We start from the raw sequence: 144,179 nt of genomic DNA, 5'->3' as shown, positions 1-144,179 counted from the left end.
CAAACTCCACTCCATAAATATATATGGGGAGGTACTATCTCCAACTCGGTTTTACAGTGAAAACTGCAGGAACTTCAAACCGGCACTAGGAAACAGACTGAGAAACCAGAGTAAAAGTTTCTCCTGCAACCCGTTCCCTTTGTGCTAGATGAACGAACGTCTCTCCACATGCTCATTTCTGAGAGATATGTGTGTGTGAAAGCCGTCCTTCACCTAGCTTGTTGGTAACACAAAGATTCTTTTCAGTTGCAAACTCCACTCCATACATATATATGGGGAGGTACAAGCTCCAACTAGGTTTTACAGTGAAAACTGCAGGAACTTCAAACCGGCACTAGGAAACTGACTGAAAAACAAGAGTAAAAGTTTCTCCTGCAACCCGTTCCATTTGTGCTAGATGAACGAACATCTCTCCACATGCAAAGTTCTGAGAGATGTGTGTGTGTGAAAGCCGTCCTTCACCTAGCTTGTTGGGAACACAAAGTTTCTTTTCAGTTGCAAACTCTACTCCATACATATATAAGGGGAGGTACTAGCTCCAACTCGGTTTTACAGTGAAAACTGCAGGAACTTCAAACCGGCACTAGGAAACAGTCTGAGAAACCAGAGTAAAAGTTTCTACTGCATCCCGTTCCCTTTGTGCTAGATGAACGAACGTCTCTCCACATGCTCAGTTCTTAGAGATATGTGTGTGTGAAAGCCGTCCTTCACCTAGCTTGTTGGGAACACAAAGTTTCTTTTCAGTTGCAAAATCCACTCCATATATATATATGGGGAGGTAGTAGCTCCAACTCGGTTTTACAGTGAAAACTGCAGGAACTTCAAACCGGCACTAGGAAACAGACTGAGAAACCAGAGTAAAAGTTTCTCCTGCAACCCTTTCCCTTTTTGCTAGATGAACGAACGTCTCTCCACATGCAAATTTCTGAGAGATGTGTGTGTGTGAAAGCCGTACTTCACATAGATTGTTGGGAACACAAAGTTTCTTTTCAGTTGCAATCTCCACTCCATACATATATATGGGGACGTACTAACTCCAACTCGGTTTTAAGTGAAAACTGCATGATCTTCAAACCTTCACTAGGAAACAGACTGAGAACCAGAGTAAAAGTTTCTCCTGCAACCCGTTCCTTTTGTGCTAGATGAACGAACGTCTCTCCACATGCTCAGTTCTGAGAGATAAGTGTGTGTGAAAGCCGTCCTTCACCTAGCTTGTTGGGAACACAAAGTTTCTTTTCAGTTGCAAACTCCACTCCATACATATATATGGGGAGGTACTAGCTCCAACTCGGTTTTACAGTGAAAACTGCAGGAACTTCAAACCGGCACTAGGAAACAGACGGAGAGACCAGAGTAAAATTTTCTCCTGCAACCCGTTCCCTTTGTGCTAGATGAACGAACGTCTCTCCACATGCAAAGTTCTGAGAGATGTGTGTGTGTGAAAGCCGTCCTTCACATAGCTTGTTGGGAACACAAAGTTTCTTTTCAGTTGCAAACTCCACTCCATACATATATATGGGGAGGTAAAAGATCCAACCCTGTTTTACAGTGAAAACTGCAGGAACTTCAAAACGGCACTAGGAAACTGACTGAGAAACCAGAGAAAAGTTTCTCCTGCAACCCGTTCCCTTTGTGCTAGATGAACGAACGTCTCTCCACATGCAAAGTTCTGAGAGATGTGTGTGTGTGAAAGCCGTCCTTCACCTAGCTTGTTGGGAACACAAAGTTTCTTTTCAGTTGCAAACTCCACTCCATACATATATATGGGGAGGTACTATCTCCAACTCGGTTTTACAGTGAAAACTGCAGGAACTTCAAACCGGCCCTAGGAAACAGACTGAGAATCCAGAGTAAAAGTTTCTCCTGCAAACAGTTCCCTTTGTGCTAGATGAACGAACGTCTCTCCACATGCTCAGTTCTGAGAGATAAGTGTGTGTGAAAGCCGTTCTTCACCTAGCTTGTAGGAACACAAAGTTTCTTTTCAGTTGCAAACTCCACTCCATACATATATATGTGGAGGTACTATATCCAACGCTGTTTTACAGTGAAAACTGCAGGAACTTCAAACCGGCACCAGGAAACAGACTGAGAAACCAGAGTAAAAGTTTCTCCTGCAACCCGTTCCCTTTCTGCTAGATGAACGAACGACTCTCCACATGCTCAGTTCTGAGAGATATGTGTGTGTGAAAGCCGTCCTTCACCTTGATTTTGGGAACACAAAGTTTCTTTTCAGTTGCAAACTCCACACCATACATATATATGGGGAAGTACTAGCTCCAACTCGGTTTTACAGTGAAAACTGCAGGAAATTCAAACCGGCACTAGGAAACAGACTGAGAAACCAGAGTAAAAGTTTCTCCTGCAACCCGTTCCCTTGGTGCTAGATGAACGAACGTCTCTCCACATGCAAAGTTCTGAGAGATGTGTGTGTGTGAAAGCCGTCCTTCAACTAGCTTGTTGGGAACACAAAGTTCCTTTTCAGTTGCAAACTCCACTCCATACATATATATGGGGAGGTACTAGTTCCAACTCGGTTTTACAGTGAAAACTGCAGGATCTTCAAACCGGCACTAGGAAACAGACTGAGAAACCAGAGTAATAGTTTCTCCTGCAACCCGTTCCATTTGTGCTAGATGAACGAAAGTCTCTCCACATGCAAAGTTCCTAGAGTTGTGTGTGTGTGAAAGCCTTCCTTCACCTATCTTGTTGGGAACACAAAGTTTCTTTTCAGTTGCAAACTCCACTCCATACATATATATGGGGAGGTACTACCTCCAACTCGGTTTTACAGTGAAAACTGCAGGAACTTCAAACCGGCACTAGGAAACAGACTGAGAAACCAAAGTAAAAGTTTCTACTGCAGCCCGTTCCCTTTGTGCTAGATGAACGAACGTCTCTCCTCATGCAAAATTCTGAGAGATGTGTGTGTGTGAAAGCCGTCCTTCACCTAGCTTGTTGGGAACACAAAGTTTCTTTTCTGTTGCAAACTCCACTCCAAACATATCTATGGGGAGGTACTAGCTCCAACTCGGTTTTACAGTGAAAACTGCAGGAACTTCAAACAGGCACTAGGAAACAGACTGAGAAACCAGAGTAAAAGTTTCTCCTGCAACCCGTTCCCTTTGTGCTAGATGAACGAACGTCTATCCACATGCAAAGTTCTGAGAGATGTGTGTGTGTGAAAGCCGTCCTTCACCAAACTTGTTGGGAAAACAAAGTTTCTTTTCAGTTGCAAACTCCACTCCATACATATATATGGGGAGGTACTAGCTCCAACTCGGTTTTACAGTGAAAACTGCAGGAACTTCAAACCGGCACTAGGAAACAGACTGAGAAACCAGAGTAAAATTTTCTCCTGAAACCCGTTCCCTTTGTGCTAGATGAACGAACGTCTCTCCACATGCAAAGTTCTGAGAGATGTGTGTGTGTGAAAGCCGTCCTTCACCTAGCTTGTTGGGAACACAAAGTTTCTTTTCAGTTGCAAACTCTACTCCATACATATATATGGGGAGGTACTAGCTCCAACTCGGTTTTACAGTGAAAACTGCAGGAACTTCAAACCGGCACTAGGAAACAGTCTGAGAAACCAGAGTAAAAGTTTCTACTGCATCCCGTTCCCTTTGTGCTAGATGAACGAACGTCTCTCCACATGCTCAGTTCTTAGAGATATGTGTGTGTGAAAGCCGTCCTTCACCTAGCTTGTTGGGAACACAAAGTTTCTTTTCAGTTGCAAACTCCACTCCATATATATATATGGGGAGGTAGTAGATCCAACTCGCTTTTACAGTGAAAACTGCAGGAACTTCAAACCGGCACTAGGAAACAGACTGAGAAACCAGAGAAAAGTTTCTCCTGCAACCCGTTCCCTTTGTGCTAGATGAACGAACGTCTCTCCACATGCAAAGTTCTGAGAGATGTGTGTGTGTGAAAGCCGTCCTTCAACTAGCTTGTTGGGAACACAAAGTTTCTTTTCAGTTGCAAACTCCACTCCATACATATATATGGGGAGGTACTATCTCCAACTCGGTTTTACAGTGAAAACTGCAGGAACTTCAAACCGGCACTAGGAAACAGTCTGAGAAACCAGAGTATAAGTTTCTACTGCATCCCGTTCCCTCTGTACTAGATGAACGAACGTCTCTCCACATGCTTATTTCTTAGAGATATGTGTGTGTGAAAGCCGTCCTTCAACTAGCTTGGTGGGAACACAAAGTTTCTTTTCAGTTGCTAACTCCACTCCATACATATATATGGGGAGGTAGAAGCTCCAACTCGGTTTTACAGTGAAAACTGCAGGAACTTCAAACCGGCACTAGGAAACAGACTGAGAAACCAGAGTAAAATTTCTCCTGCAAACCTTTCCCTTTGTGCTAGATGAACGAAAGTCTCTCCACATGCAAAGTTCTGATAGATGTGTGTGTGTGAAAGCCGTACTTCACATAGCTTGTTGGGAACACAAAGTTTCTTTCCAGTTGCAAACTCCACTCCATACATATATATGGGGACGTACTATCTCCAACTCGGTTTTAAGTGAAAACTGCATGATCTTCAAACCGTCACTAGGATACAGACTGAGAACCAGAGTAAAAGTTTCTCCTGCAACCCGTTCCTTTTGTGCTAGATGAACGAACGTCTCTCCACATGCTCAGTTCTGAGAGATAAGTGTGTGTGAAAGCCGTCCGTCACCTAGCTTGTTGGGAACACAAAGTTTCTTTTCAGTTGCAAACTCCACTCCATACATATATATGGGGAGGTACTATCTACAACTCGGTTTTACAGTGAAAACTGCAGGAACTTCAAACCGGCACTAGGAAACAGACTGAGAAACCAGAGTAAAAGTTTCTCCTGCAACCCGTTCCCTTTGTGCTAGATGAACGAACGTCTCTCCAAATGCAAAGTTCTGAGAGATGTGTGTGTGTGAAAGCCGTCCTTCACCTAGCTTGTTGGGAACACAAAATTTCTTTTCAGTTGCAAACTCCACTCCATACATATATATGGGGAAGTACTATCTCCAACACGGTTTTACAGTGAAAACTGCAGGAACTTCAAATCGGCACTAGGAAACAGAATGAGAAACCAGAGTAAAAGTTTCTCCTGCAACCCGTTCCCTTTGTGCTAGATGAACGAACGTCTCTCCACATGCAAAGTTCTGAGAATGTGTGTGTGTGAAAGCCGTCCTTCACCTAGCTTGTTGGGAACACAAAGATTCTTTTCAGTTGCAAACTCCACTCCATACATATATATGGGGAGGTACTAGCTCCAACTCAGTTTTACAGTGAAAACTGCAGGAACTTCAAACCGGCACTAGGAAATAGGCTGAGAAACCAGAGTAATAGTTTCTCCTGCAACACGTTCCCTTTGTGCTAGATGAACGAATGTCTCTCCACATGCTCAGATCTGAGAGATAAGTGTGTGTGAAAGCCCACCTTCACTTAGCTGGTTGGGAACACAAAGTTTCTTTTCAGTTGCAAACTCCACTCCATACATATATATGGGGAGGTACTAGCTCCAACTCGATTTTACAGTGAAAACTGCAGGAACTTCAAACCGGCACTAGGAAACAGACTGAGAAACCAGAGTAAAATTTTCTCCTGCAACCCGTTCCCTTTGTGCTAGATGAACGAACGTCTCTCCACATGCAAATTCTGAGAGATGTGTGTGTGTGAAAGCCGTCCTTCACATAGCTTGTTGGGAAAACAAAGTTTCTTTCCAGTTGCAAACTCCACTCCATACATATATATGGGGAGGTACAAGCTCCAACTCTGTTTTACAGTGAAAACTGCAGGAACTTCCAACCGGCACTAGGAAACTGACTGAGAAACCAGAGAAAAGTTTCTCCTGCAACCCGTTCCCTTTGTGCTAGATGAACGAACGTCTCTCCACATGCAAAGTTCTGAGAGATGTGTGTGTGTGAAAGCCGTCCTTCAACTAGCTTGTTGGGAACACAAAGTTTCTTTTCAGTTGCAAACTCCACTCCATACATATATATGGGGAGGTAATATCTCCAACTCGGTTTTACAGTGAAAACTGCAGGAACTTCAAACCGGCACTAGGAAACAGTCTGAGAAACCAGAGTATAAGTTTCTACTGCATCCCGTTCCCTCTGTACTAGATGAACGAACGTCTCTCCACATGCAAAGTTCTGAGAGATGTGTGTGTGTGAAAGCCGTCCTTCAACTAGCTTGGTGGGAACACAAAGTTTCTTTTCAGTTGCAAACTCCACTCCATACATATATATGGGGAGGTAGAAGCTCCAACTCGGTTTTACAGTGAAAACTGCAGGAACTTCAAAGCGGCACTAGGAAACAGACTGAGAAACCAGAGTAAAATTTCTCCTGCAAACCTTTCCCTTTGTGCTAGATGAACGAAAGTCTCTCCACATGCAAAGTTCTGATAGATGTGTGTGTGTGAAAGCCGTACTTCACATAGCTTGTTGGGAACACAAAGTTTCTTTCCAGTTGCAAACTCCACTCCATACATATATATGGGGACGTACTATCTCCAACTCGGTTTTAAGTGAAAACTGCATGATCTTCAAACCGTCACTAGGAAACAGACTGAGAACCAGAGTAAAAGTTTCTCCTGCAACCCGTTCCTTTTGTGCTAGATGAACGAACGTCTCTCCACATGCTCAGTTCTGAGAGATAAGTGTGTGTGAAAGCCGTCCGTCACCTAGCTTGTTGGGAACACAAAGTTTCTTTTCAGTTGCAAACTCCACTCCATACATATATATGGGGAGGTACTATCTCCAACTCGGTTTTACAGTGAAAACTGCAGGAACTTCAAACCGGCACTAGGAAACAGACTGAGAAACCAGAGTAAAAGTTTCTCCTGCAACCCGTTCCCTTTGTGCTAGATGAACGAACGTCTCTCCAAATGCAAAGTTCTGAGAGATGTGTGTGTGTGAAAGCCGTCCTTCACCTAGCTTGTTGGGAACACAAAATTTCTTTTCAGTTGCAAACTCCACTCCATACATATATATGGGGAAGTACTATCTCCAACACGGTTTTACAGTGAAAACTGCAGGAACTTCAAATCGGCACTAGGAAACAGAATGAGAAACCAGAGTAAAAGTTTCTCCTGCAACCCGTTCCCTTTGTGCTAGATGAACGAACGTCTCTCCACGTGCAAAGTTCTGAGAATGTGTGTGTGTGAAAGCCGTCCTTCACCTAGCTTGTTGGGAACACAAAGATTCTTTTCAGTTGCAAACTCCACTCCATACATATATATGGGGAGGTACTAGCTCCAACTCAGTTTTACAGTGAAAACTGCAGGAACTTCAAACCGGCACTAGGAAATAGGCTGAGAAACCAGAGTAATAGTTTCTCCTGCAACACGTTCCCTTTGTGCTAGATGAACGAATGTCTCTCCACATGCTCAGATCTGAGAGATAAGTGTGTGTGAAAGCCCACCTTCACTTAGCTGGTTGGTAACACAAAGTTTCTTTTCAGTTGCAAACTCCACTCCATACATATATATGGGGAGGTACTAGCTCCAACCCGGTTTTACTGTGAAAACTGCAGGAACTTCAAACCGGCACTAGAAAACAGACTGAGAAACCAGAGTAAAAGTTTCTCCTGCAACCCGTTCCCATTGTGCTAGATGAACGAACGTCCCTCCACATGCAAATTTCTGAGAGATGTGTGTGTGTGAAAGCCGTCCTTCACCTAGCTTGTTGGGAACACAAAGTTTCTTTTCAGTTGCAAACTCCACTCCATACATATATATGGGGAGGTAGTAGCCCCAACTCGGTTTTACAGTGAAAACTGCAGGAACTTCAAACCGGCACTAGGAAACAGACTGAGAAACCCGAATAAAAGTTTCTCCTGCAACCCGTTCCCTTTGTGCTAGATGAACGAAAGTCTCTCCACATGCAAAGTTCTGAGAGATGTGTGTGTGTGAAAGCCGTACTTCACCTAGATTGTTGGGAACACAAAGTTTCTTTTCAGTTGCAAACTCCACTCCATACATATATATGGGGAGGTACTATCTCCAACTCGGTTTTACAGTGAAAACTGCAGGAACTTCAAACCGGCACTAGGAAACAGACTGAGAAACCAGAGTAAAAGTTTCTCCTGCAACCCGATCCGTTTGTGCTAGATGAACGAACGTCTCTCCACATGCAATGTTCTGAGAGATGTGTGTGTGTGAAAGCCGTCCTTCACATAGTTTGTTGGGAACACAAAGTTTCTTTTCAGTTGCAAACTCCACTCCATACATATATATGGGGAGGTACTAGCTCCAACCCGGTTTTACAGTGAAAACTGTAGGAACTTCAAAACGGCAGTAGGAAACAGACTGAGAAACCAGAGTAAAATTTTCTCCTGCAACCCGTTCCCTTAGTGCTAGATGAACGAACGTCTCTCCACATGCTCAGTTCTGACAGATATGTGTGTGTGAAAGCCGTCCTTCACCTAGGTTGATGGGAACACAAAGATTCTTTTCAGTTGCAAACTCCACTCCATACATATATATGGGGAAGTACTATCTCCAAATCGGTTTTACAGTGAAAACTGCAGGAACTTCAAACCGGCACTAGGAAACACACTGAGAAACCAGAGTAAAAGTTTCTCCTGCAACCCGTTCCCTTTGTGCTAGATGAACGAACGTCTCTCCACATGCAAAGTTCTGAGAGTTGTGTGTGTGTGAAAGCCATCCTTCACCTAGCTTGTTGGGAACACAAAGTTTCTTTTCAGTTGCAAACTCCACTCCATACATATATAAGAGGAGGTACTATCTCCAACTCGGTTTTACAGTGAAAACTGCAGGAACTTCAAACCGGCACTAGGAAACAGACTGAGAAACCAGAGCAACAGTTTCTCCTGCAACCCGTTCCCTTTTTGCTAGATGAACGAACGTCTCTCCACATGCTGAGTTCTGAGAAATAAGTGTATGTGAAAGCCCTCCTTCACTTAGCTTGTTGGGAACACAAAGATTCTTTTCAGTTGCAAACTCCACTCCATACATATATATGGGGAGGTACTAGCTCCAACCCGGTTTTACAGTGAAAACTGCAGGAACTTCAAACCGGCACTAGAAAACAGACTGAGAAACCAGAGTAAAAGTTTCTCCTGCAACCCGTTCCCATTGTGCTAGATGAACGAACGTCTCTCCACATGCAAAGTTCTGAAAGATGTGTGTGTGTGAAAGCCGTCCTTCAACTAGCTTGTTGGGAACACAAAGTTTCTTTTCAGTTGCAAACTCCACTCCATACATATATATGGGGAGGTACTAGCTCCAACTCGGATTTACAGTGAAAACTGCAGGAAATTCAAACCGGCACTAGGAAACAGACTGAGAAACCAGAGTAATAGTTTCTCCTGCAACACGTTCCCTTTGTGCTAGATGAACGAATGTCTCTCCACATGCTCAGATCTGAGAGATAAGTGTGTGTGAAAGCCCTCCTACACTTAGCTGGTTGGGAACACAAAGTTTCTTTTCAGTTGCAAACTCCAATCCATACATATATATGGGGAGGTACTAGCTCCAACCCGGTTTTACTGTGAAAACTGCAGGAACTTCAAACCGGCACTAGAAAACAGACTGAGAAACCAGAGTAAAAGTTTCTCCTGCAACCCGTTCCCATTGTGCTAGATGAACGAACGTCCCTCCACATGCAAATTTCTGAGAGATGTGTGTGTGTGAAAGCCGTCCTTCACCTAGCTTGTTGGGAACACAAAGTTTCTTTTCAGTTGCAAACTCCACTCCATACATATATATGGGGAGGTACTAGCTCCAACTCGGTTTTACAGTGAAAACTGCAGGAACTTCAAACCGGCACTAGGAAACAGACTGAGAAACCAGAATAAAAGTTTCTCCTGCAACCCGTTCCCTTTGTGCTAGATGAACGAACGTCTCTCCACATGCTCAGTTCTGAGAGAAAAGTGTGTGTGAAAGCCGTCCTTCACCTAGCTTTTTGGGAACACAAAGTTTCTTTTCAGTTGCAAACTCCAGTGAATACATATATATGGGGAGGTACTAGCTCCAACTCGGTTTTACAGTGAAAACTGCAGGAACTTCAAACCGACACTAGGAAACAGACTGAGAAACCAGAGTAATTGTTTCTCCTGCAACACGTTCCCATTTTGCTAGATGAACGAACGTCTCTCCACATGCAAATTTCTGAGAGATGTGTGTGTGTGAAAGCCGTCCTTCACCTAGCTTCTTGGGAACACAAAGTTTCTATTCAGTTGCAAACTCCACTCCATACATATATATGGGGAGGTACTATCTCCAACTCGGTTTTACAGTGAAAACTGCAGGAACTTCAAACCGGCACTAGGAAAAAGACTGAGAAACCAGAGTAAAATTTTCTCCTGCAACCCGTTCCCATTGTGCTAGATGAACGAACGTCTCTCCACATGCAAATTTCTGACACATGTGTGTGTGTGAAACCCGTCCTTCACCTAGGTTGTAGGGAACACAAAGAATCTTTTCAGTTGCAAACTCCACTCCATACATATATATGGGGGAGGTACTAGATCCGACTCGGTTTTACAGTGAAAACTGCAGGAACTTCAAACCGGCACTAGGAACCAGACTGAGAAACCAGTTTAAAATTTTCTCCTGCAACCCGTTCCCTTTGTGCTAGATGAACGAACGTCTCTTCACATGCTCAGTTCTGAGAGATGTGTGTGTGTGAAAGCCGTCCTTCACCTAGCTTGTTGGGAACAAAAGTTTTTTTCAGTTGCAAACTCCACTCCATACATATATATGGGGAGGTAATAGCTCCAACTCGGTTTTACAGTGAAAACTGCAGGAACATCAAACCGGAACTAGGAAACAGACTGAGATACCAGCGTAAATGATTCCACTGCAACCCGTTCCCTTTGTGCTAGATGAACGAACGTCTCTCCACATGCAAATTACTGAGAGATGTGTGTGTGTGAAAGCCGTCCTTCACCAAGCTTGTTGGGAACACAAAGTTTCTTTTCAGTTGCAAACTCCACTCCATACATATATATTGGTAGGTACTAGCACCAACTCGGTTTTACAGTGAAAACTGCAGTAACTTCAAACCGGCACTAGGAAACAGACTGAGAAACCAGAGTAACAGTTTCTCCTGCAACCCGTTCCATTTGTGCTAGATGAACGAACGTCTCTCCACATGCTCAGTTCTCAGAGATAAGTGTGTGTGAAAGCCGTCCTTCACCTAGCTTGTTGGGAACACAAAGTTTCTTTTCAGTTGCAAACTCCACTCCATACATATATATGGGGAGGTACTAGCTCCAACTCGGTTTTACAGTGAAAACTGCAGGAACTATAAACCGGCACTAGGAAACAGACTGAGAAACCAGAGAAAAAGTGTCTCCTGCAAACCGTTCCCTTGGTGCTAGATGAACGAACGTCTCTCACTTGCTCAGTTCTGGGAGATAATTGTGTGTGAAAGCCGTCCTTCACCTAGCTTGTTGGGAACACAAAGTTTCTTTTCAGTTGCAAACTCCACTCCATACATATATATGGGGAGGTACTAGCTCCAACTCGATTTTACAGTGAAAACTGCAGGAACTTCAAACCGGCACTAGGAAACAGACTGAGAAACCAGAGTATAATTTTCTCCTGCAACCCGTTCCCTTTGTGCTAGATGAACGAACGTCTCTCCACATGCAAATTCTGAGAGATGTGTGTGTGTGAAAGCCGTCCTTCACATAGCTTGTTGGGAAAACAAAGTTTCTTTCCAGTTGCAAACTCCACTCCATACATATATATGGGGAGGTACAAGCTCCAACTCTGTTTTACAGTGAAAACTGCAGGAACTTCCAACCGGCACTAGGAAACTGACTGAGAAACCAGAGAAAAGTTTCTCCTGCAACCCGTTCCCTTTGTGCTAGATGAACGAACGTCTCTCCACATGCAAAGTTCTGAGAGATGTGTGTGTGTGAAAGCCGTACTTCACATAGCTTGTTGGGAACACAAAGTTTCTTTCCAGTTGCAAACTCCACTCCATACATATATATGGGGAGGTAGAAGCTCCAACTCGGTTTTACAATGAAAACTGCAGGAACTTCAAACCGGCACTAGGAAACAGACTGAGAAACCAGAGTAAAATTTCTCCTGCAAACCTTTCCCTTTGTGCTAGATGAACGAAAGTCTCTCCACATGCAAAGTTCTGATAGATGTGTGTGTGTGAAAGCCGTACTTCACATAGCTTGTTGGGAACACAAAGTTTCTTTCCAGTTGCAAACTCCACTCCATACATATATATGGGGACGTACTATCTCCAACTCGGTTTTAAGTGAAAACTGCATGATCTTCAAACCGTCACTAGGAAACAGACTGAGAACCAGAGTAAAATTTCTCCTGCAACCCGTTCCTTTTGTGCTAGATGAACGAACGTCTCTCCACATGCTCAGTTCTGAGAGATAAGTGTGTGTGAAAGCCGTCCGTCACCTAGCTTGTTGGGAACACAAAGTTTCTTTTCAGTTGCAAACTCCACTCCATACATATATATGGGGAGGTACTATCTCCAACTCGGTTTTACAGTGAAAACTGCAGGAACTTCAAACCGGCACTAGGAAACAGACAGAGAAACCAGAGTAAAAGTTTCTCCTGCAACCCGTTCCCTTTGTGCTAGATGAACGAACGTCTCTCCAAATGCAAAGTTCTGAGAGATGTGTGTGTGTGAAAGCCGTCCTTCACCTAGCTTGTTGGGAACACAAAATTTCTTTTCAGTTGCAAACTCCACTCCATACATATATATGGGGAAGTACTATCTCCAACACGGTTTTACAGTGAAAACTGCAGGAACTTCAAATCGGCACTAGGAAACAGAATGAGAAACCAGAGTAAAAGTTTCTCCTGCAACCCGTTCCCTTTGTGCTAGATGAACGAACGTCTCTCCACATGCAAAGTTCTGAGAATGTGTGTGTGTGAAAGCCGTCCTTCACCTAGCTTGTTGGGAACACAAAGATTCTATTCAGTTGCAAACTCCACTCCATACATATATATGGGGAGGTACTATCTCCAACTCGGTTTTACAGTGAAAACTGCAGGAACTTCAAACCGGCACTAGGAAACAGACTGAGAAACCAGAGTAAAAGTTTCTCCTGCAACCCGATCCGTTTGTGCTAGATGAACGAACGTCTCTCCACATGCAATGTTCTGAGAGATGTGTGTGTGTGAAAGCCGTCCTTCACATAGTTTGTTGGGAACACAAAGTTTCTTTTCAGTTGCAAACTCCACTCCATACATATATATGGGGAGGTACTAGCTCCAACCCGGTTTTACAGTGAAAACTGTAGGAACTTCAAAACGGCAGTAGGAAACAGACTGAGAAACCAGAGTAAAATTTTCTCCTGCAACCCGTTCCCTTAGTGCTAGATGAACGAACGTCTCTCCACATGCTCAGTTCTGACAGATATGTGTGTGTGAAAGCCGTCCTTCACCTAGGTTGATGGGAACACAAAGATTCTTTTCAGTTGCAAACTCCACTCCATACATATATATGGGGAAGTACTATCTCCAAATCGGTTTTACAGTGAAAACTGCAGGAACTTCAAACCGGCACTAGGAAACACACTGAGAAACCAGAGTAAAAGTTTCTCCTGCAACCCGTTCCCTTTGTGCTAGATGAACGAACGTCTCTCCACATGCAAAGTTCTGAGAGTTGTGTGTGTGTGAAAGCCATCCTTCACCTAGCTTGTTGGGAACACAAAGTTTCTTTTCAGTTGCAAACTCCACTCCATACATATATAAGAGGAGGTACTATCTCCAACTCGGTTTTACAGTGAAAACTGCAGGAACTTCAAACCGGCACTAGGAAACAGACTGAGAAACCAGAGCAACAGTTTCTCCTGCAACCCGTTCCCTTTTTGCTAGATGAACGAACGTCTCTCCACATGCTGAGTTCTGAGAAATAAGTGTGTGTGAAAGCCCTCCTTCACTTAGCTTGTTGGGAACACAAAGTTTCTTTTCAGTTGCAAACTCCACTCCATACATATATATGGGGAGGTACTAGCTCCAACCCGGTTTTACAGTGAAAACTGCAGGAACTTCAAACCGGCACTAGAAAACAGACTGAGAAACCAGAGTAAAAGTTTGTCCTGCAACCCGTTCCCATTGTGCTAGATGAACGAACGTCTCTCCACATGCAAAGTTCTGAAAGATGTGTGTGTGTGAAAGCCGTCCTTCAACTAGCTTGTTGGGAACACAAAGTTTCTTTTCAGTTGCAAACTCCACTCCATACATATATATGGGGAGGTACTAGCTCCAACTCGGATTTACAGTGAAAACTGCAGGAAATTCAAACCGGCACTAGGAAACAGACTGAGAAACCAGAGTAATAGTTTCTCCTGCAACACGTTCCCTTTGTGCTAGATGAACGAATGTCTCTCCACATGCTCAGATCTGAGAGATAAGTGTGTGTGAAAGCCCTCCTACACTTAGCTGGTTGGGAACACAAAGTTTCTTTTCAGTTGCAAACTCCAATCCATACATATATATGGGGAGGTACTAGCTCCAACCCGGTTTTACTGTGAAAACTGCAGGAACTTCAAACCGGCACTAGAAAACAGACTGAGAAACCAGAGTAAAAGTTTCTCCTGCAACCCGTTCCCATTGTGCTAGATGAACGAACGTCCCTCCACATGCAAATTTCTGAGAGATGTGTGTGTGTGAAAGCCGTCCTTCACCTAGCTTGTTGGGAACACAAAGATTCTTTTCAGTTGCAAACTCCACTCCATACATATATATGGGGAGGTACTAGCTCCAACTCGGTTTTACAGTGAAAACTGCAGGAACTTCAAACCGGCACTAGGAAACAGACTGAGAAACCAGAATAAAAGTTTCTCCTGCAACCCGTTCCCTTTGTGCTAGATGAACGAACGTCTCTCCACATGCTCAGTTCTGAGAGAAAAGTGTGTGTGAAAGCCGTCCTTCACCTAGCTTTTTGGGAACACAAAGTTTCTTTTCAGTTGCAAACTCCAGTGAATACATATATATGGGGAGGTACTAGCTCCAACTCGGTTTTACAGTGAAAACTGCAGGAACTTCAAACCGGCACTAGGAACCAGACTGAGAAACCAGTTTAAAATTTTCTCCTGCAACCCGTTCCCTTTGTGCTAGATGAACGAACGTCTCTTCACATGCTCAGTTCTGAGAGATGTGTGTGTGTGAAAGCCGTCCTTCACCTAGCTTGTTGGGAACAAAAGTTTTTTTCAGTTGCAAACTCCACTCCATACATATATATGGGGAGGTAATAGCTCCAACTCGGTTTTACAGTGAAAACTGCAGGAACATCAAACCGGAACTAGGAAACAGACTGAGAAACCAGCGTAAATGATTCCACTGCAACCCGTTCCCTTTGTGCTAGATGAACGAACGTCTCTCCACATGCAAATTACTGAGAGATGTGTGTGTGTGAAAGCCGTCCTTCACCTAGCTTGTTGGGAACACAAAGTTTCTTTTCAGTTGCAAACTCCACTCCATACATATATATTGGGAGGTACTAGCACCAACTCGGTTTTACAGTGAAAACTGCAGTAACTTCAAACCGGCACTAGGAAACAGACTGAGAAACCAGAGTAACAGTTTCTCCTGCAACCCGTTCCATTTGTGCTAGATGAACGAACGTCTCTCCACATGCTCAGTTCTCAGAGATAAGTGTGTGTGAAAGCCGTCCTTCACCTAGCTTGTTGGGAACACAAAGTTTCTTTTCAGTTGCAAACTATACTCCATACATATATATGGGGAGGTACTAGCTCCAACTCGGTTTTACAGTGAAAACTGCAGGAACTATAAACCGGCACTAGGAAACAGACTGAGAAACCAGAGAAAAAGTGTCTCCTGCAAACCGTTCCCTTGGTGCTAGATGAACGAACGTCTCTCACTTGCTCAGTTCTGGGAGATAATTGTGTGTGAAAGCCGTCCTTCACCTAGCTTGTTGGGAACACAAAGTTTCTTTTCAGTTGCAAACTCCACTCCATACATATATATGGGGAGGTACTAGCTCCAACTCGATTTTACAGTGAAAACTGCAGGAACTTCAAACCGGCACTAGGAAACAGACTGAGAAACCAGAGTATAATTTTCTCCTGCAACCCGTTCCCTTTGTGCTAGATGAACGAACGTCTCTCCACATGCAAATTCTGAGAGATGTGTGTGTGTGAAAGCCGTCCTTCACATAGCTTGTTGGGAAAACAAAGTTTCTTTCCAGTTGCAAACTCCACTCCATACATATATATGGGGAGGTACAAGCTCCAACTCTGTTTTACAGTGAAAACTGCAGGAACTTCCAACCGGCACTAGGAAACTGACTGAGAAACCAGAGAAAAGTTTCTCCTGCAACCCGTTCCCTTTGTGCTAGATGAACGAACGTCTCTCCACATGCAAAGTTCTGAGAGATGTGTGTGTGTGAAAGCCGTCCTTCAACTAGCTTGTTGGGAACACAAAGTTTCTTTTCAGTTGCAAACTCCACTCCATACATATATATGGGGAGGTACTATCTCCAACTCGGTTTTACAGTGAAAACTGCAGGAACTTCAAACCGGCACTAGGAAACAGTCTGAGAAACCAGAGTATAAGTTTCTACTGCATCCCGTTCCCTCTGTACTAGATGAACGAACGTCTCTCCACATGCTTATTTCTTAGAGATATGTGTGTGTGAAAGCCGTCCTTCAACTAGCTTGGTGGGAACACAAAGTTTCTTTTCAGTTGCAAACTCCACTCCATACATATATATGGGGAGGTAGAAGCTCCAACTCGGTTTTACAGTGAAAACTGCAGGAACTTCAAACCGGCACTAGGAAACAGACTGAGAAACCAGAGTAAAATTTCTCCTGCAAACCTTTCCCTTTGTGCTAGATGAACGAAAGTCTCTCCACATGCAAAGTTCTGATAGATGTGTGTGTGTGAAAGCCGTACTTCACATAGCTTGTTGGGAACACAAAGTTTCTTTCCAGTTGCAAACTCCACTCCATACATATATATGGGGACGTACTATCTCCAACTCGGTTTTAAGTGAAAACTGCATGATCTTCAAATCGTCACTAGGAAACAGACTGAGAACCAGAGTAAAAGTTTCTCCTGCAACCCGTTCCTTTTGTGCTAGATGAACGAACGTCTCTCCACATGCTCAGTTCTGAGAGATAAGTGTGTGTGAAAGCCGTCCGTCACCTAGCTTGTTGGGAACACAAAGTTTCTTTTCAGTTGCAAACTCCACTCCATACATATATATGGGGAGGTACTATCTCCAACTCGGTTTTACAGTGAAAACTGCAGGAACTTCAAACCGGCACTAGGAAACAGACTGAGAAACCAGAGTAAAAGTTTCTCCTGCAACCCGTTCCCTTTGTGCTAGATGAACGAACGTCTCTCCAAATGCAAAGTTCTGAGAGATGTGTGTGTGTGAAAGCCGTCCTTCACCTAGCTTGTTGGGAACACAAAATTTCTTTTCAGTTGCAAACTCCACTCCATACATATATATGGGGAAGTACTATCTCCAACACGGTTTTACAGTGAAAACTGCAGGAACTTCAAATCGGCACTAGGAAACAGAATGAGAAACCAGAGTAAAAGTTTCTCCTGCAACCCGTTCCCTTTGTGCTAGATGAACGAACGTCTCTCCACATGCAAAGTTCTGAGAATGTGTGTGTGTGAAAGCCGTCCTTCACCTAGCTTGTTGGGAACACAAAGATTCTTTTCAGTTGCAAACTCCACTCCATACATATATATGGGGAGGTACTAGCTCCAACTCAGTTTTACAGTGAAAACTGCAGGAACTTCAAACCGGCACTAGGAAATAGGCTGAGAAACCAGAGTAATAGTTTCTCCTGCAACACGTTCCCTTTGTGCTAGATGAACGAATGTCTCTCCACATGCTCAGATCTGAGAGATAAGTGTGTGTGAAAGCCCACCTTCACTAAGCTGGTTGGTAACACAAAGTTTCTTTTCAGTTGCAAACTCCACTCCATACATATATATGGGGAGGTACTAGCTAGAACCCGGTTTTACTGTGAAAACTGCAGGAACTTCAAACCGGCACTAGAAAACAGACTGAGAAACCAGAGTAAAAGTTTCTCCTGCAACCCGTTCCCATTGTGCTAGATGAACGAACGTCCCTCCACATGCAAATTTCTGAGAGATGTGTGTGTGTGAAAGCCGTCCTTCACCTAGCTTGTTGGGAACACAAAGTTTCTTTTCAGTTGCAAACTCCACTCCATACATATATATGGGGAGGTACTAGCTCCAACCCGGTTTTACAGTGAAAACTGTAGGAACTTCAAAACGGCAGTAGGAAACAGACTGAGAAACCAGAGTAAAATTTTCTCCTGCAACCCGTTCCCTTAGTGCTAGATGAACGAACATCTCTCCACATGCTCAGTTCTGACAGATATGTGTGTGTGAAAGCCGTCCTTCACCTAGGTTGATGGGAACACAAAGATTCTTTTCAGTTGCAAACTCCACTCCATACATATATATGGGGAAGTACTATCTCCAAATCGGTTTTACAGTGAAAACTGCAGGAACTTCAAACCGGCACTAGGAAACACACTGAGAAACCAGAGTAAAAGTTTCTCCTGCAACCCGTTCCCTTTGTGCTAGATGAACGAACGTCTCTCCACATGCAAAGTTCTGAGAGTTGTGTGTGTGTGAAAGCCATCCTTCACCTAGCTTGTTGGGAACACAAAGTTTCTTATCAGTTGCAAACTCCACTCCATACATATATAAGAGGAGGTACTATCTCCAACTCGGTTTTACAGTGAAAACTGCAGGAACTTCAAACCGGCACTAGGAAACAGACTGAGAAACCAGAGCAACAGTTTCTCCTGCAACCCGTTCCCTTTTTGCTAGATGAACGAACGTCTCTCCACATGCTGAGTTCTGAGAAATAAGTGTGTGTGAAAGCCCTCCTTCACTTAGCTTGTTGGGAACACAAAGTTTCTTTTCAGTTGCAAACTCCACTCCATACATATATATGGGGAGGTACTAGCTCCAACCCGGTTTTACAGTGAAAACTGCAGGAACTTCAAACCGGCACTAGAAAACAGACTGAGAAACCAGAGTAAAAGTTTCTCCTGCAACCCGTTCCCATTGTGCTAGATGAACGAACGTCTCTCCACATGCAAAGTTCTGAAAGATGTGTGTGTGTGAAAGCCGTCCTTCAACTAGCTTGTTGGGAACACAAAGTTTCTTTTCAGTTGCAAACTCCACTCCATACATATATATGGGGTGGTACTAGCTCCAACTCGGATTTACAGTGAAAACTGCAGGAAATTCAAACCGGCACTAGGAAACAGACTGAGAAACCAGAGTAATAGTTTCTCCTGCAACACGTTCCCTTTGTGCTAGATGAACGAATGTCTCTCCACATGCTCAGATCTGAGAGATAAGTGTGTGTGAAAGCCCTCCTACACTTAGCTGGTTGGGAACACAAAGTTTCTTTTCAGTTGCAAACTCCAATCCATACATATATATGGGGAGGTACTAGCTCCAACCCGGTTTTACTGTGAAAACTGCAGGAACTTCAAACCGGCACTAGAAAACAGACTGAGAAACCAGAGTAAAAGTTTCTCCTGCAACCCGTTCCCATTGTGCTAGATGAACGAACGTCCCTCCACATGCAAATTTCTGAGAGATGTGTGTGTGTGAAAGCCGTCCTTCACCTAGCTTGTTGGGAACACTAAGTTTCTTTTCAGTTGCAAACTCCACTCCATACATATATATGGGGAGGTACTAGCTCCAACTCGGTTTTACAGTGAAAACTGCAGGAACTTCAAACCGGCACTAGGAAACAGACTGAGAAACCAGAATAAAAGTTTCTCCTGCAACCCGTTCCCTTTGTGCTAGATGAACGAACGTCTCTCCACATGCTCAGTTCTGAGAGAAAAGTGTGTGTGAAAGCCGTCCTTCACCTAGCTTTTTGGGAACACAAAGTTTCTTTTCAGTTGCAAACTCCAGTGAATACATATATATGGGGAGGTACTAGCTCCAACTCGGTTTTACAGTGAAAACTGCAGGAACTTCAAACCGACACTAGGAAACAGACTGAGAAACCAGAGTAATTGTTTCTCCTGCAACACGTTCCCATTTTGCTAGATGAACGAACGTCTCTCCACATGCAAATTTCTGAGAGATGTGTGTGTGTGAAAGCCGTCCTTCACCTAGCTTCTTGGGAACACAAAGTTTCTATTCAGTTGCAAACTCCACTCCATACATATATATGGGGAGGTACTATCTCCAACTCGGTTTTACAGTGAAAACTGCAGGAACTTCAAACCGGCACTAGGAAAAAGACTGAGAAACCAGAGTAAAATTTTCTCCTGCAACCCGTTCCCATTGTGCTAGATGAACGAACGTCTCTCCACATGCAAATTTCTGACACAAGTGTGTGTGTGAAACCCGTCCTTCACCTAGGTTGTAGGGAACACAAAGAATCTTTTCAGTTGCAAACACCACTCCATACATATATATGGGGAGGTACTATCTCCAACTCGGTTTTACAGTGAAAACTGCAGGAACTTCAAACCGGCACTAGGAACCAGACTGAGAAACCAGTTTAAAATTTTCTCCTGCAACCCGTTCCCTTTGTGCTAGATGAACGAACGTCTCTTCACATGCTCAGTTCTGAGAGATGTGTGTGTGTGAAAGCCGTCCTTCACCTAGCTTGTTGGGAACAAAAGTTTTTTTCAGTTGCAAACTCCACTCCATACATATATATGGGGAGGTAATAGCTCCAACTCGGTTTTACAGTGAAAACTGCAGGAACATCAAACCGGAACTAGGAAACAGACTGAGAAACCAGCGTAAATGATTCCACTGCAACCCGTTCCCTTTGTGCTAGATGAACGAACGTCTCTCCACATGCAAAGTTCTGAGAGATGTGTGTGTGTGAAAGCCGTCCTTCACCTAGCTTGTTGGGAACACAAAGTTTCTTTTCAGTTGCAAACTCCACTCCATACATATATATTGGGAGGTACTAGCACCAACTCGGTTTTACAGTGAAAACTGCAGTAACTTCAAACCGGCACTAGGAAACAGACTGAGAAACCAGAGTAACAGTTTCTCCTGCAACCCGTTCCATTTGTGCTAGATGAACGAACGTCTCTCCACATGCTCAGTTCTCAGAGATAAGTGTGTGTGAAAGCCGTCCTTCACCTAGCTTGTTGGGAACACAAAGTTTCTTTTCAGTTGCAAACTCCACTCCATACATATATATGGGGAGGTACTAGCTCCAACTCGGTTTTACAGTGAAAAGTGCAGGAACTTCAAACCGGCACTAGGAAACAGACTGAGAAACCAGAGAAAAAGTGTCTCTTGCAAACCGTTCCCTTGGTGCTAGATGAACGAACGTCTCTCACTTGCTCAGATCTGGGAGATAATTGTGTGTGAAAGCCGTCCTTCACCTAGCTTGTTGGGAACACAAAGTTTCTTTTCAGTTGCAAACTCCACTCCATACATATATATGGGGAGGTAGTAGCTCCAACACGGTTTTACAGTGAAAACTGCAGGAACTTCAAACCGGCACTAGGAAACAGACTGAGAAACCCGAATAAAAGTTTCTCCTGCAACCCGTTCCCTTTGTGCTAGATGAACGAACGTCTCTCCACATGCAAAGTTCTGAGAGATGTGTGTGTGTGAAAGCCGTACTTCACCTAGATTGTTGGGAACACAAAGTTTCTTTTCAGTTGCAAACTCCACTCCATACATATATATGGGGAGGTACTATCTCCAACTCGGTTTTACAGTGAAAACTGCAGGAACTTCAAACAGGCACTAGGAAACAGACTGAGAAACCAGAGTAAAAGTTTCTCCTGCAACCCGTTCCGTTTGTGCTAGATGAACGAACGTCTCTCCACATGCAAAGTTATGAGAGATGTGTGTGTGTGAAAGCCGTCCTTCACATAGTTTGTTGGGAACACAAAGTTTCTTTTCAGTTGCAAACTCCACTCCATACATATATATGGGGAGGTACTAGCTCCAACCCGGTTTTACAGTGAAAACTGTAGGAACTTCAAAACGGCACTAGGAAACAGACTGAGAAACCAGAGTAAAATTTTCTCCTGCAACCCGTTCCCTTAGTGCTAGATGAACGAACGTCTCTCCACATGCTCAGTTCTGACAGATATGTGTGTGTGAAAGCCGTCCTTCACCTAGGTTGATGGGAACACAAAGATTCTTTTCAGTTGCAAACTCCACTCCATACATATATATGGGGAAGTACTATCTCCAACTCGGTTTTACCGTGAAAACTGCAGGAACTTCAAACCGGCACTAGGAAACACACTGAGAAACCAGAGTAAAAGTTTCTCCTGCAACCCGTTCCCTTTGTGCTAGATGAACGAACGTCTCTCCACATGCAAAGTTCTGAGAGTTGTGTGTGTGTGAAAGCCATCCTTCACCTAGCTTGTTGGGAACACAAAGTTTCTTTTCAGTTGCAAACTCCACTCCATACATATATAAGAGGAGGTACTATCTCCAACTCGGTTTTACAGTGAAAACTGCAGGAACTTCAAACCGGCACTAGGAAACAGACTGAGAAACCAGAGCAACAGTTTCCCCTGCAACCAGTTCCCTTTGTGCTAGATGAACGAACGTCTCTCCACATGCTCAGTTCTGAGAGAAAATTGTGTGTGAAAGCCGTCCTTCACCTAGCTTTTTGGGAACACAAAGTTTCTTTTCAGTTGCAAAATCCAGTGAATACATATATATGGGGAGATACTAGCTCCAACTCGTTTTTACAGTGAAAACTGCAGGAACTTCAAACCGGCACTAGGAAACAGACTGAGAAACCAGAGGAAATGTTTCTCCTGCAACACGTTCCCTTTTTGCTAGATGAACGAACGTCTCTCCACATGCTCAGATCTGAGAGATAAGTGTGTGTGAAAGCCCTCCTACACTTAGCTGGTTGGGAACACAAAGTTTCTTTTCAGTTGCAAACTCCAATCCATACATATATATGGGGAGGTACTAGCTCCAACCCGGTTTTACTGTGAAAACTGCAGGAACTTCAAACCGGCACTAGAAAACAGACTGAGAAACCAGAGTAAAAGTTTCTCCTGCAACCCGTTCCCATTGTGCTAGATGAACGAATGTCCCTCCACATGCAAATTTCTGAGAGATGTGTGTGTGTGAAAGCCGTCCTTCACCTAGCTTGTTGGGAACACAAAGTTTCTTTTCAGTTGCAAACCCCACTCCATACATATATATGGGGAGGTACTAGCTCCAACTCGGTTTTACAGTGAAAAGTGCAGGAACTTCAAACCGGCACTAGGAAACAGACTGAGAAACCAGAATAAAAGTTTCTCCTGCAACCCGTTCCCTTTGTGCTAGATGAACGAAAGTCTCTCCACATGCAAAGTTCTGAGAGATGTGTGTGTGTGAAAGCCGTCCTTCACCTAGCTTCTTGGGAACACAAAGTTTCTATTCAGTTGCAAACTCCACTCCATACATATATATGGGGGTGGTACTAGATCCGACTCGGTTTTACAGTGAAAACTGCAGGAACTTCAAACCGGCACTAGGAACCAGACTGAGAAACCAGTTTAAAATTTTCTCCTGCAACCCGTTCCCTTTGTGCTAGATGAACGAACGTCTCTTCACATGCTCAGTTCTGAGAGATGTGTGTGTGTGAAAGCCGTCCTTCACCTAGCTTGTTGGGAACAAAAGTTTTTTTCAGTTGCAAACTCCACTCCATACATATATATGGGGAGGTAATAGCTCCAACTCGGTTTTACAGTGAAAACTGCAGGAACATCAAACCGGAACTAGGAAACAGACTGAGAAACCAGAGTAAATGATTCCACTGCAACCCGTTCCCTTTGTGCTAGATGAACGAACGTCTCTCCACATGCAAATTACTGAGAGATGTGTGTGTGTGAAAGCCGTCCTTCACCTAGCTTGTTGGGAACACAAAGTTTCTTTTCAGTTGCAAACTCCACTGAATACATATATATGGGGAGGTACTAGCTCCAACTCGGTTTTACAGTGAAAACTGCAGGAACTTCAAACCGGCACTAGGAAACAGACTGAGAAACCAGAGTAAAAGTTTCTCCTGCAACCCATTCCCTTTGTGCTAGATGAACGAACGTCTCTCCACATGCAAAGTTCTGAGAGATGTGTGTGTGTGAAAGCCGTCTTTCACCTAGCTTGTTGGGAACACAAAGTTACTTTTCAGTTGCAAACTCCACTCCATACATATATATGGGGAGGTACAAGTCCCAACTCGGTTTTACAGTGAATACTGCAGGAACTTCTAACCGGCACTAGGAAACACACTGAGAAACCGGAGTAAAAGTTTCTCCTGCAACCCGTTACATTTGTGTTAGATGAACGAACGTCTCTCCACATGCAAAGTTCTGAGAGATGTGTGTGTGTGAAAGTCGTCCTTCACCTAGCTTGTTGGGAACACAAAGTTTCTTTTCAGTTGCAAACTCCACTCCATACATATATATGGGGAGGTACTAGCTCCAACTCGGTTTTACAGTGAAAACTGCAGGAACTTCAAACCGGCACTAGGAAACAGACTGAGAATCCAGAGTAAAAGTTACTCCAGCAACCCGTTCCCTTTGTTCTAGATGAACGAACGTGTCTCCACATGCTCAGTTCTGAGAGATAAGTGTGTGTGAAAGCCGTCCTTCACATAGCTTGTTGGGAACACACAGTTTCTTTTCAGTTGAAAACTCCACTCCATACATATATATTGGGAGGTACTACTTCCAAATCGGTTTTACAGTGAAAACTGCAGGGACTTCAAACCGGCAGTAGGAAAGAGACTGAGAAACCAGAGTAAAACTTTCTCCTGCAACCCGTTCCCTTTGTGTTAGATGAACGAACATCTCTCCACATGCTCAGTTCTGAGAGATAAGTGTGTGTGAAAGCCGTCCTTCACCTAGCTTGTTGGGAACACAAAGTTTCTTTTCAGTTGCAAACCCCACTCCATACATATATATGGGGAGGTACTAGCTCCAACTCTGTTTTTCAGTGAAAACTGCAGGAACTTCAACCCGGCACTAGGAAACAGACTGAGAACCAGAGTAAAAGTTACTCCAGCAACCCGTTCCCTTTGTGCTAGATGAACGATCGTCTCTCCACATGCTCAGTGGTGAGAGATAAGTGTGTGTGAAAGCCGTCCTTCAAATAGCTTGTTGGGAACACAAAGTTTCTTTTCAGTTGCAAACTCCACTCCATAAATATATATGGGGAGGTACTAGCTCCAACTCGGTTTTACAGTGAAAACTGCAGGAACTTCAAACCGGTACTAGGAAAAAGACTGAGAATCCAAAGTAAAAGTTTCTCCTGCAACCCGTTCCCTTTGTGCTAGATGAACGAACGTCTCTCCAAATGCAAAGTTCTGAGAGATGTGTGTGTGTGAAAGCCGTCCTTCACCTAGCTTGTTGGGAACACAAAGTTTCTTTTCAGTTGCAAACTCCACTCCATACATATATATGGGGAGGTACTAGACAAACACGGTTTTACAGTGAAAACTGCAAGAACTTCAAACCGGCACTAGGAAACAGTCTGAGAAACCAGAGTAAAAGTTTCTCCTGCATCCCGTTCCCTTTGTGCTAGATGAACGAACGTCTCTCCACATGCTCAGTTCTTAGAGATATGTGTGTGTGAAAGCCGTCCTTCACCTAGCTTGTTGGGAAAACAAAGTTTATTTTCAGTTGCAAACTCCACTCCATACATATATATGGGAAGGTAGAAGCTCCAACTCGGTTTTACAGTGAAAACTGCAGGAAATTCAAACCGGCACTAGGAAACAGACGGAGAAATCAGAGAAAAAGTGTCTCCTGCAAACCGTTCCCTTGGTGCTAGATGAACGAACGTCTCTCCACTTGCTCAGTTCGGAGAGATAAGTGTGTGTGAAAGCCGTCCTTCACTTAGCTTGTTTTGAACACAAAGTTTCTTTTCAGTTGCAAACTCCACTCCATAAATATATATGGGGAGGTACTATCTCCAACTCGGTTTTACAGTGAAAACTGCAGGAAATTGAAACTGGCACTAGGAAACAGACTGAGAAACCAGAGTAAAAGTTTCTCCTGCAACCCGTTCCCTTTGTGCTAGATGAACGAACGTCTCTCCACATGCTCATTTCTGAGAGATAAGTGTGTGTGAAAGCCGTCTTTCACCTAGCTTGTTGGGAACACAAAGTTTCTTTTCAGTTGCAAACTCCACTACATACATATATATGGGGAGGTACAAGCTCCAACTCGGTTTTACAGTGAAAACTGCAGGAACTTCAAACCGGCACTAGGAAACAGTCTGAGAAACCAGAGTAAAAGTTTCTCCTGCAAACCGTTCCCTTTGTGCTAGATGAACGAACGTCTCTCCACATGCTCATTTCTGAGAGATAAGTGTGTGTGAAAGCCGTCTTTCAACTAGCTTGTTGGGAACACAAAGTTTCTTTTCAGTTGCAAACTCCACTCCATACATATATATGGGGAGGTACTATCTCCAACTCGGTTTTAAGTGAAAACTGCAGGATCTTCAAACCGGCACTAGGAAACAGACAGAGAACCAGAGTAAAAGTTTCTCCTGCAACCCGTTCCCTTTGTGCTAGATGAACGAACTTCTCTCCACATGCTCAGATCTGAGAGAGAAGTGTGTGTGAAAGCCGTCCTTCACCTATCTTGTTGGGAACACAAAGTTTCTTTTCAGTTGCAAACCCCACTCCATACATATATATGGGGAGGTACTAGCCCCAACACGGTTTTACAGTGAAAACTGCAGGAATTTCAAACCGGCACTAGGAAACAGACTGAGAAACCAGAGTACAAGTTTCTCCTGCAACCCGTTCCCTTTTTGCTAGATGATCGAACGTCTCTCCACATGCAAAGTTCTGAGAGATGTGTGTGTGTGAAAGCCGTCCTTCACCTAGCTTGTTGGGAACACAAAGTTTCTTTTCAGTTGCAAACTCCACTCCATACATATATATGGGGAGGTACTAGCTCCAACTCGGTTTTACAGTTTAAACTGCAAGAACTTCAAACCGGCACTAGGAAACAGTCTGAGAAACCAGAGTAAAAGTTTCTCCTGCATCCCGTTCCCTTTGTGCTAGATGAACGAACGTCTCTCCACATGCTAGGTTCTTAGAGATATGTGTGTGTGAAAGCCGTCCTTCACCTAGCTTGTTGGGAAAACAAAGTTTCTTTTCAGTTGCAAACTCCACTCCATACATATATATGGGAAGGTAGTAGCTCCAACTCGGTTTTACAGTGAAAACTGCAGGAACTTCAAACCGGCACTAGGAAACAGACGGAGAAAGCAGAGAAAAAGTGTCTCCTGCAACCCGTTCCCTTGGTGCTAGATGAACGAACGTCTCTCCACTTGCTCAGTTCGGAGAGATAAGTGTGTGTGAAAGCCGTCCTTCACTTAGCTTGTTGGGAACACAAAGTTTCTTTTCAGTAGCAAACTCCACTCCATAAATATATATGGGGAGGTACTATCTCCAACTCGGTTTTACAGTGAAAACTGCAGGAAATTGAAACCGGCACTAGGAAACAGACTGAGAAACCAGAGTAAAAGTTTCTCCTGCAACCCGTTCCCTTTGTGCTAGATGAACGAACGTCTCTCCACATGCTCATTTCTGAGAGATAATTGAGTGTGAAAGCCGTCTTTCACCTAGCTTGTTGGGAACACACAGTTTCTTTTCAGTTGCAAACTCCACTCCATACATATATATGGGGAGGTACAAGCTCCAACTCGGTTTTACAGTGAAAACTGCAGGAACTTCAAACCGGCACTAGGAAACAGAGTGAGAAACCAGAGTAAAAGTTTCTCCTGCAAACCGTTCCCTTTGTGCTAGATGAACGAACGTCTCTCCACATGCTATTTCTGAGAGATAAGTGGGTGTGAAAGCCGTCTTTCAACTATCTTGTTGGGAACACAAAGTTTCTTTTCAGTTGCAAACTCCACTCCATACATATATATGGGGAGGTACAAGCTCCAACTCGGTTTTACAGTGAAAACTGCTGGAACTTCAAACCGGCACTAGGAAACTGACTGAGAAACCAGAGTAAAAGTTTCTCCTGCAACCCGTTCCCTTTGTGCTAGATGAACGAACGTCTCTCCACATGCAAAGTTCTGAGAGATGTGTGTGTGTGAAAGCCGTCCTTCACCTAGCTTGTTGGGAACACAAAGTTTCTTTTCAGTTGCAAACTCCACTTCATACATATATATGGGGAAGTACTATCTCCAACTCAGTTTTACAGTGAAAACTGCAGGAACTTCAAATCGGCACTAGGAAACAAAATGAGAAACCAGAGTAAAAGTTTCTCCTGCAACCCGTTCCCTTTTTGCTAGATGAACGAACGTCTCTCCACATGCAAAGTTCTGAGAATGTGTGTGTGTTAAAGCCGTCCTTCACCTAGCTTGTTGGGAACACAAAGATTCTTTTCAGTTGCAAACTCCACTCCATACATATATATGGGGGAGGTACTAGATCCGACTCGGTTTTACAGTGAAAACTGCAGGAACTTCAAACCGGCAGTAGGAACCAGACTGAGAAACCAGATTAAAATTTTCTCCTGCAACCCGTTCCCTTTGTGCTAGATGAACGAACGTCTCTTCACATGCTCAGTTCTGAGAGATGTGTGTGTGTGAAAGCCGTCCTTCACATAGCTTGTTGGGAACAAAAGTTTTTTTCAGTTGCAAACTCCACTCCATACATATATATGGGGAGGTAATAGCTCCAACTCGGTTTTACAGTGAAAACTGCAGGAACATCAAACCGGAACTAGGAAACAGACTGAGAAACCAGAGTAAATGTTTCCACTGCAACCCGTTCCCTTTGTGCTAGATGAACGAACGTCTCTCCACATGCAAATTTCTGAGAGATGTGTGTGTGTGAAAGCCGTCCTTCACCTAGCTTGTTGGGAACACAAAGTTTCTTTTCAGTTGCAAACTCCTCTCCATACATATATATTGGGAGGTACTAGCACCAACTCGGTTTTACAGTGAAAACTGCAGGAACTTCAAACCGGCACTAGGAAACAGACTGAGAAACCAGAGTAACAGTTTCTCCTGCAACCCGTTCCATTTGTGCTAGATGAACGAACGTCTCTCCACATGCAAAGTTCTGAGAGATGTGTGTGTGTGAAAGCCGTCCTTCACCTAGCTTGTTGGGAAAACAAAGTTTCTTTTCAGTTGCAAACTCCACTCCATATATATATATGGGGAGGTACAAGTCCCAACTCGGTTTTACAGTGAATACTGCAGGAACTTCTAACCGGCACTAGGAAACACACTGAGAAACCGGAGTAATAGTTTCTCCTGCAACCCGTTACATTTGTGCTAGATGAACGAACGTCTCTCCACATGCAAAGTTCTGAGAGATGTGTGTGTTAAAGTCGTCCTTCACCTATCTTGTTGACAACACAAAGTTTCTTTTCAGTTGCAAACTCCACTCCATACATATATATGGGGAGGTACTAGCTCCAACTCGGTTTTACAGTGAAAACTGCAGGAACTTCAAACCGGCACTAGGAAACAGACTGAGAATACAGAGTAAAAGTTACTCCAGCAACCCGTTCCTTTGTGCTAGATGAACGAACGTGTCTCCACATGCTCAGTTCTGAGAGATAAGTGTGTGTGAAAGCCGTCCTTCACCTAGCTTGTTGGGAACACACAGTTTCTTTTCAGTTGAAAACTCCACTCCATACATATATATGGGGAGGTACTACTTCCAAATCGGTTTTACAGGGAAAACTGCAGGGACTTCAAACCGGCAGTAGGAAAGAGACTGAGAAACCAGAGTAAAACTTTCTCCTGCAGTCCGTTCCCTTTGTGCTAGATGAACGAACGTCTCTCCACATGCAAAGTTCTGAGAGATGTTTGTGTGTGAAAGCCATCCTTCACTTAGCTTGTTGGTTACACAAAGTTTCTTTTCAGTTGCAAACTCAACTCCATACATATATATGGAGAGGTAATATCTCAAACTCGATTTTAGAGTGAAAACTGCAGGAACTTCAAACCGGCACTAGGAAACAGACTGAGAAACAAGAGTAAAAATTTCTCCTGCAAAACGTTCCCTTTGTGTTAGATGAACGAACATCTCTCCACATGCTCAGTTCTGAGAGATAAGTGTGTGTGAAAGCCGTCCTTCACCTAGCTTGTTGGGAACACAAAGTTTCTTTTCAGTTGCAAACCCCACTCCATACATATATATGGGGAGGTACTAGTTCCAAATCTGTTTTACAGTGAAAACTGCAGGAACTTCAACCCGGCACTAGGAAACAGACTGAGAACCAGAGTAAAAGCTTCTCCTGCAACCTGTTCCCTTTGTGCTAGATGAACGATCGTCTCTCCACATGCTCAGTGGTGAGAGATAAGTGTGTGTGAAAGCCGTCCTTCAACTAGCTTGTTGGGAACACAAAGTTTCTTTTCAGTTGCAAACTCCACTCCATACATATATATGGGGAGGTACTAGCTCCAACTCGGTTTTACAGTGAAAACTGCAGGAACTTCAAACCGGTACTAGGAAACAGACTGAGAAACCAAAGTAATAGTTTCTCCTGCAACCCGTTCCCTTTGTGCTAGATGAACGAACGTCTCTCCACATGCAAAGTTCTGAGAGATGTGTGTGTGTGAAAGCCGTCCGTCAACTAGCTTGTTGGGAACACAAAGTTTCTTTTCAGTTGCAAACTCCACTCCATACATATATATGGGGAGGTACTAAACCCACTCGGTTTTACAGTGAAAACTGCAAGAACTTCAAACCGGCACTAGGAAACAGTCTGAGAAACCAGAGTAAAAGTTTCTCCTGCATCCCGTTCCCTTTGTGCTAGATGAACGAACGTCTCTCCACATGCTCAGTTCTTAGAGATATGTGTGTGTGAAAGCCGTCCTTCACTTAGCTTGTTGGGAACACAAAGTTTCTTTTCAGTTGCAAACTCCACTCCATAAATATATATGGGGTGGTACTATCTCCAACTCGGTTTTACAGTGAAAACTGCAGGAAATTGAAACCGGCACTAGGAAACAGACTGAGAAACCAGAGTAAAAGTTTCTCCTGCAACCCGTTCCCTTTGTGCTAGATGAACGAACGTCTCTCCACATGCTCATTTCTGAGAGATAAGTGTGTGTGAAAGCCGTCTTTCACCTAGCTTGTTGGGAACACAAAGTTTCTTTTCAGTTGCAAACCCCACTCCATACATATATATGGGGAGGTACAAGCTCCAACTCGGTTTTACAGTGAAAACTGCAGGAACTTCAAACCGGCACTAGGAAACAGTCTGAGAAACCAGAGTAAAAGTTTCTCCTGCAAACCGTTCCCTTTGTGCTAGATGAACGAACGTCTCTCCACATGCTCATTTCTGAGAGATAAGTGTGTGTGAAAGCCGTCCTTCACCTAGCTTGTTGGGAACACAAAGTTTCTTTTCAGTTGCAAACTCCACTCCATACATATATATGGGGAGGTACTATCTCCAACTCGGTTTTAAGTGAAAACTGCAGGATCTTCAAACCGGCACTAGGAAACAGACAGAGAACCAGAGTAAAAGTTTCCCCTGCAACCCGTTCCCTTTGTGCTAGATGAACGAACTTCTCTCCACATGCTCAGTTCTGAGAGATAAATGTGTGTGAAAGCCGTCCTTCAACTAGCTTGTTGGGAACACAAAGTTTCTTTTCAGTTGCAAACTCCACTCCATACATATATATGGGGAGGTACTAGCTCCAACTCGGTTTTACAGTGAAAACTGCAGGAACTTCAAACCGGTACTAGGAAACAGACTGAGAAACCAAAGTAATAGTTTCTCCTGCAACCCGTTCCCTTTGTGCTAGATGAACGAACGTCTCTCCACATGCAAAGTTCTGAGAGATGTGTGTGTGTGAAAGCCGTCCGTCAACTAGCTTGTTGGGAACACAAAGTTTCTTTTCAGTTGCAAACTCCACTCCATACATATATATGGGGAGGTACTAAACCCACTCGGTTTTACAGTGAAAACTGCAAGAACTTCAAACCGGCACTAGGAAACAGTCTGAGAAACCAGAGTAAAAGTTTCTCCTGCATCCCGTTCCCTTTGTGCTAGATGAACGAACGTCTCTCCACATGCTCAGTTCTTAGAGATATGTGTGTGTGAAAGCCGTCCTTCACTTAGCTTGTTGGGAACACAAAGTTTCTTTTCAGTTGCAAACTCCACTCCATAAATATATATGGGGTGGTACTATCTCCAACTCGGTTTTACAGTGAAAACTGCAGGAAATTGAAACCGGCACTAGGAAACAGACTGAGAAACCAGAGTAAAAGTTTCTCCTGCAACCCGTTCCCTTTGTGCTAGATGAACGAACGTCTCTCCACATGCTCATTTCTGAGAGATAAGTGTGTGTGAAAGCCGTCTTTCACCTAGCTTGTTGGGAACACAAAGTTTCTTTTCAGTTGCAAACTCCACTCCATACATATATATGGGGAGGTACAAGCTCCAACTCGGTTTTACAGTGAAAACTGCAGGAACTTCAAACCGGCACTAGGAAACAGTCTGAGAAACCAGAGTAAAAGTTTCTCCTGCAAACCGTTCCCTTTGTGCTAGATGAACGAACGTCTCTCCACATGCTCATTTCTGAGAGATAAGTGTGTGTGAAAGCCGTCCTTCACCTAGCTTGTTGGGAACACAAAGTTTCTTTTCAGTTGCAAACTCCACTCCATACATATATATGGGGAGGTACTATCTCCAACTCGGTTTTAAGTGAAAACTGCAGGATCTTCAAACCGGCACTAGGAAACAGACAGAGAACCAGAGTAAAAGTTTCCCCTGCAACCCGTTCCCTTTGTGCTAGATGAACGAACTTCTCTCCACATGCTCAGTTCTGAGAGATAAGTGTGTGTGAAAGCCGTCCTTCACCTAGCTTGTTGGGAACACAAAGTTTCTTTTCAGTTGCAAACCCCACTCCATACATATATATGGGGAGGTACTAGCCCCAACTCGGTTTTACAGTGAAAACTGCAGGAACTTCAAACCGGCACTAGGAAACAGACTGAGAAACCAGAGTAAAAGTTTCTCCTGCAACCCGTTCCCTTTTTGCTAGATGATCGAACGTCTCTCCACATGCAAAGTTCTGAGAGATGTGTGTGTGTGAAAGCCGTCCTTCACCTAGCTTGTTGGGAACACAAAGTTTCTTTTCAGTTGCAAACTCCACTCCATAAATCTATATGGGGAGGTACTATCTCCAACTCGGTTTTACAGTGAAAACTGCAGGAACTTCAAACCGGCACTAGGAAACTGACTGAGAAACCAGAGTAAAAGTTTCTCCTGCAACCCGTTCCCTTTGTGCTAGATGAACGAACGTCTCTCCACATGCAAAGTTCTGAGAGATGTGTGTGTGTGAAAGCCGTCCTTCATCTAGCTTGTTGGGAACACAAAGTTTCTTTTCAGTTGCAAACTCCACTCCATACATATATATGGGGAGGTACTAGCTCCAACTCGGTTTTACAGTGAAAACTGCAAGAACTTCAAACCGGCACTAGGAAACAGTCTGAGAAACCAGAGTAAAAGTTTCTCCTGCATCCCGTTCCCTTTGTGCTAGATGAACGAACGTCTCTCCACATGCTCAGTTCTTAGAGATATGTGTGTGTGAAAGCCGTCCTTCACCTAGCTTCTTGGTAAAACAAAGTTTCTTTTCAGTTGCAAACTCCACTCCATAAATATATATGGGAAGGTAGTAGCTCCAACTCGGTTTTACAGTGAAAACTGCAGGAACTTCAAACCGGCACTAGGAAACAGACGGAGAAAGCAGAGAAAAAGTGTCTCCTGCAACCCGTTCCATTGGTGCTAGATGAACGAACGTCTCTCCACTTGCTCAGTTCGGAGAGATAAGTGTGTGTGAAAGCCGTCCTTCACTTAGCTTGTTGGGAACACAAAGTTTCTTTTCAGTTGCAAACTCCACTCCATAAAAATATATGGGGAGGTACTATCTCCAACTCGGTTTTACAGTGAAAACTGCAGGAAATTGAAACCGGCACTAGGAAACAGACTGAGAAACCAGAGTAAAAGTTTCTCCTGCAACCCGTTCCCTTTGTGCTAGATGAACGAACGTCTCTCCACATGCTCATTTCTGAGAGATAAGTGAGTGTGAAAGCCGTCTTTCACCTATCTTGTTGGGAACACAAAGTTTCTTTTCAGTTGAAAACTCCACTCCATACATATATATGGGGAGGTACAAGCTCCAACTCGGTTTTACAGTGAAAACTGCAGGAACTTCAAACCGGCACTAGGAAACAGACTGAGAAACCAGAGTAAAAGTTTCTCCTGCAAACCGTTCCCTTTGTGCTAGATGAACGAACGTCTCTCCACATGCTCATTTCTGAGAGATAAGTGTGTGTGAAAGCCGTCTTTCAACTATCTTGTTGGGAACACAAAGTTTCTTTTCAGTTGCAAACTCCACTCCATACATATATATGGGGAGGTACAAGCTCCAACTCGGTTTTACAGTGAAAACTGCAGGAACTTCTAACCGGCACTAGGAAACAGTCTGAGAAACCAGAGTAAAAGTTCCTCCTGCATCGCGTTCCCTTTGTGCTAGATGAACGAACGTCTCTCCACATGCAAAGTTCTGAGAGATGTGTGTGTGTGAAAGCCGTCCTTCACCTAGCTTGTTGGGAACACAAAGTTTCTTTTCAGTTGCAAACTCCACTCCATACATATATATGGGGAGGTACTATCTCCAACTCGGTTTTAAGTGAAAACTGCAGGATCTTCAAACCGGCACTAGGAAACAGACAGAGAACCAGAGTAAAAGTTTCTCCTGCAACCCGTTCCCTTTGTGCTAGATGAATGAACTTCTCTCCACATGCTCAGTTCTGAGAGATAAGTGTGTGTGAACGCCGTCCTTCACCTAGCTTGTTGGGAACACAAAGACTCTTTTCAGTTGCAAACCCCACTCCATACATATATATGGGGAGGTACTAGCCCCAACTCGGTTTTACAGTGAAAACTGCAGGAACTTCAAACCGGCACTAGGAAACAGACTGAGAAACCAGAGTACAAGTTTCTCCTGCAACCCGTTCCATTTTTGCTAGATGATCGAACGTCTCTCCACATGCAAAGTTCTGAGAGATGTGTGTGTGTGAAAGCCGTCCTTCACCTAGCTTGTTGGGAACACAAAATTTCTTTTCAGTTGCAAACTCCACTCCATAAGTATATATGGGGAGGTACTATCACCAACTCGGTTTTACAGTGAAAACTGCAGGAAATTCAAACCGGCACTAGGTAACAGACTGAGAAACCAGAGTAAAAGTTTCCCCTGCAACCCGTTCCCCTTGTGCTAGATGAACGAACGTCTCTCCACTTGCTCATTTCTGAGAGATAAGTGTGTGTGAAAGCCGTCCTTCACCTAGCTTGTTGGGAACACAAAGTTTCTTTTCAGTTGCAAACTCCACTCCATACATATATATGGGGAGGTACAAGCTCCAACTCGGTTTTACAGTGAAAACTGCAGGAACTTCAAACCGGCACTAGGAAACTGACTGAGAAACCAGAGTAAAAATTTCTTCTGCAACCCGTTCCCTTTGTGCTAGATGAACGAACGTCTCTCCACATGCAAAGTTCTGAGAGATGTGTGTGTGTGAAAGCCGTCCTTCACCTAGCTTGTTGGGAACACAAAGTTTCTTTACAGTTGCAAACTCCACTCCATACATATATATGGGGAGGTACAAGATCCAACTCGGTTTTACAGTGAAAACTGCAGGAACTTCAAACCGGCACTAGGAAACTGACTGAGAATCCAGAGTAAAAGTTTCTCCTGCAACCCGTTCCTTTTGTGCTAGATGAACGAACGTCTCTCCACATGCAAAGTTCTGAGAGATGTGTGTGTGTGAAAGCCGTCCTTCACCTAGCTTGTTGGGAACACAAAGTTTCTTTACAGTTGCAAACTCCACTCCATACATATATATGGGGAGGTACAAGATCCAACTCGGTTTTACAGTGAAAACTGCAGGAACTTCAAACCGGCACTAGGAAACTGACTGAGAAAGCAGAGAAAAAGTGTCTCCTGCAACCCGTTCCCTTGGTGCTAGATGAACGAACGTCTCTCCACTTGCTCAGTTCTGAGAGATAAGTGTGTGTGAAAGCCGTCCTTCACCTAGCTTGTTGGGAACACAAAGTTTCTTTTCTGTAGCAAACTCCATTCCATACATATATATGGGGAGGTACAAGCTCCAACTCGGTTTTACAGTCAAAACTGCAGGAACTTCAAACCGGCACTAAGAAACAGACTGAGAAAGCAGAGAAAATGTGTCTCCTGCAACCCGTTCCCTTGGTGCTAGATGAACGAACGTCTCTCCACTTGCTCAGTTCTGAGAGATAAGTGTGTGTGAAAGCCGTCTTTCAACTTGCTTGTTGGGAACACAAAGTTTCTTTTCAGTTGCAAACTCCATTCCATACTTATATATGGGGAGGTACTAGCTCCAACTCGGTTTTACAGTGAAAACTGCAGGAACTTCAAACCGGCACTAGGAAACAGACTGAGAAAGCCGAGAAATAGTGTCCCCTGCAACCCGTTCCCTTGGTGGTAGATGAACGGACGTCTCTCCACTTGCTCAGTACTGAGAGATTATTGTGTGTGAAAGCCGCACTTTACCTAACTTGTTGGTAACACAAAGTTTCTTTTCAGTTGCAAACTCCATTCCATACATATATATGGTGGGGTACTAGCTCCAACTCTGTTTTACAGTGAAAGCTGCAGGAACTTCTAACCGGCACTAGGAAACACACAAAAAAGCAGAGGAAAATTGTCTCCTGCATTCCGTTCCCTTGGTGCTAGATGAACGAACGTCTCTCCACCTGCTCAGATCTGAGAGATAAGTGGGTTTGAAAGCCTTCCTTCAATTAGCTTGTTGGGAACACAAAGTTTCTTGTCAGTAGCAAACTCCACTCCATACATATATATGGGGAGGTACTAGCTCCAACTCGGTTTTACAGTGAAAACTGCAGGAACTTCAAACCGGCACTAGGAAACAGACTGAGAAAGCAGAGAAAAAGTGTCTCCTGCAACCCGTTCCCTTGGTTCTAGATGAACGAACGTCTCTGTAAACGCTCAGTTCTGAGGGATAAGTGTGTGTGAAAGCCGTCCTTCACCTAGCTTGTTGGGACCACAAAGTTTCTTTTCAGTTGCAAATTCCACTCCATAAATATATATGGGGATGTACAAGCTCCAACTCTGTTTTACAGTGAAAACTGCAGGAACTTCAAACCGGTACTAGGAAACAGACAGAGAAAGCAGAGAAAAAGTGTCGCCTGCATCCCGTTCCCTTGGTGCTAGATGAACGAACGTCTCTCCACTTGCTCAGTTCTGAGAGATATGAGTGTGTGAAAGCCGTCCTTCACCTAGCTTGTTGGGAACACAAAGTTTCTTTTCAGTTGCAAACTCCATTCCATACATATATATGGGGAGGTACTAGCTCCAACTCGGTTTTAGAGTGAAAACTGCAGGAACTTCAAACCGGCACTAGGAAACAGACTCAGAAAACAGAGAAAAAATTTCTCCTGCAACCCGTTCCCTTGGTGCTAGATGAACGAACGTCTCTCCACTTTCTCAATTCTGAGAGATAATTGTGTGTGAAAGCCGTCCTTCAACTAGCTTCTTGGGAACACAAAGTTTCTTTTCAGTTGTAAACTCCATTCCATACATATATATGGGGAGGTACTAGCTCCTACTCGGTTTTACAGTGAAAACTGCAGGAACTTCAAACCGGCACTAGGAAACAGACTGAGAAACCAGAGTAAAAGTTTCTCCTGCAACCCGTTCCCTTTTTGCTAGATGAACGAACGTCTCTCCACATGCAAAGTTCTGAGAGATGTGTGTGTGTGAAAGCCGTCCTTCACCTAGCTTGTTGGGAACACAAAGTTTCTTTTCAGTTGCAAACTCCACTTCATACATATATATGGGGAAGTACTATCTCCAACTCAGTTTTACAGTGAAAACTGCAGGAACTTCAAATCGGCACTAGGAAACAAAATGAGAAACCAGAGTAAAAGTTTCTCCTGCAACCCGTTCCCTTTTTGCTAGATGAACGAACGTCTCTCCACATGCAAAGTTCTGAGAATGTGTGTGTGTTAAAGCCGTCCTTCACCTAGCTTGTTGGGAACACAAAGATTCTTTTCAGTTGCAAACTCCACTCCATACATATATATGGGGGAGGTACTAGATCCGACTCGGTTTTACAGTGAAAACTGCAGGAACTTCAAACCGGCAGTAGGAACCAGACTGAGAAACCAGATTAAAATTTTCTCCTGCAACCCGTTCCCTTTGTGCTAGATGAACGAACGTCTCTTCACATGCTCAGTTCTGAGAGATGTGTGTGTGTGAAAGCCGTCCTTCACATAGCTTGTTGGGAACAAAAGTTTTTTTCAGTTGCAAACTCCACTCCATACATATATATGGGGAGGTAATAGCTCCAACTCGGTTTTACAGTGAAAACTGCAGGAACATCAAACCGGAACTAGGAAACAGACTGAGAAACCAGAGTAAATGTTTCCACTGCAACCCGTTCCCTTTGTGCTAGATGAACGAACGTCTCTCCACATGCAAATTTCTGAGAGATGTGTGTGTGTGAAAGCCGTCCTTCACCTAGCTTGTTGGGAACACAAAGTTTCTTTTCAGTTGCAAACTCCTCTCCATACATATATATTGGGAGGTACTAGCACCAACTCGGTTTTACAGTGAAAACTGCAGGAACTTCAAACCGGCACTAGGAAACAGACTGAGAAACCAGAGTAACAGTTTCTCCTGCAACCCGTTCCATTTGTGCTAGATGAACGAACGTCTCTCCACATGCAAAGTTCTGAGAGATGTGTGTGTGTGAAAGCCGTCCTTCACCTAGCTTGTTGGGAAAACAAAGTTTCTTTTCAGTTGCAAACTCCACTCCATATATATATATGGGGAGGTACAAGTCCCAACTCGGTTTTACAGTGAATACTGCAGGAACTTCTAACCGGCACTAGGAAACACACTGAGAAACCGGAGTAATAGTTTCTCCTGCAACCCGTTACATTTGTGCTAGATGAACGAACGTCTCTCCACATGCAAAGTTCTGAGAGATGTGTGTGTTAAAGTCGTCCTTCACCTATCTTGTTGACAACACAAAGTTTCTTTTCAGTTGCAAACTCCACTCCATACATATATATGGGGAGGTACTAGCTCCAACTCGGTTTTACAGTGAAAACTGCAGGAACTTCAAACCGGCACTAGGAAACAGACTGAGAATACAGAGTAAAAGTTACTCCAGCAACCCGTTCCTTTGTGCTAGATGAACGAACGTGTCTCCACATGCTCAGTTCTGAGAGATAAGTGTGTGTGAAAGCCGTCCTTCACCTAGCTTGTTGGGAACACACAGTTTCTTTTCAGTTGAAAACTCCACTCCATACATATATATGGGGAGGTACTACTTCCAAATCGGTTTTACAGGGAAAACTGCAGGGACTTCAAACCGGCAGTAGGAAAGAGACTGAGAAACCAGAGTAAAACTTTCTCCTGCAGTCCGTTCCCTTTGTGCTAGATGAACGAACGTCTCTCCACATGCAAAGTTCTGAGAGATGTTTGTGTGTGAAAGCCATCCTTCACTTAGCTTGTTGGTTACACAAAGTTTCTTTTCAGTTGCAAACTCAACTCCATACATATATATGGAGAGGTAATATCTCAAACTCGATTTTAGAGTGAAAACTGCAGGAACTTCAAACCGGCACTAGGAAACAGACTGAGAAACAAGAGTAAAAATTTCTCCTGCAAAACGTTCCCTTTGTGTTAGATGAACGAACATCTCTCCACATGCTCAGTTCTGAGAGATAAGTGTGTGTGAAAGCCGTCCTTCACCTAGCTTGTTGGGAACACAAAGTTTCTTTTCAGTTGCAAACCCCACTCCATACATATATATGGGGAGGTACTAGTTCCAAATCTGTTTTACAGTGAAAACTGCAGGAACTTCAACCCGGCACTAGGAAACAGACTGAGAACCAGAGTAAAAGCTTCTCCTGCAACCTGTTCCCTTTGTGCTAGATGAACGATCGTCTCTCCACATGCTCAGTGGTGAGAGATAAGTGTGTGTGAAAGCCGTCCTTCAACTAGCTTGTTGGGAACACAAAGTTTCTTTTCAGTTGCAAACTCCACTCCATACATATATATGGGGAGGTACTAGCTCCAACTCGGTTTTACAGTGAAAACTGCAGGAACTTCAAACCGGTACTAGGAAACAGACTGAGAAACCAAAGTAATAGTTTCTCCTGCAACCCGTTCCCTTTGTGCTAGATGAACGAACGTCTCTCCACATGCAAAGTTCTGAGAGATGTGTGTGTGTGAAAGCCGTCCGTCAACTAGCTTGTTGGGAACACAAAGTTTCTTTTCAGTTGCAAACTCCACTCCATACATATATATGGGGAGGTACTAAACCCACTCGGTTTTACAGTGAAAACTGCAAGAACTTCAAACCGGCACTAGGAAACAGTCTGAGAAACCAGAGTAAAAGTTTCTCCTGCATCCCGTTCCCTTTGTGCTAGATGAACGAACGTCTCTCCACATGCTCAGTTCTGAGAGATATGTGTGTGTGAAAGCCGTCCTTCACTTAGCTTGTTGGGAACACAAAGTTTCTTTTCAGTTGCAAACTCCACTCCATAAATATATATGGGGTGGTACTATCTCCAACTCGGTTTTACAGTGAAAACTGCAGGAAATTGAAACCGGCACTAGGAAACAGACTGAGAAACCAGAGTAAAAGTTTCTCCTGCAACCCGTTCCCTTTGTGCTAGATGAACGAACGTCTCTCCACATGCTCATTTCTGAGAGATAAGTGTGTGTGAAAGCCGTCTTTCACCTAGCTTGTTGGGAACACAAAGTTTCTTTTCAGTTGCAAACTCCACTCCATACATATATATGGGGAGGTACAAGCTCCAACTCGGTTTTACAGTGAAAACTGCAGGAACTTCAAACCGGCACTAGGAAACAGTCTGAGAAACCAGAGTAAAATTTTTCCTGCAAACCGTTCCCTTTGTGCTAGATGAACGAACGTCTCTCCACATGCTCATTTCTGAGAGATAAGTGTGTGTGAAAGCCGTCCTTCACCTAGCTTGTTGGGAACACAAAGTTTCTTTTCAGTTGCAAACTCCACTCCATACATATATATGGGGAGGTACTATCTCCAACTCGGTTTTAAGTGAAAACTGCAGGATCTTCAAACCGGCACTAGGAAACAGACAGAGAACCAGAGTAAAAGTTTCCCCTGCAACCCGTTCCCTTTGTGCTAGATGAACGAACTTCTCTCCACATGCTCAGTTCTGAGAGATAAGTGTGTGTGAAAGCCGTCCTTCACCTAGCTTGTTGGGAACACAAAGTTTCTTTTCAGTTGCAAACCCCACTCCATACATATATATGGGGAGGTACTAGCCCCAACTCGGTTTTACAGTGAAAACTGCAGGAACTTCAAACCGGCACTAGGAAACAGACTGAGAAACCAGAGTAAAAGTTTCTCCTGCAACCCGTTCCCTTTTTGCTAGATGATCGAACGTCTCTCCACATGCAAAGTTCTGAGAGATGTGTGTGTGTGAAAGCCGTCCTTCACCTAGCTTGTTGGGAACACAAAGTTTCTTTTCAGTTGCAAACTCCACTCCATAAATCTATATGGGGAGGTACTATCTCCAACTCGGTTTTACAGTGAAAACTGCAGGAACTTCAAACCGGCACTAGGAAACTGACTGAGAAACCAGAGTAAAAGTTTCTCCTGCAACCCGTTCCCTTTGTGCTAGATGAACGAACGTCTCTCCACATGCAAAGTTCTGAGAGATGTGTGTGTGTGAAAGCCGTCCTTCATCTAGCTTGTTGGGAACACAAAGTTTCTTTTCAGTTGCAAACTCCACTCCATACATATATATGGGGAGGTACTAGCTCCAACTCGGTTTTACAGTGAAAACTGCAAGAACTTCAAACCGGCACTAGGAAACAGTCTGAGAAACCAGAGTAAAAGTTTCTCCTGCATCCCGTTCCCTTTGTGCTAGATGAACGAACGTCTCTCCACATGCTCAGTTCTTAGAGATATGTGTGTGTGAAAGCCGTCCTTCACCTAGCTTCTTGGTAAAACAAAGTTTCTTTTCAGTTGCAAACTCCACTCCATAAATATATATGGGAAGGTAGTAGCTCCAACTCGGTTTTACAGTGAAAACTGCAGGAACTTCAAACCGGCACTAGGAAACAGACGGAGAAAGCAGAGAAAAAGTGTCTCCTGCAACCCGTTCCATTGGTGCTAGATGAACGAACGTCTCTCCACTTGCTCAGTTCGGAGAGATAAGTGTGTGTGAAAGCCGTCCTTCACTTAGCTTGTTGGGAACACAAAGTTTCTTTTCAGTTGCAAACTCCACTCCATAAATATATATGGGGTGGTACTATCTCCAACTCGGTTTTACAGTGAAAACTGCAGGAAATTGAAACCGGCACTAGGAAACAGACTGAGAAACCAGAGTAAAAGTTTCTCCTGCAACCCGTTCCCTTTGTGCTAGATGAACGAACGTCTCTCCACATGCTCATTTCTGAGAGATAAGTGTGTGTGAAAGCCGTCTTTCACCTAGCTTGTTGGGAACACAAAGTTTCTTTTCAGTTGCAAACTCCACTCCATACATATATATGGGGAGGTACAAGCTCCAACTCGGTTTTACAGTGAAAACTGCAGGAACTTCAAACCGGCACTAGGAAACAGTCTGAGAAACCAGAGTAAAATTTTTCCTGCAAACCGTTCCCTTTGTGCTAGATGAACGAACGTCTCTCCACATGCTCATTTCTGAGAGATAAGTGTGTGTGAAAGCCGTCCTTCACCTAGCTTGTTGGGAACACAAAGTTTCTTTTCAGTTGCAAACTCCACTCCATACATATATATGGGGAGGTACTATCTCCAACTCGGTTTTAAGTGAAAACTGCAGGATCTTCAAACCGGCACTAGGAAACAGACAGAGAACCAGAGTAAAAGTTTCCCCTGCAACCCGTTCCCTTTGTGCTAGATGAACGAACTTCTCTCCACATGCTCAGTTCTGAGAGATAAGTGTGTGTGAAAGCCGTCCTTCACCTAGCTTGTTGGGAACACAAAGTTTCTTTTCAGTTGCAAACCCCACTCCATACATATATATGGGGAGGTACTAGCCCCAACTCGGTTTTACAGTGAAAACTGCAGGAACTTCAAACCGGCACTAGGAAACAGACTGAGAAACCAGAGTAAAAGTTTCTCCTGCAACCCGTTCCCTTTTTGCTAGATGATCGAACGTCTCTCCACATGCAAAGTTCTGAGAGATGTGTGTGTGTGAAAGCCGTCCTTCACCTAGCTTGTTGGGAACACAAAGTTTCTTTTCAGTTGCAAACTCCACTCCATAAATCTATATGGGGAGGTACTATCTCCAACTCGGTTTTACAGTGAAAACTGCAGGAACTTCAAACCGGCACTAGGAAACTGACTGAGAAACCAGAGTAAAAGTTTCTCCTGCAACCCGTTCCCTTTGTGCTAGATGAACGAACGTCTCTCCACATGCAAAGTTCTGAGAGATGTGTGTGTGTGAAAGCCGTCCTTCATCTAGCTTGTTGGGAACACAAAGTTTCTTTTCAGTTGCAAACTCCACTCCATACATATATATGGGGAGGTACTAGCTCCAACTCGGTTTTACAGTGAAAACTGCAAGAACTTCAAACCGGCACTAGGAAACAGTCTGAGAAACCAGAGAAAAAGTTTCTCCTGCATCCCGTTCCCTTTGTGCTAGATGAACGAACGTCTCTCCACATGCTCAGTTCTTAGAGATATGTGTGTGTGAAAGCCGTCCTTCACCTAGCTTCTTGGTAAAACAAAGTTTCTTTTCAGTTGCAAACTCCACTCCATAAATATATATGGGAAGGTAGTAGCTCCAACTCGGTTTTACAGTGAAAACTGCAGGAACTTCAAACCGGCACTAGGAAACAGACGGAGAAAGCAGAGAAAAAGTGTCTCCTGCAACCCGTTCCATTGGTGCTAGATGAACGAACGTCTCTCCACTTGCTCAGTTCGGAGAGATAAGTGTGTGTGAAAGCCGTCCTTCACTTAGCTTGTTGGGAACACAAAGTTTCTTTTCAGTTGCAAACTCCACTCCATAAAAATATATGGGGAGGTACTATCTCCAACTCGGTTTTACAGTGAAAACTGCAGGAAATTGAAACCGGCACTAGGAAACAGACTGAGAAACCAGAGTAAAAGTTTCTCCTGCAACCCGTTCCCTTTGTGCTAGATGAACGAACGTCTCTCCACATGCTCATTTCTGAGAGATAAGTGAGTGTGAAAGCCGTCTTTCACCTATCTTGTTGGGAACACAAAGTTTCTTTTCAGTTGCAAACTCCACTCCATACATATATATGGGGAGGTACAAGCTCCAACTCGGTTTTACAGTGAAAACTGCAGGAACTTCAAACCGGCACTAGGAAACAGACTGAGAAACCAGAGTAAAAGTTTCTCCTGCAAACCGTTCCCTTTGTGCTAGATGAACGAACGTCTCTCCACATGCTCATTTCTGAGAGATAAGTGTGTGTGAAAGCCGTCTTTCAACTATCTTGTTGGGAACACAAAGTTTCTTTTCAGTTGCAAACTCCACTCCATACATATATATGGGGAGGTACAAGCTCCAACTCGGTTTTACAGTGAAAACTGCAGGAACTTCTAACCGGCACTAGGAAACAGTCTGAGAAACCAGAGTAAAAGTTCCTCCTGCATCGCGTTCCCTTTGTGCTAGATGAACGAACGTCTCTCCACATGCAAAGTTCTGAGAGATGTGTGTGTGTGAAAGCCGTCCTTCACCTAGCTTGTTGGGAACACAAAGTTTCTTTTCAGTTGCAAACTCCACTCCATACATATATATGGGGAGGTACTATCTCCAACTCGGTTTTAAGTGAAAACTGCAGGATCTTCAAACCGGCACTAGGAAACAGACAGAGAACCAGAGTAAAAGTTTCTCCTGCAACCCGTTCCCTTTGTGCTAGATGAACGAACGTCTCTCCACATGCAAAGTTCTGAGAGATGTGTGTGTGTGAAAGCCGTCCTTCATCTAGCTTGTTGGGAACACAAAGTTTCTTTTCAGTTGCAAACTCCACTCCATACATATATATGGGGAGGTACTAGCTCCAACTCGGTTTTACAGTGAAAACTGCAAGAACTTCAAACCGGCACTAGGAAACAGTCTGAGAAACCAGAGTAAAAGTTTCTCCTGCATCCCGTTCCCTTTGTGCTAGATGAACGAACGTCTCTCCACATGCTCAGTTCTTAGAGATATGTGTGTGTGAAAGCCGTCCTTCACCTAGCTTCTTGGTAAAACAAAGTTTCTTTTCAGTTGCAAACTCCACTCCATAAATATATATGGGAAGGTAGTAGCTCCAACTCGGTTTTACAGTGAAAACTGCAGGAACTTCAAACCGGCACTAGGAAACAGACGGAGAAAGCAGAGAAAAAGTGTCTCCTGCAACCCGTTCCATTGGTGCTAGATGAACGAACGTCTCTCCACTTGCTCAGTTCGGAGAGATAAGTGTGTGTGAAAGCCGTCCTTCACTTAGCTTGTTGGGAACACAAAGTTTCTTTTCAGTTGCAAACTCCACTCCATAAATATATATGGGGTGGTACTATCTCCAACTCGGTTTTACAGTGAAAACTGCAGGAAATTGAAACCGGCACTAGGAAACAGACTGAGAAACCAGAGTAAAAGTTTCTCCTGCAACCCGTTCCCTTTGTGCTAGATGAACGAACGTCTCTCCACATGCTCATTTCTGAGAGATAAGTGTGTGTGAAAGCCGTCTTTCACCTAGCTTGTTGGGAACACAAAGTTTCTTTTCAGTTGCAAACTCCACTCCATACATATATATGGGGAGGTACAAGCTCCAACTCGGTTTTACAGTGAAAACTGCAGGAACTTCAAACCGGCACTAGGAAACAGTCTGAGAAACCAGAGTAAAATTTTTCCTGCAAACCGTTCCCTTTGTGCTAGATGAACGAACGTCTCTCCACATGCTCATTTCTGAGAGATAAGTGTGTGTGAAAGCCGTCCTTCACCTAGCTTGTTGGGAACACAAAGTTTCTTTTCAGTTGCAAACTCCACTCCATACATATATATGGGGAGGTACTATCTCCAACTCGGTTTTAAGTGAAAACTGCAGGATCTTCAAACCGGCACTAGGAAACAGACAGAGAACCAGAGTAAAAGTTTCCCCTGCAACCCGTTCCCTTTGTGCTAGATGAACGAACTTCTCTCCACATGCTCAGTTCTGAGAGATAAGTGTGTGTGAAAGCCGTCCTTCACCTAGCTTGTTGGGAACACAAAGTTTCTTTTCAGTTGCAAACCCCACTCCATACATATATATGGGGAGGTACTAGCCCCAACTCGGTTTTACAGTGAAAACTGCAGGAACTTCAAACCGGCACTAGGAAACAGACTGAGAAACCAGAGTAAAAGTTTCTCCTGCAACCCGTTCCCTTTTTGCTAGATGATCGAACGTCTCTCCACATGCAAAGTTCTGAGAGATGTGTGTGTGTGAAAGCCGTCCTTCACCTAGCTTGTTGGGAACACAAAGTTTCTTTTCAGTTGCAAACTCCACTCCATAAATCTATATGGGGAGGTACTATCTCCAACTCGGTTTTACAGTGAAAACTGCAGGAACTTCAAACCGGCACTAGGAAACTGACTGAGAAACCAGAGTAAAAGTTTCTCCTGCAACCCGTTCCCTTTGTGCTAGATGAACGAACGTCTCTCCACATGCAAAGTTCTGAGAGATGTGTGTGTGTGAAAGCCGTCCTTCATCTAGCTTGTTGGGAACACAAAGTTTCTTTTCAGTTGCAAACTCCACTCCATACATATATATGGGGAGGTACTAGCTCCAACTCGGTTTTACAGTGAAAACTGCAAGAACTTCAAACCGGCACTAGGAAACAGTCTGAGAAACCAGAGAAAAAGTTTCTCCTGCATCCCGTTCCCTTTGTGCTAGATGAACGAACGTCTCTCCACATGCTCAGTTCTTAGAGATATGTGTGTGTGAAAGCCGTCCTTCACCTAGCTTCTTGGTAAAACAAAGTTTCTTTTCAGTTGCAAACTCCACTCCATAAATATATATGGGAAGGTAGTAGCTCCAACTCGGTTTTACAGTGAAAACTGCAGGAACTTCAAACCGGCACTAGGAAACAGACGGAGAAAGCAGAGAAAAAGTGTCTCCTGCAACCCGTTCCATTGGTGCTAGATGAACGAACGTCTCTCCACTTGCTCAGTTCGGAGAGATAAGTGTGTGTGAAAGCCGTCCTTCACTTAGCTTGTTGGGAACACAAAGTTTCTTTTCAGTTGCAAACTCCACTCCATAAAAATATATGGGGAGGTACTATCTCCAACTCGGTTTTACAGTGAAAACTGCAGGAAATTGAAACCGGCACTAGGAAACAGACTGAGAAACCAGAGTAAAAGTTTCTCCTGCAACCCGTTCCCTTTGTGCTAGATGAACGAACGTCTCTCCACATGCTCATTTCTGAGAGATAAGTGAGTGTGAAAGCCGTCTTTCACCTATCTTGTTGGGAACACAAAGTTTCTTTTCAGTTGCAAACTCCACTCCATACATATATATGGGGAGGTACAAGCTCCAACTCGGTTTTACAGTGAAAACTGCAGGAACTTCAAACCGGCACTAGGAAACAGACTGAGAAACCAGAGTAAAAGTTTCTCCTGCAAACCGTTCCCTTTGTGCTAGATGAACGAACGTCTCTCCACATGCTCATTTCTGAGAGATAAGTGTGTGTGAAAGCCGTCTTTCAACTATCTTGTTGGGAACACAAAGTTTCTTTTCAGTTGCAAACTCCACTCCATACATATATATGGGGAGGTACAAGCTCCAACTCGGTTTTACAGTGAAAACTGCAGGAACTTCTAACCGGCACTAGGAAACAGTCTGAGAAACCAGAGTAAAAGTTCCTCCTGCATCGCGTTCCCTTTGTGCTAGATGAACGAACGTCTCTCCACATGCAAAGTTCTGAGAGATGTGTGTGTGTGAAAGCCGTCCTTCACCTAGCTTGTTGGGAACACAAAGTTTCTTTTCAGTTGCAAACTCCACTCCATACATATATATGGGGAGGTACTATCTCCAACTCGGTTTTAAGTGAAAACTGCAGGATCTTCAAACCGGCACTAGGAAACAGACAGAGAACCAGAGTAAAAGTTTCTCCTGCAACCCGTTCCCTTTGTGCTAGATGAATGAACTTCTCTCCACATGCTCAGTTCTGAGAGATAAGTGTGTGTGAACGCCGTCCTTCACCTAGCTTGTTGGGAACACAAAGACTCTTTTCAGTTGCAAACCCCACTCCATACATATATATGGGGAGGTACTAGCCCCAACTCGGTTTTACAGTGAAAACTGCAGGAACTTCAAACCGGCACTAGGAAACAGACTGAGAAACCAGAGTACAAGTTTCTCCTGCAACCCGTTCCATTTTTGCTAGATGATCGAACGTCTCTCCACATGCAAAGTTCTGAGAGATGTGTGTGTGTGAAAGCCGTCCTTCACCTAGCTTGTTGGGAACACAAAATTTCTTTTCAGTTGCAAACTCCACTCCATAAATATATATGGGGAGGTACTATCACCAACTCGGTTTTACAGTGAAAACTGCAGGAAATTCAAACCGGCACTAGGTAACAGACTGAGAAACCAGAGTAAAAGTTTCTCCTGCAACCCGTTCCCCTTGTGCTAGATGAACGAACGTCTCTCCACATGCTCATTTCTGAGAGATAAGTGTGTGTGAAAGCCGTCCTTCACCTAGCTTGTTGGGAACACAAAGTTTCTTTTCAGTTGCAAACTCCACTCCATACATATATATGGGGAGGTACAAGCTCCAACTCGGTTTTACAGTGAAAACTGCAGGAACTTCAAACCGGCACTAGGAAACTGACTGAGAAACCAGAGTAAAAATTTCTCCTGCAACCCGTTCCCTTTGTGCTAGATGAACGAACGTCTCTCCACATGCAAAGTTCTGAGAGATGTGTGTGTGTGAAAGCCGTCCTTCACCTAGCTTGTTGGGAACACAAAGTTTCTTTACAGTTGCAAACTCCACTCCATACATATATATGGGGAGGTACAAGATCCAACTCGGTTTTACAGTGAAAACTGCAGGAACTTCAAACCGGCACTAGGAAACTGACTGAGAATCCAGAGTAAAAGTTTCTCCTGCAACCCGTTCCTTTTGTGCTAGATGAACGAACGTCTCTCCACATGCAAAGTTCTGAGAGATGTGTGTGTGTGAAAGCCGTCCTTCACCTAGCTTGTTGGGAACACAAAGTTTCTTTACAGTTGCAAACTCCACTCCATACATATATATGGGGAGGTACAAGATCCAACTCGGTTTTACAGTGAAAACTGCAGGAACTTCAAACCGGCACTAGGAAACTGACTGAGAAAGCAGAGAAAAAGTGTCTCCTGCAACCCGTTCCCTTGGTGCTAGATGAACGAACGTCTCTCCACTTGCTCAGTTCTGAGAGATAAGTGTGTGTGAAAGCCGTCCTTCACCTATCTTGTTGGGAACACAAAGTTTCTTTTCTGTAGCAAACTCCATTCCATACATATATATGGGGAGGTACAAGCTCCAACTCGGTTTTACAGTCAAAACTGCAGGAACTTCAAACCGGCACTAAGAAACAGACTGAGAAAGCAGAGAAAATGTGTCTCCTGCAACCCGTTCCCTTGGTGCTAGATGAACGAACGTCTCTCCACTTGCTCAGTTCTGAGAGATAAGTGTGTGTGAAAGCCGTCTTTCAACTTGCTTGTTGGGAACACAAAGTTTCTTTTCAGTTGCAAACTCCATTCCATACTTATATATGGGGAGGTACTAGCTCCAACTCGGTTTTACAGTGAAAACTGCAGGAACTTCAAACCGGCACTAGGAAACAGACTGAGAAAGCCGAGAAAAAGTGTCTCCTGCAACCCGTTCCCTTGGTGCTAGATGAACGGACGTCTCTCCACTTGCTCAGTACTGAGAGATTATTGTGTGTGAAAGCCGCACTTTACCTAACTTGTTGGTAACACAAAGTTTCTTTTCAGTTGCAAACTCCATTCCATACATATATATGGTGGGGTACTAGCTCCAACTCTGTTTTACAGTGAAAGCTGCAGGAACTTCTAACCGGCACTAGGAAACACACAAAAAAGCAGAGGAAAATTGTCTCCTGCATTCCGTTCCCTTGGTGCTAGATGAACGAACGTCTCTCCACCTGCTCAGATCTGAGAGATAAGTGGGTTTGAAAGCCTTCCTTCAATTAGCTTGTTGGGAACACAAAGTTTCTTGTCAGTAGCAAACTCCACTCCATACATATATATGGGGAGGTACTAGCTCCAACTCGGTTTTACAGTGAAAACTGCAGGAACTTCAAACCGGCACTAGGAAACAGACTGAGAAAGCAGAGAAAAAGTGTCTCCTGCAACCCGTTCCCTTGGCTCTAGATGAACGAACGTCTCTGTAAACGCTCAGTTCTGAGGGATAAGTGTGTGTGAAAGCCGTCCTTCACCTAGCTTGTTGGGACCACAAAGTTTCTTTTCAGTTGCAAATTCCACTCCATAAATATATATGGGGATGTACAAGCTCCAACTCTGTTTTACAGTGAAAACTGCAGGAACTTCAAACCGGCACTAGGAAACAGACTCAGAAAACAGAGAAAAAATTTCTCCTGCAACCCGTTCCCTTGGTGCTAGATGAACGAACGTCTCTCCACTTTCTCAATTCTGAGAGATAATTGTGTGTGAAAGCCGTCCTTCAACTAGCTTGTTGGGAACACAAAGTTTCTTTTCAGTTGTAAACTCCATTCCATACATATATATGGGGAGGTACTAGCTCCTACTCGGTTTTACAGTGAAAACTGCAGGAACTTCAAACCGGCACTAGGAAACAGACTGAGAAAGCAGAGAAAAAGTGTCTCCTGCAACCCGTTCCCTTGGTGCTAGATGAACGAACGTCTCTCCACTTGCTCAGTTCTGTGAGATAAGTGTGTGTGAAAGCCGTCCTTCACCTAGCTTGTTGGGAACACAAAGTTTCTTTTCTGTAGCAAACTCCATTCCATACATATATATGGGGAGGTACAAGCTCCAACTCGGTTTTACAGTCAAAACTGCAGGAACTTCAAACCGGCACTAAGAAACAGACTGAGAAAGCAGAGAAAATGTGTCTCCTGCAACCCGTTCCCTTGGTGCTAGATGAACGAACGTCTCTCCACTTGCTCAGTTCTGAGAGATAATTGTGTGTGAAAGCCGTCTTTCAACTTGCTTGTTGGGAACACAAAGTTTCTTTTCAGTTGCAAACTCCATTCCATACTTATATATGGGGAGGTACTAGCTCCAACTCGGTTTTACAGTGAAAACTGCAGGAACTTCAAACCGGCACTAGGAAACAGACTGAGAAAGCCGAGAAAAAGTGTCTCCTGCAACCCGTTCCCTTGGTGCTAGATGAACGGACGTCTCTCCACTTGCTCAGTACTGAGAGATTATTGTGTGTGAAAGCCGCACTTTACCTAACTTGTTGGTAACACAAAGTTTCTTTTCAGTTGCAAACTCCATTCCATACATATATATGGTGAGGTACTAGCTCCAACTCTGTTTTACAGTGAAAGCTGCAGGAACTTCTAACCGGCACTAGGAAACACACAAAAAAGCAGAGGAAAATTGTCTCCTGCATTCCGTTCCCTTGGTGCTAGATGAACGAACGTCTCTCCACCTGCTCAGATCTGAGAGATAAGTGGGTTTGAAAGCCTTCCTTCAATTAGCTTGTTGGGAACACAAAGTTTCTTGTCAGTAGCAAACTCCACTCCATACATATATATGGGGAGGTACTAGCTCCAACTCGGTTTTACAGTGAAAACTGCAGGAACTTCAAACCGGCACTAGGAAACAGACTGAGAAAGCAGAGAAAAAGTGTCTCCTGCAACCCGTTCCCTTGGTTCTAGATGAACGAACGTCTCTGTAAACGCTCAGTTCTGAGGGATAAGTGTGTGTGAAAGCCGTCCTTCACCTAGCTTGTTGGGACCACAAAGTTTCTTTTCAGTTGCAAATTCCACTCCATAAATATATATGGGGATGTACAAGCTCCAACTCTGTTTTACAGTGAAAACTGCAGGAACTTCAAACCGGCACTAGGAAACAGACAGAGAAAGCAGAGAAAAAGTGTCGCCTGCATCCCGTTCCCTTGGTGCTAGATGAACGAACGTCTCTCCACTTGCTCAGTTCTGAGAGATATGAGTGTGTGAAAGCCGTCCTTCACCTAGCTTGTTGGGAACACAAAGTTTCTTTTCAGTTGCAAACTCCATTCCATACATATATATGGGGAGGTACTAGCTCCAACTCGGTTTTAGAGTGAAAACTGCAGGAACTTCAAACCGGCACTAGGAAACAGACTCAGAAAACAGAGAAAAAATTTCTCCTGCAACCCGTTCCCTTGGTGCTAGATGAACGAACGTCTCTCCACTTTCTCAATTCTGAGAGATAATTGTGTGTGAAAGCCGTCCTTCAACTAGCTTGTTGGGAACACAAAGTTTCTTTTCAGTTGTAAACTCCATTCCATACATATATATGGGGAGGAACAAGCTCCAACTCGATTTTACAGTAAAAACTGCAGGAACTTCAAATCGGCACTAAGAAACAGACTGAGAAAGCAGAGAAAACGTGTTTAATTCAATCCGTTCCCTTGGTGCTAGATGAACGAACGTCTCTGTACACGCTCAGTTCTGGGAAATAAGTGTGTGTGAAAGCCGTCCTTCACCTAGCTAGTTGGGAACACAAAGTTTCTTTTCAGTTGCAAACTCCATTCGATACATATATATGGGGAGGTACTAGCTCCAACTCGGTTTTACAGTGAAAACTGCAGGAACTTCAAAATGACACTAGGAAACAGACTGAGAAAGCAGAGAAAAAGTGTCACCTGCAACCCGTTCCCTTGGTGCTAGATGAACGAACATCTCTCCACTTGCTCATTTCTGAGAGTTAAGTGTGTGTGAAAGCCGTCCTTCACCTAGTTTGTTGGGAACACAAAGTTTCTTTTCAGTAGCAAACTCCACTTCATACATAAATATGGGGTGGTACTAGCTCTAACTCGGTTTTACATTGAAAACTGCAGGAACTTCAAACCGGCACTAGGAAACAGACTGAGAATGTAGAGTAAAAGTATCTCCCGCAACCCGTTCCCTTGGTGCTAGATGAACGAACGTCTCTCCACTTGCTCAGTTCTGAGAGTTAAGTGTGTGTGAAAGCCGTCCTTCACCTAGCTTCTTGGGAACCCAAAGTTTCTTTTCAGTTGTAACTCCACTCCATACATATATGTGGCGGTGTACTAGCTCCAACTCGGTTTTACAGTGAAAACTGCAAGAACTTCAATCCAGCACTAGGAAACCGACTAAGAATCCATTATAAGTCTTTCTACTGAACCCACTCCCTTTTGTTAGTTGAACAAATGTCTCTCTATATGTTGAATATTGAGTGTTAAGTTTTTGGTAAGTCTTCAATATTCTAAATTTTTTAGAACACATTTTTTTTCTGTTGTAATCTGCACTACATACATATATATCGTGATTACTAGCTCCAACTCAGCTTTACAGAAAAACTTCATGATATTTGCCCGGATCTATGATAAGATACTGATAAACCAGAGTAATTTTTTCTACTACAGTCCATTCCATTTATACTGGATAATAGAACTTCTCTTCTCATTCTCAATTCTGACAGATAAATATTTGTGCATGGCATCAGAAAGCTTAATTGTTGGAAAAACCGTTTCTTTTCAGTGGGTAAATACACTACATGCATATATATGGGAAAGTACTAGCTCCAAGTCGATTTTACAGTGAAAACTGCGTGAACTTCAAAGTGTCACTCTGAATCATACTGTGAGTCCAGGGAATGTGATTCTATATCAACCCTTTTCCTTTTTATATATGAACGAACTTCTCTCCACTTGCACAATTTTGAGTGTTAAGTGTGTGTGAAAGTCTTCAATTAAATTTCTTGTTGGGAACACAGTTTCTTATGAGTGGTTTAATTAACTACATTTTTATAAATGTGGAGATACTAGTTACAACTCGTATTTACAATGAAAACTGCATGAACTTCAAACCAGCACTAGGAAACTGACTGAGAAACCAGAGTAAAAGTTTCCCCTGCAACCCGTTCCTTTTGTGCTAGATGAACGAACGTCTCTCCACATGCAAATTTCTGAGAGATGTGTGTGTGTGAAAGCCGTCCTTCACCTAGCTTGTTGGGAACACAAAGTTTCTTTTCAGTTGCAAACTCCAATCCATATAAATATATGGGGAGGTAGTAGCTCCAACTCGGTTTTACAGTGAAAACTGCAGGAACTTCAAACCGGCACTAGGAAACAGACTGAGAAACCAGAGTAAAAGTTTCTCCTGCAACCCTTTCCCTTTGTGCTAGATGAACGAACGTCTCTCCACATGCAAAGTTCTGAGAGATGTGTGTGTGTGAAAGCCGTCCTTCACCTAGCTTGTTGGGAACACAAAGTTTCTTTTAGGTTGCAAACTCCACTCCATACATATATATGGGGAGGTACTATCTCCAACTCGGTTTTAAGTGAAAACTGCAGGATCTTCAAACCGGCACTAGGAAACAGACTGAGATCCAGAGTAAAAGTTTCTCCTGCAAACCGTTCCCTTTGTGCTAGATGAACGAACGTCTCTCCACATGCAAAGTTCTGAGAGATAAGTGTGTGTGAAAGCCGTCCTTCACCTAGCTTGTTGTTAACACAAAGTTTCTTTTCAGTTTCAAACTCGATTCCATACATATATATTGGGAGGTACTAGCTCCAACTCGGTTTTACAGTGAAAACTGCAGGAACTTCAAACCGGCACTAGGAAACAGACTGAGAAAGCAGAGAAAAAGTGTCTCCTGCAACCCGTTCCCTTGTTGCTAGATGAACGAACGTCTCTCCACTTGCTCAGTTCTGAGAGATAATTGTGTGTGAAAGCCGTCCTTCACCTAGCTTGTTGGGAACACAAAGTTTCTTTTCAGTTGCAAACTCCATTCCATACATTTATATGGGGAGGTACTAGCTCCTACTCGGTTTTACAGTGAAAACTGCAGGAACTTCAAACCGGCACTAGGAAACAGACTGAGAAAGCAGAGAAAAAGTGTCTCCTGCAACCCGTTCCCTTGGTGCTAGATGAACGAACGTCTCTCCACTTGCTCAGTTCTGAGAGATAAGTGTGTGTGAAAGCCGTCCTTCACCTAGCTTGTTGGGAACACAAAGTTTCTTTTCAGTTGTAACTCCACTCCATACATATATGTGGGGGTGTACTAGCTCCAACTCGGTTTTACAGTGAAAACTGCAAGAACTTCAATCCAGCACTAGGAAACCGACTAAGAATCCATTATAAGTCTTTCTACTGAACCCACTCCCTTTTGTTAGTTGAACAAATGTCTCTCTATATGTTGAATATTGAGTGTTAAGTTTTTGGTAAGTCTTCAATATTCTAAATTTTTTAGAACACATTTTCTTTCTGTTGTAATCTGCACTACATACATATATATCGTGATTACTAGCTCCAACTCAGCTTTACAGAAAAACTTCATGATATTTGCCCGGATCTATGATAAGATACTGATAAACCAGAGTAATTTTTTCTACTACAGTCCATTCCATTTATACTGGATAATAGAACTTCTCTTCTCATTCTCAATTCTGACAGATAAATATTTGTGCATGGCATCAGAAAGCTTAATTGTTGGAAAAACCGTTTCTTTTCAGTGGGTAAATACACTACATGCATATATATGGGAAAGTACTAGCTCCAAGTCGATTTTACAGTGAAAACTGCGTGAACTTCAAAGTGTCACTCTGAATCATACTGTGAGTCCAGGGAATGTGATTCTATATCAACCCTTTTCCTTTTTATATATGAACGAACTTCTCTCCACTTGCACAATTCTGAGTGTTAAGTGTGTGTGAAAGTCTTCAATTAAATTTCTTGTTGGGAACACAGTTTCTTATGAGTGGTTTAATTAACTACATTTTTATAAATGTGGAGATACTAGTTACAACTCGTATTTACAATGAAAACTGCATGAACTTCAAACCAGCACTAGGAAACTGACTGAGAAACCAGAGTAAAAGTTTCTCCTGCAACCCGTTCCTTTTGTGCTAGATGAACGAACGTCTCTCCACATGCAAATTTCTGAGAGATGTGTGTGTGTGAAAGCCGTCCTTCACCTAGCTTGTTGGGAACACAAAGTTTCTTTTCAGTTGCAAACTCCACTCCATACATATATATGGGGAGGTACTAGCTCCAATTCGGTTTTACAGTGAAAACTGCAGGAACTTCAAACCGGCACTAGGAAACTGTCTGATAAACCAGAGTAAAAGTTTCTCCTGCATCCCGTTCACTTTGTGCTAGATGAACGAACGTCTCTCCACATGCTCAGTTCTTAGAGATATGTGTGTGTGAAAGCCGTCCTTCACCTAGCTTGTTGGGAACACAAAGTTTCTTTTCAGTTGCAAACTCCAATCCATATAAATATATGGGGAGGTAGTAGCTCCAACTCGGTTTTACAGTGAAAACTGCAGGAACTTCAAACCGGGACTAGGAAACAGACTGAGAAACCAGAGTAAAAGTTTCTCCTGCAAACCTTTCCCTTTGTGCTAGATGAACGAACGTCTCTCCACATGCAAAGTTCTGAGAGATGTGTGTGTGTGAAAGCCGTCCTTCACCTAGCTTGTTGGGAACACAAAGTTTCTTTTAGGTTGCAAACTCCACTCCATACATATATATGGGGAGGTACTATCTCCAACTCGGTTTTAAGTGAAAACTGCAGGATCTTCAAACCGGCACTAGGAAACAGACTGAGATCCAGAGTAAAAGTTTCTCCTGCAAACCGTTCCCTTTGTGCTAGATGAACGAACGTCTCTCCACATGCAAAGTTCTGAGAGATAAGTGTGTGTGAAAGCCGTCCTTCACCTAGCTTGATGGGAACACAAAGTGTCTTTTCAGTTGCAAACTCCACTCCATACATATATATGGGGAGGTACTAGCTCCAACTCGTTTTTACAGTGAAAACGGCAGGAACTTCAAACCGGCACTAGGAAACAGACTGAGAAACCAGAGTAAAAGTTTCTCCTACAACCCGTTCCTTTTTGCTAGATGAACGAAAGTCTCTCCACATGCAAAGTTCTGAGAGATGTGTGTGTGTGAAAGCCGTCCTTCATCTAGCTTGTTGGGAACACAAAGTTTCTTTTCAGTTGCAAACTCCACTCCATACATATTTATGGGGACGTACTAGCTCCAACTCGGTTTTACAGTGAAAACTGCAGGAACTTCAAACCGGCACTAGGAAACAGACTGAGAAACCAGAATAAAAGTTTCTCCTGCAACCCGTTCCCTTTGTGCTAGATGAACGAACGTCTCTCCACATGCAAATTTCTGAGAGATGTGTGTGTGTGAAAGTCGTCCTTCACCAAGCTTGTTGGGAACACAAAGTTTCTTTTCAGTTGCAAACTCCACTCCATACATATATATGGGGAGGTACTAGCTCCAAAACGCTTTTACAGTGAAAACTGCAGGAACTTCAAACCGGCACTAGGAAACAGACTGAGAAACCAGAGTAAAAGTTTCTCCTGCAACCCGTTCCCTTTGTGCTAGATGAACAAACGTCTCTCCACTTGCTGAGTTCTGAGAGATAATTGTGTGTGAAAGCCGTCCTTCACCTAGCTTGTTGTTAACACAAAGTTTCTTTTCAGTTTCAAACTCGATTCCATACATAAATATTGGGAGGTACTAGCTCCAACTCGGTTTTACAGTGAAAACTGCAGGAACTTCAAAACGGCACTAGGAAACAGACTGAGAAAGCAGAGAAAAAGTGTCTCCTGCAACCCGTTCCCTTGTTGCTAGATGAACGAAAGTCTCACCACTTGCTCAGTTCTGAGAGATAAGTGTGTGTGAAAGCCGACCTTCACCTAGCTTGTTGGGAACACAAAGTTTCTTTTCTGTAGCAAACTCCATTCCATACATATATATGGGGAGGTACAAGCTCCAACTCGGTTTTACAGTCAAAACTGCAGGAACTTCAAACCGGCACTAAGAAACAGACTGAGAAAGCAGAGAAAATGTGTCTCCTGCAACCCGTTCCCTTGGTGCTAGATGAACGAACGTCTCTCCACTTGCTCAGTTCTGAGAGATAAGTGTGTGTGAAAGCCGTCTTTCAACTTGCTTGTTGGGAACACAAAGTTTCTTTTCAGTTGCAAACTCCATTCCATACTTATATATGGGGAGGTACTAGCTCCAACTCGGTTTTACAGTGAAAACTGCAGGAACTTCAAACCGGCACTAGGAAACAGACTGAGAAAGCCGAGAAAAAGTGTCTCCTGCAACCCGTTCCCTTGGTGCTAGATGAACGGACGTCTCTACACTTGCTCAGTACTGAGAGATTATTGTGTGTGAAAGCCGCCCTTTACCTAACTTGTTGGTAACACAAAGTTTCTTTTCAGTTGCAAACTCCATTCCATACATATATATGGTGAGGTACTAGCTCCAACTCTGTTTTACAGTGAAAGCTGCAGGAACTTCTAACCGGCACTAGGAAACAGACAAAGAAAGCAGAGGAAAATTGTCTCCTGCATTCCGTTCCCTTGGTGCTAGATGAACGAACGTCTCTCCACCTGCTCAGATCTGAGAGATAAGTGGGTTTGAAAGCCTTCCTTCAATTAGCTTGTTGGGAACACAAAGTTTCTTGTCAGTAGCAAACTCCACTCCATACATATATATGGGGAGGTACTAGCTCCAACTCGGTTTTACAGTGAAAACTGCAGGAACTTCAAACCGGCACTAGGAAACAGACTGAGAAAGCAGAGAAAAAGTGTCTCCTGCAACCCGTACCCTTGGTGCTAGATGAACGAACGTCTCTGTAAACGCTCAGTTCTGAGGGATAAGTGTGTGTGAAAGCCGTCCTTCACCTAGCTTGTTGGGACCACAAAGTTTCTTTTCAGTTGCAAACTCCACTCCATAAATATATATGGGGATGTACAAGCTCCAACTCTGTTTTACAGTGAAAACTGCAGGAACTTCAAACCGGCACTAGGAAACAGACAGAGAAAGCAGAGAAAAAGTGTCGCCTGCATCACGTTCCCTTGGTGCTAGATGAACGAACGTCTCTCCACTTGCTCAGTTCTGAGAGATATGAGTGTGTGAAAGCCGTCCTTCACCTAGCTTGTTGGGAACACAAAGTTTCTTTTCAGTTGCAAACTCCATTCCATTCATATATATGGGGAGGTACTAGCTCCAACTCGGTTTTAGAGTGAAAACTGCATTAACTTCAAACCGGCACTAGGAAACAGACTCAGAAAACAGAGAAAAAATTTCTCCTGCAACCCGTTCCCTTGGTGCTAGATGAACGAACGTCTCTCCACTTTCTCAATTCTGAGAGATAAGTGTGTGTGAAAGCCGTCCTTCAACTAGCTTGTTGGGAACACAAAGTTTCTTTTCTGTTGTAAACTCCATTCCATACATATATATGGGGAGGAACAAGCTCCAACTCGATTTTACAGTAAAAACTGCAGGAACTTCAAACCGGCACTAGGAAACAGACTGAGAAAGCAGAGAAAAAGTGTTTAATTCAATCCGTTCCCTTGGTGCTAGATGAACGAACGTCTCTGTACACGCTCAGTTCTGGGAAATAAGTGTGTGTGAAAGCCGTCCTTCACCTAGCTAGTTGGGAACACAAAGTTTCTTTTCAGTTGCAAACTCCATTCCATACATATATATGGGGAGGTACTAGCTCCAACTCGGTTTTACAGTGAAAACTGCAGGAACTTCAAACCGACACTAGGAAACAGACTGAGAAAGCAGAGAAAAAGTGTCTCCTGCAACCCGTTCCCTTGGTGCTAGATGAACGAACGTCTCTCCACTTGCTCATTTCTGAGAGTTAAGTGTGTGTGAAAGCCGTCCTTCAACTAGTTTGTTGGGAACACAAAGTTTCTTTTCAGTAGCAAACTCCACTTCATACATAAATATGGGGTGGTACTAGCTCTAACTCGGTTTTACATTGAAAACTGCAGGAACTTCAAACCGGCACTAGGAAACAGACTGAGAAAGTAGAGAAAAAGTGTCTCCCGCAACCCGTTCCCTTGGTGCTAGATGAACGAACGTCTCTCCACTTGCTCAGTTCTGAGAGATAATTGTGTGTGAAAGCCGTCCTTCACCTAGCTTGTTGGGAACACAAAGTTTCTTTTCAGTTGTAACTCCACTCCATACATATATGTGGGGGTGTACTAGCTCCAACTCGGTTTTACAGTGAAAACTGCAAGAAGTTCAATCCAGCACTAGGAAACCGACTAAGAATCCATTATAAGTCTTTCTACTGAACCCACTCCCTTTTGTTAGTTGAACAAATGTCTCTCTATATGTTGAATATTGAGTGTTAAGTTTTTGGTAAGTCTTCAATATTCTAAATTTTTTAGAACACATTTTTTTTCTGTTGTAATCTGCACTACATACATATATATCGTGATTACTAGCTCCAACTCAGCTTTACAGAAAAACTTCATGATATTTGCCCGGATCTATGATAAGATACTGATAAACCAGAGTAATTTTTTCTACTACAGTCCATTCCATTTATACTGGATAATAGAACTTCTCTTCTCATTCTCAATTCTGACAGATAAATATTTGTGCATGGCATCAGAAAGCTTAATTGTTGGAAAAACCGTTTCTTTTCAGTGGGTAAATACACTACATGCATATATATGGGAAAGTACTAGCTCCAAGTCGATTTTACAGTGAAAACTGCGTGAACTTCAAAGTGTCACTCTGAATCATACTGTGAGTCCAGGGTATGTGATTCTATATCAACCCTTTTCCTTTTTATATATGAACGAACTTCTCTCCACTTGCACAATTCTGAGTGTTAAGTGTGTGTGAAAGTCTTCAATTAAATTTCTTGTTGGGAACACAGTTTCTTATGAGTGGTTTAATTAACTACATTTTTATAAATGTGGAGATACTAGTTACAACTCGTATTTACAATGAAAACTGCATGAACTTCAAACCAGCACTAGGAAGCATAGTCAGAATCCAGTGTAGGTGTTTCTCCTGCACACCATTCCCTTTATGCTAGACAAATGAATATCTCTCCACATTCTCAATATTCAAAACTGAATGAGTGTTGAAGCCATCCTTCATCTACCTTGTTGATAACCCAGAGTTTCAGTCCAATGGAAATTACTTTTCTTTCATATATATAGGAACTTTCTAGCATGGACTCGGTTTTATACTGTAAACTTCTTTTATTTGAAACCGGCTTTGATAAACATGCTGACAACTCATAGAATCTGTTTCTGTATATCACTTAACCTTCAATGCTGGATGAAAAAACTCCTCTCCACAGGCTTACTTCTGACATCTGAATTTGTTTTGGAGACGACCTTCACTTAACTTGTTTGAAAACCAGAGGTTCTGTTGTAGGGGAACTAAGCTACTTACGTATCTAAGGGCAGGCGCTCACTCCAACGTGGTTTTCCACACTAAATCGCTTTTACATTGAAAACGGCGTTAGGAAACATGCTGAAATTTTAGAGAATGTGTGTCTGTAATACCTCTGCATTTTATTCTGCATGAAGGAACTCCTCTCAACATGCTCAATTTTCATAACTCTATGAGTTTGGAAGCTTTAATTCACCTAGCTTGTTGGAAACCCAGAGTTTCAGTCCAAGGCAAACTAAGCTGCTTCCATATATATCGGGACGTAATAGTACTAACTCAATTTTAAACTGCAAATCGCCTTTACTTGAAATCGGCTTTGAGAAACATGCTGAGAAATCAGAGAAATTATTTCTGTATGTCACTTAACCTTCAATGCTGGATGAAAGAACGTCTCTCCACAAGCTCAATTCTGATATCTGAGTTTGCGTTGGAGCCGTCCTTCAGCTAACTTGTTGGAAATCCATAGTTTCTGGTACAGGGGAACTACGCTACTTACATATCTAAGGGGAGACACTCGCTCCAACGTGGTTTTCCACACTAAATCGCTTTTACATTGAAAAAGGCGTTAGGAAACATGCTTACAAATCAGAGAATTTGTGTCTAGAATACCTCTGCCTTTTATGCTGCATGAAGGAACGCCTCTCAACATGCTCAATTATCAGATCTGTACGAGTGTGAAAGCCGTTCTTCACCTAAGTTTTTGGAAAACCAGTGTTTCAGTCCAAGGTAAACTACTCTGCTTTCCAATATATGGGGATGTACTAGCATGAACTCGATTTTTCACTGCAATCGGCTTTTACTTGAAACCGGCTTTGAGAAACATGCTGAGAAATCAGAGTACTTGTTTCTGTATGTAACTTAACCTTCAAGGCTGGATGAAAGAAGCCTCTCCACAAGCTCACTTTTGACATCTGAATTTCTCTTGGAACTGTCCTTCACCTAACTTGTTGGAACCCCAGAGTTTCTTGTATAGGGTAACTACGCTACTTACATTTGTAAGGGGGGGCTTTCGCTCCAACTTCGTTTTCCAGATCAAACCGCTTTTACATTGAAACCGGCATAAGAAACACGGTCAGAAATCAGAGAATGTGTGTCTAGAAGTCCCTCTGCCTTTTATGCTGGATGAAGGAACGCCTCTCCACATGCTCAATTTTCAGGAATATAGGAGTGTGGAAGCCACCTTTCACCTAGCTTGTTGGAAACCCAGATTTTCAGTCCAAGGTAAACTTCGCTGCTTTCATATATATGGGGACGTACTAGCACGAACTCAGTTTTTCACTGCAAACCGCTTTTACTTGAAACCGGGTTTAAGAAATATACTGAGAAATCAGAGAACGTGTTTGTACATCTCACTCTGCCTTTTATGTTTACTGTGAAACGGTGGTTTGAAAGAAATATCACTTTGCTTTGGTAAACTGCTTTGAATCGAGTTCCTCCGCTTTGATATGTAAATTGGGTAGTTCCCGTTTTCCAGAAGCTCTGGTTTTCCAACAGGTTAGGAGAAGGACGTCTCCAACACAAATTCAAGTGTCAGAAGTGATCTTGTGGAAAGGCGTTCTTTCATCCAGCATTGAAGGTTAAGTGACATACAGAAATACTTACTCTGAATTCTCAGCATGTTTCCTAATGCCAGTTTCTAAGGAAGAGTGGTTTGCTGTGGAAAACCACTTTGGAGCGAGAGCCTCTGCTTAGATATGTAAGCAGCGTAGTTCCCCTAGACCAGAAACCCTTGTTTTCGAAGAAGTTATGTGAATGGCTCCAACTCACATTTAGATGTCAGAAGTGAGCATGTTGGGAGGCGTTCCTTCTTCCACCATTGAAGGTTAAGTGACATACTGAAACACTCACTCTGATTTCTTAGCATGTTTCTGAAATCCGTTTCAAGTAAAAACGTCTTGCAGTGGAAATGAGAGTTGGTGCTAGTTCGTTCGCATATATATGAAAGCAGCGTTGTTTCCCTAGTCCAGAAACTGTTGGTTCCCAACGAGCTAGGTGAAGGACGGCTTCCATACATATACAGGTTTGAAAATAGAGCATGTGTAGAGGCCTTATTTCACCCAGCATAAAAGGCAGAGTGACATATAGAAACACATTCTCTGATTTCTCAGCATGTTTACTAACGCCGATTTCAAAGTAAAAGTAGTTAGCTGTGGAAATCCACGTTGAAGCGAGTGCCTCCCCTTAGACATGTTAGTAGCGTAGTTCCCCTAGACCAGAAACAATGGGTTTACTGCAAGTTAGGTGAAGGACAGTTCCAACACACATTCAGCTGTCAGACGTGAGCATGTGGAGATGCGTTCTTTCATCCAGCATTGAAGGTAAAGTGACATACAGAAACATTTACTCTGATTTCTCAGAATGTTTCGCAAAGCTGGTTTCAAGTAAAAGCAGTTTGCATAGGAAAACCGAGTTGGTGTTAGTACATTGCCATATATATGAAAGCAGCGTAGTTTCCCTAGTCCAGAAATTCTGGGTTCCCAACAAGCTTGGTGAAGGGCGGCCTCCACACTTATACAGATCTGAAAATAGAGCATGTGGAGTGATGTTCTTTCATCCAGCATAAAAGGCAGAGTGACATGTAGAAACACATTCTCTGATTTCTCAGCATGTTTACTAACGCCGATTTAAAAGTAAAAGCTGTTTGTGTGGAAAACTGCATTGGAGAGAGTGCCTCCCCTTAGATATGTAAGCAGCGTAGTACCCCTAGACCAGAAAATCTTGTTTTCCAACATTTTAAGTGAAGGACGTCTCCAACACTCATCCAGCTGTCATAAGTGAGCATGTGGAGAGGCGTTCTTTCATCCTGCATTGAAGGTTAAGTGACATACTGAAACACTATCTCTGATTTCTCAGCATGTTTCTCAAAGCCGGTTTCAAGTAAAGCGGTTTGCAGTGGAAATGAGGGTTGGTGCTAGGACGTCCCCAAATATAAGAAAGCAGCGTAGTTCCCCTAGTCCTGAAACTATGGTTCCCAACAAATAGGTGAAAGAAGGCTTCCATACATATACAGATTTGAAAATAGAGCATTTGGAGTGGCGTTCTTTCATCCATCATAAAAGGCAGAGTGACATGTAGAAACACATTCTCTGATTTCTCAGCGTGTTTACTAACGCTGGTTTCAAAGTAAAAGTGGTTTGCTTAGGAAAACCGCGTTGGAGTGACTGCCTCCGGTTACATTTGTAAGTAGCTTAGTTCCCCTAGACCAGAAACTCTGGGCTTCCAACAAGTAAGGTGAAGGACACCTCCAACACACATTCAAATGTCAGAAGTTATCATGTGGAGAGGCGTTCTTTCGTCCAGCATTGACGGTTAAGTGACATACAGAAACACTTACTCTGATTTCTCAGTGTTTTTTTCAGAGCCGGTTGCAAGTAAACATGGTTTGCAGTGAAAAACCGTTTTGGTACTAATGCATCCCCATAGATATGTATGTAGCGTAGTTTCCCTACCCCAGAAACTGTGGGTTCCCAATTAGCTAGTTGAAGGACAGCTTCCAAACTCATACATTATCTAAAAATTGAGCATGTGGTGTGGAGTTCTTTCATACAGCATAAAAGGTGGAGTGACATATAGAAACACTAACTCTGATTTCTCAGCATGATTCTGAAAGCTGGTTTCAAGTAAAAGCTCTTTGGAATGGAAAAGCCAACTGGAGCTTGTGCCTCACCTTATATAAGTAAGTACCGTAATTCCCCGAGACCAGAAACTGGGTTCTCAAAAACCTAGGTGAAAGTTGGCTTCCACTCACATATGTTTCCAAAATGGAACAAGTGTAGAAGAATTCCTTTGTCTCACCTAAACAGCAAGGCTAAATCTCAAGCACTTACCATGATTTCTCTGCATGTTTACTTGAGTAGATTTAAAGCTAAAAGCATTTTTCGCTCAGATACCTAGTTAGAGCTTATTCCTGCTGTTATATATATCGGTCGGGCAGTGCCCCAACACCACAATTCTGTTTTCCAGCAGTGTTGGTGAAGGGTGGCTTCCACACATATTCAGTTTTCTCTCATCCTCATTCTTCTGCTTAGACATCAATGCAGGTTGTGTATTGTTGAAGCCAAGGAAATTTTTTTTCATTTAGGATCAGCCTCGGAGAAAACTGAGACCTGCTTCTGCTTCTTTTCCCTGCTAGATTTCCTCTTGGTGCATTACCAATCCTCAAGAGTGAGTTCCTTTAACCAAGTAATTATTTCAAAAAAAATGAGCAGGTTTCCATATGGCCATTACTTCTTTTATATTCTTGCTTTTTAATACCTCTCTTCCATCTCTTTATCTCCAGGTGTCTTATTTCTATGTCCTTTGGTTTGGGCTGATGGCTAATCAGCATTAGTGTAGAAATTGTTGCTTGATATTACTGATCTATATTCTTTCCATGGATATTTGATTTATCATTGGATTTTAGGGAAGATAGTTTCTTTAAAAAATCTCTGGTAAGTAACTTGCGGAGGACGCTGATTCTGTTGGTCTAGAACTATAATGCTTAATTTCTGAATAAGTGATACTTTCACAGAGCTCAAAATTCCAAAGGTTTGCGTGTCACCTCTGTCCCGAAGACTTTCAAACTTTTCTTTGGGGGCACTCAGAACTGAGTTTGTGTGTGTGTGTGTGTGTGTGTGTGTGTGTGTGTGTTTGTGTGTGTGTGTGTGTCCTTCTGGACTTAGTTTAGCCTGAAATGAGCAAAGGCAAGTACCCCCCATTTTACACAATCAATAGACGACTTTCACAATTTGATACCTTTTAAAAATATATGAACTGTAATGTTGTAGAATTTTACAAGAGGCAGTGACCTTCAGGACTGTCAGCAATGGAGGCAGAACAGTTGGAGGGACAGCAGGTGCTCGTGCTCAGTGGCTGAAGTCACACAACATCCACGGCCACCTCTGGTTAATCTTATAGAGTGGGTGCTGTCTGCAGGCTTTCAGGGCTGTGCCCCCTCCCCACCAAACATATATATTAGGAAAAGTGGTGAGCCTCAGTATGAGAAACAATAAAGAATTAGTAGGGGAAATTGAGTTTATTGTTTTTAAAAGAAAAATTAACATCCAGGTAGTTTAATTTCAGCTCCTAATAGACTGATGTGTTGACATTCACAAGGATGCGTAAACACCTGCAAGATCATGGGGCAGGACCGGAGACTCTGAAGCAGCAATCACCACACACAACTTCCACTGCTGTCCTTGATAGCCTTATAGAATTACTTGATTAAGAAAAGGCCATAGATTTTAAATATCATCATTTTGAGAAACCAGTACTTTTGAAATCTTATATACTAATGTAACTGAATTGGATAAAGAAATGTTAAATGTGTAATAAAGCATCCAAAGAGGTAATGATTACTGAAAACACCACAAATTGAAGAGGACCACAGCATAATGTGAATATATATTTTAATGATCTGGAAGAATCAGCTCAGCAGTCTATTCGAGACATCTAGAGATGATGTCAAAAGTGGGTGTCCTTGGATAGCTTTTTGTGAATGTTAGAGTGAAGTCAGGGTCAGGTACACAAAATTAGTTTAAAAACAAAAGGTGAACCAGATTTCTTTTCAAAAATCTATTGTGTCTTGTTAGAAATCATCAAATCCAGTGTCAAGGGAAGGAAAAAAAAAACCTAGTGACCACGTGACTGTTTCAGGAGCTGGTAGTAAAATGACAGTTGACAATTGTGTAAATTAGATATGATCTTGATGTCCAACTGACCCAAAGATTTTTAGTCCATGTGCCAATAATATATCAAGGAATAAATAGTGATATATGTTTTATCAGCTCTGTTATCCCCCCTTCAAGCCTGCATTTTGATTGGGAAACTAAGAACTTCTACTGCAGGGAGGGGGATTTTCAAAAATGGAGTGTCCCCCAACCGAGAAAATTAAGAAAATGTAGCCATACACTCTAGAGACACAGGGAGATCTGTTGAGCCAGATGACACTTGCTTTACTGTCAACTAGTGGAGGTGCAGCTTTTTGAAGACTTGGGTACCACGTTGCTGCCTTTCTCAAGGTATTGCCGACGGCTCTTGAGAAGCGATGAAGTGAGGCCAAGGAATTAGCCTCCGAATGCCCTTTGCCATGGATGTTGTCTCTATTCGCCACTTTTAAGCTTTAGCTCAGACAAGTTGCCGTGTCTTGCCAAGTGAGCTAAATACAGTAAGTACATCTTGAAGCACACGACTCTTTCCTCCTCACTGCAGCAGAGGACCTCTGCATTGGAGCATCCTGAGATGTCATCAATTGTCATTTTTTATGTTCGGAATCAGTAAGGATGCTATGTCCACATGGATGAGGAGGGTAAGATTTCATTCTCTAAAGTGGCAATGATGGGTTGACCTTTTCACTTAAAGGGTCTCACATCAACAAATGCGTGTCTGTTCTGGACCAAGAAGAAACAAGTGTTTGAAAAAGAATAGCTTGAAAGGTCAGTGGGACATGTCAGGCATCTTCTTCATGTCCTCAAGTTCGGGTATCCAACATGGTTTTCCTATCCTGAGTGATACTGACAATTTGCCGTGCTCTGTGCCACATGTATACCAAAGGCTTTCCTAAATAAAATATCTAGAAATGGTAACATTCTTGATATGTGTTAAACCGGGGGATGTGAAGGATTTAAAATTAGTCCCTAATGTGCATTGATTTTTTTAAAGACATCAATTTTATAGAAACTTTTGAAGAATTAAAGTGACAGAAAATTACAAAGCACCTTTTCCTTCTGGTAAGAAAGGGTTCTGTATTCCTTTATTGATGAATCTAACATAGAATCAGTACTAATATTGTTTGTATTGTACTTAGTGTTTACAGAGTGATTCACAGATATTCTCCTATTTCATCTGTGCAATGACTTCTGGAAGATAAGATTTCCTAGTTATGCTTTTTAATGTCTATTTTTAACTCTGTCTAAAAGCAGATTGAGCCCCATTTGCTCAATTTAGAAGGCTGGACTGATATTGTGTCAGAACATTCCATGAGGCAGAGGAAAGGAAGAGACTGGGGTTCTACATGATGGAAGCTGCTCCTGAAATGATTTGACCAGCAGTCTTATCCATTTTTCCCAAGGCTGGAAACAAAACATAACCCAAGACAAGGAAAACAATGATCCCATGTGACTCCAGCCTTGGCAAGTAGAGTCACTGCTCTCTTTCTGTGCCTTGGAGAGGAGGATGCTTTGGGACTGTGTTCTACAAACTCTGTTTTGTTTATCTCCACAGTGTCTTGTTTCACTGGCATATGCTGTAACTTGATTTAAATTTCATAGCTTTAAAACAAAAATCAAGATCTCTTTATCATTTATTAACTATTTGGTAAAGAGTTTTTGGTGAATATTGAACTTTATTATTAGGTCTTACCATGGCAATGCACAACACCTAGTTCCCCAGATAACAGCAGTGGCTTAAACATGCTAAAATTGTATTTCCCTCTTACATAAAGAAGTCAAGCAATCGGTAGCCCAGGGCTGGTTTGCATGATGGCCCCTGGGTCAGAGAACAAGATGCCTGTTATCTTCAGCCCATCAACCTGATGGCCCAAAGTGGCTGCCTGAGGGTCAACCATCAGGTCCACATTCCAGGCAGCAGAGAGGAGGGAAGAAAGGTGCTTCAGTTCCCTTTTGGGATGGTTCTGTAAAGTCCCAGGTAGCTTTCCTGCTTTTATCTTGCTTTAGACAGAGGGCTGAGAGACAGCTTGCTATGAGGTAAGCTCAACTCAGGACCAGCCTTCTCCCTCGAGGGGAGGGGAGGGAGTGCGCGGGGAGGAACCGATCATCCTGCACATGGTGTAAGACACCACGATGAGCCGCCGGGGGCCTCTGCAGTCCGCCCATTGCTTTGGGCTGCACTGAGCGGTTGGTAACGGTTGAGATTTTCACGTAGAGGTGCGTGTATGCTTGAACAATTGCTCGGTTCATTTAAACTAGTGGCTACCATAGCACGTTGGAGAACACATTTGTTCTCACCTTCTAGCCAGTGACCCTCCCGCCAGGTTGCTGTCCTGCTGTTCATTTCCACGTTATTTTCCAAGACTTCCAGAGGAAATGTAAGCAGCCTGATGCTCAAATGCTTTTCTGTGTGATTCCCCCCTTGTTCTTTGAAGGAAAAACAAATTGCCTAGAGAAGAGTGGACAAAATTCCAGCCCTCCATTTCTTTAAAGCTCTGAGATTTGGTGTTAGGAAATAGAAGAAAATTCCAGAAACACCGTTAAGAAACATTATTTCTTTCAAATGTGATTTTTAACAGCAAAGGACAATATAATTTATAGAACAACTTTTAAGACAATTGAATTGGCAGTAAGTTCACATAATGAAACTTCCAACAAGTCTTTATATTTCTCCTGGAAATTCCTTGGCTATTGGTGTAAATTATTAATAATTAATATCAGCTTTCTATTCTTTCTCTTCCTGTAGTTGTAGAGTTACATGAAAATAGCTTGTTGTGTCACTGAGAAAGCCTCCTGGTCAGGCTTTTAGTTAAACAGCTTGTGTGCGTTTCGGTGGCAGGTGTGCTAAATAGTAGTTTTCAGGCACTTGGGGGATGCCCATCACACCAGCACTGTGGGAGCCTATTTCTCACCCACGACCAGGTGAGACCCTCCTTTCCTCCACTGCCTCGCCCAGCCCCCCGCATTCTGGTTCTTTCTCACCACCCAATTTCATCAGATTCAGCCCTGCACAAGCAGAGCAAGTCTTGGTTTCTCAAAGACCAGGATCTTAGTTCTAGGCTTTCTGTTAAAGGACAGTGTATAAAATCAGGCAAATTTATGTGTCTATTGAGGCCTCGGGATCTCTGCAATTAAAACAAGAAGTTGAGTTACAATACTATTCTTTTCCACTTCTGAATTTCTATAACTCCACACAATAGCTTTTTTATTAATTAGCTAAAAATTTTTCCAGAATATATTTTCCTAAGATTCACAAATATCTGTTACTTTATATTTAAAGATGCTATATTTAAAAAATGGAATAATTATTTACTTTTAAAAAGTAATTTAAGTCAAGAAATGTTTGATACTGAAAGTTTACTATGAGTTCAAGTATGTAAGCTTAATTTTTGTGGTACTGTCGTTAAAACACACAACGTGAGAGTTGTGGGTTAAGTTTTATCTGGGGCAAAATGAGGACCAGAGCCCAGGTGTCAGCATCTCAGAGAGCTCGGAGGAACTGCTCTGAATTTGAGGGGGAGTTCAGCATTATATGAGATTTCATTGAATGCGGGCGTGCAGTCAAGTGTACGTTAAGTCAGAGGCTGCTGCTATTCGAGGAACAGGTGTCTCTGTTAATGATTTTAGTGCTTTTCTAGATAGGAGGAGATGCAAGAATTTGGGCTCATAAAATTTCCTGAAAATGTCTAACTATCTGAAAGATTTTCTGCCCATTTTCCCAGAGCACAGAGCGCCCCATTCCTGATCTCCACCCTGAACTACTTTCAGAGGGTGTTCAAGGTCAGCAGCTGCAGTGGCTCATGACTTAATCAAATCAGAGGCAGATGACAAGTGCCAATTTTTAGTTGACAATATGTATATATTGTAGGAAAAAATGTTACTTTCCAACCCTACCCCTGTTTTACTTTTAGTTAGAGGTCAACTGATAACTGTTAGATGACTTAAGTCAGATGAGGGGTGAAGGAGTCGTCTCGTGAGCCGGCCAGTGCTCTATGTCAGCCTCCTTGATCACATTCAATTTTCTTTCTGTTCAAACAGCATGCATCTGATTTTATGAAGTTTGGAGACTGTCCTGAGCACATGGGGTCTGGAAGTGGCCCTGTTCCTGTGGTCTTTGTTTATTCTGTGAATTATGGTGTGAATCTTTATGTGCCCAAGCTTCATCATAATTTCAAACTTTAAGGATTTAAATATGGGAGATGGATGCCAAGTTCTGGGAATAGATTTTCAGGATAACAGCCAGGATTGGTAAAAAGTAGGGAGAATGGATACAGCCTTTAAAAAAGAAAAGTTATTTTACAATTTCTGGCAGACAAATTAAAGTCCTTGTTGGGATTCTATCAGGAATGTTTAATTGGGAGACCTACCTCCCATTTTCATGAAATAAAATAATTTTATTATTTGTTTAGTGCCTACTGTCTAACAAATAAGTATCCCCTTTGCATATATTTTTATAATTTAATCTCTACAAAGATTCCCTGGAGAACACACGTGTCACAGGTGAGGGAACCAATATCATCCAGGGTAAGTGGCTGGAAGGCAGATGGGTTGGAGGGCTTACCCTCCTTCAGGCTGAGACAGAGACACCAAGGTTTATTGACAAGCTTGTTGTTGAAGTTGTTTATTTAATACTTTGCTTCCTTGATGAATTGGATCTCTTGAAATTGTTTATGTCTGGCTTATCTTCCCCTCTCTCCTCTGCCTCAGGACTTCTCCTCGTAAGTAGTATGAATTCAGCCTGAGCTGATTCAGGAAAATCAGAAAATAAAAAATTAGCCCACACAAATGACTTCTTAGTCCTTGTAATTCAGTACTTCCTAAAATTCTCAGAAACGCAAGGAAGGTGTGTTACCTCGGGGACTGAGTGCATTTGAAGAGTGAGAAATGTTAAGTGTGATATGGTAAAGGCGCAGGCTCTATAGACAAAGATCCGGGTTTGGGTACTGGCTCCATCAAGTACTGGAAACATGACCACCTACAGCCTCAGTTTCTTCATGTGTTAAATGGGCTGTTGGAGCTCACGTCCAAGTGGTCAGGTCAAAATGAGATGGTACGAGTGACTCTCAGGCAGAATGCTTGGCAAAGTGCTAGTTGCTCTTGCTGGTTTATAATGTCCTCTTAGGTAATTCCGTTGTCCATTGGCTTGAGAATACCTCCTCATTTGATTTAAGAAAAATAGCATACCTTAAGAATTTTAAAATAAGGAATGAAGATTTACTGATTAATACTGGGTGTATTTTTATAGGTCATTTATTAAAAAAAAAAAAAAGTAGGAGTTCTCTAAAGAGAATTTATTCAGTGTGCCTAGAATATGATTCAGTTAAAAATGGTTTTCCTTTAAATACTTTTCAGAAATTTTCTGTGATATTTTTCTTGAAAAGTACTTGAAGATTTCTGAGGAGGTTTTACATTTAGAAAAGTTTATTCTTGTAACAATTGACACATTAAATAAATGATTCATATCCCTGGACAGCATAAAGCAGTGGCTTTTTTTTTTAATATATATAATTTTGGTGGTTAGTTCTATGACATTTTATTGGGTAGAACTATCTCCCATTTCCATTTTACAGGCAGAGAAGATGAGTCATACGATACTCACTATACAAGAGAAGCAGAGGCTGATTAATTTGGGCAGAAGTGTAAAAGGGTGTGGAGAAAAAAATCGTTGACTCACAAACTGGACGCATTCTGTGGTGCTGTGCAGCTGAAACGGATTTGATTTTGCTTCTGGGTTGTCCTAGGTTTTGGCACATGTGCCTGGAAATGTCTGTCGGGCAAAGATGCTTATTTAAGAAGGTTGTCATTGTAAATGTTCTTAAGAGTATTAAACAAATTCCACAGCAAATAAATGAACATGTTTGGAAGGTTTTCCACCCTCATGTAATTTCCAGAAAACAGACATGATTCACTTGCTAAACCAAACACACAGGTACAGTAATGAGCCTGGCTCACATGACTGGACAGCACGGAGGGAGCCTCATCTATTGGCGTGGGTTACGCTGCAGGAAGCGCAACTGAAATTTTAATTAGAATTTATTTACAGCGAGTGCTGCTTCCGCGTTTTTCTCCCCAAAGTAAGGAAGCGCCCTCAATGCCTGGCCATTAGTCTGCAGAGCCCCGCGGCTCACACACTCCCCTGCTCATCAGGAGGCTGATGGAGCCAGTTTGCTTAGACACACTTAGCTACACTCGCAGCGGGGATCATCAGTCTCTTCTGTGTGTTGATCTCCACGTGCAGGGGATAAAATCGACTTTTGCTGCCGACAAACGCTAATTGACTACCAGTTGTTTCAGAGGGACTGTGATGTTGAAAACTGGTGTCCCATTCATTTTTATATGTTGGATGCTGACAAATTTCACGGCATCACCTTCACGGTAAGTACACCCACCAGGGAGGGTGTCGGAGTTTGAATCTGTGTGTTTTAGTATTCAGATCCTGGCACTGGTCAGTTTACAGTGTTCTCGCTGGGTTTGGGGGACTGTTTCTGGAGCGATTTCTTTGGCTTCCAATAAATTTGCAAAGCCGTCTCCTTCAGTCGATTTCTGATGAGTTGAGTTGGGAGGGGCATGTGAAATTGGGGCGGGCAGAGAGGTGCAATGAAAACTAGCCACCATCTGGTTACCTTTCATTTTTTGTGGGCGAAAAATGCTTGTCTTCTTTTCTTTTCTCCTCAATTCATCCCTTCAGGTCAGGGAGTCGTCTTCAAGAATTTCTTCCTAAAATGTAAAGTAATGATGAAGGCAGTGTGTTTCTGTGGTTGATTTCATTTGATTTGCTTTCATTGTTAAAGATTTTCTGGTGAGGTTCTTATGAGCTCTTAAAAGCTGGAAGAGCAGCAATACCAAGGAGAGAAAGTCAGAGAAATGAGTCAGCGGCCCCTGTGTGGTCTGGGGGACGAGGGCAGGAGGTGGGGCGGAGGCAGCACCGTGGCCTCACCTGCAGCCCTGAGGGCAACGTGCGCATGTAAAGCCAGAGTCTCTTGTCACCATGTGTTCTAACAGGACTCCCACTAAAGGAATGCGAGGAGATTTGGGGAGACCTTAACTTTTACCCTCTTGCCAAACATCTTTAATGCTGACTGTATTTATTCAAGATGACACAGAGATCACCTGCAGAGTGTGAGGAAGCGGTGCTTGCTTCCTGTCTTGCCCGCCCCAGGCTCACTCATCAGACACCTGATTCTTGCAGGCACTGCAGTGCCCGTGGGGGGAGCTCTGCTCCTCGGGGAGCTGGGCACGGCAGTGCGCACACTGAAGCCGGCCGCACCATCGCTGATCCCACTCCAAATGGTGAGATGAGCCCTTTGTGTAAGTAGTAGAGGTGGGATGCAGAGTCTTCCTGTGTTTAAGGAGTTCTGCAGTAAAGCCAACTTGGAGGAAAGAAAGAAAATGCCTACTGTTCCATGACTGTGTCCTAAGGGTTTAAAGCTCACTGTGGAGCACACGTGAGATCTCATTCAGTAAACACTCTGGGGTCTTGATTCTGACTTGTCTTGAATTTGGCATTCTCATGTTATTTCTCTTAAAATATGTCTAAGCAATCATTTTTGTTTGATGGTTATGTGTGCATAAGGGTCCTGAAGAAACTGTTGTGGATGGAAGTGTGGGTACCAGAAGGGCTGGTGGCCCTGGGGGCTGCCCGAGCTCCACACCATTTGTTACCAGCAGTCTTTCAGATTGCATCTTATTCCAGAGCTCATCAGGGCTCCCATCTCTCACTACGTGTCTTGAGAGAATATTTGTTCAGAGGGGAGGGGACGGGGTGCTTCCAAGTTTGGGTTCTGGGGTTCCCTGTCTAAAGGTGGCACTGGAACAAATCATTTATTCATGGAGTAATGAAGCCCCCCAGTCTCGTGGCTAATTGGGACTCCCTGTCCTTCTTCATTTTAGGAGCTGGAGGGCTTGCGTTAGGTCCCCAAACCTGTTTTTTGGTGAGCTTTCAGTCCTATAACTCCACCTGGGTTGTCCCGTTTCAGTCACATGACTTTGATTTTTGCAGGTAGGTGTTAATCCTGGATAGTGCCTGGGACTTCCTGGTTTCCCCTACAGTAGGGACACTGAAGAAAGTTCACCCCATAAGGTGTGTTCGGGGGCCTCAAGGACAAGTAGGGACCCACAGACAGATGTCTGGATGGGTGGCGATCAGGCCCAAGTCTTGGAAGAACAGAGATTCCATTACTGTTTTAACAGTGAAATTGAAGGAGTAATTCTGGAAGGTCTGATGCAACTGAGATTAAAATTATTATATGATTTTTATTGTTAGCAGGAGTGGTTTTTAACCCTTAGACCCAGTACCCCCTATTGACAATAAATATTCTTTAACCTTTCTTTTCTGGTGCCCGGAAGTGAACGTCATAGAAAATGTAAAGTAACTATAAATATGATAAACAAATAGACAGGTAGATGGAAAGATGTTTTGCCTAAATTCTTATATTATGGGGTATTTTATATTCTATGCTAATTAGTGACCACTCAGGACAAAAGGCACATACAAAGGGAGTCACTTCTAATAAACTATTTTTCCAACCCTTACCTAACTGGGAAACAAGTGGCTTCAGAATGTTAGAGCACCTCCCAAGTCCCTGGGGAAATCTCCTTGTCAGAGTTACACTTGCTGATGGTGTCCTGTGCCAAGTGAAAGCAAATGCGGTTCGGAAGCTGCCCGGAGGCTGACTCCGGGGATTCCTTCTCCGTCGCAGCTGTGAGGGAGCCTTGTCTTTCCTGACCACAACCAAAGAGACGATTTTGAATCTCTTAAAACTGCCATACCAGTGTATATCACAACCCTCACAAGATACATTGAATAAAGTAGAAAAATTTAAGTGTCTCCTTTAGGATAGAAATAGGGTATAAAAGAAATAAATTAAAAAATTCTAGTGCCCGAATAAGTGCTACATTACACTGGCTGCATTATAAGGTTAGAAAACTTCATTACCGCTTTACATACCACATCTTGTATTTAGATTTTATTTATCTTTTTTTCCCTAAAGAAAAAACAATCATTTGATGAGTTCTTGTGTCAGAGGTGATGAGAAGAGAGCAAGTGTAAAACCGGGAATCGTGGTGCTGGTTAGTCTAAGACCATCTCCGTCACTGCGCAGATCATCTTTACTCGTTTTACTGCACTTTTTGGAATCACCTTCTCACTTGGAAAAACTCCCGTGTCAGTTGGATTTGCTAGTAAAACAATTATTTTTCTTACCTAGAACATCAGTGATGTTTTCAAGATGATAAAAAAAATTTGCCCATGGCATTTAAACAGTTGCTTGTTCTCGTAACTCATGGCTCACGGTCTCGTATTTGTCACAATTGGAACTGTGTTTTCTTTCTGCAAATTCTCATTGCTTTGGTGACGCAGGGACACTTGTCCTTACTGGATGGAGTATGATAGTAGTTTTTTGCATTCTCTCACTAAATCTGGAGTCCTGTGTTATGTTTCCTGTTAACTTAAAAAATAGGAATATTGTTATTTACCTAAATATCTAACCTCACACCAGTGGTGCATATCAAATTGGTCCAAATAGGAATTCCAATATTAAATGAAACAGTAATTTCACAACCCACTTTTCCAAAAATTTGGATTGATGGTTCAATTATACCAGGGACATTAGCTGTTTTAATTGAATCAATCATTGCTTTCTTCAATAAAATTTTCCATTCCATCTGCTCTTTTGGTTTATTGTTCTTCAGTGTTTCATTTGCTTTCTTTCCCAAAAATATATGATTTTGGCTTTTGTCATTGAAAACCCTTACTGGTTTTGCTACCTCTTGCTGGAGAGGAAGGCTTGTGACTGTTTTATAGTCACTGGTTTCATGGTTGTATGAGTGCTTAATGCCACATTGCAGGGGTGTGGAGACCTAATGAAGTGTGTACATAAAAGGCTTAGTCTACACTGAGTGCAGGGTTAGTGTTCGCAGCCCATGTCATCAGTATCATAATTAATCCATTACAATCATCCTCTATTAATCAGTGTTTTCCTTCTAACGTCTCCAGGAGAGGAAATGTAGTAGTCTAAATGCAAATCTTTGCCAAACTTTCAGTCAATTCAAAACCTTTAAAGCTTTGCTGTCAATAGGACTGTGTGCCTTCTATCCCTAATTCTGCTCCTCCTGACCCAGGACGCGGTCTCCACAGCTGATGATCCATGAGACACTGGATTCTTGGTCCCATGGCTCTGTGTGTTCTGGGACTTCTGGGGACTTCAGCACTGTTTTAGGGGCTTTGGGTCCCACCTCTTCATAGCATTGCTGAGATGAGATCTGTGGGTTCACCCTCATTCTTGACTGTATGGTGCATTTTTTCTAGAACCAACACACGCCACTGTGGCAGCACTACTTTGAACACGTGCTGGGGCAGCGTGTGCTTGTCAGTTCTTGGGTTTAAATTTTCTGTTCTAATTTCTATAATGGGGTATATTGACAGATACACTCCATGTAAACAGAAGCTCTGTGGGGTTTACAGCAACTTCTAAGAGCATAAATATTCCTGAAGCAGCTAATCTTCCTCCCAACAATTGAGGAGCAAGCCGGCAAGTCCTGGGTGCCTGTGGTGGCCAAGCTGTGCAGCCCAGGCTGCTCACCGAGGAACAAGGAGAAAATCTTAAAAACCTACTTCCATGCTGTCTTTCACAGAATCTCAGAAATGAACGTTTTAATATCTAAAGAGGGGTGTTTTTTTAAAAAAAAATTTTTATTTTATTCCTTTTTCAGTTTTATCAGGTAGAATTTTTACAGTTCAACTTCACATACACATATTGCATGTAAATACATGTATAGAGCATACTGCAGTTTTTAGTTTACATATATGTACTAATTATTTTTTCATAAGAACAGATTAGAGCTTTAGATTTTTAAAATTAGTTACCAGAGGAATAAGGACATCTACAAAAGAATAAACAGAATATGGTAATCCAATCACAAAGGACAGTCAGATGTGCTTGCATATATTCAAGAAATCAAAACAATATTTAGTTCATTTGTGGTCTTATTATTATTGCTATTAATTTTAGATTCCCCATAAATGAAGTCATATGGCATTTTTCTTTCTCTTTCCACCCCACTTCACTTAGAATGACAGTCTTCAGGTCCATCCATATTGCTGCAAATGGCATCTTTTATGGCTGAGTAGTATTCCATTGTATATATGTATCACCTCGTCTTTATCCAGTCATGTGCTGATGGACATTTGTGTTGTTTACATGTTCCTTGTTCTATGTCCCTTCTGGCAACAATTACGTATTTTAAATATTTTCCACCTTAAAATCCTTCCTGAAGGAGATGTGGTAACTGGAATCAAAAACAGTTACAGCACAGGGTTGTTTGTGATGGCCTTGGGGGCTTGGTAGAAAGGTTGGCAGAAAGGATTTCAGATTCTGATCAAATGAGTCCTCCTCTTGTAGCCCTGCTGACCGCCTCTCTCACGGCCTGCCCTACAAGTCTGACCAGTCCCTTCTGTGAATCCTACTGTATTGTGCACAAATTTTGTCCAATTGGTGTCATCCAGTAGGGACCTTAAGTGAGGCACCCAAGCTCCTGTGTTGGTTTCTTCCATCAGCCCTTACTTCCTTGGGAGCCAGGACTGTCTCATTGCCCCAAGGATCCCTAATGCCTAGTGAGATGCATGATAAAGCTGGTACTTAATGAGCACATGGGTCAAATGGAAAAACCTGATCAAAAAAAGGCCCTCATTTTTCAGACATGCCTACTTGAGCACATAGGGTAAAATGACATGTCTTCTTGGATTTGCTGTCAAATACTTCAACAAAGGACAAATAAAAGAACAAAGGTCTGAATAAAGGAAATATGGAAAAGTTTGTGAATTCCTTAATCTGGGTGATTGGCTTATTGTACTATACTTACTCATGTATACTTAAGTTAGTTTATAATTTTACTGTCATTAGCTGAATAGCAAGTATTAATACGTATTAATTGAAATCCTTAGAACTGAACAAACTTACCCCACACAAAATCCTTAATATCCTAGTAGTTTGTCTTTCAGAAATCTTTTCCCACAAAGACAGGAAAAAAGGGAAAGGCAGATCCGTGCAGTATTTCCACGTTGTCAAAAGACCAAAGGCCGATACAAAAGAAGAGATTGTAAAACATATAAAGAGGCTGAAATCAATGTCCGGAAAACCTAGCTAACAATCCTAAATGGCCCAACTTAACTAACCTCAGCACTGCTGCATCAAGAATGGGGCAAATAGCACCTAGTGGATTTTTTTTAATAAATAAATAATAATCCAGTTCCTACCACAGGCAATTATGATAAGACTGAGTATAATTTCTAACACCAACTAGTGTACAAATCATAATTTCTACTTGATTCAAACTGCTTCTTCTATAAAATTTGAATCTTTTTATTCTTAAGACAGATTTGTGGCCTATGACCAAGTGATAAAATTTTCAACTGGCTTGTATTAAAAAAGGTTCACCATAGTGAGAGTTTATTACATTAAGTATTCCTTTATGGGAAACCCATGTGCCTTGTCACTCTCTTTCATAAGATTTCCTGTGGAAAATTCAATCCTTCATTCAGGAAAAGGCTGAGCAATATATCTCATGGGAAAACCTTCATAAACTGCAACACAAGAAAATGAAAATGACAGTGAGCAGCCCGTGAAGCCGGCAGACACGCAGCGCACGTCTGTGTTCCCGCCTCGAATTTCTGTAACCAGCAGGGAAAATGTGCATTTCAAGAAATAGACATAAACAATTTTCAGGACCTGAGCACACAATTTCCCTTTCAGGGTTTAGTGGGCTTCCATTTAATTCTATGAGAAATGTTTAAAACAACAGAACAACAGCTGAGATAGGGTTTAAAGTAACTTTTATGTCTTAGTGAAAATAAAGCCAACTGATAGTTATCATTTTTACTTTATTTGATCTCACTCTCTTACTTTACCTCCCCAACCTCCTCCAGAAAATGATTGTGAACATCCCCTCCTGTGTCAGAAGGCTAAGTAGAAAGTACCAATCAAATGGAGGTGTGCTTTGTTGTTTTATTTTTCAAAACAAACAAGTTTCATTCATGTGATTTAATAATTTACATCAGAAACAAAGTCTACTCAATAAATGGTAGCCAACACATGTCATCATAGCTGCTCATCAGGTTTGGCCCCACGTTACACACATTTACATGGACATGTGACATGTGCTGTCATGGGAAATGGTGAGTGGGGACAGGGCCTCTGCTCTCACAGGGCACACAGCCTGGTGGGGGAGGTGGTGTTCAATCATTGCCCTTTTTTTTTAATATACTTACAAATTATGGGAAATGCTATTTAAAAAGAACAAAATGAGTCAATGAAAGTGAAAAATACAAGGACAGTATTTAGGCTGAGGGAAGACAGGGAACCTCTTTGAAGAGCTGACACTCCACTGAGACCCAAAGGACAACTCCGGTGCTGCAGGTGAAGGGCAGGGACACATTGATAAGGGGCTGATATCCAGAATATACCAAAATCTCTTTAAACTCAACAAGAAGGATGAACAACCTGATTAAAAAATGAGCAAAATTCCTGACACAGACCTCATCAAAGAAAAAATCTAGATGCCAAAGAAATCTATGGAAAGGTGCTCCACAGCATCTGTCATCAAGGGGATGCAGACTGAAACAGCGAGGTACCACTGCACACCTGTCAGAACTGCCAAAACGCAGAACGCTGACAGCACCGAATGCTGGTGAGGATGTGGAGCATAAGGAATTCTCATGCATTGCTGGTGGGAATGTAAAATGGCCCAGATACTTTGGAAGACGGTCTGGCAATTTTTTACAAAACTAAACGTACTCCTAACACATGATCCAGCAACTGTGCTCCTTGGTGTTTACTCGACGAAATGGAAACTTATGTCCACACACAAAACTGCATACAGATGTTAATAGCAGCTTTATTCATAATCACCAGAACTCAGAAGCAACTAAGCTGTTCTTCAGTAGGTGAATGGATAAACTGTGGTCCAGCCAGAAAATGGACTATTATTTGGTGCTAAAATGAAATGAGTTATCAAGGCATGGAAAGACATGGAGGAACCTTAAATGCATATTACTAAGTGAAAGAAGCCAATCTGGGAAGGTTCCGCAACTGTCTGATTCCAACTGTATGGTGTTCTGGGAAAGGGAAAACCACAGAGACTAAAAGATCAGTGGCTGTCAGAGGCTAGAGGGGAAGGAGCAATGAATGAGGTGCAGCACGGAGCATTTTAAGGTCACTAAGACAGACTACTCTGTATGATGCTGTGACGGTGGATACATGTCATTGCACATCTGTCCAAACCCACAGAGTGCACACCACCAAGTGTAAATCCTAGTGTCAAGTCTGGGCTCTGGGTGATGATGACGTGTCAGTGCAGGTTCACCCAGTGTCGCAAATGCATGCTCTGTTGAAGGCGTCAATAATGAGGAGGCTGTGGGGACAAACTGCAGTTCATACACTGAATCCAGCCCCAGACACCGCTGTTAATAAAGCTCTGTGGGTGTGTGGAATGTCCGGATGCTCTGGCGTCTGAACAGCAGAGCTGAGCAGCTGCACCAGAGATCAGGAGGTTTGCAGACCCTGAAATACTTACTCCCAAGCCCTTGACAGAAAAAGTCTGCTGAGCCCTATTCTAAACGAATCAGAATTCACCCTGATGAGACAGGACAGCAGGGCCCAAACCAGGCATGGTTAATGGGACTGAAGCAATGTTTTAGTTCCAACACCTTTGCTGAAGTCCTGCAGATCCAGCGACAGACTGTAGCCAGGAAGCGTCTGCAGAAGGAGTCGGTAGCAGGCCTTCGCGCCAGGCTCCGTAATGCCGGGGGCCACGCGCTGCAAGGGGGCCACCCTCTTGAAGAAGGCGGACTTGCGGTGGAAGCCGATCAACTCATAGAGCTCGGAGAGGATGCTGCACTGCTGAATTCTCTCCTAGGAATGCTGAAGCACAGGGAAAAAAGCAACAAGCATCTGAACGAAACATGTAATGGAAAAAAGACACGTAAAAAATTTTCCCTTAAAACAGAGACCCAACGATACAGGAAGGAAGAGGAAGGCTGACTTCATGCACTGATGGGACCGGATGCAGAAATGCAGGGAAGCAGCGCTGTGCAGATGCTCCAAACCCACTCTGGGCCCCACCTTTCCGCGTTCCGCCTCTCCTTTTACTAGAAAGGTCCGTATTCCCTGAAACAGTGGAATCTGCTACCTAAACATGGGACACAGAGAAGGGAAATAGGAAAAGGACGGGAAAGTAAAGGAACAACAGTTCATCTACACCCTAGGGTTTGGGCGGGACTTTCACCAAACACACAACCTCTCAAAGCACAGAGCACACAGTGAGAGGCTGACAGAGTGACTGCGACTTCTGCTCCTTAAACACCAGCTACCTGCCAGCACACGCTGTGCCCGTTACTGAATCATTACAATCATTTCAGAAACTATTACTACCCCGGCTCACAGGCAAGGAAATCTGAATCTCGGGGAGGATTTATTATCATCCTGGACAAATTCCCATGGCCCAGAAGTGTCAGAGCCTCCGGCAGACACTGGACTAAAATGCTCCTCATCACCACGGGCCCTGAGCCCAGGCTGAGGCCACGTTAGGTCTGCACGGGCCCAGAGCATGAGTCTGTGGGACAGGGAGTGGTCCCATTTGAAGTGCCAGGCCAAGGCCCTCAGGAACATATGTAATGAAACCAAATACCCAAACTCATTTCCAACGCACTTCCCTGTCCGGTAGGACTGCTCGGCACATCTGGCTTATCACCTGTGCACAGGCTGTGCAAGGGGCCCAGACAGTGACGTGACGTCCCCATGGAAGTGGCTCAGAGACCGCTTCATCACAGGACAGACTCTCCCGGCTTCCAACGTTAACTCTCCATTCCATTTCCAACTGGAAAGTAAGTTTAGACTTGTTTTCCTCTCCAGAAACAAAGACAGTGGTAACATCAGTGGGAAACTCAAGACTGAGGAAGAGTCTCCTGGACATTTGGAAGGATAGGCTGGGGAGGGAACAGAGATAGGGATCAGAAAGACCCGTGTTCCAGTCCAAAGTCTGCACATCACTCGCTTTGACAGTTTCCTTATTAATACAGGTGATAAAATCTAATTATGATTGTTTTGAAAACTAAAAGAAATAACGTATGCCACTAGCATAGGTGTAAAATCCTCCATGAGTGTTCCAGAAATGGACGTGACCATGGTTAGATACTGTCTGCCAAGTCTTGTGTGCTAAGCTCACATCAGCCAGCCAGAGATGTGCCAGAGAATGCCTCAACAGCCAGCAGCCTTCTCCAACTTGGAAACTCACAGTGTCCGAAGAACAGGCAGTGGTGGATGCTTTGGGACACTGTGGAGGTAGCACTCCAGTGATGACTTTAAAAAGCTGGGGAGAATTTAGGGGACCATACAGTTCAAATACAGTAAACTCATTCCATGTCTACAAATATTCATCTGTAGCCATGATGATTCAGAGAGGAAATACATATTCAAACGTACATCATTTTCCCACATAAGTGCATCAATACAATTTGGAAAGAATGTAACTTTCTTCTCTAGATCACACAGTGGGGATTACAAGGTTTGTACTGACAGCACTACGTGTAAATCATATGCAAACGTAACTGGGTCCATTATCAGTCATCATCATTTGAAGGGAAGGATGGAAAAGAACAAAGCCAAGCTAATACGCTCCGGTATTTTGTTGGGTTACTATGTCACAGAGGAGACGGACAGGTCATCAAGGAACCACTCTGCCGTGATCACGGAGCCAGGGAACGGGATGGGCGGCAAGATGTATGGCGCAGCCGTAGCTGTGCCCGCCCTTCTAGGCAGGTACCCAGTCACTTTGACAAGATGTCAAAAGTGTATGCCCACGTCCTCATCACCTGTCATGCATTAAAGAGAAATGGAAACCTATAAACGGCCAATAACCTCGGTGGGTACACCGTCCAAAGAGCAACGTCACAGTTTGACAACTGGCCATCCCGGTTCCCTGGGCTTCATTCTTGGAGAACCTTAAAAACCACTCCTCTGTCCTCAAGAAGTGCTGCCTACTTGTCCTATCTTTGGCTCAGGGATACAGCACGTTCACGTGGACTTTAATGTCTGCACAGATTTGACTGTCTTTCTCCAGGTTCACTTGTCCATTCTGAAGAGGCCTGAGTTAAGTCCAAACTCCATAAGATCAATTCCCTCCAGTGACAACTCAACGAGCCTGCAATTACAAACCAACTGAACAGGACTGTCCTCAGCTAAAAATGTCACCCGCCCTTCACTGCTTTCTTAATCTCCTCTCCTGGCTAATTGCAACAGACTAAAACCACCCTCCACCAAGTTCCCTAACTATGTCAAATAGAAAGTAAGGTCCATAAAAGAGGTGACAACTCCATAGTCACCTCTGAATTCCTAGCATATGTTAATGTCAATAAGTAGAACTATGATTATGGCTTCTTTCCTTTAAAACCTTTCTGGTTATTTAAATGAGACCATGGAAGGGAGGAGTTTGGGTTCAGTATCTTGATCCAGTAGACTCTGGAGACATTTTTCGGAATGGCTGTCCACTGATTCATTCAAAACACAACTTCTCTTTCCGGGAGGAGCTGTGATTTTCTGCCAGGAGCTTGTTGTCACTCTCATGCCAGAACAGATTTAAACTAAATACATACATTGGATATGTTATTTTTCCCCGCTTCCAAAAAATTTAACTTTCCTTACTTCCTTGCCTTGAGGAATGCTTTTTTACTTTTCATTCTAATTCACCCTTTTATAAAGCAGGATTCTCAGGATGTGCTTGGCCTTACATAAGAACAGCCATCCAACTCCCAGTGTGAGAGGCCTTGGGCTCATCTCCTGACCTCCTGTCAAGGCAACTGAAACTCAGTTCAGGAGCCAACTGGCCCCCCAGGGCTTCTAAGGCTCGCGTATCTCCCAGAATCCCTGCTTTCTGGTTTGACATGTCTTCTGAGGATTTCCCCTCACTTACTTCACAATTAGCTGTGCAGCTTGAAAGATGAGGAAGGAAGGTCTTATTTCTTAATCAGCATTTTAAGGAACTTATGTAATGAAGGTTTTCAAGACTTTCTAGAACCCTCCATTGCCAAGGCAGAAAACACAATAGATATTTTCTAAATTTAGCTATCATGTGCATTTTTTCTTTGCTTTTGTTTTCTTAACTGCTAACAGACATTTTTTAATTAAAAAATAAAATAAGGCCCCAAATAGGATAGAACATTGAAGAGGAAACAAAATTAAAGGGCAAAGACAGAAAAATGATAAGTACTCTACAAAGTTAATAGAAAACATACACTATGGATCAGATCAGCAATTCTCAGTAACAACTAATTGAAAACTGACTATGAGGTAAAATGTTTCTCCTGTCAGGAGACGGCCAACAGAAAGCAGAATTAAATCAACAAACTAAAATTCTAAGTCTGGCGAAGTAGAGAAGTCTACCAGCTAAATGTGTTTTCTTCTGGAAGAGAGGGAGACTCATAAGATCTTTTCTGTGGAGCCTGAGCCCAGGTGAGGACGGTGAAGTGAGCTCTGTAAGTACCCAATTAGCAAAGTGGGTGATGAATAAAGAGACGTGAGCTTTGATGACAGAGATGATACTACTATTCACTTGTCCTTTAAGTATGTCTTCACGTTCAATGATCAATACCTCGGCGTCCTCAGGGATTGAGATTATAGGAAAATGCACAGCCCGGGCCTAGACCTCCTCTGTGATTGTGGCACTGCACTTAGATGTTTCAAGGGCACCTCCAACTCCACCTGCAAAGAGCTGACTTCATGGTGCTCCTCCCATGGCCGTCCTGCCCAGGGCCCCTTGTCGGGGTCAAGGTCTGTCTGCCTCTCCCAGCTCAGTCCCATCACTCACAGATGTGACTGGACCCCTCCTTCAGGGCCCAATTTCCTCAGTCAACGAGTCCTACCACCCACACCTCACCTACCAGGTTCTCACTGGCACTCCCTCAGCACTGACTCTGTGCTGGGGACCACACTGCACACTATGAACACGTTATCTCACTGGATCTCCACAGCAGTCCTGGGAAGTCGGTATATCACTGTTTCAATTAATAAGATAAATTGTTTCACTTCCTTGAGTGTGTCATCCAAAGTGACACGGCTACTGAGACACAAACATGGTACTGAAAGTCACTTGAAAATTGAACACTGCTACACCTCAAAAACACCCTACTCTGACTTATCACATCACCTCCTGCCGAGCCTTCTAATTGTTTCTAAGCATTCTACAAGACAAAAGTGATCTACGAGAGCACCCTTCTCCCCTACTTAAAATCTGACAATGACGTTCCACTTCCCTTAGGAGAAAGCCCCACCGGGCCTGAGCAAAGCCCAACAGCCCGGCATCCGCGTTCCCTGCGCGGCCGCGCCGCCTCACCCACCACGCAGTGCTACACGTGCCGTGTCCAGGACAGGGATGCTGACTCCCTACAACCCGGGGATCGTCTCAATCGAACAATGATCACCCTCTTCAGTGGTCACCCTATTCATTGCTGACTCTCAGAAAAATATTTTCTCAGGGTGAATCAATATCTTTTTCCTTACAACTTCCCATCATTGATAATGAGCTCCCCCCAAAAGAGAGAAGACCTAATCCTCAGTCTCCTTATCTGCAATGTATGAATAACAAGGAAATATGAGAGGTTTTAAGCGAAATAATATTGATATGAAGCTGAGGGACAATTCCCAATATACAGTAAGCACTCAATATGTGCTTACTTAGTATTAATAAAATAGATTCCATTCCAGCAACCTTAAATCAATGTTTTATGGCTTTGTCCAAAAGACTACTGACAAACTATTGGACGAACCCCTTTGAGCAGATCCGCCCAAGCGTACTGGGATAGGTAAGCCTTGACTCCAGTTACAGCTGCAGCCAACCAGCACTACGGGGCAGGGGCAGTTTGCTCAAACTCTTACATGTTGTTTGAGCATTTAGTTGTAGTTATTGAATAAAGACAGGTATTATATAGTCAAAGCTCCTGAAACATAAATCTTCAAAGATTGATTCAAATTAGGTTTCAAGTACAACACTCTCACTAGAAATTATTTGAAAATTATTGTCTTAGCTCCTCTGCACATCAAAAGGTCATGTTCTTAATGTATCTGACTATATACACTGAGAGGATTGTTTAAAAGAAATTAAGATGAAGCCATAGTGAATAAGCTTTCATTACAATCTGCACAAAGCCCCACCCAAGGGTCTCACTTCTCACTTCCACATAGGAGTTCAGGTAGCTTAACCTGGGTCTTGGTTTCTTATGACACGGGGGTGGGAAGAATTGTGGATAGATTTATGTAGCAAATATAAATCTAGGGTATTTGCTGTGTAGGAATCCTAGAAATAAATAAATTGATATATAGTCCCACCCTTAGGAAGCTCAGCCTTTCAAATTACAACAGCATAAAAAATGAAATGAGAGATACATTTAAGAAAATTTTACAAGATTTTCACATTGAAAATTTTGAAGTATCACCAAAAAAATAATTAAAAGATCTACATATATGGAAGGCATCCCATGTTCATGGAATGGTAGACAATATTGTTAAAAATGTTAAGACTCCCGAAAGTGATCTACAAATTAAATGGAGTCCCTATCAAAATTCCAGCTGACTTCTTTGCAAAAATTGAAAAACTGATGCCAAAATTCATATGGAAGTGCAAGGGGCCCAGGTCAGCCAAAACAATCTTGAAAAAGAAGAGCAAATTTGGAGGACTCACTCAAAGGTTACTACAAATCTATAGTACTAAAGTCATTATGGTACTGGCATAAGTTTGAATGCAAAAATCTATGAGACACAATAAAAAATCCAGGGGGGAAACTTACATTTACAGTCGTTTTTCCAGAAATGTGCCAACAACACTCCATTGAAAGAATAGTCTATTCAACAAATGGTGCAGAGACACCTGGGTATCTGAAGGCAAAAGAATGATTCTGGAATCTGGACCCCCGTATTTTATATAACAAATAAAATATTAATTCAAAATGGATCACAGACAGAAACGTAAAAACTAAATGTATAAATTTTCTAAAAGAAGACATAGTTTAAATCTTTGTGGTCCTAGGATAGGCTATGGCTCCCTAGATACAATACCAAGAGCACAAGTGAAAAACAAGAAAGATAAGATGGACTTCATCAAAATTAAAACCATTTGTTACAAAGGACATCATCAAGAAAGTGAAATGAAAGGGGAAGGGGGTAGCTCAAGTGATAGAGTGTGTGCTTAGCAAGAAAAATAAAATGAATAAATCTAATTACCTCCCCTAGAAAGAAATTGTTTTAATGTTTAAAAAAAGTAAAGTGAAACGACAATCTGCTGAATAGGAGAAAAATTTTGCAGAGCATATATCTAATAAGAGACTAGTATCCAGGATATAAAACAAATGCTTACAACTGACCAATACAAAGAAAATCGACCCAATTTTTAAATATGCCAAGTATTTAAATAGATACACAATTGGCCAATAAGCATATGAAAAGATGCTCAGCATCACTTGCGAAATCAAAATCAAAATGATATCTGATTTTACACTCACTAGGATGGTTATAATCAAAACATGGACAATAACAAGTGTCGGTCAGGAGGCAGAGAAATGGGAACCCTCAATATGCAGCCGTTGGAAAGGAGCAATGGTGCAGCTTCTTTGGAAAAGCCTGGTGTTTCCTCAAAAGGTTAGAAATATATGGCTCAGCAATTCCACTCCTACATATAGAGTCATCCCTCAGTATCCTCGGGGGGTTCGTTTCAGGAACCCCCCACCCTGGATACCATAATCCAAGGATGTTCGAGTCCCTTTACAACCAGCCATCTGGATCCATGAAGTGGAAACTACAGATATGGCGGGCCAACTGTACAGCCAACAGAATGAAAATATATTCTCACAAAAACTTACACATCAATATTCATGGCAGTATCATTCAGAGTAGACAAAGGTTACAAACAATATCCATCCATCAATGAATGGGTAAACAAAATTACCAAGAATAGGCCCACAAATTTTTGGTCATTGAATCTTTGACAAAGGAGGTGAGAACATACAATGGAGTAAAGACAGCCTCTTCAGCAAATGATGTAGGGAAAACTGGACAGCTGCATGTAAATGAATGAAGTTAGACTACTCCCTCACAGCATACACAAAAATGAATTCAAAATGGCTTAAAGACTTAAACATGTAGTCAAGACACTATGAACCTCTTAGAAGAAAACATAGGCAAAACATCTGACATACATCTCAACAATGTTTTCCTAGAGCAGTCTACTTAAGCAATAGAAATACAAGCAAAAATATACAAGTGGGATTTAATTAAACTTGCAAGCTTTAGCACAGAAAAGGAAACAATAAGCAAAACAAAAAGACAATCTATGGAATGGGAGAAAATAGTTGCAATAAATGAGACTGACAAGGGCTTAATTCCCAGAATATGTAAACAGCTTTTACACTTCATAAGAAAGAAAAACAAACAATTCAATTCAAAAATGGTCAGAAGTCCTAAAGAAACATTTCTCCAATGAAGACATACAATTGACCAAGAGGCACATGAAAAAATGCTCAATATCATTATCAGAGAAATGCAAATCAAAACTGCAATCAAGTATCAACTCTCACTAGTCAGAATAGCCATCATTCAGAAGTTCACAGACAGTAAATGCTGGAGAGGCTGCGGGGAATTGGGAACCCTCCTACACTGTGGTGGGAATGAAGTTTGGTGGAGCCATTGTGGAAAACAGTATAGAGGTTCCTCAAAAGACTAAAAATTGACCTCTCATATGACCCAGCAATCTCACTCCTGGGCGTATATCCAGAAGGATCCGTAATTCAAAAAGACACCTACACCCCAACTTTCAGAGCAGCACTATTTACAATAGCAAGACATGGAAACAACCTAAATGTCCACTGACAGATGACTGGATAAAGAGTTTGTAGTGTATTTGTACAATAGATTACTATTCACCCATAAAAAAATAATAAAATAATGCCATTTGCAGCAACATGAATGGACCTGGAGAATGTCATTCTAAGTGAAGTAAGCCCGAAAGAGAAAGAAAAATACCATATGAGATCGCTCACATGTGGAATCTAAAACAAACAAACAAACAAAAAACAAAAAACAAAAAATAAAGCAAAGAAACAAAAAGATAAACTTATCTACAGAACAGAAACAGACACAGAGACATAGAAACCAAACTATGGTTACCAGAGAGGAGAGGGTGTGGGAAGGAATATATTGGGAGTTCAAGATTTGCAGATACAGAGTATGTATAGAATAAACAGCAAGTTTATACTGTATAGCACAGGAGAATATATTTATTATCTTATAGTAACTTATGTTTAAAAAGAATATGAAAATGAATACAGGTATGTTCTTCTTTAACTGAAGTGTTGTGCTGTACAAAAGAAACTGACACATTATAAACTGACTAGACTTCAATGAAAATGTTTTTAAATAGACCAAAAACGAAAAAAAAGAAAAAGGATATTATCAAACTAAAAGAATAAAGTACTGATTCAGGCTACAACATGGATGAACCTTCAAACTTTATGCTAAAATAAGCCAGACACAAAAGGCCAAATAGTGCCCTTTAAGGTGAACTGTATCTGAGTGTTTATTGTACTATTCCTGTAAATTTTCCGGAGGTTTGAAGTCTATCAATATCAAAAAAAAGTTTTATTCATTAAAATCATAAAACGCTTCCTCACAGGAGGGCTTTAATTATTAAATGCAAAAATGCATGTAAAGCTCTTGAAACAACACTGCACGTCCACACACAGTCACTGCTTTCACTGCCACTCAGAGGTTGGTACCAGCGCTGATGAGAGCTACCTCCACTCGCTCTCCTGCATACAGGAGTGAGGGCCTGAGCTCTAACAGGCAGTGTGAGCGTGAACCTGGGTCAGACACAGCCACATCCCAGACTCTGCGTTACCCAACTTTCTTATACAAACTGCAACATATAATGTAAACACGCTACAGGGATGTATCTTACAACGCAGGGAATACAGCCAATGTTTTACAGTAACTATAAATGGAGCATCTATTGTACACCTGAAATATATCATATTTTAAATCAGCTATATCTTTGTAAAAAATTAAAAAATAATTTAAAAATGTTATCACTTTAATATTCAATTCAGTTTTTAAGTAACTACTAAACAGCTTAGAATGTATAAAAGCATTTAAGTGTGCTGTTTGTTTACATATTTATTTACTTTTAGCCTCCTGCTAAAAGAGAAATTAAACAATTTTTTCAAACACAGCTTAACAACCATAACAACAAAAAGGCAAAACTGAGAGTGAAGAGAAAATGGAGATTCAATACTTAAATGAAACCAGGGGGAGGTAAAGTCATAAAAATGGATTCCATGAAGTCAGGGCAAGTGTTAAAGGCCGACTAGAAATTCAGGTGTAAGATTCTTGACAGATAAAGCAAAAAGAAAAAGATGATGGGGAGGGCGGTACAGCGTGTGCTTAGCGTGCACAGGGTCCTGGGTTCGAACACCAGGGCCTCCACTAACAGATAAATACACCTAATTACCTACCCCCCCAAAGAGCCCCAAAGAAAAGAAAAAGACAAATTTCTTTCCCAAATAATCCTGATATTAAATTTGGATTAAATACTTAAAAAAAAAAAAAAAACAGAAAAGATGAGTGACACTGTGAAGGAAAAGCCCAGCTGGGCTAACAAGCTAAGTCACAAATCTAAGTGTGATAAGTGTCCGTTTACTGATGTAAGTTTTGCTGGGCTAACTCGTAAATCCGATGTCAACAATTGTCAGTAATGTGATCTGTTCCAAATTGATAAGCTTCAGTGTACTGATTCCTTGCTTTTTGTTGTTGGAGCCTTATTGGCTAATAGCCCCATACTTGTAATTAAACCTATAAAACCTCACATGCAGGTCTTGGAGGTGCTCAGAGCTTCGGAACAGAAGCCCCTCTGAGCCCGCCGGGGTAATAAATCTCAGTACTCCAACCCTCTGTGTGGTGCTTTTTTCTTGGCTGGCCTGTTGTTTCCAAAACAACACAAGCGACGATGCCCGTGAGATAGTTCTGCAGTGGGTGCTGGCAGGTCCCCATGTCTCACGTGGGAAAATCTGAAACATCCTTCTCACCACTCAGAGTCATCATAAGCCCACACCTCACCTCCCGCTGTTAAATGCAGGAGCACAGGCAGGGCCCGGCCTTTGTTCTCTCTGTGTCATCACAGTGAGATAGGATGGAAGGGGGCAGAGCACATCCATTCAAGGAAGGCCACAACAATTAACATCATAATGGTGAAGGATTCAACCCCCAATAGGCCTTGAGGCACAGGATGAAGAGATTTAACTTCTAGCAGATCTTGAGCTTCATTATGCACCCACTGTAATAGTAACATGGTGAATAACATGCCCCAGGCACCATGGCAGTCCCAAGGCTAGCCACAAAAGGTCAAAGGGTGGGAAATGGTCAACTCTCTGGGAATACAAGCCCCTTGCCCTAAGGCTGATCCTTCTACTTATTAGCATATGAAACCACCAAGCCCAAGAAAAAAGAGCAACAAAACACCACCTCGGGGTCACCACTCTCTCTCCCTCTTCAGAGAAGGCCCACACTATGTGGAGTGTGTACCTACTTTTAATCTGAGCATCAAACCCCCACAACTCGTGAAGTTTCTCTTGCCTTTCAATGTATCTCTCTGAATAAATATACCTTTACTCAACACTGGCTTGCTCTTGAATTCTTTACTGCATGAAGCCAAGGAACAAAATCTGGTGGGGCACATCCCAGGGGCTCATCCAAAGCCTGAGACACAGCCCTTCTCATGCCTAACGTTTTTTTTTTCTTGTATCAACAGGACTGGGTTGTGAAGGGAGCTCTGAGGCCCCAGCTAAGGGACAGAAGCAGCCCCCAGGGCTCGAATTGGCAGGCAGCCTCTTCCCCAGCAGGGGCCCTGGGGTCTGCCCAGTTCTGTGTGTTTCCCTGTTGTGCTGACTCCCCAGCCTGACAGCGTTCTCCCTAGGCCTGTCCCCACAAAACCCTTCTCTCCAAAATACAAGCAAATCATGTCACAGTCCTCTTGTTCAACCAGGAAATGTTCAACCCACTGTTTCCCTCCCCAGTAAAGTACCTAACTGTCCTCCCTCCCATCCCACCACTTCTTTCTTTGTGACAACTCTGCACTCCCCACCCACCATCCTGAACGCAGGTGCCTTGCTGGCTGGGACCGAGATGTTTCAGTCTCACACATCCTGCGTCCATTCACTTTCCCCTTGTTACCTTATAAAAGCCTTTCCTGAGTCACCCACGAATCTGATACTGAACATCACAAAGTGCTGAGTTTGCAGTCACTGTGTGCATACCTCCCAGGTTTTGAGTAGGTTTCCTTCACAAGATCTTCATTAAGGAGCTGCATCAAGAAGTTTAAAGAGTCTTTTCTTACATCTGAGCTGAGGAGCCTGCAAAAAATTTAAATGGCTTTGAAGAGAGGGTTAACCAGGGACAGAGGGTTCGCAGGTCCTATTCAACAGTGTCATGAGGCAAAATGTTCTTCAAAGGCTCAGAGTGGCTTCTGAACGTGGAGTCAGCAAGGAGGAGGTGACAGGCAGTGAGTAGGGTGGGTGACACTGGGTGCGCTTCCCCAGCTGGGGAAGAATTGGATTTTGTTCTAGTTTTCCAAAAAATTTCTTACTACCTTTTTCACCTATTGTCACATACCATTTCCTACGAATTAAGAATATCAATGTCAGTCATTTGGGCCACTTGGGAGAAGCAACACGATGCCATTCACAGGGCTGGGACATGACAGCCACACCAGTCTAGGTTGATAGACCAGTGGGGGTATTTCCAAGGTGATCACGGGCATGCAGCAAACTCCCCAGCTTCAATGACCTCATCTCAAAGGTGGGGCCAATAAAACTACCAAGAAAAGTGCGTGATGATTATTGCCGACAACTGTTTACTAGGTAATTGCCCGTGACAGCTGCAGCTTAATGGGTAATGAGTATGATAACAAGGCCCTGTCTACCTGGCCACACGCTCCCTGCCTTCCTGCCTTGGTGCAGCAGCAGAGTTTGTTTAGCCGATATGAACGCCCCCAGAGCAGCACTGATGGGAAAGCTCGCAGCTCTGCACTGCGAGGTGTGTTCCTTTCCTTCTCAGTGCTGATCACAGTTTGCTGTCATCTGTTTTTATGTTTATCCCTTTTATAACTGCCTCCCCCCGGAGTTTTTGCTCAAGCAGCGCAGGGCCAGTGTGTCTTGCGGCCTGCCAGATATTCTGGGCTGGGAAACAGCTGACCCCACATCTGGCTCTATTGCTGAACGGAGAGGGCAGAAGGCCCTGGGGCACATGCTGAACCGAGGCCACTGCACCCAAAATTATGATCTGACTTTGGGCAAATTACAGTCTTCTTTACCCTGAGATTCCTCATCTGTCCATGAAAATAAATGCCCATGGCACACAGAGTTACAAGGATTAAAGGAAATCACCAAATTCATAACCTAGCCAAGGGGCTACCAGTGCGTCCTCAACAGACAAATGCTGCCTTTACGGCTCTGACACACGCGAAGTGGGGCGGCCGCACACAGTGAACACTGATAAATGCCAGTGTGTTAAGTGCTTCATGTGTGCTACAATACTCTTCAGAACTTACAACAATCCCAGGAAGAAACGAATAATATCATGCCCATTTCACAGATTCACCAACAGGTTAAGAGAGGTTACATTCTAGTCCAAGGCCCTATGGTGAGGAAATGGCGATTTAAACCGGATTCTGGGCCCAGGCCTTGTCTCCAACTCTCTCCCAGCCACCTGATCACTTGCCTATGAATTCCACCTGTCCAATACCTAAGTGTGCAGTCGGCCAGCTCTTAAATGCAATGTGTGCCACCGTTTGTCAATGTTGGTTAATTACCATAAACTGTTCTCAGAAACCACTACAGAAAAGAAAGGTGGACTTAAGGAATTCTGCATTGCGTTCTCCTGTAATGTGCAGAAACCCTTCCCTACACCACCAAATCCAAACGTATGCTTCCTCCATGTTTATGTTTGCACACGGCTTATTAAAGTAGAAGGTACCTGCAGTAATTCCATCTCGGCTGCTTTCCAAGGTTGCAGATTATCCATAATCATTCCGTGAATGAAAATACTACAATGTGAATGAAAATACTGCAACCATGTCAGTAAGCAAAGAATGCTGAAACCAAGTCATTAGCGGCTGCTGCCACCCCCCAGCGAGGAAAGGCCTGCAGCCCAGCCGCTGCAGCAACTCACAATGGTGCCCTCTGAGCAGACTCAGAATAAGAAAGGACAGGATACTGGCCCTAGATAGCTAGGTGCTTGTCTAAAGAATGAATTCAGTGAGTCCAAAATATTTTCTTCCTCCCATATATAGAAAAGCACTAAATTATTGAACTTGAGATACCTGGCTTTCTTTAGATAACAAGCAATCTTTTATTGTTCCAACAACCTTGTCTTTGTTGTAAAGCTCCTATATATCCTAGCTCATCCCAAACCTCTTGGGAGCAGTCCCTCAGAGAGATCTGAGAGGCTGTCATCCCGGCTCGAGTCCTCCCGCAAATAAAACATAACTCTTAAATTTTAGGTGGCACATGTATTTCAGTCAACTGTTTTGGACACCATGAAGGGACCCAGAGCAGACTTTCTCCACCTGAACTCTCCGAGTAACTGGGGCCTTTGTACCAGCAGTGGCCCTTTGTGACCATCCGCCTCCTCGGGGAGTCCAGATGAATTTGGGTGAGTCTCTCCTGTTTCTCGGATCTCATATATTGGTTGATAATCCTGAGTTTTATTTGGCGGTGTTTCCAGGTACCTGGCCCTCCAGTTGAAGGAGACTGGGGGGAATTACCCACCCAGTGGAGACATACTGGGTGGGACCTCGTTGAAAGGTAACGGGAAATACCCACATTGAAGAGACGTCAGAAGTGGGCTGGTGGAAACCTATTAGGAAAATACTCACCCAGTGGAGACGTCCTGAGTGGGTCCAAGTTGAAAACACTGGGTTCAGGACTGAGTGGTTAGGTAAGAGGCTGGTCTAATGTTTTCCTCAATTTGGTTACATCCATTGAATTTTTCAGGATAAAAGTAAAACTCTTATGATGAACCATTCAACTCCAAAAATGGGACCATCCTCCTGGCTGGTAACAGCTTTCTCGGGTGACAGAGAATCTTGCAGGAGTGGTAGAGACAAAGACTTCATGCCATAGAGTTGTCCCTGCGGGAAATCTTACTAGCAAATTTATTCTGAGTACCCGACCTTACAATGGGGAATAGAACTTTCAAAAAAAATAAAAAAAAGAAAAGAAAAGAAAAAGAAATGACAGATTGCCAGCCTCCAATTAATACCCCAGCCAGGTTTATGTACATACAAAACTTACAACATTAATTGGGAATTAGAAAAGAAAATCTCAATCTGAAAGTAAATAATCAGGCCTGATAGAAACATTTTTTGGAATTCTGAACTTATAAAAACAAAATCCACTTTAGGGGGAACTTGAATTTCTCTTCCTGTGTCCTTGAAATGTAAACGTTTTATCTTTCTCTGGGTCTTTTAAGTGTGTTTATGTACGTATATGTATGTTTACTTTCTTTTTAAAGGAAACCTTGGACTCTGCCATACAAAAGGTACAAGTATTGCGTACATATGGTGGCCACGTAAATAAATTGGATTCTAAGCAATTCTTTGTACCAATTTTCAGATATTTTGCCATCTTAAACTTTGTTGCATCAGCCTGGACCACAAAGGCCTTTAGATTTTGGAGAGTAAAGCTTTGAATTTTATTTAGGCAACACCCCCACTCTCATGTGGAAAAGCCTCTTCATCTTATTCATTTAAAATCACTATATATATATATATATAAATTGATGGCCATATGATGGATCCTTTAATTTGGAAAAGCTTTTAAATTTGTGAAAGTTGAAAGAGATCTCATGATAAACAGCTGTTTAATTGGTACCTATTAAAATCAAGTTTAAAGATAGAAAAATATATCTAATTGTTAACCTAAGAACTTAGTTAAAAAAAAAACTGTTTTGAAAAGCTACATTTGTGTTTTTCCTTTCCAATAAATGGTTCTAGAGATGTTAATAAAAACTTAGAATAATTATTGGTAATTAAGTTGAATAACTGGAAAAAGGATTGTAAAAATGTCAGAAAAAAAAAGATAAGGGCTTATCCCAAATGGATAAATATTTTTATATGGTTATTTTGAATGAGATAAATAAAATGGACATTTTTGGAATAGATACAAGGTTTTGATACTACACTAGTAAAGTTAAAAAAAAGGGCCAAAGAGATCACCTACTGTCCCCCAACATTAAAGTTCAAACAAGTCCATTTTATTTGCCACAGTTTAAAATATATGTATATATAGACTGATATACTTGATTAATGATTGGGACAACAGACCAATTAATCAAATTAAAAATTGAGTAGGACCTAAGCACTTTGGCTGAAACTTGGGCATCCTAGAGACTTTTCTATAAAATTAGATACAATGAACAACAACAACAAAAAGTTTCTGGCAATCCTTCTAGAAATAAAAATTATTGATTAAACCTAATAAATATAAAAATTAAAGGTATAAGATTTAAAAAATTTGAGATAAATATTTATAAAATTGGTATATTTAAATGGTCTTTATATAAACCTTTTGCTTAATTATGTTGTGGGATAGATCTGTTTCAATGGAAAAACGCTTCCCCTTCTTGGTATTATAAGGCTGGGCACATATCTGTCCCTCAGAAAATATTAATTGAACAAAGTAAAGGAAACCAATAGAGTTACATGAGCCATCCAATATAACGTAGAACTAAAAACTAATATACAGTGGCTAATAAAAAAAATATAATAAGAGGTTTACCCTGGGTTTAACTTATAACTCAAGGAAAAGAGACATCACTAAATACCTTATGCAAGCTTTGGAAGACATGATAAAGTAAACCTTAAAGTTTTAAAACATTGAATTCTTTGTTTACAGCTCTCCTGATTGATAAAAAAAATGCCAATTAAGGAGATACAATTGGTTCTGGGTGACAGAGCAGTTCTCTGGGGAACTGGAAGCGTGTGTCTTTGTCTTGCAGACCAGAAATGTAAATACAGAAACAGTGACCTAGGACTGAGCCTAGTTAGCTCAATGAGATAAAACTTAGGGCCAAGAAATTTTTGGCATTTTAGAACTCAGAACTCTGACGGGTCCTTCAGACTTTGTCAAGAAATCTTAAATATCTGTTTCATAAATAGTAAGCCTTAGTGATTTGAGCAAGCAAATTCAGCCTACTAGAACTATTATTATACCTATATTATAATTAACTTTTAAAGTGAAGCTATGAGATCTCTAGCTTTTGTCTGTTTATAAACCTGCATACACATTACAGATGTGAGATATTTATACAGCTAAAAAAAAAAAATCAAAGTCAAAGATCTCTGCTTAATTGACGTAAAAAATAAGAGCTTACAAATTAAGTATTTTTAAAATAAAAACTGAACAAATTGACTTTCAGCATCACGTGAACTGGAAAAATTCAATATTAAGATAATATTTGATATTGTTTAGTTTAAGTTTGTTCTAATTAATATAGACATCTTTAAAGTCATCAATATTAAGTATAATACCTTTACTGTACCTAGGTTTAATGAAAGTCAAATAAGATCCTGTTATATCTGGTGAAGATTTGTCAAGAAAAAAATAACAGTAATGTGGTGTGGTAAAATTTTAAGTAAATTAAATGCAAATGAGATGAGAGCTTTGGGTAAATTTTTAAAATATATTTTTAAAATGTATGCTTAACATAATCTCTAAATGTTTGGTATCTTTAAATTCTAGAGTTGTGCTAAATTAAGTTAAATGATAGGATTTTATTTAATAGCTATGCCATTTTCAGATAAAATAAGATTGAAATATGAATTACTTAACATTTAACTTACTCTTACAGAGAAACTAAAGGTGTTTAGTTATATTAATAAATGGTTGGTGCCACCCTGAAATAGACTCTATTTTTAAGGGAATGATCTCAGTATCCTAGGAAAGTAAGATAAATGTGTAAAGGAAGATATAAGAATGGAATTATATTTTGTTAGTGAAAAATAGTGACTTTGTCCTGAAGCTGGTTATTTCTGAATGGAAGAGAAAATAAGGGACACACTAATATGAGAATAGAAAGCTGTGGAAGGCTTGTGGAAGAGGTACCCTAAGGAAAGAGTTTCGTACGTTGTCGGAATTGGCTAAATTTAGAATCAACTTGGGCAAAGTAAATGAATCTTAGAAGTAAGTTGGTACAAGACTAGATTTGGTTTTCTCGCTGTTAAGAGGAAACATGTTTTTTGAAATGTTAATCCACCTTCAGCAACAGATTGTAAACCTTCTTATACCACTTAACTGATCTGTTCTGCCTTTACCTTTGACGTATTTTCTTGTTAATGAATAAGTACTGCTTTACAGTGACCTATATGTTTATCTGACCAAGTGTTCTGAAATCTTTTAAAAAGATCCCCAGATATCAATTTCTAATTAAAGTTCTTTTAATCTCCAGTTAAGTTTGGGAAGTTACAGATGGCCCCTGAAACATCCCAAAGAGAGATTTTAAAAGAGTAAGTTTCAATTGGCGTGTTAAATAACATGATATTGTCAAATGAATAATAAATCTTCTAAGGTTATATTGTATGAGAAAATATTATTAATATAGATATTGTAGAAATTATATGGACTCCCTAAAATTCTGGTATATCTGAAATGTTACCAGTGATAATTCTGGGTATAGTGACCAGGTTTCTTTATCGATTATAGTGTAACGGTGTTTAACCATGATTTTAAATCTTTTGTCATTTATAGACAGTTAATGGTTGTCTTCTGATGGTTTTGCAAAATGCTTGCTCTTCAAGGAGATTTACTGATTTCTAATAAATTTCAAACTATAGCAGTGAACTAAACTGGGTAAGAAATTTTAAATTTCCAATGAAAACTGTGATTAAAAGAATTAGTTACATGGGACTGAGTAAACTGGTGAATATGTTTATAAATTTTGATTTTGTTTAAAATACTACTGGCTTTTAACCTGTTTCCCAGACATAAAGAATCTCTTCTCTTTAAGCTAGCTATGATTCACAGCAATTTGATAAATTATACCTATGTAATCAGACTTGGAACAGTTATCTTTTCTCTCTATCTGATCCCTCAATAGACTAAAAACTCTTAGGTCCCCAGTGGCTCTATCAGACAAATGAGGAAGATCATCTCCTAACAGATATAGGAATCTCAAGGTATTTTAAGGATTTTAAAGAGAAAAGAATTTACCTAAATTTGTAAGGCAGAAATCCATGACAAGCCATTGACGGGGCTTTCCAGGCCTTAGCAAATCTTATTAACATTCTACCCTGAGACTCCTTATTAAAAGTTCCAACACAGCCAATTTAAAAAAGCCTATATGATCAAATAATCAGACTTGACTTGTAAAGAAATTAATCTTGATTTGGCTTTGAGAAAAATGAGGGTAATTTTAGAGAGAAAAAATCTTATATTTTACTGGATATTAAGTTCTAGTTTTGTTAATTGAGGTCTATATTTACTAAGACACTTCCCAGATCATTCCTTGCTTTTATGTCATATTGCTGTACAGTTTAATTTAATTATGAAAAGGATACTCTAGGTTTGTTTCCGAAGCTCAGTAATCTATCCTTGTGTAAATTTCCAATGCTCCATGACCTAAGCCAGGGGATTATACATACTGGAACATGCATGACTTAAAGAACTGTCTCCAACCTGAATGGAAAGACCTTTTATCAAGTACTCTTAACTAGACCATACACACAAAAGCTGAAGGAAACGGAATTTCGGATTCATTTCCTATCAGAAACAGCCACTGCAATGCACTGGCCTATAGAGCACTTGCTCACCTGAAAACAATGCCAAAATGGTGAAAAAGCTACCAGGCCAGGATGAGAAGAAGACGACATCTGAGCTCGACAGCTGACCCAAGACAACGGACCAGGCTTGTATACCAATTACTTTGACAATTTCTCCTACCTTTGATTATGAACTACTCCAATTGTTAAGTTTATGGTAAATTACCTATGTCTAGTACTTCTGTGTTACCTTGGTGGGTTTCCCTACTCCAAGGCTCTAACTAGATAGCCCTCAGAAACGTTATTCTAAAAATAATTTATAGTTCTGTTTAGGCCACTGTTGATCTTACAACGTGGGAGAACTCACCTGGCCAATTAATACCTGCTCGGAGCCTGACCATAAATACGAACTTTCTCATAAGATCACTCAAACTCAATCAGAAATACAAGCAAAATTTTAACCCAAATATACAACTTCTCTACTATTAAATTCTTACTCGTTACTTAAAAACGTTACTAGCTATATTAGTTATATGATCTCTATTTTATTAAATTGTTGTCTGTTACATTTCCCAACGTGTAACTAGGCCTACAAGATTGATGATGGCTAAACATCCTGAAGAAATAGATAAAATTTTTAACCCTGCATAAAATAAATGTAATAGTGTGATTCTAGGTATGGGAATGAGCAACGAAGGGCAAACATTTCCTGGATCATAATAGACTAGTAAGACAGGCGATCCAGAAAACTTTTAGTATCAACAGGCCCTGATAAAAAAACCTAACACCTTGAATGGCAGCTCAGAAAATTCTTCACCTGAAATAGGAATGAGCCATCCTAGCACCGTGGGACAAAATTGGTCATGAAATGTCTCTCAAAATATAGGTCGAATTTAGGACCAAGGGGGAGCACTGTGAATGAAAATACTACAATGTGAGTGAAAATACTGCAACCATGTCAGTAAACAAAGAATGCTGAGACCAAGCCCTCAGCAGCTGCTGCCACACCCCAGCGAGGATATGCCTGAAACCCAGCCTTTCAGCCACTCACAGTGGTGCCCTCTGAGCAGACTCAGAATAAGAAAGGACAGGATACTGTCCCTAGATAGCTAGGTGCTTGCCAAAGGAATGAATTCAATAACCCATATGTTTGCTTCATCCCATACATAGAAAAGCACTAAATACTTGAACTTGAGATATCTGGCTTTCTTTAGATAACAAGCAATCTTTTATTGTTCCAAGTACCTGGTCTTTGTTGTAAAGCTCCTATTTATCCAAGCTCCTCCCCTACCTCTTGGGAGCAGTCCCTCAGAGATCTGAGAGGCTGTCATCCAGGCTCGAGGCCTCCCGCCAAATAAAACATAACTCTTAAATTTTAGGCTGAACGATTATTTCAATGAAGTCCCAGAATAGACACAACTCATCAATTCTGTAATGGAACACACTGAGTCAGGAACCAAAAGCATGTTCTAGTCCCGAAAAACTACGGTTTCCTCTTTCTTCCTGTCATTATACAATCACACCAGAACTCATTAATTTGCTGTCTGCACGCTTGGCAACCAAACTCAGAGAAGATTCAACTTAACAGAGCTCCATGCTGGGGAGAACCCCCCGCAGAAGCACAGCGGTTGGCCTGCCCTCCCACACGCTCTGCTGAACCCTAGTGTCCTCCGTGGAGACCAGGCCAACAGAACTGCTCCAAACAGCTACAAAGTCCCACAGATTAAATAAAAGCATTTTATTTTATACTATATGTTATGTATATACTCATCTCTGAAAACAGCTTTGCCAGAAGCCCAAATCTTCAACATTAATCTGCAAAGGCAAATCCGGTCCCCAAGGGAAAACAAGTTTTAAGATGATGCTATGGCCTCCAAAGTCCTCTCCAGGACCATCAACCAAACTGCCTGCAGGCCTGCAGCTGCAGGCGGCTACATGTCTGCTTTTAAAGCAACCCCTTCCTGCCCTCGGGCACTACAATGTCCCTCTACGCCCTCCCTTCTCAGGGTAAGAGCAGCTGCTGCAGAACCTTGCAGGGCAGCACTGACAGGACTGGACTAAAGGATCAGAGCTAAACTAAGCCTTCTGATGACACGAGCTGTGTCACTTTACAGATGAAGATATATATAGAGAGGGTTGGGGTGATATTGCTCAAAGTCACACAGCTAATAAGTGGCAAAGTCCATACCTCTGCTCCTCCCTCTGGCGTGATGCCCCAGCTGGGACGCCCACAGGGTTCTCTCGTGCCTGCCTGAACAGTCCTTTACTGTCACTCATAACCCACAACACGGTCTGACCCTAGCCTGCTTTTTCAGCATCTTTTCCTTCCAATCTCGCAGGAACAAGGCCTCTTGGGCCACTTTATGACTTCCGGCTTCCCAAAACCTCCATGCTCAGGCTGGTCTTGCCTGTGCATCCTTCCCCCTGCTCAGAGGCACTTCTTCCCCTGCAGGAGGACTTTTCCACTCTCCACAGGGACACCCCCTCAGGGGAGCCCTCTTCTTGTCCTCAGAAAGGCAGGTGTCCCAGGCCACATCCCGAGCTGCCCCATTAGGTCTGCGGGTGCTCAGGTCTGCTAGTCAGACCAGCAGCCTCAGAGCCAGGAATTATGCCCCGGTCACCCTGCAAACCTACTGCCCGCCTCACAGCCCCCAGCCAGCAGGCCACCTGGAAGTCACAGCAAGTGCCCCACCCAATCCAGAAGTCTCTTCATTTGCCAGCACCGCTGATGACTTGTCTCCAACCTTTGGTCAGTTTTGCAAAAAAAAGCACCTTCCACAGTGAACAGGGGGTTTTCGCTTCTGCTCCCATCCTTACTGCAAATGTCAAGGGAAACCAAAAGGCCTTTTCTCAACACTTTTCTGATGACACCCTTCCACCCACTATACTCATATGCTCAAGAAAATTGGGTCCACGTGATTTTGTTTCCCTTACGCTAAGTGGCTCAAAACACTTTGTGATTTTTTTTTTCCTTTTTTGAGGGTATTTGTACTCACTTTCTCGGCTTTAATCGGTTTTCGTCTCTCTTCAGTATCCCAAGCAGTTACCACTTCTTAGCCCCTTCAGCAGCCTCCCTCCCAACATCTAGTCTAGGAAATCAGCTGTGATGAGGGGCCTGGAGGCAGTCACAGAAGAAGTAACTAAGGGACAGAGAGGCGACATAGTTTGCCCAAGGTGATCAGCCTCAACCCCCAACAGTGTGTTTCACGTCCCTCTGTTTAACTCTTATGCTAAACAAGCTAACTTTTTGTAGATTATGGTTATAAACAGATGAGGTATCAAAATACATACAAGGACACACATCAACTCTAAGATGTTCATTAACTTCACTATTTTGTTTCTATTTTTTTATTTCTATTAAAAAATAATTAAGAACCTCTGCAGTCAATATAGAAAAATGTTACTGGGTTTTAATCCAGAATATAGAGGTGTTGTGTGTCATTACTCATACTTATTTGTATGTTCACAAGACAAAATGATTTGAAGGTCTCTCTCCCCTCCTCCTACTCAGTACCTGCTCTCACCAGATCTCCCAGTCCACACATCTAACAGCCTTTCACTTCACCCACAGCTGAACTCATCAGTTTTCCCCCAGAGCTCCCTCTGCAGCTTTCCCTCCTCAGAGCACAGCAGGACCATCACTTACCTCATTAATCCACCCAGAAACCTGGGCCTTCCTCCATCCTACCTTCACAGACAGCATTCATCCTTTCATTTTTACCATCTAAACATGCCTTCAATCTGTTCGCTTTTACACACTGACCGTCCCACCGCTCAAGTGGAAGCCACCAACACTGCACACCTGGACTCACGAGTCTCCCAAGTGTCCCCACAGCCGCTCTCACGTACTTGAGACAAAAGGGATTGTGTCACTCCCGCGGTTTTAGGACTCTTTTCAAACCCACTCTTCTTAGAAGAAACTCCCAGTTCTTCACCTGATAAAGATCTTTGCCATCAAATTGTCAGCTCAGGGAGGGCAGGACAAGCCCTCTCCCCTCGGCCCCTCCCTCTGGCAGAGCATCAGGTTGGGAGGACCTGCTGAGCTACACCAGCCTGTATTCTAACCCTGGTCTTGAGTTCTTAGCAAACTGCTTCACTTATCCATACAAACCCAAGGTAGATTAGAAAGATTTTAGATGTTGAGCTAGACTATTGATTTGGGGATTTTGCACTAGCAACCTGCAAGTACATGTTCTAATGATTCTGTCTTCTTAAAACCACACCCAGATTTAAGGAGTATTTGTGGAATGTCTTCGGAGTAAAAGGGACTGTACTTTAACAGACTATATGTTTTATAACATGAACAACCCTGACAGGGTCACAAATGGAACCACCTCACAAGTGACAGAAGACAGGTGAGAGGCACAAAGCAACAGGTCACAGAGATGGTAAGAGCAAAGTTGTTTCTCCAACCCCCAAAAAATTTTTTGAAAGAACCGAAAACTCTGAATTTTGAAAGTAAAACACTATCATATAAAGAAATAAAATAAATAATCCTCTTCATCAGTGTTTCAAGATCTGACTGCAGAATTTTTAGCATGCCATACTGAATCCTAGCACAGAAAAATCAGATGGACTAGTGGTGAGTAAGTTCCAGGGAAACGGCAGCAATTCCTCCACTTGTAAGAGGACACACACTCAATTGTCGAAGGTGATTTTAAACCACATTCTGGAGAAATTCAGAAGATTCAGGCACCGATTCTAGATGGTGATGACACGGAAGGACGGGTTGGATGCATGCTTCTAACTGAGTCACCGGCATTCTTACACTGCAGGGGGAAACGGAGGCTCTCAGTTATGAGCAGAGATGTTCCTGTCATGTCTCCCAGGCCGTGCCTCGGGGACTCAGTGTCCTGCAGCAGCCTGGCCCCAGACGAGGACCCGCAGCGTGGCCCACTCAACCAGGAGGGGCACTGTGGTTGAGAAAGCCCATCCCCGATGGGAGAAAGAGGGGCTGGTGGGGTTGTGTGTACCTATAAATGATCATAGAAATACACCTGCATACATTCATTTGATACAATTAATATTAGCAGGCTATTTAACAAAATTTCAATTGTCAGTGTTAATTTTACCATTCCTTTCCTCTTGTCCCCTGCACTCTGAGACAGGCTTAGGCTCTCTCACACCTGCAGCTCTGATGCAATAGTTGTGAAGTCATTTTACTTTGCTGCAAGTGTCCTCGCTCCCCGTGTCGCTGTGACTGTCGTCTCTTAACAGAGTCAGATGTCTTCCTGGATCTCTCCCTGAGTTCCTTGCTCCTGCTTCTCAGATCCTGAGATAAAGAACAGGTGAAGACACATGACTAGAAAAGGCACTGTGGACTTGACCAAGTCCTCAGTGACCCCCTAGGTGAGTGCTGCCCACACCTTACCTTCGATTCTCAACGTTCTGCCCAGGGTGACATCCAGACAGGAAAGAGTCTTGGGCCCAATTAAAAGCTGTGAGGCTTGGGTGCAGGGAAAGGTGCAGGAGCTGGTTCTGGAGCCGGGCCCCTCCCCACCTCTGCTACTCTCTCTCCCAAGGCCCTGCCCCCAAGCCCCCAGGCTCCCTGATCTTCTGTCCTTCTCTTCTACACTACTCCAAGCCCTTTTCCCCTTCCTTTATTCCCTGATTATCCCCAGCTGGAGTGATTTTTTCATCACAGCATCTAAAAAAAATTTCCTACAGCTGAAAAAGAAGTCTCCAGAGGTCAATGCCCACATGGTGGTTCCTGAAGAGAGCCCCTGGTTAGGGGGACTCTCACCAATACTCACAGGGCATCAGACATGTTGCAGGGTCGACCACCCCCAACAAGAATTTGCTGTGACCCCTATGCCCGCACAGCATCCCTGTTCACAAAACTGTAGTTGGGCCACTTATCCGTTATTAAGAAGCAAAAGTAAAAAAATTGCTCATGTTTCTTACTAAAATTATCTATGAGGTGGAAAAAGAAATTGTAATAGAAAAGAACAAATTTGACTCCATGTTAGATGTGTTCGTTTGTCTTTAAACCTGTACCCTGTTTTCTAGGCTAAGACTTGTTATCTCTGCACCTTTTGTAAAAGAAAGTTGCCTTTAGCCTGAAATATCCAGGAGGGCCTATTTTGCGGGCTCTGATCTTTAAGGATGTTAGCTCTTCTACACTTATGTAGAGATGGCAAGTTGCAAAATAAAGAATAAACTTTGTTTTTTTGAGGTTTTACAGGGGTGCCATGATTTGACCCACATGGACAGCTGCAAGAATAAAGGATTCCAAGGAAATCAATTCGTACAGCAAGAAGTTTGCAACAACCAACCACACCCCCGCCCCTTTTTAGTAAAAAAGGAGACTGAATTCTGACTTGGGGAAGAGGGTTCTCCAGGATATCAGTATGCCATCTTCTGGGTCTGCCAGCTTTTCAAATAAAGTCACTATTCCTTGCTCTAACACCTCATCTCCCGATTTACTGGCCTGTCATTCAGGAAGCAGAACTAGTTTTGACGTGGTAACTAAATGACTTCATTGGAGGTAGTATGTCTCCACTGTTTCCTCATTTCCAATATGTCACAACCTATCAATTTTATATGCTGTTTAACAACACAACCAAAAAACCTTTGTTAGGGAATTGATTCTATGGAAAGAAAGTTATTTCTACTCCTTCAAACCTTTTTTTTTCTTTTCTATTTTATTTTGTTTTGCTTATTGAAAAGAAAATAAAAGTGAAATCATTTTATTTCACGTATTTTTGTTACAACTACATATTTTAAATTCTACAGAAAGATTTAAATTGCATTATAAATTTGTTCATATATTAATATAAAGATATATACACAATCAATGCGGATTAGGAAAGGAATGGATATTTACTAAAAATCCACTGCACATCCAGTCTTTTACAAGCATATCCTGGAATATAATAAGCTCTAGAATCCAGGGGTCCCCCACCCCCTTTCTCCCTGCCGAGTGCCTTAGTAATCAACAACAAGGCACCATCATAGAGCCACGCGATATGTATTTTAGGTATAAATGAGGAAATTAACTCATTCAACTCTAAATCAAAAACCTTAAAATAAATACTTAACTTATTTACAAACAAAGAAAATTGAACACAATTAAGTACAGTTTCTTCCCCAAGGTCACTAAGCTAATAACTGGTAAAGGCAAGATTTGAGCTCATCTGCCTGATTCTAAACACTAAGGTGGAAAACACATTTGATTGTGGAGGGTCCAGCAGCAAAGCCTATCACCCTATCTTTATTCAGATCTAGCCTTAGACAGCCTGAGACAGCACCCCATTCCTATGGAACTCGAGGATAACACAAAGGATTTTATATCCAGTAGTTTCTTAGGTCTCATTTATATAAAGTGTCAGCAGGTCAGCAGAAAAAACTCTGGGAAATATGAGTGGGTCCAGAGCTTTTTGCTGATTAGTAACTTTATCAGAAGAGCGTGACCTTCCCATGAGAGGCCACATGGACCTTAACTAAAGGCAGGTGAGCAATGAAAACTAGCAAGACCCTGGAACTCAAGCAAGAAGGATCACTGCCATCCCCCACCAAGTTGCCTCTTCACCCTCGTGGGCACGATGGCAGAAGATCCAGGTTCTTGTCCAAGTTACACTATCATGGATTCTCACCCATAAACAGATACGACTCTATGCTGTCTTAAGTCCTTCCCAACTCAAATATGATGACACCAATATCTGAGCAGAATGTCTATGTCTCCACTTCCTCTCTTCTGTTAGGAGAATAATTCTATGGCCACAAAGCAGAAATCCAACTAAAAACACCATGCATGAAGCCAGGTGAAAGTCTGCATAAGACACTTTGCTCTCACGGACAGTGAATGAAAACTCAGAATAAGTGGTTCTTCTTCCTCTGTAAGTGGGAGGTAGCCTGATTGTGTGTGTGTGTGTGTGCGCGCGCGTGTGTGCGTAAATCAAATACAATGAATTCTGGGATGTGTACAGATTTTTTTATGTTACTGTCATTTCATGAGGATGAGACAACCTTTAAAGTAATTTGAATCTAGTGTTCTGAGATATTCTCAGGTTCTTTTGGTGGAGGAGGGGAAAGGGGAAATGAAAGGAGGAAAGAAGTAAATGAAGCAAAGGACTAAGAATACTGCTAGCGAAAGGCAAGACATTAATTTTGTTCCTACTTGCATCACACACAAATTAGGGACTGGCTTTCCCCAGGTGTGTTGTCGAACACTGAGTTGCAGAAGAGGCAACAGCCCATTTCTCACTGAACTTGTGACAGTACGTGGCATCTTATAGACACAAATCATTTACCCTGATCAAACACTCTAGCAGCAGGCCATAATTCTCCTATTTTGAGACACAAGAAAACAGGAGTTCAAAGCGGATATATAACTTGACAAAAGTCAGAGGACCATTAAACAAGAGAGGATGAATTCAAACTCAGATCTGAATGCAGAGTCTGCTCTTCTCACTCCCAGGACTGGAAAATCCTTAACACACAGGCTCCGCAGCTCCCCTGCAGTGTTCCTGGCGCCAAGCATTTCCCATGTTAATGGTCGCCAGTTCTCACAGTCACAGCGCTCTGTGCAGCCAATGGCCTCCATCGGACCTTGATCATCTACCTGTCACGCCCAACAGGCTTCTCCACAAAGGCAGGAATGCTGGCTTTCAAGTGCATAAAAAGCCATCCCTGGTCTAACCTGGGCTCTTCGGAGGCCTCTCCAGCCTAAAGGCAGCCATGAAAATGCTCACAGTTTGTACATGAGCCACACTACCTCTCTCCATCAGTCTCCCCAAATACACTACTTAGCTACGACCACTTTGATAATCTTGGAAACAAATTTTGAAAAACAGAAAAGAAAGGATTCTGGAACAAGTATTTAATACTTACAATTTTAAATGACAAGTTACAAAGTGAGTATTGACAATCCGAATCTGCCTTCCTAGGTGTCAGTTTGAAGAGTTAAAAAATATAATTGCAAAAAATTCTCACTTACAAAATTAAGTAAAACATAAACAATAATCTGGGCTAAACTCAAAAATAATGCCCATGTTGTACATGGAGAAAAATACAGGACTATACTGAGGGGTAAATTAAGAGATGTGAATGTAGAGACATCAACATATTGCATGGAGGAAAGCAGCTTTGTAAAATGAATGCTCTTTTAAAGATAATTCAAAACTTACTAAAAAATCCTATGAAAACCCTCATCTGTTTTTATTCTTTAACTTGAACAAAGAATTTTAGAATTCTTCAGGAATAATAAAGTCATAATACTAGCCAAGAAAAATTGGGATGGAAGAAAAGAATCAAAAAAAAAAATCACACTGTCAGATATTAAATAAATTTTTACAATATGTAAGTTATGGTGCTGGAGTAATAAAGTAAGATTGACAGAAATAAACCATGAGCTCAAAAAGAGACTTTAGTGTACATAAGTATTTTGTGCATGTGGGATTTCAAATCAAAGAGCAAAGTATGAATTCAATAATTGTCCTGGGAAAATCAGAGAATCACCTGGAAAGAACAAATTCTATTCCTGTCATAATGACCAAAGAAAAATTACAGATAGTGATGTAAATATTAAAAAGTACTAATAACAGCAAATGCAACTCTTTGCTCATATTAATTCAACTTCTCCTCACTATAACAAGTACTATTATCATCTCCATCTTAGAGATTAAAAAACCTACAGAAGAGATTTGTACCATTATAAGAAAGTATTTCTAAAATAATACCAAAAATAAAACCCAAAAAGAAGACATTTACTATCTTAAGTATATTTTGGGCCACAACAAAAGTAAACCTACTGAATAAAATGAAAGGCAAGAAATGACAAGTAAAAACTGCGTGATACATATTGATGAAGTCAAGGGGTTAATGTTCATAACATACAAAGAGCTGTCACAAAGCAACAAGAAGCTCCCTCACTTAACTGTGTGCGAAGGACAAAAGGGATCATTCACGTTTTAAAAGTCAGATGGCTAATAAGTGAAAAATGGTGAATACCTCATTGGTCATCAAATGCAAACTAAAACAATGAAAAAGCACTTTTGCTCATCATATTGGCAAATATTTTTAAAAGTTGTTCTAGCTAGTGTCCATCTGTGAGAGAACAAACTGTGAGCAACGTGTTTGGAGGACGACATGTCAATGGATATGTAAACTCTGATAAACGTGTGTACACACAGATTCAACTCCCCTTCTAGGAATCGTTTCGTTTAGAAAAAAATCAGTTCAAAAAGATTTACTCATCAGAGCATTTACACAGCACTTTTTACAATGGTGGGAAGAAAAGCTGAAGTGAAATCATATCCAGCGATAGAGAATTGGTTACATAAGTTATTCTACATCTTTTCATTCCCCGCAGGAGAAGGAATTTCTAGAGTCACTTGAAAGGAGCCTGTGATGTATGTAATTGTCACATCCAGGGACTAAATTTCCAGAAACCTTAACTAAAGGAATACTCATACAAGATCACAGGAATGTTTGTACAAGAAGGACGCCAGTCAAACACCCTTTCTGACAGTGGAAAATGGAGAAAACTTAAGTATCCACCATCAAGACAATGATGCGGTAAATCAAGGCGAGCTGTGGGCACTAAGGGGCAGGCGTTTTGGCGTGGTCCAAGGCCTTGTCCACAGTACTCTCCCACCAAAGGTGTCCTTACACAAGAGACCAAATCTACTGCACATCAGGAGACCCCTCTACTCTATCTGAAAGGACCGGGTGAGTCTGGAGTGGGAGGACGTCTATGATATACACCTCAGTGAATAAACCGAGCTGCACAAAACATATAGTGTGGCCTTATTTTTCAATACAGCATATATACACACACATATACATAGATTTCTCATATACATGTATGTATGTATGTGTATATATATATGACAGGCATAAAGGTCATGAAATATATACACCACATTGTCAGCAGTTTTTACTCTCAGGAAAAAAAGGGGAAGGGATGTAGGGGCCTTTCGGTACCACCACAGTTCTCTTTTCAGTATTTCAGTTAAATATACTTGGAATTTAAAAGTTTATTTAAGTCCGAAGTAAAATGGACGATGCCTCCACAAGACAGAATGCTATACTGGTCATTAAAAATCATGCCAGGGGAGAGAGAATACTGTAGAAAAACGTGTAATAAGCCGAATGGAAAATGGATGTCTCCACACAGTAAACAGGCACAGAGTGCTCGCTGGTTTTTATGACAGATGTAATACACACTGATGAAAAGAACAGAAAATAGATGTAAAACTGTTAATTATTATCTCTGAGTAGTGGGACCAGGATAGACACTTTTGTCCCTTTTTTCAGACTTATTATATTAAATACACATTATTTTTCATCTGAAAAAAGCATTTTTAGATGTCTAGTACCACACATTGAAAAAATTACACTAGTACTTACAGAAATAACTAGGAGACACGGCAGCAGCGTCACAAAGTGTAGAACGGGCGATCCTGAATAACACCGCGCAGTTACATAAGGACCCACAAAGTAAGAGCACCTGCTGTCTTAGGGCATAGCCCCCTTCTATTTGTCAGTTGTGTCTTCAGGGCTAAGGCAGTTGTGAGCACGGCCAGTGTCAGTGCTGGTGTCTGGATGGATGCCACTGGAGGTGAGGGCACCTGCAAGCCGAGAGGAAGAACAGAAATCATCCTCTGCTTTTTCTGTCTTGTTTCTTTGTTACTTTTGAAGAGAGATGTAAATAAGATAAACTAAATCTTCCCTATTAAAATTTCAGTAATGAAACCGTTTTTAAAGGGTTCACAACTTATATTCTGCCTATAACTGTCTTTTCAACAAAGCATCATATTTCTTAAATGTTAATTAACTCAGTTAATTAACTACCTGTTGAAACCTATTAAAGAACATGAAATGCACTATGTAAAATCACCACGCCTGCAGTGACTGGCACATCTGTCTTGATAGCAGTGCAGTCAGCCCCCACCATCCCGTGGCCCTGAGCTCCTTATGCTGCTAAGAGAGCACGCTGCCACCTCAGATGGAGAGAAACGGTGAAAGCGTTTTCTGAAATCTACAGCACTGACAAAACATAACTGACAAATCCCAGGCTCCTTTGAGGCTGTCATTTTCTGTTTCTGGCCAACCCCCGTCAATGAGCAGAACCACCCCATTCCCGAGCCATGGGACTCACGTGGGAAGCAGTTTTGGAGAAATTTCCAGGTATAGAATGTAACAAACTATACATAGAACTCTGAAAAAAGAAAAGATGCAATACTCTGATTTTGGAAGAAACTCAAAATATTCTCCTAAGCCTTAGTAGCTGGAAAGGCTGGGCATCTCCTAAGCCACTTATTTATTTCACAGCCAGTGAGCATCTCCCACAAACCCTGTTTCCCTGTGTCTGCTGGGAGCCTCAGGCACACTGTTGCTGTCGATCTTATAAGTCACAGGCCTGAGGCGTGTGTCTCACGCCTGCAACTCTCACACAGGCTCGCCTCCTAGCCTCACTGTCTGAACTTGGCCCCATTTTCTCACCTGTTTATTTGGTATCTGTTCTTCTGTAAGCTGCCTGAAATGCTTTTTGGAACAAGTCAGAAGAATCAGTGGGTAGAGAAATGGACAGATGGACAGGTGAGAGTTGGGGAGACAGAGTGACTCCAAGAAAAGGGGAACAAAGAAAATTTCCTATGCAGAACCCTCTTCTAGTCAGGGAAGAAAACCACCACGGAGAAGTGTGAAGAGGCAGGTGGCTTAGGACTGTTTCCTGGATTCCATGAAAAGTCACACCAAGAGATGAGAGGGTAGAACTATAAATAATAAAAGAAAAAAGCATGCATGCTTGAAAAATATATCTACAATATGTACTTTCTAAAGAATAGATTCAAATCAGCACGGCCCAATAACACAATCCTTGGGTATTTACAGAAGTGAGAATCCCATCTCCAAACCACAAGGCATCCCTTCGGAGCACTAAGAGTCTACACGGGACGGTCATAAAGCTGTCATCGCAAAAGCGATGCTATCCTGCCCTTACGAGGAATGAGCAGCTGTGCTCGGGCTGCCCACGCGCGCCATTTACACCCCACAGCACCTCTACGGGAGAGGGACGCCTAGCGAGCCCCATCTCTGCAGGACAGAAAACAAGTCCGGGAGAGGCTAAGCCGACCTACCAGTTCTCCATCTCACAGGACTGGTAACTCCAGAGCAGGACTCGAACTCGGACCCACGTTTGTAACCGCAGTACTACCGTGATTTGTGTGCTTTTTGTGTGTATAATACATTTGTTTCCGGCATGAAAGGATATTTAACAAATGTTCGGTTGTCTTGTCTATCTCATTAGCTCACAATCTTTATATTTTTGAATTGTACTCTTTTCCCCTGGAGAAAGGAACGGAAAGAGCGGGGGTCAGAATGAGATGGGGCTCCATTCTTTATCTGTTACCTCATCTCATCCAGTCCCCAACCAGGGAGAAGGAGCAAATGTTCTCTTCATCTTTAAAGAGAGAGCTCCACTGATGGTGACTTACTCAACTCCAAAACCATGTCTGGGGGAAGGGCACAGACAGCAACCAGAGAAGTATCACCCGTAGGAAGGAGAAAAGAGCTCAGGGTGTCAGCCTGATTTAATTTCAATGGATAATATAATACCACAGACTAAAAATACTAGCATGCAGTGAATTTGCTATTTCTTGACATCTAGCAAGTTTTCATAGCCCGCATGAAACATTATCGTGAACTAGTTAAAGGAAGAGTCCACACTCAGGGAAAATCAATGCCACAGGCAGGCTGAAACCGAGGCTGGAGGAAAGGAAGAGAAAAGGCATAGTTAAGAAGAGGGGAAAGTCTGGGAAAAAGACATCATCACAAGGACTCTCCAGCATCATCCAGCTATCATATAATCATTCATTCAAGAGAGAGTTACTTAGGTCCTATTTTGTGCAAGATTTTACACAGGGCAAAGCAAGAGTGCAGCGTACATGGTGGCAGCAAGTGGCGGGGCTATAATACAATTCTGATCCTGGTACCTTGCACTATTGTACTCAGTATAAAGGCAAAAAAATAAGGTAAAATAATACTATGTAAACTCTACGCATTGTTGAAAAAAATTAAAGAAGACCTAAATACCTGGACAGACACACCACGCACATTCCTGGATCAGATGACAGCGCTCTTGGGATGGCAGTGCTCCCCAGAGCGATCTGTATACTCAACGTGGTCTCGATCACAATCCCAGCGGGCTCCTCTGCAGTAACTGACTAGCTGCTGCTACTATTCATATGGGAATTCGAGGGATTCAGTAACCAAAACGTACTTGAAAAAAAGAAAAAAATGAGAGGACTTGTAATTCTCAATTTCAAAACTTACAACTGTATCTCCAGGTGAGATTAGAGGCCATTTTTAAGTTACTACTGGGTTTATCCTTATTTTCAAAATTCTCTACAATGAATATACCTGTTAGAATAAGAAAAATAAAAAGAAAGTTATATTGTAAAATATGCACAGTGATTCATTCATTGGGAAAAAAATTATTTTAACTATAAAGAGGTAAACAAATATCTAGTGAAAAAGGACTACTTAAAAACAAGTGTGCATTTACAATTTTCATAATTTGAAAACTGAAAAGCACAAAAACATCAAGTTACTAGGGAGACTAGTGAAACATATTAATAGTTATTTTCAAAAATTCTAATTGAACAATGAAAACTCAAGAAAGGGAAAATTGTGATTGACACCCAAGTGCAAACACATGGAGAGCAAACGCCTAGAAATCACAGTTGCTTTAAATCTGCTTCTAACTCAATAGGAGAGGAAATTCCTCACTTAGGGGACAGTGGAATCCCATACATAAGACAGGATACACAGTACAAACTGCAGTAGTATCGGGAGTGAATTTCTTAGAATTCTAATGTTACAACATTGCTGAAAAACTATAAAAACACTGACAGACAGATTAAAACACACAGTCATATATATTATATAGAAACATATGAAGTCTGCTCCCATGTTGCATAGAAATACAAACATATTTGTTCATTTATAGGCACTGATTACTTTATCACAGATAGAATATTTCAAATAAAACAAAAAATCAATAATACACTCCTCTTGTCAAATCTACTTGATAAGTTACTCTGCTATGCAACCATAATGTGTTTAAGATAGATCTAAAATTAGTGAAAAATCTTTGTATGGTTTCTTGAATTGTTCTCAAAATTCCAAGCTTAATATTAAAATAGATCTGAGCAGTATTTCTATATTATCTTTTCCCTTGTGAAATGAACAACACAGTCTGTTGTCAAAATTCTGTCCTTACAATGATTCACGAGCACCGTTTCCTAACAAAACTGCTGAACAGCAAGGCACTATCCAGACACTGTGACCAAATAAATGAAACACAAGGAAGACAGTGACCCTATCCTGGAGGGCTTATAATCTGTGTCAACAGCGGGTTTTTATTTGATTGGTTTGATTGGGTAGCAAAATAAAATCAATCAAGTACTTCCTGCTTTTAGCATTCTGTAAGTCATGGCTGTTTTTAGTGTCATGAGAAGGAAAGACTTAAGCATGACTTGATTAGGTCAACTAGCAACAATCATCACTGGAGAGTGAGTAATAAAGAAGTTAACTGATAGAAATACATCTGACTACATGAAACCTAAAATAAATCTACACTGATATCCGAAAGGAAAATGAGGAGATGAGGTCCCCAATGAGAAAACAAACTAACAAGGAATCAAAAAAGGAAAGACGTTTTCATTAACGATTCCAGGCAGTAGTGGAGCATAGTGGTGAGGATCACAGATGTTTGGGACGAACATGAGTGCCTGAACTCCCACAGCACTGGGTAGCTGTGAAACTGATATTTCAGAGAAATTTTCTGCATCTCAGTCTTCTATCCATACACTGGGGACAACAACCGCACCCATCTCCTAGAACGGTCCTACGAATTAAGTTATTTTATATATAAAATTTTAAATAAAATACCTCAGATTTTAAATAATACCCCAAAAGCACAAGGAACAAAGAAAACAGAGATAAATTGGAGTTCATCAAAATTTAAAACTTTGCTTCAAAGGGCACCATCCAGAAAGTGAAAAAACAACACACAGGAGAAATTTTTTTCAAATCATTTATCTGATAAGGAATTTGTATCTATAAAAAAAAAAGTACCTCCTACAACTCAACAATAAAAAGGCAACTCAATTAAAAGGTGAATAAAGGATCTGAAAAGGTATTTTTCAAGGAAAATATACAAATGGCCAATAAGCACAAAGAAACGATGTTCAATATCTTTAGCTGTAAGGGAAATCAAGTCAAAATCACTAGGAGAAACCGCTTCACACTCACAACAATAGCTTATAATAAAAAAAAAGTGTAACAAGCACTAATAATGACACAGAGGAAGCTGAGCGCACAGCCCTTTCTGGTGAGGACGTAACACAGCGTGGCCACTTTGGAAAACAGCCTGGCAGGTCCTCAGAGAGTTGAACATTTGGTTTCTGAATGACCCAGCAACTCTGCTGTCTGGGCACAGACGTAAGAGAACTGAAAACAAATATCCACATAAAAACTCCTACAGGAATATTCATGGCGACATTACTCATCACAGCCAAAAAGCAGAAACAACCCAATTGCCTATCACCTGATGAATGGGTAAACAGTGGGGCCCAGCCATACAGTGGAATATTATTCAGCAATAGCAAAGCATAGAGTACTGACCCAGGCCACAACGTGGACAAACTTTGATAACGTTACTCAGTGTGAAATAAGTCAGTCACAATAGACGGTTAAACTTACATGAAGTGACTCGATTTAAATGAAATGTCCAGCACAGGCAAATCCACAGAGAGAGAAGAGTGGCTCCTTGGGGCTGGGGGAGGATGGGGAAGATGGGAATGACTGCTTATGCATACGGGGCTTCCTGTTGGGGGAATGAAAATATTCTAAGATTAAATGGGATGCACAATTCTGGGCATAGAGTAAAAACGACTGTATATTTATATGGTTGAATTGTATTAAAACTGGTAAGAAAAAAAGCACCTCGGGCCAGTACCTTCCCTAGTAAATGCAAATTGCTAACTTTTATTAGAGGAAGAAGAAACTGCCCTCAGCATGAAAGTAGGAGATAAGCAAATGTGAGTTAACCGAAATTGGACAAGAGCATTTCACTTGAAACAGTTGCTGAGTGTACACGAAATATTCAGAAATAAGAAAATCTGTTTCACATCAGGAAGAAGCATTCTGCTTCAAATGCAGATCAAGGATTCGGCAAGCCCAGCTGCTACAAATGACCGAGAAGAAACCTGGTTCTTAAAACAAGCACCAGAGCCAACAAGGAAATGGTGGTGAGGAAAGCAGGCGGCCGAATATCTGGAACAGTTTGCTACAAATAATTTCTCCACTGAAAATTTAAAAATAAAATGAAAGTGATAAAATGCTCTGTTGACCTCACGTGAATGGGCTTCCTTCGGTGCTCGACTGTTCTGTAACCCCGATTGAGAGACTCAGGAGAATCAGCATGTCTCCTGGGAGTCCCCAAAGGACTGCCCACCAGCACGCTGACCACCATCACATCTACCAGGGTTGAATTGCAGAGAAGAGACCAACTTCTGAAAGGCACAGGAAATGTTGACAAGGGAAGAAAAAGCTGCAGTCAGTCCTGGGACAGAGGCCCTCTGAGCAGAGGCCAGAAGGCTGCAGGTGAACTGCAGTGGCCGTGGGACAGGAAGGGACCATGGGGGAGCATATCTCAATTCTCTCCTCTCTCTCCATCGGGTAGGAGAGATAAACCTGCATCCTTCTCACCTGGAACTGTGGGTTGGCTGGCAGAATTCTTACCGACATGGAATGATTATTCAAGTCTCTGTGGAAAAAGTCAATAAATCGAGAGGGAGTAGGGAGCCAACTCCACGAGCCTCTCAATTGCACCCTTATTTATTGTGTATAATCAAAGGAAAAATTCATTAACAGTTGTGTGATAGTAATAGGAACTTCGGGAAAGACAGTATGAAGCAGAGATTGTAGAATACACAATGAGTACAAAGGATTAGTGTATCTTTAGGGAAGTCATGGGGTGAGGGGAGCAAGATACATTTTTAGACATGTGAATTACAAAGCAGACCACCAGACCAGCCAGGTCCTTGTTCTGTGGATCATAGACTATCTAACAGCACACAAGCTCAGCGTTTATAGCTGAGGGCCTCGGTCCTTGCTTTGCAACCAGCAGAGTGCTATCTAAAAGCTCAACTATGCAAGCAAAGCATTGTCTCTGCTTTTTAAGGCAAGGAGACTGGAGTGAGGATGTACAGGCACTTGCTTGCAAAGCAGTTTTTAAGCATATATTTTTCTTCTTAAAGTTCACAGGAGGCTGGAGTGTGTTACAATTTGTTAAACCAATCATGGGGTCCCACATGGAACCATTATGGAGGACACCCTAGGATGACAAATCCTGCCTCTGGGTCTTTTCTTGCCATCTTCAGCCACTCTAGCAGGGTCTAGGCACATCCGTGAATAACGATCCTACAGAACTACCCACACTCTTAACTCCTGGTGCTTGAAACTTAATTTTAGCTCTACACAACTTACCGTAGAAAAGTTTCAGAAATAAAAGATATAATATTCCTTTTATATCTCATCATATTACTGATTTTTCTGATTGCTCTAAGTTGCTTCTACTTGGTAAAGCACATAATTCTGCAGGTGAATTCAGTAATTTCCATTGGGCATATCTAGCCATTTTGGGCTCTCTAACTTCTATTGGTCAAATACCGATACACTTAATTGATTTCTTTGTTTATCAATTTCATCCGGGAGGAGAGGGAGTGTCACTCTTTTCCTCAGCCCACCCTCAACCCTTTTCTCATCAACTCAGGCCTCCTGAAAACAAAACAAAGGATTTGTTTCCCTTCTACTCTTTCCACAAAAGCAACAGGAAACATCAGCCTGGAGAAAGAATTCAACACAAATGTTAAAACAAAAATCTATAAACCTGGAGCAACTCCATCTCCGAATCATGATACACAATGACATGAGAGTAAGTGTGTCAGGCACAAAGCATGCGTGAGCCTGACCACCTGATTTCTATTCTTCAAAGGAAGGAAGGTTTTCATATTTTTTATTATCATACTTTGTCATTGTTTCTGATTATGCCAAAAAATAGTTTATGAAAGAATTATGCACTGCAATAACAGATTACTATTGTATCAATTATAGAAGGCATTCAGAGGGGATAGGAAAAGCCACCTCTGTAAAAAATGCAAAATTTATTCCCCTGTTAAGAACACGTATACAAAATGCAACAGAGAATTCAAATTCTTGTGGAGAGGAGCAAAAGCCACAGAACCAAAGCAAAGTCAATAGAATGAGTTAATTCAGAATTCACTGGACAAACATGCTCAATGCATTCAAATAATTTTAAAGGCACACTGCAAACCATTCACTTAATGATCTGCAGGCTAGAGGAAGCATTTCCCGCTTTAACAGACAACAGAAATCAATAGGGTGCCCCAACAAACAAGGACCAAAGAACAATCAGGTTTTTAACAGCTCTGATAAATCAGCATGTTCTAAAGATCAAAATCCAGAAATTTTAAACATTCATTCACACCACAATGAAACAAGCACTTAAAAAAAAAAAAAAAACAAAGAAACTAAGCACATAGATCATGTACATAGATCAATGAGGACTTCATGTACCGCTGGAAGAACAGGCTATAGCCTTCTACTTGAAAAATAAAACTACTTTTAATGATAACTGCTAAAACACATTTCATCATTCATGTTGCCTTGAAAAATCTGAGGCACTTGTATCTGATCAGAAAAGCAATTCTGGGTAATAGTAGGTTACAATTCAGTGCCAGTTTGCTTTAGAAGAAAAGAGAAAAAAAAGCTACTGTTTCTCATATCCTGCACAAAGTGTGAAGTGTCTCCCTGCCTCTTTCTCCTCCCGTTTTCTGAGCTCATGCTCCCCAACCCTTCTGAAACAAGTATGAGAAACTCTTATTCCCACCAATATGCCAAATGACAAAAGAATATCAATTTATTTGTGTAAATATATGCCTATACCTTGAACTGTAGGAGAAAGGTATCAGAAGTCCATATGAAACTTATTTCTAGATTCCTGAAGTCACACACACAAACGTTCACACAGACACAGACACATACCCCCTGGATTACTGGGCACTTCACAAGTTTAGGAATTCCAACTTCTAGAAGATAATTTTGTAGTTAGTTTAAAATACAAATCTGTCAGCTTTTGAAAGCCTTGATCATCTGCTAAACCATCCAAATATCAAAGAGATCCAATTAGCTTTCTCTGTAGAATGTAATTTCACTTGATGGCAAAACAGACCCTAAGAAGTACTGGATCAAAGATTCGTGTTTATCACTACCTATGATCGTTTTTAAGCACATTAACAGATTCAGAAATGTATGTCTCAACAACATTTATCCTTATTGAAAAAGCATACGTGTTCAACTCTCTATACAGTGACTAGGTCCCATGATGGTGTTTAAGAGCTATTTTGTGTATTGAAATATTTATTTTCAAGTGCAGACAAGGAGGGTGTGTATTACTCAGTTGTAGAGCACCTGCTTAGCATGAACAATGTCCTGGATTCAGTCCCCAGTACCTCCAAAAAAATAAATAAAAATAAGTGCATATTTAAGAATAAGAATAAAGTTATATAAAAAAAAAGCAGACTAAAAAGCACTGCAATCTATGTGCTACAATTATAGTAAAAAAAAAAGTGTTTCTTTCAAATATTGACTATATGCCAATCACAGAGACAATCACAAATCACACCTGATAACCATCACGTGTGATTCTCAGCAACACTACTAAGTAGACATGGATGAGAATCCCGGCACTGCGGATGAGGAGACGGAGCTCGGAGGAGCTGCGGACCCTGACCGTCCTGCTCCCCGTGACACCGCGTCTACCCAGGGCAAGCTCTGACAGACCTGCTCTGAGGGGACACCCAGCTGCATGGAACCTTGGGGCATTGGGGAGTCGCAGAAAACACTAAAAATTGTTCAGTGAAAAACCAGCTCAAATATATTACACTTTGCCACATCCTTTAAAAAGGGAAAATGACTGAGACCTTTTTGATGCCTCCGTGTCCTTTCTGCCATCATCAATTATTTGCCCTCTCAGGGTGACCAGTGATGAACTGGACCCCATATGAAATGCACTCATATGGAAGAGCTTTTAAAGTTATTTTAAGAAGTTTGTAAGACCCTGTCTATGCCTCACACAGGTGGTCATCCATCACTTCTCACCGGTGTGGACGTACCACCTGAAATCACTCCTTTCTGCTTTTTAAAATCCCTTCATCTAATCCAGGCTTTTCAACAGCAAAGAAGCACCTCAACCACAGACACTGGACAGCTTTTCACCAAACGGACTCGAACAGCCCATTGGACTACCTGGAAACCCTTTTCTTCTATTAAAACCACTTCCAGGTACTTCATCATTTTCTGATTGGTGGACTTGGCCTCTGACTGGCCTACTCAGAGAGCTCCCAGCCTCACATGCGGGGGTGGGAGAGGACCCTGCTGTTGGGGGAAATCAGTGAGGAAGGCGGACATACTCCCGCCAGGTCTGCAAGGGTAGAAGTGCCACAACGTGCTCAGAAATTATACCGTCATCACCCCTGGGCTCCCATGGACTTGTTTCACATTAACCAAACTCATGACACACTGATGAAAGAAAACCAGAAACTTAACTTATTAATGTAACAGAAGACGTGAAACTATGAACCAGACTGAAATATCAGAGTTCAACCATGAGTACATTTTCTCAATGGCCTAATCACGGGGAGGCAGTCACATGGCAAGCATGGACAGAAACAGAGCAGGAAGGGTTTCTAGATTAACTCAATGGACTAAATTTCTGTTATAAGAACTGATCTACTGCCTGGAAAACAAATAACGCCAATCACGATGCACTCTCTGTGGACAGTGGCCAAGACATGACTATGAGCATCTGTGTAACTCTCCTTTCCCTGTCCTTTCTGGGCTAACATATGCACAGAGGTACAAAGATTCAGGGATGCAGATAACTCTAAACACCCAAAGCCCATCTCTGGGAGCCTCAAACCAGTAAGCCAGGGTTTAAATACCAGCTCTGCCACTTACTATTTCTGTGATTTTGGCCAACTTACCCTCTGTGTGCCTCAATTTCCACACTGTAAAACTGGGATAACAATCAAACCTTCCTTACTCGCTTGTTGAGAAGATTGAAGGATTCATTTCTGTAAAACTCTCAGAAAAGAATGTAGCACATTTTGGGTGTTCAACAAATGTCAACTTAATATCAAAGTGATTTACAAGTCTCCCTTCTAATCATCTTATGTGTTTCCTGGCTAGTCTAAGTCCCAAAGAAAATCCTTATTTCTCCTTTTATAAACTCTTGGGGAGGACCCTTCTCTTCCATCCCACCACCTGTTTAAACCGAGGGAGGGAATGCCTCCTAACCACTCCTCTGGGCCATGGAGAGTGCTTCTCCATTCACACCCCTGGCCCCTGGCCAACAGATAGCCCTCGTCACACTAACAGAGTGAGGTGTGAGTCCGGGAAGACAAGCAGGGCATTTGAAACCCTTCCTTTCCCTCCAGTGTTGATCACCATTGGGAAGCACTTGGGATGCTCGGCTCCATGGCAGGACAGCCTTGTGCATGAATGGGCAGGTCCTCTCAAGGGAAGGTTCGCTGTGTCACAGAGCTACATGGGACAGGGTGAGTCTCTAATTCTGGGACACAGTATCATGACACGCATTTTCCCACAGCCCTGAAGTTCATGGAGAACGTGGCTTCATCAGTAACAAATAAGACATTTATCGCCTGCCTACTCTTATGTGTCATCTCTCAGTTGGCTGCTGGAGACAACATGTGTATAAGTATTGGATCCCTTTAAGCCCCAAAATATATGAAGTAACAAAGAATTCTGTGGCTTAACGTTGGTTCAGGGCGACTGTGTAACAGTTCTGACTCTGCTGATGCTTAATTATGGGTATAGGAACTAAGGAACCTCCTCAAATATCTCTCAGCATAAAACCAGCTTTTCTTATTTTCCTGTTTCTTAGTAATTGCCAAAGACTCTCAAATGATGGCTTCACACAAAAAAGCAGCTAAAGTTTATGAGCCCTCTTGACATACCCACTGTGGTAAACACTTTACATAATTTCTAATTCTCACAATTCTGCAAAGCAGATACGAGCGTCCCCATCTCACAGACGAGGGAAAAACTCAGAGCAAACTGACTCAGGCTCACGTGGCTCAGTGGCAGCACGTGCACGCAAACCCAAGACAAAAAACTACACCCCTTCTTATATGTACAAAATCACCTCCCAACAAATGATACACAGCTGCTGGGTCAATACTCAGGGAACTCAGTACACTTTTCAGCTTTAAGGTGCTCCAGAGGCCGCTCTTAGCTGCTTTATAAAATTCCGGCTCACTGGTTGCTAACACTGGAAGAAAAGACCAATTTTGCCATTGTTTGCACAGCAAGTCTGAAATGTTCACAGCGAGATGACAGAATAAGTCTAAGACATAAGCAGAATAATTTTTCCAGGTAGACAGACATAATGGACATTGTGCTATTCTGAAGCACTAAGCAACGGAATCAAAACAAAATAACATTTGTTAAGCCTTCTTTTGCAAAAGGAATATTAAGACTGTTAGAAGGTGCAACAGCGCCACCTATGGCTAAAATGACCTTCCAGGTTGCCGGGAAAGATGCAACACAAAAATTGCCTGTAGGATCAGAAAAGAGAATCAGATAACTAAAAGCTTATGTAGCACATACTGCACTTTGCTTCGGGGGAAGGGAAGGGTATTTAGTATTTAATCTGATATTGCTAATACTCCTGAATATAAACAAAAGACATAGGTTCATGGAAACTCATCTTAGAAGAGGAAAGAATCCAGTCCAGCCACTTCATTTTACAGGAGGGGAAACTGAGACATGGGTTCTGTCCTGCAATCGGCAGCAAAGCTCTCCCAGGCCTCATGTCTTGCACTGTAGCATAAACCAACAGATCTGTACTAGGCCTATATTCATAAAAGTCACGTTTGTATTTTTCCAACATTAGGTTATCTAAGTATCTTGCAAAATAATTCTCAAAGAGCCAGGATATCATACAAGATTGATGAAATACAAAAACATTTATTTACATAATAAAACAGCATGAGCTTTATTCTATTAAAAAAGTGACTTGTTAAATCAATGTTTTGATATTTTAAACCTGTTAAGAGTGCAGGAAAAAAAAATCAAAATTTTGCTTAATCACAAAAGAGAGAAGCTTATTCCCTGAAAATGATCAATGTGGATTTTACTAAACTTAATGAATCTGGTCAGAATCCCACGAATTTAAATGTCTGTGTGGATGGTTACACGGCAACATGAATTCTGAGTTGTAACAATACATATTCTGTGTAAATAATATTCAAGGTCGTCTGATTAAGGCAATTTAACTAGTCCCTGTCTCACTAGTATGATACAGATTTCATTAAAACTTCATACTACACTAAAAAAAAAAAAAATGAATCCTTGTTACTTTAAACCATATTCAAATATATCATATATATGAATATTATAAATATTGAATATGCATCAGAAATAAGCGACACTCTTTAGTATTCAGAGTTGATCCTTCTAAAATATCTGTCATTCTGACAGCACATTTTTATTAAGCACCTCTTGGGTTCTTTGTATACAAGGCGTCTAACTCTCACCGTCAGACAAGTTAAACGATATTACTCAAATTTCACAAATAAGGAAATGTACTTAAGCCATGAAAACAACTTACATATTCACCATCAAGAAAGAAAAGAGTAAAGATTTTACTTATAATATTCACTGACAATCTTTTCTTCCATATTAAGACTACATAAAACCAATTCAGTCTTTGTAAGTATTTCTGTCAATAAGGGCCACTAGAGAAAAACAAGTAACATCATTAACAGTGGTTGGACTTTCAAAGCCCACTTCTCTTTGGCATTATAATTGTTTTTAATGTTTTGTTTTTTGTGCTAACAGACCACTAAATTAAAAAAATTAACTTTTTAAGTAATTACCTGAGAATTAAACATTTGTGAAAATGTACAATTTTAATTTATGACACTCTGTCTCACATTCTCACTGGTGTCTCTCCTTTGAAGGCCTCATAAGGCTGAGATCACAAAAATCGGCCATTTATGGAGTCACAGAAGTTCAGGTAGCCACTCAACGGGAGGCTGATTAGAGGAGCAATTAAGAATGCATCCTGTGCAGCCTGGGTTCTAGCACCGAGCTAGCCACCGCCAGCTGGGTGTGATTTAGGACAAGCTGCTCCATCTCTCAATCCCTCAGCTGCAAAAAAGGAGACACTGATACCTACCCTCAAACACCTGCTATGAAGTAAAACATGAGGAAAGCATTTTAGTGTTAGGTAGGTGTCCACTCAGAGCGAGTTTGGTCATTATGATGATGAGGATGGCTGTTAATAAATTAAGCTAGACCAAAAAGGAGAAATCACCTTAAAGGAGAAACATTTTAATTCAATCAGCATTTCCTTTTGGATGGATTGCAGAAAGTTCTATTGATGTTTTTAATAAACCAAGTTTTGTCCATTAATTATAGATTTACAGGTTCATGGACAAGTCTCCAGAAAAAGAATTAGAGGCCTCTAACTTCTGAATACTAAGAAAGTAAATTAAAAAAAAATCATTTGGGAGATTATACCTCATTTGGGAGAGTATGTGCTTAGCATGCATGAGGCCCTCACTTCAGTCCCCAGTAACTCCATTTAAAAACTTTCTTTTTTAAGAAATGGAGAATTAAAGCAAAAACATGGAGGAATACAGAATTTTTTAGAGACTCATCTCAGATTTAAGATGGGGAGAAAACATCCATTTCTCAGAGGAAATCTTGAGAAATATGTAAACAGGATCTGAGATGTCTAGTCTTCTAACATTATTCATGAATTCACATTACCAAGTCTTAAAACTACCTGATAACCCACAGAGGTGATACTGATCGTAACACCTGCCAACACGGATCGAGCTCCCGCTAGGACTGCTCTGTTCTGACATCTCTGCTCCTGAGGCCTGACCAGGCTGAGAGCACTAAATTCGGTCATTCATGAGCATCTCGTGTAAGTCCTCCATGTGTGCTTCTAACTCTCCCCTCACCAGCCCCTCTGAGGGAAGCACTGTTATCATCATCCCCACCCGCAGATAAGGCCACTGAGGCACAGAGACTAAACCTTTCCAGGTCACATTGGCATTAAAGGACGTCTGTATTTCTGCTGTTTTCCTTTTGACAAAGTAATCTGAGATATCAATTCAAGGGAGACTGTTAAATAGTCAAGTCTGTCAGGTCTTCACCTCAAAGAGCAGATACTATAAATTCCTGATGTAGGATGAGGCTGCCGCCACAAACTGACTCAGCTTGAAATTAATATCCAAGATGAAGCAGCGGATTCATGTCAATATTCACGACTGTCAACTCCGCTCTCGGGTCTGGGCCCTTCACTGCCTGAACGGGGGTGAAATCCCCACCCGTGTCAGGGAGGGACGCGCAGCTCTTCCGGGACTCACCCAGGATTCACGGGCTGTTTCCCCCCACAGGCTGTCCTCAACGATTAAAAAGCTCTCAAGATTTTTACACCATGCAAAACTAAAAGACATTTCTGCAGATGGAGCACTTTCTCAGGCTTAAACCTTTTTGGCCTACACTCAGCAAGGGGCAAAAAAAAAAGAAACATGACTCTACAAAGTCTCTGACCCTCACCACTCACGGGAGTAGAACGGCCACAGCAGCAGATGAGTCTTCTCATTGCACGATGAGAACAAAATAAAGCCGCCCCAACAACAGGCACTCCCAGAGACAGAGCTCAGCAGTCTTCTGCACACTCACAGTTGTGCAGCCCTCACCACCATCTATTTCCTGAACACTTCATCACCCCAGAAGAAACCTACTGTCACTAACAGTCACTCCCTAATCCCCCTCCACCCAGCCCCTTTCAACCATCACCTGCTCTCTGCCTCTGCATGTGCCTTTTCTGGGCATTTCAGATCACTGAAATCAACAATATGTGGCCGTTTGTGTCTGCTTCCTTTCACTTAAAATGCTGTTTTCAAGGCTTGTCCATTTTGAAGTGGTATCAGCATCTCTCTCTCTCTCTTTTTTTTTTTTTTTTGAAAACGTTAAAGTTTATTAGAAGGTAGTAAGTACTATCAAAAAGAGTACGGTGGAGCATAAGTGATTGGGTTTCAAAGGGAAAAGTGCGGGTTGAACAGTCAGGGAGGAGTTCCCAGAACAGGTCACCTTTTTCATTTTCCTCTTTATTTGTTTTTTCTTTTTTATTCACTCTTACATGTGAATAATGTTCCACTACATGGAGATACTACATTCTGTTCTTCCATTCAGCAGCTATTTATGGACGAAGTCCAGTAGAATGAGTGTAAGAAGTGACTACCATGGATGGCATTTAAGCAAAGGGCAAGACGTGCTTTCAAAAAACAAGCCAACAAACAGAGGCACAAGGAAATTCAGTGCGTTTCTGAGCAAAGAACATGCTTGCTTCGGCAGGACTACCGTGCAGGGCTGGGGCGGATACTGGCAAGAATCACGGTGAGGGAGTCACCTGAGAAGACTCCCCACTGCAAGCAGCTCAGCCAATTCTCCCTCACCCTGTATTGTTAGAGCCATGTTTCTAGGTTACTCTTATTTCAAGTAATAGTACTTTAACTGCACATCTGATCATCTGCCTCAGACCACATTACCTAGAAGCCACAGAAAATCATTCACTGTCCGGAGCAGCTCCAGGACATAACGGTGATGGATCAGGGAGTCCAGCAGCATTCCAGCCTGCAGGCACAAACCCCACATGTGCCCTGGTGATGTCCGGAAAATAAAATGCATGGAAATATCTCATTGCTGGTACACGACATCTGCCCTCAAATTGCCCCAAAATCATGCTGGCAAAGCACTACTCAAACTTTTCACTCCAAAAAAAAAAAAAAATGCTAAGAAGGCAAATTTAGGCCCTTCCATTAAAAACCAGCAACCATCACTGCCAGTATCTGAGCTGGAATTCTCCTGACTTCAAAAACCACCGCGCAGTTACTTTACAAAAGTGAAAGTCATATATGTATTCCACGTAGATGATATTACAGTAGGATTTTTCTTTTCAAAATTTCCAGTTGCAACATTAGCACAAGAAAGTTTATGTTTCAGCTTTAAAAAAATCAATTATCCTCCACTTTCTTAATTTTGAACCTATTATTATTTTATAAAGGGAGCTATGCTGCATATTATAAACCAACTGTTTGGTTTCTGCAAATAAGACCTTTATGGCCTCACTATTTCAGAGCAAACTTTAATGATGTTTTGAGAGGTGGGGCCTGGGGCGCTCATTAACAGCTCTTTAAATACTGACAAGTATGTGCTCTTAAGTAATGCAAAGGCTCTAACTCCACATTAGCTCAGAAAGCAAAGAAACTGCACCAAAGACTTACTTTAAAATTTTAATATATTCCTATTGTTTTGAATATTAAAGTTCTTAAAAGATATGATTTTTTTTGAGAAAGCCAACAGCTGTATTAAATTTCCTCTCACCAAGAAAGCAATCTTTATCAAGAATAAAAACCCCTATAGAAATCGAAATGACGGGACGTTTCTAGCTAAGTGAACATGCAGATCTGAACACAAACCTAAATCCTATCAGATCTCACTCGAACGAGCTCAACAAAGTCCTGGGCTACCCTGGAACTTAGCTCTTCTTTTCCAAAAGCTGGCTGAGCTAAGATCATCACACAAGGCAGGGAAGGAGAGAAGACGAAAGTCCACCTGGCAGCCTCCATCTGTTTTCTTCCAGCCAAAAGTCGCCTCTAGGGTCGCCCTGCTAACAAGCCCTCCCCATAAGGAAATCCGGCATCCACACTTCCCCTGCCGTCCCCAAGCAGTCCCGATGCCTCTCTCCCAGCCTGTGAATGTTCTTCTAATGACCCCCCCTGTTGGTGGCACCCTTCCCCTCTTCCCTGCTACACACACACACACACACAGAGCCACAGCAGTCTTCCCAAATCACAAATTTGATTACATCACCCCCACTTCAAACCCTTCAGAGGCTCCCTGGTGGAATTCTAGCCCCACCCCAGACACTGCTTGCCCAGCCTCACCTCAGTACACAGGTCCCCAGTGACCTCAGGGGCCCCCTGACTTGCTCCTACTTCCCACTTGTCTCCAGGCTCATTTTGACTGTTTCCCAAGGAAGCCTTCCCTCCTTCCAACTACCACAATTTGTTCCTCTATTCCTAGAATATTCTAGGCTAAGTCAACTTCTGACAATGCTAAGCTCACAAGAAGCAAATACATTTTGCTTACTAATGTGGCTCCACCCTCTCTCCCCTAGACACACAGAAGTGCACGTGTTATGAATAAATGAATGATGGGGTGGGTCTCAAAGGGACAGACATACCTACTCTCACCCGTCCCGACCCTTGTGTCTGTAGAATATCAGAAGAAAAACCAGAATTACCTTTCCTGAGGGTCACTTTCTGATGACACCCTTCACTGACTACTGTGTCAGTTCTAGTAAAACCCAAGCTCTTCCAAAGCCCTCCATCCCGGACTCTCTCCAGTGTCCTCACCAGCAGGGGCACCTTCCACCCTGGACCACACAGGGCACTCTCCCCGTTTCACCACGCCAAAAGCCTCCAGGCATCTGCCCGGGCTGCACCTGCCACCTGAGCCACATTCTTGACTACTTCTCCTGGCTGACACTCTGTCCTCACAAATGAATGTAGAGTCCATTTCTTCCAGGAAGTCCTCTCTGATAATGTCCTTTAGGCCTTGGTTGGGCTTCATCTATAGCAGCAGTACATGGTGACCAACTGGGTGTTTGCCCGCTCCTTTGAGACCACGAACTCTTGGGGGCCACGTGGGAAGGAGTGAGAGATTACAAGAGGGGTGCGGGAAGCAAAAAGCAAAAATCACAGCCCAAGTCCCAAATTCAAGGATACTTTCTCAGGAAAAAGTATAAAGAATTTCACACGTGTGCAATTTGGCTACTGTTTTTGTGGCTTGTGGACAGCAAGAACTTGGTGTTCTAGTCCAAAACCAAGATTACATGCAAAGAAATGTATATATTCATATCCAAAGGAAACCAGAGCTGCTCAACAACAGTTTGCAGTTAGAATTGAAAGGAACTTTGATAAAGGCAATCTCTCTCTCTCTCTTCCTTCTTTTCTGGCATCATATAATTTTAGAAGTATTTGCGTGACCAAGAGATGGCTACAGCCCGTGATTCTTCACTGAAGTGTTTGGGGCTGAGGAAGACCAGATTACATTCACTGCATAAATGCAATCACACCAACACACTGATAGGTGCCGTGGTGGTGGAGATGATGTTCCAAAGCAGGCAACCTTATTCTGTAAGAGAGCTCTAAATAGAAAGTAAGAAATGCAATGTTCTGTAGTCAATTTCATTTGCTATATGGGTCATTAATTGATAGTATATCTTGTCTAATGAAACCCAAAAATAAATTGTCAAAGTCGATTTTCTTCATCTGACCATTTTATGCTAACTTTGGATATTAAACCCTCACTCCATAAGTAAAACTCAGGCCTACGCTGCAGCATAGTTACATCCCGTGGAAGAAAGCCGATCAAGGGAGAACTGGAGAGTTTCCCTTCAGAAGCTGCTAAGTCTGGTTTTGCACCTGTACGTGATTTGCAACCACGTCATCGAGAATGGAGAAAACCTAACAACTGTGGGGCGAAAAGCACTGCGGTGCTTCAGAAAAATCAAAGAACGCTGAGCTTTGTGAAACAGTCCTGAGGCACTTAAATCGTACTTTTTCTGAAAGGCTCCAAAACTGACCCAATTCACCATTCCAGGTTCAACAGGGAGGTACCGGAATTAGTAGAGAAAACATGCCCTTGAAGTCTGACAAGGCCTTGCTTGAATTCTGCTGCAGCATTTACTAGCCACTAAACGGACCAATTCCTTAACCCTCTGAGAATGCTTCCCGATCTGCAAAAGGGGGCTGCCACCGCCCACCTGGGAAGCATGGATGTGAATTCAACACGCAAGTAGGGTGGCCGACTGGTACCTGACACTGGGCCTGGCTAGTTTCCCTCCGCTGCCCTTCTCCCCCTTTAAACTTGCACTGTTCCCCCGGTAAGGATCAAAACCACGGAACAGAATGCCCGATTTTTCTGTGTATCCCCGGATACATGACTTACCCTTAGGAGGCCAGAAAAACTGCTTCCTCCCCAGTCACTATCAACGTTCTTAAGATTCTGGGTATTTTTAACTCTATTTTCCAGGGAGACTATTCCAGACCTTTCCAAGCACCATTCTCCAGGTTGGCTCCCCTCCCAGCACCCATCCTTTCTCACTTCAGATACTCTGTATGATTGCCTTCTGTTCATGGGAAAGCGAGTCCGGTAGGGTGTGGACTCCCAAGGACTCCACCCTCCCTCACAGGTGAGTGTGACTACCTTCTGCCCACTCCTCACTCCAACTCCAGCTTCTAAGAACTCTACCCTCCAGGACCCTGCAGACTCTGCATCTTCCCAAGACACACACGTGGCCACGACCCTCCCTTCAGATTTCTTCCTGGCTGGCCCTGCACACACCCCAGCCCCTTAAAGATAAATGGCATTAGGCTGAAAATCGCAAATGCTGCTGACTGACACACCAAAGCTGCATGGTCTGGGCTTTCCTCCAACCCAGGCAGGGCCCTGCCCCACCTCAGCCTCAGTCTGCAGCTCTCGAGATGATGTAATTCACATGCAAGGCTATGAACACCAGCTAAGAATGACGATTCCCAACGTGTATCTATAGTCCTGCTCCTTCACCTGAGCCACAATCTCATAGACACGAGTGCCTCTTTGAAGTCCTAACTTGGATGACAAATGGCATCTTAAAAATGCCTCATGTTCACCATTTAATCTGGAATTCGATTCCTGGCAGGTACCTCCCAGACTCCCCATTTTAGTAACAGCCCCAGCACCCAACTATGTGTTTGAGGTCACATTCAATTTCCAATGTTCCCTCCCCTAATCCCTGCCCTGGAATCAGTCCTATTATTTCCGTCACTAAGCCCATCTCAAATGTGGTTCTACAGGGACCATGGCCGTAACCCCCCAAGTTCACAGCATGGTACACTGACTAACAGTCCTCCGTAGGGTGCTCCCTGGAGGGGGAGGCATCTCCTGCCGCTGGTCACCTCAGAAGGCACTGGATTCTCACAAAGGAGGCCCAGGAGAAGGGACTCAAGGTTCTCCCGTGGTCTGAGCTTTGAAGGGCCCGAGGTCTGGGGGAGCTCCTAAATAGCAGCCACACTTGCCAGTGAGCAGATGAGGATGGAGGAACCCAGGCAAGGCTGTTCTCACTCCAACCCCTGGGCTCTCGGGAGCCACGGGAAAGGCCTGTGTCCAGGGCACAGCCCGGCCATCACAGATCCCAGCCAGCATTAGCCAACACGGACAGCCTAGACTCCATCTAATTGTGACACTTACTTCTGTTCTGTTCCCCACCCAGAATGTGATGGACTCATTCAGATATTATGGCCTGTCTCAAGCGATACAAATTCAGTGATAAATGAAGTGCCCACATTTGGACCAGAGCATGAAAGGAGAAACAAGGCCTCATGTTCAGCATGATGGTGGTGGCCAAACCCTTCCACCGAGTGAGATGAAGCATGATGGGGGTGAGAATTCAAGGTCCTAGGTCGGCCAAAACATCTTCCTTCAAGGTTGGCTGGGGTGTTGCAGACTCCCTACCGCAAAGTAACGACACGGCCGTCAGTGGTGGACGTCAGCTGCAACAGACACGGAGTCAGCTATTTATGCCAACATGGGTTAAAAGTAAAGGCCGGGGCAGGGAGGCCTGCACAGCTGCTGAGGCAAAGCTCAGACCCGGCTCTGAATGCCCACTGGCTGGAGAAGAGAGGAAGCTACGGTCCCCTTTAGCGGTCCCTGTGTCAACCAGATCCAGGTGAGCCAGCTACTTAGGAGAAGGCCATGTTTTCCTGATACTCAGAAAAACCAGCCTCGTAAAGGGAACACAAGAGTGGCATGGATTTTAGACCCCCCTAAGCCACTTTATGAAGGCAAAGTAAAGTAAATGGCACAGGGATGTTGAATGCAAAAAAAAAAAAAAAATTAAATAACTAAACGGTGATTGCTTCCTCCAACAGCGTCCCCTGCAGCTGCACACCCACGAGCCTGTCACTTTCTCACCAGTGACCGCTGGCCAGGAAGTGCCATCACGCACGTCACACAGTGACAGCCAGGAACCGCGTGAAGAGCACGTTTGTGTAAAAGCAGGAGTCGAGCAAGATGCTGCAGAATTTGACTTTCCAAGTTTAAATACTCCATGAAAAGAATCCCTCAGCAGCCGCCTAAATCAATTCGCATCTCACTTCTTCAAAACAATCAAACAAATTTAATAAGGGCGCATTTGTCACCAAATATAAGGAGGACCAAACAGGTTCCTCAAAGCAAGGATTTTAACAGGTATCAAACACCAGTGGGTGATGTGCTAACAAAGCAAATTTTCCAAAAAATTAGAAAATAAAAAATGACTAGGATAATACATGGATCAAGGCAGCTGTTAAGTTTTTGCTCTTTAAAGCGATGGAGACAGTACGGAGGGCAATCTGGCTATTTCCAATGCAGGGTGTGCACAGCCCACATTTTCAGACGCAACAACATGCTCACTGGGCAGTACAAGAGAAAAAGAATAAAGAAAAAGGAAAAGAGGAACAAAAGAAAATTAGAAACACACAAGAACAAAAATGATTTTGACAGCATGTACAAGAATTTATGTGAGTGTGTGAGGCCAGGGATGCTGTGACGGTGAGACCCACACTCACCTCGTGCTCCAGGGAAGGCAGGGGCCTGAGGGGAGCGGCGCTGCCGGGGGACCCCAACGTGGTCAGCGCCCCTAACCAAAACTCCACCTATATGCGTCTAGGCAGCTTTTGAGCTACAAATTGTGGTCGCATTTCAGGCTGGACAGTTTTACTCACTTCCACCAAGAGTAGCAGGAGAGAATTAGGCTGTTCCTGTACCAAAGCATTGTTGAAAAAATTAATGACTGTGGAATAGTAAAAGCAAAAATGGAGTAAAAGTGACTGGAGGAGAATGTGCTTGACCCGAGCTCACTGGCCACGTTATCTCACTGACGTAAAGATGCTGGCTGAGCCCTTATGGTAACAAAACAGACAGACTCACCAGGAGGGAGGTGTAATGCGCTGCTGTATTTTGATGCCGAGAGCCATGCCTGGTACACAAGGTTCTGGGTAATCAATGGTGACAGTGTCAACCACTATGGGCTAAGCACACATCCAGCTACTCCGCCAAATCCCAAGGGCAGACTTCAAAAGGCAAAAACAAGTTGGCATTCTCTGGTGGGTCTGCAGAGTCAGAGCCAAGCAGTTGCTGAGCAAAAATGTCACCAGTGCCTCCTATGACAAAAGAGGCGGCACTGGCCTGGGGCTGGGGCAGGGCTCTAGGCTTCCACTGCTCACCAACCAATCTGTCCAGGGGGAGAAGGTGGTCTCTGCGTATGTTGCACCTATGCACCTACCTTGACTGACGCCTCTGGGCTCAGCAGGAGGTGACATGTGAGGTGAACGGAGCCAGCCTCGGTGTAGCACAGTGCTGGCAGCTATGCCCTCAGCAGTGCCCAGGCTCCTAAACCTGACACCTCATCTCCAAGGAGCAGAAGGGGACTGCGGGCATGAAGATCACAGGGCCCTGTGAGGACAAGTACAGTCCATGACATGCCTTGCCCCTTCCTTAAGCCATAGAGTTATGACCGGGAGGAACAGAAAATTCATCCAGAGCCCGCTAGGCACCTCACACACGTGGGGGACTCGGGTCCACTGTGCCTATCACTCACAGGGCTGGTCTGGACATTCTTTTTATCAATCCTCTGGCATCTGCTCCTCCAACTTCCCAACAACCAGAAAGTAGAATCTGATCTTAGTTAATTTCAAGAATCACAGAGCACCGCCTCCACAGTGGGCCCGGCAGCCGTGCCAGGTCCTCTGACCGTCACCTGTCAGACCGCCATGAGTACTCTCAAGACTCAAGGCCTGAGGCCGTAGGCCGTGGGCACACAGCTTCCCTCACTCTCCCCAGCAAAGGGGGACCACCTCTCGGCAAAGGCATGTCACCCTCTTCTGCACGAAGGACAGCACTATAGATACACGGGGAAACAGAGCAAATGGTGGGGGGGTAGGCAGCACAGAAGAGCTCGTCTGTAATTCCAAGACAAAGTGGGGCCATTGACTTAATCACAGGGACAAAGTGAGGATGAACATCTCCCTGCTCTTTCCCATACTCCGTGATAAGCCTTTCCCTGCATAAGGAGTTCATTCGGAGGTCCCTGGCGGTGATTCTGATGTCCTAACATGGCATGCTGCCTGTCGGGCAGGAAGAGAGGGCCTGAGCCGAACAGGTGCTGGGCCTGGGAGGCAGGAGACACCGGCTCCAGCCCCAGCTCAACCAGTGCCTCGTTCTGCCTCTCGGGATTCAGCATCTCATCTACAAGCAAAGGGATGAGACTGTCTTAAGACAGGCTGCCCAACAAATGAAATGAGAGCCATGTAAAGAAAGTTTCCCAGTTGCCACATTTAAAACGGTAAACAAAGAAACAAACCAACAAACAAAAAGACAAGTACTAGAAACTGATTTTAAGAACAAATCTTAACCTACTGTATGTAAAATACTATCATTTTGACATGTAATCAATATAGGAAGTGACAAGATAGTTTACATTCTTTTTACTAGACAAGTCTCAGCGTCTGATGTGCATTTGACCTACAGCAAATCTCAGCTCAGAGCAGCCTCCTCCCCAGCTCTCCTAGCATCAGTGGCTGTGGCTACTCTATTGGACAGCAACTCCAGGGGTCCCACCAGGGTCCTGGCTGAAAAGCTGGAGTAAGTGTCCACAATAACCCTAAAAGGATCTCTCTGAAACAAAGGCGGATTCACTTTTAAATGTCTGTAAACCGGCGGGCTGGACCTCCCTCCACCCTTGGCTACAAGAGAGTCCTCTTCCTTCCTGATCACTTTCTGGATGTAGGGAAGAAACCCGGCACACAGCCAGTGTGGACTGGCCTCCAGGTAAACTTACCTGCTTTCTGTGTCCAGTCCCATGATGTCCTCCTTCTCAAATGGGATGCAGAGAAGGAGGATCTTGTCCCCAAAATTGTCGGATGCACCGTCCAGCCACTTGGACTTAGGCAAGATGAAGAGTGACTCAGTGAAGTCCTCGATCCTCTTCTCCACCACCCTGCAGTCCTCGTAAATTGAAGGCCACTTCGGTGCGCGGCTGCTCGGCCACCTCCCCATGCAGCAGAAAGTCAAAGAGCTGAGAGTCATAGAGCGTGGTGCCATACAGCTCCTCTGCACGTGGAGCTTCTCGAAACCTTGGCCGAGAGGCAGTCAGTAATGATGACAAGGCCCAAGACCTTGCGGTGGGTCTGGAAGACGCTCCACCCATTCTTGGGCGCATAGTGGTGCCTGTAGTGGATACAGATTGCCCACTGGGAGCCGCACGGACTGATCTGACTCACCAAGGTGATTCACTTATAGATGCAAAAGAAATTCTCCTCTGAAATGATCCCCACGTGTTCGACCACCATGGGGAAAGTCTGGTGGTCCTCAGCACACTGCACGTAGTCAGGGATGCTCATGTTGCAGGCCCCGACGAGAGGGGAGAGGAGATCGAGGTACATACTGTACTGTGGGCTGCAGGCCCATCTGGGTTGTGGTGACCTGGTGTGTACCAACCAGAAGGCAAGGGAAGCTCAAGCAAATCCGGGGGTACAGTTTGTCCTCAGAGTCTTCAAATGGCTACCGTAGCTCGGATCACATTACCCAGCTTTTGGTCTAGGCTTCCTGCCCTGCAGAGAAGGGTCATTACTTGTTTTCTGTTTCCAAGCACCTACCAAGGCCCTGATGCAAAGTCACTGCTGAAAAATGCTGAATAAGGAAATGAACAAAGGAAGTGCTTTCCCCAACCTCCTTCAGCAGAATATAAAGAAAAGGACTACAGTGGGATCAAAAGATCTGGATTTCTATCCAATTTATTTGAACTCCTAAGCTTCAGAATAATGGATAAGAAAACTTGCCTTGGGGAGGAGGGTACAGTTCAGTGGTAGAGCATGTGCTTAGCATGTACGAGGTCCTGGGTTCAAACACCAGTACCTCATTTTAAAAAATGAAACAAATAAATAAACCTAATTACCCTCCTGAAAAAATATTTTTTAATTCAAAATTCAAAAAAAAACCCTTGCAATTGACACAACATTGTAAACTTGACTATACTTCAATTAAAAAAAAAAATCTTTGCCTTACATGAATATATCTGGATTACAGAATTTTGCAAATGTAAAATGCCTAGGGTACCACCTGCATAAAAAGGGGTGACTGTACAAATTTAGTATCGCTCCTTTATGAGCTATATTTCCTTTGGGGGGGTTATATCTTCTTAGAGCTAATTTTCTCAGATTAAAAAATATAAACATTACCTGATTCTCAGGACTGCTGAAGAATCAGGTAACCCTATGAAAGCATCTGACCCACAGAGGTTACTCAATAATGTTTGTTGAATGAATGAATAAACCAGCAAAGTGAATGCTGCTCCCTGCCACAGACCATCATAATGGTACTGCCTGGAAATCCCAAGCCCACGTTCCACCCGTCTCTACACTAACCATGTGGGTGACCTGGTCAGGTCTGTGTGATTCTCTAAGCCCCAGTTTAATCGTGAATAAAATTAGGGCAATAACACAAACCTCAAATTGTTAGTGAGTCAGTAATGAATTGTACCCCAAACTTGCAAGTTGGAACCATTAAGGAAAACTATACAAAGGGTCCATAGGCCCTCTCCATATTATCTCTTACAACTACATGGGAATCTACATTATATCTCAAAATAAAAAGTCTAATATTTTAAAGAGGCTATTGAGGTTAAATGAGCTCACTGTCTCAAATAAGGAACACAAAGCACAAATAGGACAATGCCCAGCACATGAGATACACTCAGTTAACATTCCCACTCAACCCATTGGTCCCTCCAACTTCAGAGCAAGAGGATGGGTCCTCGTGGCAAGAGGCCACTGCACCTGAAGCTAACAAAACTAATGGTGCCCACTTCCAAGAGCTCCTGTCATCACCCTTGTTCTAATTTTCTATTTGTAATATTTTTCTTTTTATTAAATAGAAACTCCCAATTGCATAGCCTTCACCTGACCAGACATCATGATGGCAGCCCTTCAAAACCTGACCACAGAGATCATGATGGCAGCCCTTCTTGGTGAAACAATAAAATGAAAAGCCATTTCCACAAGACCTCTGTGTAAATCTACAAGGGAACTTAATCCTGGACTGAGGAAGAGGACTGGGGAGGAGGGGGCAATCAGGCGCACAGAGAACTATGGGCCACCTGTCCCACGATGGACTTTAGACTCAACCCTCACCCTCCAGGAAATTCAAAATACACACCGACAGAGTGCTATGGACAAGATTTTTTTTTTTTTAAACAAATCCCTGAATCCCTAGCAGGTCTTATTTCTACCGAAACACAAATGGATTATGTGTATAATGTTTCACAAAAGCCCTAAAATATTATCACGCCAACTTGACACATCAAGAAAAACTGAGGTAGAGAAGTTTATCACATTGTACATGATTAGAGAGAGGCCACGTCAGACACCGTATTTAAATCCAAGCCATTGCTCCAGTGCTCACACTAGAAAGTGTGACATACTGCTCCTTTCCTGCCCTCTCCCTGCAATAAATCTCTGGAGTCTTTTCTGTGCCACCTGGAATCACAATCACATCAATTTTCCACAAAGTGCTATGTCACTCCTTGGAGGCTGTATCAAAATCTAAAGGGTTGGGATGGGAGGAGTGATTTGCATTTTCTGTTTCTCAAAGGAAACATGGCTTTAAAAGAAACTGAAAAGCACATATCTAGTCTAAGCCCTCATTGTGCAGAGAAAAAAAAGGAGGCTCAGAAGAGATGAGGAAAGGGCCTTATTAATAAATATATCCTCAGCGTAGCACCAAGCCAGCCCTGGGCACTGCTGGGGGAGGATCTGGGAGGCCCAGGAGAATGAGTGTTAGAAAAAGGAAAGAGAATTAGCATAAAAGGCCCTGTCTCTACACCACCATACCATGAAATTCCACCAAATTACCAAGTATGGGTGCAGCCAATATTAAGGTGGGCTAAGCAGGTTATAGAAACCTGGAAGTCTCAACCATATTGGAAATTCCAACATTTACTTTGTTTTTTTCCCAGTTCAAGCATCAACTCAGTGGGAACTCTGTACCAGGGACTACACGAGGCCTGGAGTTCTCCCAAATACAGACCTCTATTACCACGTGTACAAACCACATAAAGGCCACCAGAAGAAAAGCTCCCACAAATGGAATTACTGAAACTGAAAGCAGCCAACCAGCATATATTACTAAGAAAAATGGTGCTCCTAGAAATGGACTCATGGACATAGAAAGCCAACTGTGGTTAGCAGGCAGGAAAGGGAGGATTAACAGATACACGTTAATAAATATAAAATAAATGACAAGGACCTACTATATAGCACAGGGAACTATATTCAAGTTCTTGTAATGAGTTGTACTAAAAACAATCTAAAACATATGTATACACATATGCATATGTTTATAACTGAATCTCTGCTGTACACCTGAAACTAACATTGTAAATTGACTACACTTCAATAAAAATTAATTTAAAAAAATAAGTAAAAATAAAAGCAACGCCTTTAAGAAAAAATAAAAGAACACTCTAATCCCCTTAGCTGTAGCTGCTGAAGAATTTTGGTTGCAAGCACCAAGTCCACTGGATCACTCCAGCACTGGCTGTCACTCTTTCTGACCATCAGAGAGTCACTTGGCTTCACTGAGGTTAATTTTCTCTTCTGTGAAAGGCTACAGTTGCAACTAATGATGTATAGAATCTCATCATTCACAAGCCCAACAATTAGTGAGGACTTCCCATGGGCCAAGGCTCTGGAGAGATGAAAAGATACGGTCCCAGATATATTCATGGGTAGAAGAAGTTTATGCCATAAAGACATTAATTCTTCCTGTTTTGATAGACAGATTCATTGCAATTCTGATTAGAATTCCTACCAGATTTTTCATGGAATGTAACAAGTTAATTTATGGTCAAGAATAGCCAAGAAACTTCTTTAGAACCACCACTGGGGAGGGGTGGATAGGTCATTCATTTCCACTGGTCTTTCTGATGTGATGAAAATGTTCTGGAATAATAATTGTTGCACAACTGTAAATATGCTAAAAGCTGCTGAATTGTACCATTTAAATGGATGGACTTCATGGTGTGTGAACAATATCACAATAAAGCTGTTATATGAAAAAATATTTCTTGACAATTATTTTTCCCTCTATACTACTTAGTCTGCCCCACAATTTAAGAAAAACAAAAAACCAAAACAAACCAAACTGTGCCAGGAGCTCTTTAGGACTGCAATGTCCCTGGGTCTCCAACGCCTCTGGTGGTGCTCTTCCTGTTAACACACCAAGCTGGGCTGGGCTAGTTAGGGAATGTAACTGTCTTTTTAAAATGGATGGTCACACGTTTCACCCTGGGAGAGGGAATGAAGGAGGATGTCACAGCCTTATGCCTTCAGCTCATTTTTAACTGAACAAAGCCCTGCTTTCAACACTGTAATCCCTCTCACTATAAAAACACATGACACCAACAAGCACCGCCATCATAACACCTGAAAGTGTTCAAGGAACTTACCTGGGGCAGAAACACTGAGGGAGGAGACAGAAGCTCGCTTGGCACTGAGGATCCCTTTTCCCGACTCCACCAGTAGCTGGGTTTTACAGCCGGATGCTCTCAGCCCGGGGAGCAGCGCAGATGCCACTGAGCTGTCCCTCAGGGAGCGGGAAAGGAAGACCAGGGCAGCCCCGGAGTCGCAGGGCAGGGAAATGGGTGGAAACGCGGGCTGCAGCCCCGCTCGGAGGCCATCCCCAGCCCCAGCCCCAGCTGCCCCGTCTGGGTCCGCAGACCCCGCCCGCCTGGGACACATCCCGCCCAGTTGTGGGGACGGGCCGGTGGCCGAGGAGAGGCAGCCCGGGAGGAGAGGACTCACGGGCGATAGAGGGGAAGGGGACGCCAGCAGCGGACTGAGGGGAGCCCGGCTGGGTGAGAGGCGGCAGGTGCACACCTGGCCCCGTGAAGCTGTGGCCGGGGTGCTGGGGCACTGGGGCACTGGGGCAGGTGGCGCGGGCAGAGGGGTCTGGCCTGAGCAATTCAGCTGAACACAGGCTGACTCACGCCCTCGTGGTCTGTGACACTCGGACCGCCCTCCCGCAGCCGCCTGACCCCTTTCCCGGGAGACCCCACATTGCACTTCCACAGCCAGAGGCACCGGCCCCGGGCAGGACCTAAAGGCCTGCCGGGCGACAGAGCTGAGAAGACTTTGGGGCCGATCCCCGGCTCGGGGCTGGAGCTTCCAACCCGCGGTCCAGATTACACCGACCGCCCATGCGCAGGAGGGCCAGCAATCCGCTCTGGGTTCTGCGAGAGAAGGTGGGGCAGTGAGGGAGGGAAAAGATGGGAGGGGGAGGAGAGGAGGGAAAAAGTGGAGGGAGACAGATGGACAGGAAGAGCAGAGAGAAGGGAGGGATCTGGAAAGGGTAAGGTCCTAGCGGGGATGGAGAGAAAAAGCTTTACCTCTGGTGGCACCCTGAAGAAGGCGGCAGTCCTGCCTCTGTACCCTTCTGTAACCCTTCAAGGCCCGCAGCTCAAGTTTTACCTCCCTGATCCAGCCCTCCATCCGATGCTGCTGCAGAACCTCTACGGGTATCACACCTGTTGCCCCCACGCGGAGCAGGGTTTTCTGTTGGTCTCGGAACCAAGCACCCGCAGGTGTTGTCACTCAGAACTACCTTGGGAAGAGTACATATTCCCCTTTTACACGCTGGGAAACAGGCAGGCACGATCTTTGCCTTAGCTCCACTGTCCCAGGTGTTGGGCTGGCAGGGAGCGGGGTGGTTCAAGATCAGAGCCCCAGACAGAGCAGACTGCCTGAGTGTTGGTGCATAGTCCCCATCCGTCCTGGGTAAACCACATTCCACCCTAGTGGAACCATCAAGGGCTCACAGTAGTTCCCTGGGTGTGGGAGAGCTGTCCTCATGTGAAGGAAAAGCCCAGCTGGGCTAACAAGCTAAGCCACAAATCTAAGTGTGATAAGTGTCGGTTTACTGATCTAAATTCTGCTGGGCTAACTCGTAAATCTGAAGTTTAGTGTCAGTTTACTGGGCTAACAAGCTAACTCGTAAATCGAAGCTCAACAAGTGTCTATTACAAGTTGATAAGCACCAGTGTGCTGATTCCTTGCTTTTTGTTGCTTGAGCCTTATAGGCTAATACACCCTTACTTGTAATTAACCCTTTAAAACTTCATGTGTATGTCTTGGAGGTGGGTGCTCAGAACTTCGGAGCAGAAGCCCCTCTGAGCCCGCCGGCATAATAAATCTGAGTACGCCAACACTCCGAGTGGTGATTGTTCCTTGGCTGGCCTGTTGTTTCCATAACACTCAGTTCCAGTGCCCAGCTTGCTAGGTATATAGGAGTGCTACCAAGTCCAAATTCATTCTCTTCAGTGCAGGACAGGCCAATAAGTTGGGAGACCAGGTGTTGGGGCATGGAATAGCAAGTTTCTGTAGACCTAGATGGCAAACTAATGTCCTGGAAAACCATCTCCCCAAGTCAGAATTCAGGCTCTTTTCCTACGTGCTTGGTTGTTGCAATCTTCTTGGTGTAGGAATTCCTTCTTGTTAGAATCCTTTGTTCTTGCAGCTATCTGCCTGGGTCAAATCTCTGTAAACCTCTAACAAAACAAACGTTATTTTCTATTCTGCAATTTCTTATCTTTTTATGAATGAAAATGTGTTAAATATACTTAAAAATCAGAGCCTTCAGAATAGGTTCTACTGTATATTTCAGGCTCTAAGCAACATTGTTTTACAAGCAAGATGAAGCCTAGGAGACAGAGCATAGGGTTAAAGTCAAAGGAAAAGATCTAATATGGAGTCAGATTTGTTCTGTTCTATTACCCAGGCAGAAGCCACTTGAGGATTTAAATCCCTTTAAGTAAAAAATAACTAAAACTTTAAAGGAATTTACATACATAGGTGGGAATGTGCATAGCATATCTGGAAAAGCACCCAAAGGATAGTAAACAGTGGCATCTCCAGGGAGGGCTGAAAGAAGAGAGGATGAGGGAAAACTTCTTTCACTTGTGTATTTTTGTGCTCTGTTTGAATTTTTTTTTAACCATTTGCATGTATTTCTTATTCAGTTAAAAAAATGT

At 42.6% G+C, this 144,179-nt stretch overlaps 2 long non-coding RNA genes across 2 annotated transcripts; both read right to left on the bottom strand.

Moving 5' to 3' along the window:
• Positions 1-80,906: 80,906 nt before the first annotated feature.
• Positions 80,907-106,616, bottom strand: LOC135320570 (uncharacterized). Its single transcript, XR_010379772.1, has 3 exons — positions 105,949-106,616; positions 93,378-93,473; positions 80,907-81,951 (listed from the first exon to the last, which is right to left on the bottom strand). It is a non-coding gene; the product is annotated as an uncharacterized LOC135320570 (long non-coding RNA).
• A 6,996-nt stretch (positions 106,617-113,612) lies between these two features.
• Positions 113,613-137,856, bottom strand: LOC135320571 (uncharacterized). The gene is made up of 3 exons (XR_010379773.1): positions 136,935-137,856; positions 114,914-115,099; positions 113,613-114,166 (listed from the first exon to the last, which is right to left on the bottom strand). It is a non-coding gene; the product is annotated as an uncharacterized LOC135320571 (long non-coding RNA).
• Positions 137,857-144,179: the final 6,323 nt, after the last annotated feature.

The sequence above is a fragment of the Camelus dromedarius genome, unplaced genomic scaffold, assembly GCF_036321535.1.
Source record: "Camelus dromedarius isolate mCamDro1 unplaced genomic scaffold, mCamDro1.pat HAP1_SCAFFOLD_197, whole genome shotgun sequence".
Classification (NCBI taxonomy): domain Eukaryota; kingdom Metazoa; phylum Chordata; class Mammalia; order Artiodactyla; family Camelidae; genus Camelus; species Camelus dromedarius.
This window is presented reverse-complemented; position numbering and strand designations above follow the sequence as displayed.